This window comes from Molothrus ater, chromosome 28, assembly GCF_012460135.2.
Source record: "Molothrus ater isolate BHLD 08-10-18 breed brown headed cowbird chromosome 28, BPBGC_Mater_1.1, whole genome shotgun sequence".
Taxonomy (NCBI): Eukaryota; Metazoa; Chordata; class Aves; order Passeriformes; family Icteridae; genus Molothrus; species Molothrus ater.
The window spans coordinates 2362450-2485267 of record NC_050505.2 but is presented as its reverse complement, the minus strand read 5'-3'; the positions used below and the strand labels follow the sequence as shown (position 1 = coordinate 2485267).

Sequence of the window (122818 nt, the reverse complement as noted above, 5' to 3'; positions counted from 1 at the left end):
TGCTGGGGTGGGCTCTGTAATGGCACCTCCAGCTCCGAGCAAAGCCAGAAAATGAGGATTGAGTTGATGGAACTGAGGTGTGGCAATGACCGAGAGCTCAGAGGAACAAGTAACAGGAGTTTCTTAAAAAAGATGCCTAAAGAGACTTCAAAAAGATGCATTTCACTTCCTCCCTCTTGCCAGGATCAGGATTCCTCTCTGTGTCTCCTTGGAATCACCTTGTAACCAGAATGCAAGGAAAGAAACTTCCCACTGAGAACTGCCAGCCTTCCCTTCTCCACCCCAAAGGAATTTCCCACCAAGAACTGCCCTGGCCCTGCTGCCCTTCCCTTCTCCACCCCAAAGGAATTTCCCACCAGGAACTGCCCTGGCCCTGCCAGCCTTTCCTTCTCCACCCCAAAGGAATTTTCCACCAAGAACTGCCCTGATCCTGCCACCATTCCCTTCTCTACCCCAAAGAAACTTCCTACAAAGAACTGCCCTGGCCCTGCCAGCCTTCTCTTCTCCATCCCAAAGGAACTCCTCACCAAGAACTGCCCTGGCCCTGCCGCCCTTCCCTTCTCCATCCCAAAGGAATTCCCCACCAGGATCTGCCCTGGCCCTTCCCTCCTGTCCCCAGCCCCAGGCTGGATCCTGAGCTGGGAGCAGCAGCAGTAGTAAGATGCTCCCAATGATAAAGGAAACGTTAGCAAAATGTTAGAAGTGGAGCAGCTGTAATTAGATTTTTTTCAGGGTGATGATCTCTGCTTTCACTCCGAGTGGAAGAATCACTCAGCTGAAAGGAGTTGCATGAAACAAAGCAGAGAGAGCAGCAAGAGTGCTGCAACAATGAGTGCTTGGAGTATTCCAGAGATGCTTTCAGCTCCACTCTGCGTTTATAATTAAGCTCCTCGCAGACAGAGGGGCTGTAAATCATCTCGTGGCCCCAGGCAGAGCTGGATCCTCCAGGAGATGCAGATCTGAGCAGCCAGAGGTGCCTGCCCAGCTCCTGCCATGCCCATCCCTGCTCTGCCTGCACCACCCACATCTCTCAGGGATCCCCGGCGGGAAGGGAGCCAAGCCCTGGGCAGCTGCTCGTGCCAGGCCAGGACAAACACAGGCTCCGAGCAGGATCTGCAGGAATCCTGGTGCCACCTGCCACCAGCTGCCTCCCAGCAGCTCCTCAGTGTGATTTATTCATCTGCTCGGCCTCCCTGAGACATCATTTCCATAAATCCTCCTCCCCACGCTGCCGGGGAGGCTCTGCTGCTGGACCAGAGACATTCCTGGAACAGGCTGTGTTCAGTTGTTCCTGCCAGGCAGCACAAGCAGCTGCTCTCACAGGGTGGGACGTAGGAGAGGAACCCAGGGAACACTGGAAGAAACTCCACGTGCAAAAATAGATCCTTTTCTCTATAAAGGGGCTGGAAGCAAACCAGAGCTGTCACCAGACTTTTCACTGCGAGGGAAGCACCGAGCCAGGGGAGGTTCTGCAGCTCCTCTGAGGAACAGTGATTGTGCTTCTGAGCTGCCCGAGCCGTCCCAGTTGCACCAGTTATAAAATGTAAATTTTCCTCTGGGTCAGGGCAGCCCTGGGTCAGCCCATTCTGGCAGCAGAGGTTGGGCACAGGCTTCTCCCCAGCCCTGAGCCCCTGCTCTGATCAGGCTCTAAGTGGCACTTGGAGGTTGAATTCCAGACATTTATTCTTTGTGTTTGGAGAAGGGATTAGGAGACAATAAAATAATCAAAGTGTGGAGCTCCATAATCTGCTGAGGGCAGAAGTGAATTTGTTGCATTAAGAGGAAACTCCTCTGATTTGATTTTATTTTGGGCACACTCTGACAGGACTGGGACATCCTAACCTTACTTGGTTTGGCTTTTAAAATACAGGTGAGTGAGAAGAACAATTAAAACACCAAAAAGCTCTTCTTCCTAAGAAGCTGAAAAGGATTAATTTATTTAATTTCTTAAGCTGTAGCCTGAATTATCCCCATGAGGGATAATTGGGGATTGCTCTGGCTCTGGGTCTGTGTTTATAACTTTCAGAGCCCATTACCCTCTTATGTTTTATGTTTTGGGGAACGTGGCAACACATTTAAAACAGGGTTTTTGCCAAAATTCTGGAGGATGCAAAAACTGTGTCTCTGCTTCTGGGAGAAGGGAGAATTGTACATTCTAATTGAGTGCTGTGTTTTAAAACCAGCCCACTCCATGTGCCAGCACATTCCTTAAGATTTCCAGTCATCAAAATCCTTGGAAATTCTTCTTTTGTTTTGATTTTTCCTTTTCGGTTTTCAACAGCCTCTCTAATTAATGGAGAAAGAAAAACCAATTTGCTGCTCTTCAGTTCTAATGCTTGCTCTCTGCGTGCTGTGATTTGAACTCATGGTTACATTTAAATGTCATTTTTAGCCATATTTCCATAGTTATATCAAAACTGCAATGACAGATATTAGAAACATCTTGAGGAGTGGTTAAGTTTGAGCAGGAATATTTGCCTTCTGTTGGAGGCAACTGAAATGGGGGAAGGCACAAGCATTTCTGTAAAATGACAAATTTACAGCGTTCTGGTGTAAACGAAATCTGTGTTTGTCAGAACCAAAAGGCAACATGTTTTTGTTAAATGCTCGGGGGGTTTAAAGCTTTTTAAATAAAAGGAACCTTGGTTCATTTGAGTTTCATTTGGGTTCTCCCCCAGTGCAGGGGGAAGCCGTGAAATGCCAAGTACCTGACAGGCAGTGAAGGGTTTGATTCTCCACAGGAAGGGAGGCACGTCCAGCACTGAGATCTGGAGGCTGCAGGTGTTGCCTTTAAAATGCAGAAGTTTGGGTTCCTCCAGCAATTGTCCCCCCTGGAGCCTTTCATCCGAAACCACTTCCTGCAAGGGAGGAGAAATATTTCCAGTATCAGGAACAAACCCCAGATCCAGTGATTTGGGGATTCTGGATCCAGGGATCCAGAATTCCTCTCTGTGGGGGTCCCAAGTTCCCCCACAGTGTTGAATGCACAGTGGAGTCTCTCTCATGGGCAGGTGATGGTATTTCTAATATAAATATTTATATTTATAAATATTTGACATTGGTATTTCCCAGAAGGCTGGGTTTGGGCACTGCCAGCCCCATTTCTGGGCAGATAATGCTGGTTGGACACTGAAGTTTTGGCTGTCTCCACTCTCCAACACCCCCAGTGCAGCCCAGCTCAGCTGGACTCCAGAGCAGCTTTGGCTTTTCAGAGCCCTCAAACGCTTCAGGTGAAATCATTCACTTCCATTTCCCACCTCTAAGGCACTTCCAGAATCACTGCACAAGACCCTGAGCAGTGTGAAGGGCAGACTCTGGGCAGGGGTTTGCACTACAGCCCTCCGGAGCTCTGTTCCAAGAGAAATTTTTATGTAATTCGGTGAATTTAAAACATAATGGCAAAAAAAAAATCACCCCTGCCGGTACTTAAGCAATGTTTATTCCTGTGCTGCTGCAGTAAAAACACCAGTGAGGGAGAAAAGGTTGCAGAAGTCTTTAAAAATCAGCAGGCAAGCAGTGCTTCCAAATTACCTTTCTCAATCCACATAAATTATATCAAATGTGTGTCCATGGAAGGGGTTTAATGCTTATCAGGACCAAAGTCGCCGTTAGAGGAGCTCCTGGAATCACTGTGACCTTCTGCAAATTCAATGCTCCAGCTCTCTGAAACTGCACTAATGGATTTCTATTATAAACCAATTTTTTTTCCAGGCATTTAGGTTGGTTTAACCCCTGGTGGTGTCCCAGATTGCAAAGCAAGGTGTATTTGTTCTATTTGCCATCTGCATGGCAGCTATCTCCTGTTCATGGGCAGTTTTCCTTATCTCTTCCACACCCACTCCTCTCTGGGGAGACATCTGCTGATAAGAGGCCATTGAATGTCCCTGCATGGCTGATAAGAACTGCAGCATCCCATTGGGAGATGTGAGCCCAGAGGGAGGAGCCAAGCATTCCTACCCGGATATAATCTGGAGATTCTGGAACACCAGCCAAGCATTCCTACCTGATATAATCTGGAGATTCTGGAGCACCAGCCAAGCATTCCTACCTGGATATAATCTGGAGATTCTGGACACCAGCCAAGCATTCCTACCCGGATATAATCTGAGATTCTCGGCTCTCCACTGGATTCCCCAGAGGAGCAGCAGCTGCCTCTCCTTCCCCTGGATCTTCAGAGGAAGAGACTCCACCCTTCTCCAGGATCCCTGCTCCAGCAGAACCAGCCCTGGCACTGCAGGAGGGCTGAGCCACAATTCCAATGGTTCTGCTGCCCACACCTTGACCCACAGGGTGTCAGGTTGGGTTCTGACTCTGGCAGTGTTGGTTTAGTCACTGCATTGTTTATTTTATTTTCTTCCCTATTAAAGAACTGTTATTTCCTGCTTCCATATTTTTTGCCTGAGAGTCCCCTAATTTAAAATTTATAGCAATTGGAGGGGGGGGTTACATTCTCCATTTCAGGGGAGGCTCCTGCCTTCCTTAGCAGGCACCTGGCTTTCCAAACCAAGTCAAGTGGTTGGGTTCATCCAAAGAAAGAATATTGGGAGATTTCAGCTTTTTGGTTTCCAGCCACAGAGGGGGCAAATTATTTCTTAACCGTTCTCAAAATTCCTGGAGAATGTTGGATGGTTGTGAATGTTGTGTGAGTGCTGCTCTGCCTTCAGTGACAGATGTGGGGCTCCTCCCACAGCAGCAGCATTTGGGGCAAAACACAAAGGATCTGGGTCTCTCCAGTTTTGAGAGCCAGGCGTTTCCCAGCACACTCAGAACTTCCCAAAGCCCCAAGGCAGCTGCTGGAGGAGCAAGGAGAGTTTTCAGCCAGGGAAAAAGTCAAAATCAAGGGAACTTTGTCTCATACATAAACCTGCACTGTGCAGGATTAACTGCCAAACACCACTTGGCAACCCCTACTCTGATATTTTATCCAAAAACCTCTGTAATTTGCCATATTTTATCCAAAAACCTCTGAAACTCCCGTATTTCTTCCAAAAACCTCTGAATTTCCCCATTATTCAATCCAAAAATGAAATTCCCCATATTTTATCCAAAAATCTCTGTAATTTGCCATATTTCACCCAAAAATTAAATTCCCCATATTTTATCCAAAACCCTCTGAAATTTGCCATATTTTATCCAAATACCTCTGTAATTCCCCTTTTTTATGTAAAAACCTCTGCAATTCTGATATTCTGATAATTCTGTAATTCCTGTATTCCTGGTATTGCCTTGCTTTTAGGGCTGCATCACTCCATGAATTCAGGACTGTCTCACTATCCACACACACCCTGCTCACTCCTGGCAAGGCAGAGAACTGGTAATTATTCTTCTGATCATTTCCTCCAGACTCATCAGGAAGACACCGGTACCCACTAATTGTCTAAGTGTTATAAAGAGGATAATTAGGCAGCCATTGTGAGCCTCTAACAATCCTTTTGGTGCCTTGGCTTTTATTAGCAGCACAGAGGCAGCAGCTCCACTCACAGCCCTGTTCCCATTCCTGTGCCACAGCAAGAGGAAGGAAAAAAATTCCATCTCACAACTGTTTGCATTTCAGTTCCCCAAAGAACAGCATTTTATCAAAAAAAAACCTCTGTAATTTGCAATATTTTATCCAAAAACCTCTGTAATTTGCCATATTTTATGGCAAATTCCATCTCACGACTGTTTGCATTTCAGTTCCCCAAAGAACAGCATTTTATCCAAAAACCTCTGAAATTCCCCATATTTTATCCAAAAACCTCTGTAGCTCCCTGTATTTTATCCAAAACCCTCTGAAATTCCCCATATTTTGAGCTCCTGTGTTTACTAAAAAGCCAGAGAATGTCACTGTTTTGTCCTGGAACATGGTGCAAGAAAATAATTCTGATCCCAAGTGCCATGTGGGGATTTGGCTTTTTTTTTTTTTTTTTTTTTTTTTTTTTCCTAAGGGGAAATGCAGGATAGTTGAATTTTTGTAAACCAGGGCTGGGTGAGTTGTTTGGCTAGCTGAGAATGTGGCAAAAAATGAGAGAGCAAACAAGAGAGTTTGGCCGCCCTAGAGCTCTCAGTGTAAATCCACAACTGCAGGGAATTTAAGGGATTTATTCAAATGGTGCAGCAAGTGCTTAAAAAAATCCAATATTCCCATTGGGTTAAGGTCGGGGATAAAAGGAGTAAAAGGGTTTAATGGGAAAACCAAGCAAGCCCAGAGGAGCAAAGTGAAGGCATTTACCTGGAATGCACAAGGGGTGTTATCCACACAATAAACCCTCAGATTGTAATCCAGAGAATTGCAAGACAGGCAGCCAAAAACGGCGACTTTCAGCTGTCGAACGGCGCAGTCTGAGATGGGTTCCCCAATTAGGGCATAAGTTCCAAAGCTGTTTAAGAGAATGTGACAGGCATAAGGATCCAACAGGCAGTAGCAAGAAGTAGTTTCCTCTTCCACAGACATCACTTCCTGCAAAATGAAATTCAGGTTTAAAGAGAATAAAGCGAAGTGGAATCAATAGGCCTCGACAATAGGAGTCATGGCATTAATTCTTTATTTTTATTCAACTGGAATGCAGAGGGTTGCTGGGAGCCACTCTGGGGGAAGGGGAGAAGGGGGACTGCTTCCCTGAGTAAATATTCCCAATTTAGCCCTGAGTCAGCAGGAGGATTTATGGCCATGCCCAGCACAGAGCTCGCTGTGTACATACAATAATAATGATGATGCCTAAGCAATTTTAGCAGCTTTTTTCAAGTGCTCTTGACTTTCTGGCTAATTTTTCCCCCCAGTGTCAAGTTAAAAAATTACCTTGAATGTTAAAGTCAATAAGCAAACCTTGAACAATGGCTGGGCTTTGACTTCCTTCCAGAACATCCATTACAGCCACGTTTCCCTTCCTCAAAAACTGCCTCTGCTCCTCAGCCCTGCCCTGTGTCCCTCTGTCTGTGTGTCCTGTGACCCTTTGTCCATCTGTCCCTCTCCTCAGTGACTCGGGCTGTCTGAAGCCAGCGCTGCTGGAGCTGCCCAAGCTCTGAGTAAATCTGAATCAGGAAAATGGGACTGGGAATGGCTTAAAGCACAGCAAAACCCAGTAAATCTGAATTAGGAAAATGGGACTGGGAATGGCTTAAAGCACACCAAACCCCAGGCAGGGACTCAGAGAAGGACAGGACAGAAGGACAGGCTGCAGCCATGGCATCCATGGCTGGGCTTTGTAGCCATAAACTTCTGCACGTCTTCATGTGAAACACCCAAACCCAATTTTGCTGCGTCTTCACAAAACACAAAATCTTTTTCACTGCGATTGCTTCTTCTCTGTGTCTATCCCCACCAGAACCTCTGCACAACCAAGGCTTAACTCCATTTCCACACTGGGGGTAGGGGGATCAAATATAAGTAAATAAAGGAAGTATAGAAAGTAATCTTATCCCCTAAAGAGTTGCAGCTGAGCCAATTACTAAAGATTAGGAGCAGGCCTGATGTTAACAGGCTGCAGCTGTAGCCAATGAGAAGAGTGTTATAAAGGAGTGGATTGGTTGGTTGAGGGGAACTGGAGCCTGTGAGGACAAGGAGGAATCAGTGCCTAGAGGAGCTGCCTACAAGAAACATCAAGGCGGTACAAAACTCTAGCAACACAGAACCCTTGCAATGTAATGGCAGTAGAACTCTTGCACTATAGTGACAACAAGGGTGGCCCCGACGTGATTCAAGAGAAATGACCCCGATATGACAATAACTGGGCACAGCCTGGGGCTGGGCTTACCTCCCACTTGCCCTGCTGGGTCCTCCTTTTGAGGTGGATGCTCCAGTGCTGGGGGTCGGCGTGGGCGCAGTGCGGGATGCTCAGGGCGCAGGGGGTGCTCACGGCCAGATCGGGGGGCCCGCAGCTCACCTCAGGGCCCAGCAGCACCTCGGGGCCCTCTGGCTCCAGGCTTGGGGCAGCAAAGACAAGAGTGGCTGTCAGGAGTGAGAATTCACTGAAAAGAGTTCAAATCCAAGCACCTCCCTCATCTGTATCGGGGTCTCTGTGGTCAGGATGACCCCAAGATGTGTTAGAAAATCTTTTTTCCCAGCCCAACAGCTGAAGAAGAAGAGAGAATTCCTTGGCTCTCATTCTCAGGATTGGTTATTATTTCTTATCTCTTCCATTCTTTCTCTGACCTGCTGAGGTCTGTCCAGCAGGTCGGGTTGTGGCACAGTCCCTGCCCTTGGAGTGGTGCCGGCTTTTTATACTAAGAACTGCCTGTGCTTTATTTACAATAATTTTCCAATACCTATCATGTGATGGCGTTTGCAGGGGCCTTAGGATGAGGGACAAGACGAGGATCTGACTCCATAGTCCAGAAGGCTTGATTTATTATTTTATGATATATATTATATTAAAATTATACTAAAAGAATAGAAGAAAGGATTTCATCAGAAGGCTGGCTAAGGATAGAAAAGGAATAAAAACAAAGGTCTGTGGCTCAGACAGAGAGTCTGAGCCAGCTGGGCTGTGATTGGCCATTAATTAGAAATAACTGCGTGAGAGCAATCCCAGATGCACCTGTTGCATTCCACAGCAGCAGATAACCATTGGTTACATTTTGTTCCTGAGGCCTCTCGGCTTCTCAGGAGAAAAAAATCTTAAGGAAAGGATTTTTCATAAAATGTGTCTGTGACACCTATCACCTATGTTAGACAGTCTGTCTCTAAACCAATCCAAAAGTGCCACCACCATCACCGCAGAAGGTGTAGGACAAGAAGAAGAAGGAGAAAAATGGACACATCCAGATCCCTCCATCTTGCCTCTTGAACTCCCATTCTACATCTCCAAAATTCTTCTTTTTCACCCTGTGACAAATTCACTGTCATCCTACTCAAACCCTTGTGGCTTGTAACTCCTCACACAAAGTTGGTAATTGTTTTTTCCATGGGTTAAAATCAAAGGCACAGGTGTTTGTGACTCTGTGCTAAGGTCTCTGAGCCCCCTGTCAGGGTCTCAAATCCTCCAGGGCAACCAGAGGAATGTCCTGGGTTCCCACACTGCTGCTCATTTCTGCTCATTTCACGTGGAAGCAGCAGCTGGAGATGAAACAAACCCATTAGACCCCATCTAACTCCAATCAGCGGCCGGTCAGTTTAGGACTCTGGTATTTAAAGCACATTTCAATTTGTTTAACCCAAATCCAGCACTGGAATTGCTCTGTGTCAGCCAGCCCAGCTCCGAGCACCAGCTGGTCCCGTCCCCACCGTGCTCTGCCTTCAAACGCTGCCATCAACAATATTTTCACAGGAGCGAAGATAAAACAAATTGTAGCTGAAAAAACACAGGCTCATAAATTCTTCCAGATTGAGTGTGATCTCCCTGCTTTGAAAACCCATTTGTATTCTGCAGGAGGAGGGAGCTCAGTGACTTTTACAGACTCAGGGACAGGGCTGTGATTGGAACTAGGGCTGGGCCAGGTGCAGCCGTGGCTGTGGCTCTGGGACAGGCAGGGGAGATCCCACCTGAGCTCCAGGGATTCACCTGGGCTCAGTTAATGGCTGCATCCTCTGCCTGCTGCCTTCCAGAGATGTGTAATCTGCTTTTCTTCTCTCTCACTCCAGCAAACTGGAGCCACCCCCACACCAACGTGTTTTCCGTCTCTCTTGGAATAAATCCCCAGGCAGGAGCAATGCCAGAGTGGAGGAGAATCCCTTGGACACTGAACCAGCAATTGAAACCTCTTGCCCTGCTGGTTTTGTTGCTGTTTGGTTGTATTTTAATCCATTTGGGTTCTAAATCACTGGGCGTGCAGCTCCCTCTTCAAACGAAAGCAAATGGTGTTTCCAAGATAAAAAATGAGAGGAGGAACCTCAACCAAGGTAAAAATTAGGGAAAGGACCTCGACCAAGATAAAAAATAGAAGATACAGGAATAAAACCAGGATATAAAAAGGGGAAAAGCCCAAGGTGAATTGGGGACCCCATTCCAGTGCCCTGACATGCAGCTGTAGCTGTGGGTGCCCAGAAAATGCCCTTTCCATCACCATTCCTGCTAGAGAGAGGCTGGAATGTTCCAAGCCTCCCCTCATTCTGTGTGTACAAGTGCTGGTGAGAGGGAGACTGCAGGGGAGGAAAAAAAGCCACAACAAGGTAACAAAAGAAGGCCAGTTCCTTTTTTCCCTCTCTCAAGTGCCACAATAATCAATTCTGCTGAAGCCTCGGTGCTTCCAAGTGTCTGTAGGATTTTCAGGCTTAAAAAAAAAATAAAATCAAAGCACCCCCAGAGCCCGAGGTGCTGAGCTCCTCCTGAGCAGGGAGAGGAGCAGCAGGCACAGGAATTCCAAGGGTTCCACAGGAGCAGCACTCCAAGGGCATTTGTGTGTCCCTCTCAGGGGCACAGCAGGGTGGGGACCCCAGGAGTGGCTCCTGCAGAGCCATGGTCCCAAATCTCTCACCTGGACTCCTTCTGAGTGATGGCCAGGTAGATTTCCCAGGAGCTCTCCTCTGGAATAGCCCCGTGTGGAATCAACAGACTGACCCCTGGAAAAGAGCAAGGGCAGGAGTGACCCTTGGGAAGGGCAGGGTTGCCAGGGATGGGGAGCACCACCGGAATGTTCCTCTGCGTTCCTGCTTCTCGTGGCAACCTCACCAGATGAAAGGAATGTAAACTATCCAAGGAAACAAAGCTGTTGCTTCCCCGTCAAAGGAAAAGACATCTTATTTCCCAAAATAAAGCCTCTTGGAGGCTCTTTCCTTTCTGAAATAAGACTTGATCATTGTGGGACCCCAAGGAATCTCCCCATGGAGAGGGGGATCATCCTTTTGTCCCCACACATCCCAGCTCCTGCACCCCGGTGATCCCATCCTCCTTCCACACCGCCAGAGTGGATCAGAAGTTAACAGGGCAGTTTTCCACTGGGGACCACTGCAGTTAAACTGCTTTATCTCACTCAGGAGAGTGAGGGGGGATGTGTTTGGCATCTCAGGAATGAGGGGGGACGTGTTTGGCATCTCAGGAGAGTGAGGGGATGTGTTTGGCACCTGCCACACAATGCAGAGCCCTGGTGATGCCCTGACTCCATCAAACCCCCTCCCCAAATGCAGGCGAGCCCGAGCAGCGGGAGCTGCTCTGATTTGGTTGCTTTGCTTTAATTTGAGCCTTTCCTAAATCAGTGTTGGAGCTGGGGATTTTGGAAAGGACATGGGGATTTTGGATGGTGGACAGCATTTCTAGAGCATCTGGAGCATGGCCAAGGAGGATCCTGTGTTTGTGGGACAGAGCAGAGCCAATTCCAGGTGCCTGTCCCCACTCATCCCAGCTCCTGCACCCTGGTGATCCCATCCTCCTTCCACACCACCAGGGTGGATCAGAAGTTAACAGGGCTGTTTTCCACTGGGTACCACTGCAGTCAAACTGCTTTATCTCACTCTCAGGAGAGAGGGGGGACGTGTTTGGCATCTGCCACACGATGCAGAGCCCTGGTGGAGGCACCGACTCGATCACACTGGAATTTACAACTGCTTGGCACAGCTGATCTTACATAAAGGCAGCAAGAATTACATAAATTTCAAGTGGACCAAATACATATTTTAATAATCTAATTGATGGGACTATCATTACATAAAGTAGCTAAATATACAGTATGAGGGAATTCTTAATTCATGCCTTAACTTTGTGCCTCTGCAATGTTCCTTCCTCAGCACAAAACCAGTCTGTGGAGAAATGAAAACATTCCCCACGTTGTGCATGCCTGGGCTGTCACTGTTATCAATCCTCTCTAAACACAAGCCACGTTTTTTATGGTAACCTTTAAAGCACCCGTTTTGTGGGACATGAAGGATAAAGCTCTAAATCATCCAGTTCAACCAGAGAGCAGCAGATAATCCTGGAGCCGCTGCTCAAACGAAAACAGAGCTGAATTTAAAGTGGATAAATATCATTGGAGTTGAAGGATGATAACACCTAGCTGGCAGTATCTGGCCTTTTTGTGCTGCCTTTTGGGGAGAGAAAATACCCAGGCTAAGGGCTGGGATTTGGGGTGATGCAAGCACGGCCCTGGGGTGCAGCTGCAGGGCTGCGAACCTGCAAAGCTCTGATCTGCTGCTCAGCTCATTCCACAACAAACAAACCAGCCTGCAGGTCTGAAACGTGTCCCACAAAGGTCACAAAAGTCAAAAAGCACACAAAGCAGAGGGAGCCACAAAGAAGAGGGAGCATCCCAGCCCCCAGCCAGGGCCAGGGGCCCTGCTTTGGGCATCTGGGAGCTTTTTGCTCCAAGAAAGGGGAAAAGGGGCAGGCAGGAGGGGCAGTGGGGCTGTCCCCAGGCCTGGCTGCTGTCCCTGTGTCTCCCCATGGGGCAGGGGTGTGGGGCTGGAGCTGCTGCTGGAGCGTGAGGAGCCCCTTACGTAAGATCCAGCACCGACCCTTCCCGGGGATCCTCTGCTCTGGAGCAGCATCCAAGCAAGGCACAGCTTTGATTAATGTGACTTTCATGCTGAAGACATCAAGAGAGGCAGTAATTTAAAACAGTTCAAATAGGCATAATGCCTCTTCAGTCCTCAGCCCAGCCTTCCCTCTGATCACTCGTGTCCTGTGTGGGCAACGTGCCCTACTTCCAAAATTTGCATTAACGGGGCCCCTACTTCTTTCCTGGAGAACAATTTTAAATTTTAATTTTTTTAAAATTTAGTTATAAAACACAAAATCAGGCAGCCTAAGCTCAAATTCCTCTACGTGCTTTGACGAGCAAGGAGCCACCTGTTGCAGTGTGATGTCAGGGTTTGCTTCAGAACCTCCGGTGCCTCCCCTGATAATTCCCTGCCAGGTGTGTCAGTCACCTCTCCTTCCCCTCCCAGCACTGTCTGTCTGTCCTGGCATTCCAGAAGGGCCTCGAGTGATTGGGCAGATCCAAAGGATGCCCTCTACCCCTGGGGGGCCCTGGGCCATCCAGGTGTCCTTTGTCCCTTTGTCCCTCCCCTCCTGTCCCTGCTTGGTGGCTCCCTGCCCCTTCCCTGCCCCTCTCCCCGGGGTTCAAAGGAGCAGCAGCCACGGGCTCAGGGAGTTCTGTGGGAGCTGGTGCTGCATTCAGAGGCCTGAGGGCCAGAATAAAGCTCTGGATCCAAAGCCTCCATCAGAACCGACTCCTTTCCTTCACCATGGCCTGAAAGCTTCTCCACAGAGGGAAACCTGAGGAGCAGCCCCTGTCATGGGGGGAAGCTCCATCCCAGCAGCACCAGAGCTCCTGCAGGCCTGGACTTGTCTGCAGGGCCCAGCTGCAGCACCCAGGCAGGAAAGAGTGTCTGTGGGGTGAAACACCACACACCCAGGCAGCCCAAAGTGTCCGTGGGGTGAAACACCACACACCCAGGCAGCCCAAAGTGTCTGTGGGGTGAAACACCACACACCCAGGCAGCCCAAAGTGTCTGTGGGGTGAAACACCACACACCCAGGCAGGCAAAAGTGTCTGTGGGGTGAAACACCACACACCAGGCAGGCAAAAGTGTCTGTGGGGTGAAACACCACACACCCAGGCAGCCAAAAGTGTTTGTGGGGTCAAACACCACAGTTGCTGCTGTTTGGTTCAGCACCAAGGGCCAGACAAGCTCCCATCCACGTGTCCCATGTCCACAATATTGGTAATATTCCAATAACCACTCACCTGTGTTGGGGACCACCAAGCGGCCCCCCAGGTGCCCAAACAGGGCCGTGCTCCTCAGCTCACTGCTGCTGGAGATGGAGGCCAGGTTCTGGATGAACATGGCCTTGTTCCTGGCCTGGAGGGTCCCAAAGGGCCTGGGGCTGCCGTGGGGGAAGGTGCCGGGGTGGGCCTTGCCGTGGAACTCGGCCCGCTCGGTGACACCCAGGGACACCATGAAGGAGCTCTGCACCTTGACCTTGATGTCGGCCAGGGGGTTGAACAGGGAGGACTCGGTCATCAGCTCCTTGTCCAGGGGGTCCTGCAGGCAGATGGGGCCACTGTAGGTCCTGCTGACCGTCAGCTCGGGCTGCAGGGACGAGTTGAGGAGCAGGGAGTTACCTGTGGGGACAGCAGCAGGGAGGGAGGGTGAGGGGAATGGGGGGTTTGTCTTTCCAAACCAGCTGGTGGATAAAACCAGTGCTGGGAGAGAAAAGAAACAATGGGAAGGATTCCACTGATTGATGAATGGAAAAAGAGATTTTCTTTTACAAATAAACTTTAGGTTTGCTGGTAAATGAAATTAGACATTGAAAGATGAAGGAAACAATGGGGAAAAAAACCTAAATTCTGTAAGAATTAAAAATTAATTTTAATTTTACATTAGAGGGAAATTAATTTTAATTTTACATTAGATGGTTTTACATTAGAGGGAAATCTTTGGGATCAGGTGTTCTGGGAAGTCTGAACCTCTCAAGTACCTCAGAAATGGGGAAAGAGAGAAGGGAAATGTGGCTGGAAATTGGGATAAAAAGGGAGGCTGCATCCTCTAAAATTCTGAGAGACCCCAGGGGATGCCCCATGGCCTCTGCCTGTATTGGAATAAAGTCAAAGGACTCCTCTGTCTCCTTTTTGGACACAAACCTCTGGTTGTGGATTAATTTTCTTGACAAGGGGACACCTCAGCAACCCTCCCCGAGCTCTCAGATCTCCAAATCCCTGCTGGATTTTGCAAACATGAAGTGTCAGATCTTGGCCCAGTTCCTCCCAAAACACCAGGCCACTTCAGAGAGCAGAACTGGTGCCCAGATCCGACACTTGGTGTTTGCCAGGCCTCAGGCAGCTCCAGAGCGCAGGAATAACCCAAGCAGGAGCCTCCTTTGGTTTGGATTCAGTCGTTGTGTTTGCCCCGTTGCCTCTCTTGTTGTTTTCTTTCCTTACATTAATCCCCACTGGGTGACAACGTCTTCCTGCAGACCTTCCACACAAACCCACAGCTTCGTGCCTGAGGGAAACTGGGCTGAAAGGGAGGGGGGACAAGAGTGATACAGGGAAAGACACCGCAGTTATTCATTTTGAGGTGTTTTACCTCAGAAAATGCTCTGAAAAATGAAAAGTGCATGCATTTAGGGCCTGAGTCCTCTGGCTGCTTGGTTTTATGGTGGGGTCTTTTTCTTTGGTTGTTTAGTTGGGTATTTTCAGAGCCTCCAGAATGAAAGGTTTTAAGCATTAAGCCAAGCAAACAATTCCCCAGACTCAAAACAAGACTCAGACTGAACCACAAAGGAAAATGTTCTTGTTTGAGACAGTCATTGAGATTTACACAGCCCTAATTAAAGGTTTGGATTTAGAAATGGATGAATGAACTTCCTTCAAACGTCCTTGTCTGCCAAGCCCTTTTGCCAATTTCTTGCAAGTCATGCTTGGTGAGGAACGTCTCCAGGAAATAAAGAAACTGTAAAAACAACCCCACAAAACCCCCCCAAACAAACTCTGCAACATATTTCCCTTTTCTGAAGAGAGAACAGAGACATGGGGACACTTTCACAGCCTGCCCACGCTCCCACCCACCCACAATCAGGCAGGTCTGAGGTAGAATGGCAGCACAGAATCAATAAACATCCTGCTTCCATCCCCGCTCCTCTCCCTCCCCACCTTCCTGTTCTGAGGGAATGACATTCCTGGAAACCTGAGCGCTGCTTTTAGCAAAGGTTTTGTCCATATTTTATGGCACTGGTGGTGTTTTCTAGATCTTCAGGGGTCCAGTTTTACACAAATTGATTTCCCTCAGTGCCTGTGTTACAGCAGGTTACAAAACACTTCCAGCTGGGGGTCTCGGATTATCAGGAAAAGAATAATTCCTTTTATTGGAGTGAAGGAAAACTCTGTAACTGAGAACAGGAGGAGCTCCAGCTGTGCTGCCCGGGCTTGCTCTGATTTGGTTGCTTGGCTTTAATTTGAGCTTTTCCTAAATCAGTGGAGGAGCTGGGGATTTTGGAAGGGATATGGAGATTTTGGATGCTGGACAGCACTCCTAAAGCATGTGGAGTATGGCCAAGGAGGATCCTGTGTTTGTGGGACAGAGCAGAGCCAATTCCAGATCCCTGTCCCTGTCCCCCAAACCCCCTCCCCAAACACAGGCGAGCCTGAGCAGCGGGAGCTGCTCTGATTTGGTTGCTTTGCTTTAATTTGAGCTTTTCCTAAATCAGTGGAGGAGCTGGGGATTTTGGATGCTGGACAGCATTTCTAGAGCATCTGGAGTGTGGCCAAGGAGAATCCTGTGTTTGTGGGACAATTCCAGATCCCTGTACTCATCCCAGCTCCTGCACCCCGGTTATCCCATCCTCCTTCCACACCACCAGAGTGGATCAGAAGTTAACAGGGCCATTTTCCACTGGGTATCACTGCAGTCAAACTGCTTTATCTCGCTCTCAGGAGAGAGGGGGGACGTGTTTGGCACCTGCCACACGATGCAGAGCCCTGGTGGACGCCCTGACTCCATCAAACCCCCTCCCCAAACGCAGGCGAGCCCGAGCAGCGGGAGCCCTGCAGAGAAGAAAGGAAATCGCCGCACTAACCTTGTCTGACTGTTTTAAAATTAAAAGTCTGGAAGCCTCCCGTGAGTGCAGAGGAATCAATGACATCCACGCCGTACTCACTCTGACTGCGCCGGTACAGGGTCACCCCCAGCGCCAGCACGGCCACCGCCAGCACCGCCGCCGCCAGCCCCGAGTACAGCGCCACGTCCGCGCCGCGCTCCACGTCTGCGGAGAGACAGGGTCAGCAACAGGGGGATGTGGGGGACAAGAGCTGTGTCAGGGACAGGGGACATGGGGGGATAGGGGGGACATGGGGGGATAGGGGGGACATGAGGAACCAAGGTGGAGCTGGGCACAGAAGCAGGGGCAGCACTGGATAACAAGGGCTGAGAGGGTGAGCGGAATCCCCGATGGAGCACCCCTGCCTGGAGAGCCTGTTTGGGTTTGGGGATGGAGCACCCCAACCTGGAGAGCCTGTTTGGGTCTGGGGATGGATCACCCCTGCCTGGAGAGCCTATTTGGGTTTGGGTGTGGATCACCCCAACCTGGAGAGCCTGTTTGGGTTTGGGGATGGAGCACCCCAACCTGGAGAGCCTGTTTGGGTTTGGGGATGGAGCACCCCAACCTGGAGAGCTTGTTTGGGTTTGGGTGTGGATCACCCCAACCTGGAGAGCCTGTTTGGGTCTGGGGATGGATCACCCCAGCCTGGAGAGCCTGTTTGGGTCTGGGGATGGCTCACCCCAACCTGGAGAGCCTGTTTGGGTTTGGGTGTGGATCACCCCAACCTGGAGAGCCTGTTTGGGTTTGGGTGTGGATCATCCCAGCCTGGAGAGCCTGTTTGGGTTTGGGTGTGGATCACCCCAACCTGGAGAGCCTGTTTGGGTTTGGGGATGGAGCACCCCAATCTGGAGAGCCTGTTTGGGTTTGGGTGTGGATCACCCCAACCTGGAGAGCCTGTTTGGGTTTGGGGATGGAGCACCCCAACCTGGAGAGCCTGTTTGGGTTTGGGGAGAAGGAATTGACTGCTGTGACAGAATGACCCCAAATGAATCCTGCAGTAATCCATAACTGAAATATCCCATCCCATTCTCCTCCATCTGCTGGGATTTGTGCACCATGGAATTAAATCTCTTGGCACATCCCCTAGGAGGGTCCTTGGGAGGTTCCCTGAATTCCCAGCTCCAGGGTGAGGGCAGGGAGCTCAGAGCCCACCCTGGGCAGGGTCTGGGTCCTGCTGGGGGCTTCTCCTCCACAGCAGAGCCCCAGGAACAGAAACTGGATTTGTTCATGGCCAACGAGAGCAACGAAAGCTAACTGGGAAATCCAGAGTGCTCCAGAGTGTCAGTGAATGAACTGCACTGCACAGAAATAGGGTGCAAAGTTAAAAATCAGCGTTTAATAAACAGCCAATTACAGAAATTACTTAATTACTGCTTGGGAGGAGGCTTCTGTTGTGCTTTTCTGCTGAAAGTCAGATAATTTCATTTTAGCTGAGTTTTGAAAATGAACGTGGAACTTCAGAGTGTTGAGATGAAAGGAACGAGCACCTCTGGGCAGCATTTCCTTGGCTCAACACTTCCTGACAAAATAGAAGTGTCTGAAAAGTGCCACCAGCCCCAGCTGGATGTCCTGGGAAGGGGCTGGGCACCCTGGAAATAGCAGCACCAGTCCCTAAACCCTGAATTTCAGGGACTGAATTTCAGCTGGGCACTCCAATCCAAAGTAAAATCAAAGGTTTGGTTCAAACATCCTCGGCAGAAAACATCCTCCCCATCCCCACTCTCCAACTGGTCCCAGTCAGCCCAACCATGAGATTCCAGCACCCACTCAAAACCCAACCCAAAAGAGACACTTGGATATCAGTTTTACCAGAATCACTTAACCAAGAAAATACTGCAAAATTCCTGCTGTATTTTCGAGTAATCTGCAAATGAAAAATGGTTCTGCTTTTAACTTGCTGGGAAGGAAAAAGAAAAATCACAATATTTGCATGGAAACATCAGCTTTGGGGAGGAATCCACCTTCTGTGGCAGGCCAGGAAACCACACTGAGCAAACTTGTAAGGTTACAAAATTCAGCTTCCTAGAACAGTTCCATTGCCACATGGTTCCACCAACTCAATCACTAAAAGAGAAATGTTTGGGGTTTTTTTCCCTGAAACCTTTTTTTCCCTTTTTTTTTTTTTCCCCATGAGATCCCTCCTTAAAAATGCTGTAAAGAGAATTTTAAGCTCAGTTAGGGATCCAATCAAAAGTAAAATCAAAGATTTGGTTCAAACACCCTTGACAGAAAACGTCCCTCTCATCTCCACCCTCCAACTGATCCCAACCAGCCCAACCATGAGATTCCAGCACCCACTCAACCCAAAAGAGATGTTTGGGTATCAGTTTTACCAGAGCCACTTAACCAGAAGAAATACTGAAAGAAAACACTTCCTGCAAGAGTATTTCCCTACTTTGCAAGAAAATACTCCTGCAAAATTCCTGCTGTATTTTCGAGTAATCCGCAAATGAAAAATGGTTCTGCTTTTAACACGTTTACACGTTGCTGGGAAGGAAAAAGAAAAATCACAATATTTGCATGGAAACATCAGCTTTGGGGAGGAATCCACCTTCTGTGGCAGGCCAGGAAACCACACTGAGCAAACTTGTAAGGTTACAAAATTCAGCTTCCTAGAACAATTCCATTGCCACATGGTTCCACCAACTCAATCACTAAAAGAGAAATGTTTGGGGTTTTTTTCCCCTGAAACCTTTATTTCCCTTTTTTTTTTCCCATGAGATCCCTCCTTAAAAATGCTGTAAAGAGAATTTTAAGCTCAGTTAGGGACTGCAGAGAGTGAGAAACTGGCTGGCAATGTGAGAAGGGGACAGGCCAGACAGAAAAAGCAAAGAAAAAGGGGCCACAAAGGCAAACTGGAAATGTCTCAGATGGGACCAAAACCACACAAAAACCAATCCAAAGCCCCTCTCTCCCAGCCCTGTTTTGTTCCCCAGCACCAGGTGCAGAAAGGGAAGTGCAGGCAATAATTACATTTCTATTTCTTCCAATTTCCTATTCCCAAGTTTCTTTGTTGTTACAGGGAATTAATTACGAGTTGCTATTGTTGAGTTAATTTCTGTGGGTAATTAGAGCAATGAGTGAGGCAGGAGGAGGGAGGGGATGGATCTCCAGGAACAATTGGGGTGTTTCCCTACCCAGGGAGAGCTCCAGGGTTTTGCACCACAAAGCATCTCCAACTCTTCCCTTTGGATCACTGCTTTTAAAAAGGAAAGTGCTGAAAATGGGGATTATCCTATCCCTCCTGCCCTGCTGGGATCATAAATGATCGAGTCTGAGAGAGGCAGAAATATCCTGGCAGGAAAAGCTTCCAGCCCCAGGGGGAGGATCCCAGAGCTGATCTCCTGCTCCTCAGGTGCTCTGGAATTGCCATTTCTGCCTCCAAATCCCCTCAGGGAGTTCAGCATCTCCCTCCCCATCCATTCCCATGTCAGGCAATTCCCCTTTCCCGCTTTTACACGGTTGTGCATGGGTTAAAAATGAGAGGGAGGGCACGAAATCCAAAAAAAAATATGGGAGCGGTTGGACTCAAGCAAAATCTTTCTGAGGAGAAGAATTCTCTTTTCATTGACTCTGAAATATCTCCAGGGCTTGAATTGGAGCCTGGTCTATAAATTTGATGATTGAAGCCTCCTGAGGGCCCTTCCCTGGAATGAGTTGGTGGTTGCTGCGTTCCCAGAGCTGCCCCAGTGCCAGGAAAAGCCTCTCAAAGCTCAGGGGAACAGGGCTCAGAGGATCCTCCTCAGGGTTTAGTGGGGTTTTAAGCAGCTTTATGCTAAAAGGGCAAACCCAGAGTGGCTCAGTATTCCTGGAATTATTCCCATGGAACACAACTCCATGAGAAAGGAGCCTTTCTTTTGGGATTTTGGTGTTTCTTTAGAAACAACCACTGGTTTGTTGTTGTTGTTGTTTTGGGGTTTTTTAAAAGTAATTTTTACCTCTTTACCTTCTGATCTTTTGTTTTGGAGAATTCCTTCCATGGAAAATTAGAAATTAAGGGAAGGAGGAAGTTGTGGGAAATCTGGGGGAAGCAGGGTGAGGTTCTGTTTTTCCTTTTTTCCCAGAAGGGAACAAAGTGGAAAGCAACCAAACAAACCAGAAAAGCAAACATTTATAGTCCACCAATTATTCCTTAATGAGCTGCATCCTCCAGGCCTGGGGGTGGGAGGGACCCTGGCAGGCACCACAAATTTTATCCCTTTCTGCTCCAGGATCCATGTTTGTGGTAATTGCAGCCCATTTTTCACTCCACCTCCTGCCACTGTTACACAACATTTATTGAAAGCACATTTGATGGTAATGAAGTTTCTATTAACTATGATTAAGTTTCATAAAGCACCTGAAGATAATTTAAGATGTGCAGGAGCAGAAAGTGAAACATTTGGTTTAGTGCATTAGGAGAGGTAATTGATTAAATTATCTCATTTCCAAGCAGAGCCGTGCAGGGCCCACCTCCCCTGCTCCAGCACGGAGGGCAGGGCTGGGAGATGGGCAGCAGACCCCAGAGGTTCTTCCCAGGTTCTTCCCATCCCTCCCACAGCCCCAAGCCCTTCTCCTCACTCTTGGAGCCCAAGGATCACGAGTCAGGGGCTTGGGGAAGAGATCCTTCAGTGGAACAGGCTGTGCCCCAAGGAGCTTCATCCCTGGCTCTGATTTTGCATCCTGGAGCAGCTCCTGCTCCGTGAGCTCTGTGTCCCTGCCCTCCTGGGACCTCTGCTGCTCACAGGGACCCCGGGATGTGTTCAAGTCTCTTTTCCCAGCCTGGCAGGCAAAGAAGGAGTCAGAGCTCTTCTTTTCTCACTCTCAAGGTTGTTTATTGTTCCTTATCTATAAAATTCTTTCTCCTGCCCTGCCAAGGTTCATTCAGCAGGACAGACAAGGAGGAGGGTTCAATTCCTGCAGGTGTCCCACCCTGGCACAGCTCAAGGCCCTTTCCAGGGGTAAATTCTTCCTGATGTCCCATCCTGGCAATGCCCTACAGCCTTTTCCAGAGGGAAATTCTTCCTGATGTCCCACCCTGGCACAGCCCTTTCTATGAGGAAATTCCTGCTGATGTCCCTGGCAATGCCCTACAGCCTTTTCCATGAGCAAATTTCTGCTGATGTCCCACCCTGGCACAGCTCAAGGCCCTTTCCAGAGGGAAATTCTTCCTGATGTCCCACCCTGGCACAGCCTGAGGCCCTTTCTATGAGGAAATTCCTGCTGATGTCCAACTCTGGCACAGCCTGGTGCCCTTTCTATGAGGAAATTCCTGCTGATGTTCAACCCTGGCACAGCCTGGGGCCCTTTCCAGGGGTAAATTCTTCCTGATGTCCCATCCTGGCAATGCCCTACAGCCTTTTCCAGAGGGAAATTCTTCCTGATGTCCCACCCTGGCACAGCCCTTTCTATGAGGACATTCCTGCTGATGTCCCACCCTGGCACAGCCTGAGGCCCTTTCCAGAGGGAAATTCTTCCTGATGTCCCACCCTGGCACTGCCCTTTCTATGAGGAAATTCCTGCTGATGTCCCACCCTGGCAATGCCCTTTTCCATGAGGAAATTCCTGCTGATGTCCCTGGCAATGCCCTACAGCCTTTTCCATGAGCAAATTTCTGCTGATGTCCCACCCTGGCACAGCTCAAGGCCCTTTCCAGAGGGAAATTCTTCCTGATGTCCCACCCTGGCACAGCCTGAGGCCCTTTCTATGAGGAAATTCCTGCTGATGTCCAACCTTGCACAGCCTGGGGCCCTTTCTATGAGGAAATTCCTGCTGATGTCCAACCCTGGCACAGCCTGGGGCCTTTTCGAGGGGAAATTTCTGCTGATGTCCCTGGCAATTATCTACAGCCCTTTCCAGGGGTAAATTCCTGCTGATGTCCCACCCTGGCAATGCCCTACAGCCCTTTCTATGAGGAAATTTCTGCTGATGTCCCACCCTGGCACAGCTCAAGGCCTTTTCCATGAGGAAATTCCTGCTGATGTCCCATCCTGGCACAGCTCAAGGCCCTTTCCATGAGGAAATTCCTGCTGATGTCCCATCCTGGCACAGCTCAAGGCCTTTTCCAGAGGGAAATTCTTCCTGACGTCCCACCCTGGCACAGCCCTTTCTATGAGGAAAGTCCTGCTGATGTCCCACTCTGACAATGCCCTACAGCCCTTTCTATGTGGAAATTCCTGCTGATGTCCCACCCTGGCACAGCCTGAGGCCCTTTCCAGGGGTAAATTCCTGCTGATGTCCCACCCTGGCGCAGCTCAAGGCTGTCCCCTCTCCTCCTGGCCCCTGTCCCCCTGCTCTCCTGCCCTGTTGGGGTTGGCAGAGCTGCAGGTGCAGGGCAGAGCAGCCCTGAGATGATGCCAGGCACAGAAACACCCTCCAGGTGAGACAGGAGGGAGCTGAGCAGGACCAGAACTACACCAGGAACCCCAAATTCCGGCAGAAATTCCTTTTTTTCCCAATTCCAGGGGTCGATCCTGAGCTGAGCATGCCCTGAGCCAGGGCTCCCTGTCAGACAGGAATTGCTGAGGATGATCCCCTGGCTCACTGAACCTGCAGATGCTAAAGCCTCTCATAAAACCTTGGCTCCTCCTTAGCTCCTAAACAAACAACCCAAACAGCAAAGGAGATGAGGGAAATCATATTTACAAGAGAAAAAAAAAAAAAGAACTTTGGGATTTTAATTCATGAGGTTTTTTATCTGAGAGGGAGAGAAAGAGAGGAAGTTGCACTTAATAAATTTACATGGAGCATATCTATCTCCTATATTGCTTCTATATAAATGAAACATTTTCTCCTCGTTTGCTGACAATATGAATATTTTATGCTGTCCATGTTTTTCTCTTCATCTTCTCTTTTTTTCTTTCTTTTTTTTTTTTCCCCCCCCCCTTTAAATCCCTATCAGGAAGTTCCTTTGCAGCAATTTCTCACTTGGTTAATTCAGGTTATTTGTTGGCTCTATTGGATGCTGTTGTTTATTTACACCTCAGCAAGAAGGAAGTTCAATACCTTGCAGTGGATCATTGGCAAAGAAACTCAGGTCGGAATTAATGATTCCTTTGTGTGTTTGATGCATGGAAAGGCTGGTGATGGGCACTTAAATTGGTTACAAGCTATAAAAATGCCCGGTTTATTCACATTTTTGTACCAAACACCCCCAAAAACGGCATTTCTCTGTGTGTGCATGAACACACACATCCATGTGCCCCCAGCAGATGGAAATATGGGATAAAAGGGGGTTTTTCTATTTTCCCCATTTTTCTATGGGACTGCAGCTCTCAAAACTGAGCCTGCTCTGCCTCGCTCATGCCAAACACTTGAGCCACCATTTATAACCTAAAACCTGCCAAAGTAATCCCTAAAATTGGGAGACTCGGGCGGATTATGAGGCTCCTTCTCTTCATTTTAATATTTGTGAGGATGCTCAGTTTAGAAATACTTAACCCAGAAGATCGCTGGATTTTGGCTTTGCCATTTTTTTTTTGGATGAGGTTTTTATTTCCCTGCCCGAGGTTGGCTTTGCTTTTGCAGGAGAATGAGGCACAAAAAGACCCAGAGAGGAGGGTGAGACTGGAGGGTTTGCAGTGGAGCAAACCCTTCCCTGCTGCTGGCAGGGGCTGCCTGCACCAAACTGCAAAGGGAAAAGCATTTCCCATGGAAATGGAGATTCCTGCATCCAGGAGCCTCCTGGCAACAGCAGCAGCGCTGCTGGGGAAATGGAAAACAAAATGATTTGTGATTGTGCTGTGGTTATTGGGGGTGCATTAGTAAAAACATGTTTGCAGGTCAGTCCCTGTGGCCCTACTTGTTTGTTTTGGTTTTGGGCACTGGGAGAAGAAATCAATAGGTTTTGAAGTCGGGAGAAATAGCTTTAAAGCAAACAGATAAAAGTGAAACAAAAAGTTCTCAAAAAAACAAAAATCCTCTCTTTTATTAAGCAGAGAGAAAGCTTTCACCTCTGCAGGAAAGAGAGAAATCCAGGCTGGCAAAGCATCCAACTGGGAATCCTGGCAGGGAATAAACACTGGGAGAACAAACGCGCTGGACACCAGTGAGGTGCTGGGAGTGTCTGGGGCCAGAGCATCTCTGCATTGTCACATCTTTCATGGAAAATCCTTTCCTTAGGATTTCTCCTCCTGAGAAGTTGAGAGGCCTCAGGAACAAAATGTAACCAATGGTTATCTGCTGCTGTGGAATGCAACAGGTGCATCTGGGATTGGTCTCATGTGGTTGTTTCTAATTAATGACCAATCACAGTGAGCTGGATCAGACTCTCTGTCCGAGCCACAAACCTTTGTTATCATTCCATTCTTTTTCTATTCTTAGCCAGCCTTCTGATGAAATCCTTTCTTCTATTGCTTTAGTATAGTTTTCATATCATATGAATCATAAAATAATAAATCAGCCTTCTGAAATATGGAGTCAGATCCTCGTCTCCTCCCTCATCCAAAACCCCTGTGAGCACGGTCACAGAGAGACACCCCAGGAAACATCCCAGGATCAGCACAGTCCCTGAGAGCTGAGTGAATGGCACTGCTCCCAAACCCTCTCTGGTTATTCTTTCTTAAAACACAGGGAAGGAAAAAAAAAAATTAAATTACATTTCTGTCCTTGGACACCTTGGAGCTGTTCTGTAGCCCTGGGAATTTTAAGTGCTGGGATCCACAGCCAGAGTGCTGAGTGTTCCCTCCTTCCAAACCCCAGCAAAATCTGATTGAAGCTATCTCTGAAGCCTGAATAAATACACAGGATGCTCTCTGCCACTGGGAAAGTATTAAAACCCAGGGCAAAAAAAAAGAGCTAGTTCATTTTGTTTATAAGAGAAAAGGCAATGCAGAACCATAGAAACAAGGACAGAGGGCTGGTTAAACACAGCATTACACAAAACAGACACATCCTTGTTTACAGCTCCCAGCCCTGGCGCTCCTGATGGCTCCCGGGGCTGCTGTTCCACCTGACAAGGTGACAGCACAGGGACAGGAGAGGGCTCAGGGCAGGGATAAACTCACAAATTCCTGCCCAGCTCCCCGTGCTGGGGAGGGACAGCAGCAGCTTCCCAGTGCCAGATGCTTCCCGTGCACTGGCTGTGAAAAATGCACGTGGTTTATGATTGGCTTTTCGTAAATATTCAAATGAATATTATATGTGTTGTGTTAGAAAGTAATGCTGTGTTAATTCTCTTAAGTAGTGTGTTAAATATAGTTTTAGGTTATAAAAATTGTTAAAATAGAAACGATGCTATGTAGGATACTTTTTTTAAAGAAAGGACTCGCACTGAGATAGCAGCCACAGGACACCTGAATCTTTCAGAGAAAAAGAATTTATTGCCCTCTTATCAGGAGAAACGAACTTCTTCCTGAACTTCTTCCTGCCTCGAAGGTGCTGTTAGGATTCAGAGGAAGCAGCTGACACTGCCCAGACAGAATCCTGTGTTTGAATGGAATTTATGCATCATGGATGGGGTGTATGAATATGCAACAGGCTGTTGCTTTTAAGGGTTAATCCTCTGTTAATGTGGGTCCTTTTCCAGGCTTATTTTGCCCAGAAAAAGGTACCCAGACGTCCTTAACTCTTTGTATTTGTTGTCTCATATTGTCCTAATTCAAATTGTCCAAATTATTATTACTCTAACTGTATTACTATTTTTATAACCATTTTATTACTATTAAACTTTTAAAATTTCAATAAAACAAGCGATGGGCGTTTTTCACACTGGTGAAGGGCAAAGCCTTTCCCAGGGAGCTGCAGCTCTGCCTGGGTTTAGCTCCTGCTGAATGCAGCAAAAGGAACAAACTCCGACCTTGGCCGGCGCCTGCACCCGCAGCAATCCCGGGGGCTTTGCCCGTTTGCTTGCAGGGAAAGGCTGAGGAGCACGTTTGGTTATGGGGGTGGGAGTTGCACCCTGCAAACCCCCTGGATTTGGGATTTTAGCATCACCTGATCATTCACAGGCAGAGAACGAGCAACACAAATCCAGAGACCTGGAAGATTTCAAACTCTGCACGGAAAACCAGAAAACCACGTCTGTTGTGCTGTGATTTCAGGGTTTACTTCAGAACCTCGGATCCCTCCCTGATAATTCCCTGCCAGGTGTGTCAGTCACCTCTCCTTCCCCTCCCAGCACTGTCTGTCAGTCCTGGCATTCCAGAAGGCCTCGAGTGATTGGGCAGATCCAAAGGATGCCCTCTACCCCTGGGGGGCCCTGGGCCATCCAGGTGTCCTTTGTCCCTTTGTCCCTCCCCTCCTGTCCCTGCTTGGTGGCTCCCTGCCCCTTCCCTGCCCCTCTCCCCGGGGTTCAAAGGAGCAGCAGCCACGGGCTCAGGGAGTTCTGTGGGAGCTGGTGCTGCATTCAGAGGCCTGAGGGCCAGAATAAAGCTCTGGATCCAAAGCCTCCCTCAGAACCGACTCCTTTCCTTCACCATGGCCTGAAAGCTTCTCCACAGAGGGAAACCTGAGGAGCAGCCCCTGTTATGGGGGGAAGCTCCATCCCAGCAGCACCAGAGCTCCTGCAGGCCTGGACTTGTCTGCAGGGCCCAGCTGCAGCACCCAGGCAGCCCAAAGTTTCTGTGGGGTGAAACACCACACACCCAGGCAGCCCAAAGTGTCTGTGGGGTGAAACACCACACACCCAGCCAGGCAAAAGTGTCTGTGGGGTGAAACACCAGAATTGCCACTGTTTGGTTCAGCACCAAGGGCCAGACAAGCTCAGGCAGGTCCCATCTGCTGCCAGCCAGGGTCTGCGTACAAATCACAAACAGGACAGGACTGCTGGGAACGTGCCTTGAGCTGTTTGATTTTCCAGCATCAGCCTCATTCCATGGTGATGACAATGGGAAGATGCCACCAGCTCACATCCCAGGCAGCAGACCCAGAACTCAATGTTACAACTCACTTTATAAGTGTTTTGACCAATCCCACAAAGCAAAAGCACATTGACAGTAGTTCTATCCAACCACTGTAAGCACAGGTACCTTTGGTTAAACAATGCCTGCTTATTTCAAATACAATACCTGCTTGTGAGCCTTCAAACACAACGCACAGAGCTCCATTATTAAGCTTAGAACTCCCTAATATCTCTCTAGATAAACTTTTCTGTAGCTTAGGGAGTTTTTCTAGACAAGTGTTAATACACAGACCATTGTTCTATTTGCCCTTGCTTTTCTACAGTTTAAATAATTTTTCTGCTGCCCAATCTCATGGCTGCTGCTCAGCTCTAATCACAGTTCTGCTGCCTCTGAGGCCTTTTGCAGCTTTCCCAAAAACCTCTGATTCTGTAGATTCCCACAATATCCACAATATTGGTAAATATTCCACTACACGTCCCTTTCCACGGGAGTATCTCAGACACAGGAGCCCCACCCAAAGAGGTTCCCCGGCCTTCAGCCCCCCCCTCAGGCCCTGCCCAGCCCCGTGGCAGCTCACCTTGGATGCAGAGCCCCTCGGTGCAGTTCTCGGACTCCTGGCTCAGGCCCTCGCAGTGCTTGCCACCGTTGCGGGGCGCGGGCGCGGCGCACTCCCGCACGCGCAGGTGCTCGCACTCGGGGCTGCACACCGACCACTCGCTCCACACCTCCCAGCTGCCGTCCACTGCCCGGGGAAAAAGCGCAGTCAGCAGCTCCTGCAGCAGCGCTTCTTTCATCTCTCCCCCTCCATAATTCCACGTCTAACGCGCTCCCAAGCAAACTTTCGCCAGGTAAATAGTGCGTTTCACGAAGCTCTCAGCTCTGTGTTTCTCTTTCTGGTGTTCTTAACATCAGCTCCCCATCTCTGCACTAACCCCAGACCCCCACCCACATCCCTGATTTCTCCCCGAGCTGTTCTGGCAGGGTTTTGGGGGTGCCAGGAGCAGGAACAGCAGATTTGTGTTTCCAAACAAGCTGTGGGGCTGCTGGGAGATAAAACCAGCACTGGGAGAGAAAAGAAACAATGGGAAGGGTTCCACTGATTGATGAATGGAAAAAGAGATTTACCTTTACAAATCAACTTTAGGTTTGCTGATTAATGAAATTAGAAATTAATGGGGAAGAAAAACCCCTAAATTCAGTAAGAATTAAAAATGAAAAGGGAGGGTTATACATTAGAGGGGAATCTTTGGGATCAGGTGTTCTGGGAAGTCTGAACCTCTCAAATACCTCAGAAATGGGGAAAACCCCCTAAATTCTGTAAGAATTAAAAATTAAAAGGGAGGGTTATGTATTAGAGGGGAATCTTCAGGATCAACTGTTTTGGGAAGTCTGAACCTCTCAAGTATCTCAGCCAATGGGGAAAGAGAGAAGGGAAATGTGGCTGGAAATTGGGATAAAAAGGGAGGCTGCATCCTCCAAAAATCTGAGAGATCCCAGTGGAATGGCCCATGGCCTCTGCCTTGATTGGAATAAAGTCAAAGGACTCCTCTGTCTCCTTTCTGGACATGAACCTCTGGTGTTTGTGGATTCATTTTCCTAACACGGGGTAAGATCCACCCTGCCCACAGGTGCCTGGCACTGCACCCACACCCACACCCAAACCCAAATCCACACCAGGCTGGGCCGCATTTCCCGCTCCCTTCCCAACTCCCTGCTGCTGCTTCCCACCGAAAGCTGAGGCCCCCAGAGCCCTCCCTGGCTGGGACTCACCGGGGCAGAGGGAGGTGCAGGTGATTTTCTGCACGGACATGCCCTCGCAGAAGGCTCCCCCGTTGAGGGGCGCGGGGTTGGTGCAGGTGCGCGAGCGTTTCTGCCAGCCCCGGCCGCAGCGCGCGTTGCAGCTGGACCACTCCGTCCACGAGGACCAGCCCCCGTTCACTGCAAAACACCAGCGTGGCAGGGGGGCTGAGGGGCTGGGGGGCTGTGCCAGAGCCCCCCAGGACCAAACCCAAACCCATCCCCACGGGAAGGGCTTGGCTGGGTGCAGCAGCTCGTTTGGGGAGTCCCTGAGGATGTTGGCTGGTAGCAGCAGGCAGGAAAAGAGTCCACACGATTTCTGAGGGTTCTAATTAAAACACCAGCGTGGGGGGGCTGTGGTGCTGTGCCAGAGCCCCCCAGAACCAAACCCAAACCCATCCCAGCGGGAAGGGCTTGGCTGAGTGCAGCAGTTCCTTTGGGGGGTCCCCAGGGAGTCCCCAGTGGTAGCAGCAGGCAGGCAAGGAGACTCCACACAACTTCTGAAGATGCTAATTAGATGAGGGTGCTAATTATTGGGGGTCCCCTAGGAGCAGCGTGGTTTCTGAGGGAGAAGGGGGGAAGAGGGAGAGCCTAAGGAGAAAAGCTCCAAGAGGGAGTCTGGCGTCCCTCGCACAGCCTAACAGGGAGATTCAAAGTGGGTGCCGAATAAGCCTTGGGCCAAGGGGATTACAGATCCATGATTTTCAGGGGAGGATCATGGGCTTGGAAAAAACATTTTAGAGGGGTGAGACAGAGCATGCCATTTAACTAACATGTAACACCACAATCCACCCATTTCTGTTAGAAAGAAAAGATGAAAATAAATAAGTGCCAAGAAAGCGTTTGTGGTCTCCCCCTCACAGCTTAACAGGGAGATTCAAAGTGGGCACAGAATAAGCCTTGGGCCAAGGGCATTACAGATCCATGATATTCAGGGGAGGAGCACAGGCTTGGAATAAACATTTTAGAGAGGTGAGATAGAGCATACCATTTAACTAAAATGCAAATTCACCCATTTTTTGTCAGAAAGAAAAGATGAAGACAAATAAGTGCCAAGAGATTGTCTGTGGTCTCCCCGGCACATCTTAACGGGGAGATTCAAAGTGGGCACAGACTAAGCCTTGGGCCAATGGGATTACAGATCCATGATACTTCAGGGGAGTACCACAAGCTTGGAATAAACATTTTTGAGGGGTGAGACAGAGCAAATGCCATTTAACTAACACGTAACCCCACAGCTGGGCGATCCCACTTGTGCCGGGCTTGAATCAGCGCAGCAATAACAGCGCAAATCGAAGCGGGCACAGCCACCTCTGCCCCCCAGCCCTGTCACTGACCATAGACCACCACGGTGGCTGACAGGCTCCTCCTCTTGGCCACGATGTTGGCAGCCATGCAGGTGTAGTTGCCCGAGTCGGACAGGCGCGCCTGGCGGATGATGAGGTTGTGGTCGGCCCTGGTGTCGATGTTCTCATCCAGGTTGGAGTCGATGGGCTCCTCGTTCTTCAGCCACTCCACCTGGCAGGGAGGAGCACAGGAAAACGTGGAGCAGGGCAAAGGCACCTCATGAGCTCGTGGGGAAATGCTAATTGGGTGGGGAAATGCTTCCTTTGGCTGGTAACTTTTTCCTCAAGGAACATGGAATAAAATCTCAGCCGAGAGAGAACAGGAAACTCTCCAACAGTATTTTTACATATTGCTCCTTCTGCACCATGCACTGGATCTTCAAACACTTGGACAACTACCAGTTCTATAAAGCAGATAACAAGCATTATCAATCCCAATTTTTTTTTTTTTTTTTTTGTGAAGAAACAGGAAGATGAAATTGCCTGACACGGCAAACAGAGGAAAAGTTGATTTTTTTCCTCAAGGAACATGGAATAAAATCTCAGCCAAGAGAGAATAGGTAACTCTCCCAATGATATTTTTACATATTGCTCCTGCTGCACCATGCACTGGATGTTCAAACACTTGGACAACTACCAGTTCTATAAAGCAGATAATAAGCATTATCAATTCACTTTTTTTTTGTGAAGAAACAGGAAGATGAAATTGCCTGACACGGCACACAGAGGAAGAGCCGAGTCATCATCACAGATTCCCAGCTGACACAAACACCCTGAGAACAGAGGCCATTAGTGTTTGCTGCCACGGTCCATAAACCCCCTGAAATGCTGTGTAGGATGTGCTCCAATCCATCTTCTCCAGTTCACCTCCCAACGTCTCTGAGCACGCCCAGGAATCGCCCGCGAGGCGCCTTTCCTCTCGAAACATTAACAGAAAATGGTTAAGGCATGGCAAGCTGCTGTCACAGGAGAGCAAAATTAAAAATAGAAATAAAATCAACGGATTCTATTAAAAGACCAAAGAGCAGGGGGCTGTTTTAACAGCTTTTCTAGATCTGGAGGAGCTCTGGCTGTGCCCTGCAGTCAAACTCCTTTCTCCACTCCATTCAGATGAATAACCTTGTTTAGCAACTTGTGGAAGGACTTGGAACTTTGTGGTAATGAGCTTATGGCTGTGGTAGCTGCAGGCATTCATTAGCACTCAGCTCTGCGCAGATGGGCTGCAATTTGTACATTTTCCAGTTCCTAAACAAATCTGCAAACGCTGACCATCAAAGCCAATTACGTTTGGTGCCAGGCAGCAGATTCCCCTCCACAGCAGCACTCCTGGCTTTGCTGGGACGGATCCAGCCCTGCACATCCCAGCCAAGGGCTGCAAGCTCACCTGGAAAAGGCTCCAGGTCTGGGGCACCTCATCCCACACGGCGGCTGTGGAGTTAAATCGTGATTTAACACATCTGTGCCAATGTGAGTTACCTGAGGGCGAGGTTCAGCACCACACGTTTCACACTGAAAATGGGGGAGGATCCAGCTCTGTGATCCCTCTGCCATCTCTCTGTCCTCTGGTATCCAGCCCTCCCTCCCAGCCAGGGAACGCTTCCCCTGTGCCTGCAGGAGCCTGGGCACAGCCTGGGAGCAGGCACCAAGCAGCTGCGCTAAATCCAGCCATGCCAAACCTGTCCCTGGACAATATCCCTGGGAGTGAGTTCCAGCCATGCCAGACCTTTCCCTGGACAATATCCCCGGGAGTGAGTTCCAGCCATGCCAAACCTGTCCCTGGACAATATCCCTGGGAGTGAGTTCCAGCCATGCCAAACCTGTCCCTGGACAATATCCCTGGGAGTGAGTTCCAGCCATGCCAAAGCCTTCCCTGGACAATATCCCTGGGAGTGAGTTCCAGCCATGCCAGACCTTTCCCTGGACAATATCCCTGGGAGTGAGTTCCAGCCATGCCAAACCTTTCTTTGGGCAAAATTCCTGGGAGTTCCAGCCATGCCAAACCTTTCCCTGGACAATATCCCTGGGAGTGAGTTCCAGCCATGCCAAACCTTTTCCAGCCATGCCAAACCTTTCCCTGGACAATATCCCTGGGAGTGAGTTCCAGCCATGCCAAACCTTTTCCAGCCATGCCAAACCTTTCCCTGGACAAAATCCCTGGGAGTTCCAGCCATGCCAAAGCCTTCCCTGGACAATATCCCTGGGAGTGAGCTCCAGCCATGCCAAAGCCTTCCCTGGACAATATCCCTGGGAGTGAGTTCCAGCCATGCCGAACCTTTCCCAGCCATGCCAAACCTCTCCCTGGACAAAATCCCTGGGAATGTGTTCCAGCCATGCCAAACTCTTCCCAGGATAAAATCTCTGGGAGTTCCAGCCATGCCAAACCTTTTCCAGCCAATACAAATCTCTCCCTGGGAGTGAGTTCCACCCATGCCAAACCTTTCCCTGGACAACATCCCCTGGATTTTGCTCCCTTTCCCTGTGGTCTAAAGACACAGAACAACCAACTAATCCACTGACTATTCAGTTCCCCTTCTGCAGTTAACCTTAACAGTAATTATCCGAGGGGGTTTCAGCGAAGAAATTAGGAATTCAATTTAAATTATGGAGCAGCCACACGAGCATAAATCAAGTGACAGGAGTTCGATGCTGAACACACTTTATGTGCAGTGAAATGGGCAGAGAAATGACAAACACAGCCAGCATTCCCCGAGTTCATTATTTCACAAGTGTGTTTGTAAATGTTGACTCTCCTCAGGCCAGGGGATTTCTGGGTGGTGAGAGGGGTTCAAGGGCCCCATTTCTGTCAGCCTCACCCTTGGAGGGAGCACACGCTGGTCCTGCGTGCGCTGAGCCTGGGAATGTGGGGTTTGATGAGCAGAAAACATTAAAACATTTACATTAAACCGTGCATTTCAAAGAATGATGATGCCAGCAAAGGGAGAACATTAAGCAGACAGAACATAAACACCAAAGTGTTGGGACGTGAGATCAAACCCTGATTTGTCAGGGAGGATTGCACTGCCAGTGCTCCCCTCATCCCAGCCCCCCCTTCCCTGAGAAAATCAGGTTTATCCAAGGCCATCCCCTGCTCTGCCTCAGCAGATGGAGGCTTTCAAAGATGGAGAACCAAGGGATGGATTTATGGGATAAAAATACATTTAAAGGAGTCGTGATGACAAAAGATGTTTGTCACTGGCAGGGGATGTAACCTTTGGGAAACTTCAGCCCCCGCACAAACACTCACAAAGCAACCAGGGAAAATAAAAACAGCCAAGAACCTAAAACATCTCCACACTGGGATGAATGATGGGGTCTGGACTGCAGTGTCTGAAGAGCAACTCAAAACTCCTCAGAATTTCACTTTCCTCACCATGGAGGTCACAGAATTGCTTGTACCAGAATTAAAATACTTTTCCCTTTAAGAATTATTCTGATGATCTGGAACCAGACCTTGAACCTGCTATAAAATGCTGTAAGGTTGTAGAAAAAGATCTGGGTTTTTTTTTTTTTTTTTTCCCCCTGAAATTCAGTCTGCTCAGAATTAACCCCCGGTCCCCAGTTTCCAAGGAGGGCTGAGCACATCAGGACCCGCAGCTCAGGGGCACCAGGGGTTAACCGGGCCCATCCCCGGGTGGCAGCAGCCCAATTAGCATCATCATAAATTTGTCCCAGTTACAGAAAGCAATTACCACAGACCAGCTTATGGCATTATCAGAGTAAAATCAGCTCAACACCCCAGAGCCTGGGCAGATTATGGGAGTTAGGGAACTCTTCTCCCTGAAAAACAAAGCTTATCCCAACTACGAGTCCCTCACCAGTCGCTCTGATGGGCAGTCAAACATCCCAAGACCTGGGACTGATTTTTTGGCTCTTTTTGGTGACCTTGTTTGAGATTCCAGCCAGATTGGACACAAGAGGCAGCTCCCAGCCCTTGTGGGCATGGTGATAATTCGGGAGGTCAGCAGACATTTTATCCTGGAGAAGAGGAGGCTCAGAGGTGCCCTTATTGCTCTCTACAGCTGCCTGAAGGGAGATTGGAGACAGGTGGGGGTCAGTCTCTGACAGAACCAGAGGGCACAGCCTCAAGCTATGGCAGGGAAGGTTCACAGAACCACAGAATCCCAGAATCCCAGAATCCCAGAATCCCAGGATGATGAGGTTGGCAGAGACCTCTGAGATCATCCAGTCCAACCTGTGCCCTCACACCTCACCCAGACTATAGCACCCAGTGCCATGTCCAGGCTTTTTTAAACACACCCAGAGATGGTGATTCCACCACCTCCCTGGGAAGAGCATTCCAGTGCTCTATTATTCTTTTGGTGGAAAATTTCTTCTTAATATCCAACCTATTGGTCTCTTCCACTGGGCAGCACTGACAGAACCAGAGGACACAGGCTCAAGCTACCTCAGGGAAGGTACAGGTTGGATATTAGGAAGAAATTTTCCACCAAAAGAATAATAGAGCACTGGAATGCTCTTCCCAGGGAGGTGGTGGAATCACCATCTCTGGGTGTGTTTCAAAAAGCCTGGACATGGCACTGGGTGCTATAGTCTGGGTGAGGTGTGAGGGCACAGGTTGGACTGGATGATCTCAGAGGTCTCTGCCAACCTCATCATCCTGGGATCCTGGGACTCTGGGATTCTGGGATTCTGGGATTCTGTGACAAAGGGCCTCCTGTCCCTGCTCTGGGATTTTCCTCCGCTGCCCTTTAAACACAGCCTCTGCCTTCCCCATGGCCAGTCCCAGACACATCCACACCCCAGAGAAGGCAGTGACAGTGCCAGCTCCTCCTCAGGGGACAACCAAAGGCCTCCTGACCCCAGGGAAAAGCTCAGGGTTCGAGATGGGGAAGGTGACTCAGGACAGCACAAAGGGCTCTTGTTCCAGTCCATGGGGATGTTTTCCTCTCTCTCTCAGGTAGAAAAGCAGCAAAAACCTCCTCAATTTCCTCTAACATGGAACTCCTGCTCCTGAAAATTCAGGCTGGAGGAATATTCCTCCCTGTTTCAGCTGGAATTAGGATGGGGATGGGCAGGGCAGGTCCCCCCTTGTCACACTTTCATCTTCATTTCCACCCTGAGACTCAAACCAGGAGGGGAAGCCTCCACCGGCACGAGTCCCTGAGAGGTTTAACACAAACTCAGGGGCTGCACACACTCCTCCCTGCCTTTATTATTGTGATTTTATCAACTCCATCACAAGCCATTAATCCTGCGCCAGAACCCCTCAGAACAGCCTGAGCAGGTCAGCTGTACCTGCTGCATTCTGTTTAAATTAATCCACTGAGGGAACTCTGCTCTTGAATCATTTAATCGCAGCTCTGTCACACCAGGCTGGTAAGCATATTTTTCCTTCATTAGGTTGAATATATAATCTCATTACAGGGATCTGACACGCTGACTAACCCATAAATCAGCTGGAGGAGGCTCTGCTCCGAGGGGATGCACTTGGTGGTGGCCACAGGGATCAGCTGAGACCTCCAGGGCTGCCCGTGCCCATTTCTGGGGGGTTTCTCCCACTGCAGGGCAGGCAGGGATGTTGGGGAAGATGGAACAGGAAAGCCTCATAAATGTGATTGCCTGGCAAAAGATTTGAGAATATGGAAACTGTAAGTGAGATTGAAATGAAAGCAGCTTTGAGATCCCTCAGTTACTGAACTACTGGAAAACAATGGTGTGGCTGGCTGAAGGTGATCCCCTTTTGATGGAACAACACCCTCTGCCTGCAGACAGCTCCAAGGGTCAGAGCAGACCCTGCCAGCTTGGCAGAAGGGGCCCAAAGAGGAGTTTGTAGGGTTTAAAATGGAACACAGTGTGGTAATGTAATGATTCTTATAGGCTGTATGTAAATGCTGTAGGATTTATATCTTGTACTGGATTGGTTAGTGAGAATTAGAATATTCAACACAGAAGAAGATTTATGGTATTGGAACGGGAACCTCGCTCTCTTACCCCTTTTACTCTCTCACCCTCTCATCCTCTCTCCCCCTCTCTTCTCTCAGTCCTGCTCTGAGCTGTGCCTGGCAGCTCCCAGCAGGGCCCTGCCCTTGGCCCTTTGCAATAAACCCCAAATTCCCCACCTGGCTGCAGAGATCTCTCATCTCCATCCATCCCCACCATCCTGCCCCCCCGTCAATCCTACACAGGGAGGGTTTGCTGCCCACACCTCCCCCAGCAAGGGGAGAAATCCTCATCTGAGCTCCTCCTCAGAGCTCTGAAAATTTGCCTCTTGTTTCAATTATGCCTGTCTCTGTCGGTTTGGTTTTTTTTTTTTTTGGTTGGTTTTTTTTTTTTTTTTTTGGTTTTTTTTTTTTTTTTTTTTTTGTTTAATCTTATTCTCAATTTCTCACAAAAATGGCAACTCTGCTTTTAATTTGAAGGTCTGGTTCTGTAAGGTGGGGAGCTGACCCTGAGCAGTGCTCCAGACTTGCACTGAGGCTTTTGCTACTCCTCAAGTCCGAAGCCTTTGAGCCTTACATGAAAAGCTTAAAATGTTAGCAGGTGTTTGTTAGGAAAATGAATCCACAAACACCAGAGGTTTGTGTCCAAAAAGGAGACAGAGGAGTCCTTTCTGGATTTATTCCAATACAGGCAGAGGCCATGGGGCATCCCCTGGGGTCTCTCAGATTTTTGGAGGATGCAGCCTCCCTTTTTATCCCAATTTCCCAGCCACATTTCCCTTCTCTCTTTCCTTTCTCATTTTCCCTTCTCTTTCCTTTCTGAGGTACTTGAGAGGTTCAGACTTCCCTGAACACCTGATCCCAAAGATTCCCCTCTAATGTGTAACCCTCCCTTTTCATTTTTAATTCTTATGGAATTTAGGGGGGTTTCCCACATTGTTTCTTTCATCTTTCAATGTCCAATTTCATTTATCATCAAACCTAAAGTTTATTTGTAAAAGCAAATCTCTTTTTCCATTCATCAATCAGTGGAATCCTTCCCATTGTTTCTTTTCTCTCCCAGTTCTGGTTTTATCTCCCAGCAGCCCCACAGCTTGTTTGGAAACACAAATCCCCCATTCCTCTCATGCTGAAACACGAAATGAGTCAGGGCTCATCCTCCGAAATCCCAACCAAAGACCCAGAGGAGGGAACGCAGGCCAGCATGGGAGGGGGTGAGTCAAAACTCAATTAAAATCAGGTTTGGGATGGGTGTAGAGGGAGAGGTGACAGCCTGGACGTGTGCATCAATTTATAGTGGTAGAGGTGGGCAAGGAGCTGACTCAGCCAGGCTATTTTGGATCCCTGGGATAAGGAGCCATTGCTAAAAATGCCACTGCTAATGGTACCTTGTCTGCTTGGTGAAGGCATCATCAGATCCCAGATAAGTTTATCTTTATTCCTATTTTTGACACGTCTACCATTAACTGGAGCGCTGTTTTTTATCTCCATGCACAAATGATGAACAAATCAGCACTAATGAGCCCAAAGGTCATCAGGGGTGGGAGATTCCCAGTGGGACAGAGCACACACAGGGCCTGGCTTCAGTTATGGGATGGTGAGCGGAGATAAAGGATCCTGTGCGGTGCAAATCCCTGTCCCTGTGGCAGTGTTCAGGACACAGAATCACAGAATGATTCTATGCAGGTGCTTTTATTGAAGAGCTCTGGGTGTCAGGGGGGCACAGACCCAAATCTGACTCCAACATGGGTTTGGGATGAACATGTTTTATATTCTATCGTTATATAACTTACATATCAATTATTAAACTTACATTGTTCTATTGTATACATTGATTTCATCTGAGCATGGATTTCTTGTGATCCCCCTCAAACCTCTAACACAGTTTCTCATGATTCTTATGTCTAAACAATGATTACATCTGAGAGGAATGGGGGATTTGTGTTTGCAATCAAGCTGTGGGGCTGCTGGGAGATAAAACCAGCACTGGGAGAGAAAAGAAACACTGGGAAGGATTCCACTGATTGATGAATGGAAAAAGAGATTTGCTCTTACAAATAAACTTTAGGTTTGCTGAGAAATGAAATTAGATATTGAAAGATGAAAGAAACAATGTGGGAAACCCCCTAAATTCCATAAGAATTAAAAATGAAAAGGGAGGGTTACACATTAGAGGGGAATCTTTGGGATCAGGTGTTCAGGGAAGTCTGAACCTCTCAGGTACCTCAGAAATGGGGAAAGAGAGAAGGGAAATGTGGCTGGAAATTGGGATAAAAAGGGAGGCTGCATCCTCCAAAAATCTGAGAGACCCCAGGGGATGCCCCATGGCCTCTGCCTTGATTGGAATAAAGCCAAAAATGACTCCTCTGTCTCCTTTTTGGACATAAACCTCTGGAGTTTGTGGATTCATTTTCCTAACACATCTAATTACTAAATAATCTTCACATCTAACAATCATATAATTTATCATATTCTGACTACACAGGTGCAGTTTCCCATGATCCAGCAAACACAAGGCCCAACATTTCCCAGGGTTTTCCAAGCCTAACTTCCTTTCTAACTTCCCGAATTTTCTATGACTTTCAAATCTTTTGCTGTCACCCACAGAGCTCAGCAGTGCAGCTGAGCCTCAACCTTTGTTTTGCTAAATGGCTCCGAATTGAAGGAGACAGAGAAACCCAGGGATCTCCTTTGAAACTGGTTCTCAGTGATATTTGGGCAGTAATTAAAGTGCTGCTGACACTGAAAAGCTCTCTTTAGATAAGGCTGTCGGTGATGATGTTTGCAGGTTCTGCCTGTCCTGATAGGCAGGATCACATTTATTTAGGAAATGCTTGGAGATAAGGAAAACATCACAGGAAGCTTTCAGTAATTGAAACCAAAGCCTTTAGAGGCTGTAATTTCACCGTTCCCCCGAGTTCTGGGGGATCAGCACTACCTGACAATGTTCCTTTTTGTTAGCAGCCTTCAGATGGGATAAATTCAAGAAGGTAACTGTGAGATCTTGTGGGAACTCAGGACATTGCTCTGGCTGCCCTGGAGGACTCGAGACCCTGCCCAGGGGGCTCAGAGACCTTGGCACAGAACACAAGACCCCTGTGCCTTTGATTTAGCCCTTGGAAAAAAAAAATTACAAACCTTTATATGAAGGATTACAAGCCACGACAGTTTAAGTAGAATGATAGTGAATTTATCACAGGGTGAAAAATAGATTTTGGGGTTTTTAGAATGGGGGTTCAGGGGACAAGATGGAGGGAACTGGGTGTGTCCAGCCTTTCTCCTTCTTCTTGGCCTCCATCTTCTGCTGTGATGGTGGCACTTTGGGATTGGTTTAGAGTAGAAGCTCACTGTCTAACACAGGTGATGGGTATTGGGAAGCTATGGTAAATGTTGTACACATAGTTTTTAGTATAAAAAGATAACACCCCCTGGGGCAGGCAGATTGTCTCTGATTGTCCTGCTGAACGCAACCTCAGCAGGGCAGGAGAAAGAATTTTATAGATAAGATACAATAAACAACCTTGAAAAGAAAAACTGAAGAGTTCTGACTCCTTCTTCAACTGCCAGGCTGGGAAAAGAGAATTTAACACATCTCGGGGTCACTGTGAGCAGCAGAGGTCCCGAGAAGATCTGACAGGAGTCACAGAACAACCAGGGTTGGGAGGGACCTGAGAGATCACTGAACACCTTTAGATTCGTTAAAGAATCACATTTTTGTGCACGTTGGGAACAGTGTTTAACCTCAAATCCTACAGAAATGCAATTGTTAGCCAACAAACGTGTGACACCTGCCGTGTCACTGAGTGCTAAATGCAACAGGCACCAGATTTCCCACTTCTGCTTTCTCTTTTAATGCTGTTTACAATTAAAAGAGGTGTTGATCTCTGTGCCCAGAGGCAGAACATTCCCCTAACCGTGAAAGCATTTCAGTGTCACCACTGGTGGAGCCTCCATCGCTGCGAACTTCCCAAATCCCTGCAGGACTCGCTCACACGATCATCCCCATGATTACAAACGCCACGATAAAGTCTCACAACTTCTCCTTTCATGTTCAAGCATTCAAAATTAAAACCATTTCTGCCAACAGGGCCAGAGAAAACAGACAGGGCTGCAAAGCAGCACATCAAACCCAGAGAGGCCCCAGAGCACATGTCTGTATAAAAAGGAATTATCTATTCAGGGGAACTACAAAGTTATCTCCCTTCTTTTTTCTTTTCAGTTTAGCAATCTAATTCAGAAGTGCTTTGCTCCAGCATTTCTATTTCATGACCTCGCTACCTCCTGGCTGTATTGATTTATTCACAAATCTCAGAAGGAAAACAAACTTTTTTTTTTTTTTCTGCCGGAAGAAAACCCCGTGCACAGCTCCCCTGCCTGCCTGAGAGGCAGCACAAGGGCTGTGCCCAATAAAGGGGAGTTGTGCAGGGACTGAGGAGCCCCCAAGGGCTGCAAAATGTACAAAATCAACAGGAGGGGCACTGGGAGATGCTGCTGAGGGCTGGGAGTGCCACTGACTGGGGAAACCGGGGCAGGGACAGAGAGGACAAATGGGGGTGGCACAGATTGAACACAAACAGGAGGACAGGGAAGGGCCCAGCAGGGCCTTGGGGTGGCACAGATTGAACACATACAGGAGGACAGGGAAGGGCCCAGAGTGCCCAGCAGGGCCTTGGGGTGGCACAGATTGAACACATCCAGGAGGACAGGGAAGGGCCCAGAGTGCCCAGCAGGACCTTGGGGTGGCACAGATTGAACACACCCAGGACAGGGAAGGGCCCAGCAGGGCCCAGCAGGACCTTGGGGTGGCACAGATTGAACACACCCAGGACAGGGAAGGGCCCAGAGTGCCCAGCAGGGCCTTGGGGTGGCACAGATTGAACACACCCAGGACAGGGAAGGGCCCAGCGGGGCCTTGGGGTGGCACAGATTGAACACATCCAGGATGGAGAAGGGCCCAGAGTGCCCAGCAGGGCCTTGGGGTGGCACAGATTGAACACACCCAGGACAGGGAAGGGCCCAGAGTGCCCAGCAGGGCCTTGGGGTGGCACAGATTGAACACACCCAGGACAGGGAAGGGCCCAGAGTGCCCAGCAGGGCCTTGGGGTGGCACAGATTGAACACACCCAGGACAGGGAAGGGCCCAGCAGGGCCCAGCAGGGCCTTGGGGTGGCACAGATTGAACACACCCAGGACAGGGAAGGGCCCAGCAGGGCCCAGCAGGGCCTTGGGGTGGCACAGATTGAACACATCCAGGATGGAGAAGGGCCCAGCAGGGCCTTGGGGTGGCACTGGAGCAAAGCCAGGCGTGGGAGGGGAAGGGCTGGAGCAGCTCCAGGCTGGAGGAGCAGCGCTGGTTTTGTGCTGTCCACAAGAAACACCTCAAACAAACCAAGTCTAACTGAGGCCACGTTTTATAGAATAAAGAGGGGATTTTATCATTATAAAATCAGTCCAGACCAGTATGTTCTGTACAAGCCATGACAGCTCTCAACCCTGGGGAGTCCTGACCACTTCTGGAGCTCAAAACACCCCAAATTCCCCAGGAGAAATCCTGTCATCCTCACATTTTCTGGAAAAAGCCTCCTTGCCCAGGATTCTTCTCCTGGGAAGCTGAGAAGCCTCAGAGAAAAGGGAAAACAATAATTCTCTGATTTGCTTCTCTTGTGTTTTGCTGCTTTGGAATGTGGTTGGAGATTGTTTATCAACAGGTGATTGTTTCATTGGTTTAGTGTGAATTGTTTTTACTTAAAGACCAATCACTGTCCAGCTGTGTTGGGACTCTGGAAAGAGTCACGAGTTTTCATTATTATCTTATTAGCCTTCTGTCTGTATCCTTTCTCAGTTTTTTAGTATAGTTTATTATAGCATCCTTTAATATAATATAGATCATAAAATAATAAATCAGCCTTCTAAGAGCATGGAGTCAGATTCATCATTCCTCCCTTTGATGGGGGTCTCAGAAAACAAAATCCACACAAATCCCACAACAGGAACACCTGGAGCAGCAGGTGAGGAAGGGCAAAGTGGGGCTGAAGGTGTAACAGCGCACAAAATAAATGGAATTTGGAAATGGAACTGGTTTTGTGCTGTCCACAACAAACACCTCAAACAAAACAGTTCTAAGTGAGGCCAAGTTTTATGGGATAAAGAGGCTGACACATCATTAAGCACCTTGGCTATAAAATCAGCCCAGACCAGAATGTCCTGTACAGGCCATGACGGCTCTCAATCTTTGCTGAATGGAAAACTATAAAAGTTATTAATTTGCTCTTAAAAGCAGCTACAAAATTACAAATTTGCTCTTAAAAGCTCAATCTAAATATCAGATCAATCACAAATGAGACACTGTAGGTAGCCAGGCTGGGTCCTGAGAGTGGAATATCTCCGGTGAGAAATGAATCACATTTCTTGTGCTTGTAACCAATATCCCTTAAAAGCAAAGCAAATAGCAAATATTGCTACTGCAGGCCCATAAGCACCTGGCCAAATGCAGCTGTTTGCACTGAGCAATCCCACCCTGCTCTGTGGATTCACTAAGGCTGGAACTCTCAGCCTGCTTTGCTGGGCTGTTTTACTGCAGCCCCATTAGCCTGCCTGTTTTAGTGAAAAATGTGTATTTTTATGATTGGTTTTTCACAAATGTTCAAATGAATGTTTTATGTGTTGCGTTAGAAAGTGATGCTGTATTAATTCTCTTAAGTAGTGTGTTAAACGTAGTTTTAGGTTATAACAAAATGTTAATATCTTACTGTTCCTGTTAGTATCTTACAGGAGTAGAATAGAATAGAATAGAATAGAATAGAATAGAATAGAATAGAATAGAATAGAATAGAATAGAATAGAAAAACAGTATAATAATAATAATAATAGAAAAATAGAATAGTTAAAATAGAAGAGTATCTTACTATGCCATGTAAGATACTTTTTTAAAGAAAGGACTTGCAGCAACATAGCAGCCACAGGACACCTGAATCTTTCAGAGATAAAGAATTCATTGCTCCATTATCAGAAGAAATGAACTTCCTGCCTCGCTCAGGCTTAGGATTCAGAGGAAGCAGCTGACACTGTCCAGACAGAATCCTGTGTTTGAATGGAATTTATGCATCATGGATGGGGTGTATGAATATGCAACAGGCTGTTGCTTTTAAGGGTTAATCCTCTGTTAACGTGGGTCCTTTTTTGGACTTATTTTGCCCAGAAAAAGGTACCTGAGCTATCCCTTACTCCTTGTTTCTATTGCCTCATATTGTCCTAATTCAAATTGTCCAAATTATTATTACTCTAGTTATATTACTTTTATTTTATATACTCTAAATATATCATTTTTATAACCATTTTGTTACTATTAAACTTTTAAAATTTCAAGAACAAGCGATTGGCGTTTTTCACAGTGTGCCAGCCCCATAAATACACAAACCTCTGTAAAACAGGCCCTCACTGCTTGTGGAGTCCTCACAGCTTTTGAATTTTATGTGGGTTTCGTGTTGTGCTGATGTGCTGGCAGTGGAATGCGTGCTGCCCAGAAGAGAAATGATTTTACATTTCCATTAAAAGCCCTGGCTGTAAATAAACCCTTGGAACTCAGGCAGATATTCCTGGGAACATCTACAGCACTCCATTAAAATGTCAGAATCTGTGTTAAACATTTGAAAAAGCAGCGGTGGATTCAACACATTTAAATCTTAAATATATGCATATATTATGTGATAAAGATATTTTAGAGTATTTCACAAACCTCTGCAGAGCACTCAACAGTAATAGTGCAGTAACAGTAAACTATCAGCAATCGTTTAGCACAACAGCTGCCCTTTTATTGCGAAAGAAACCCAAACCCAAAACAAAAACAAGGCAAACAAAAAGAACCCGAAACTCCCGAGAGCTCCACCACAAGCAGAGCAGACAGGAGGCGTGGGGAGAGCTGTGAGTTCCTGCTAATGCTCCAATTTCAGCTTTGGTCTGAGCGCTCATTCACAAGAAAGGGATTCAGGGTGAATTTTAACGCTCAGGTTTGCACCTCGTGCCTCACTATGGGCTTGGCTGCTGCTGCATCCCGGGTTTTCCAGGTGGGAATGGGCTCCCCCAGCTCCCTCTGCTGCTGCTCCTTCTCCATCCCAATTTTTCCAGGTGGGAATGGGCTCCCCCAGCTCCTGCTGCTCTCCTCTCCACCCCAAATTTTCCAGGTGGGAATGGGCTCCCCCAGCTGCTGCTCCCTCTCCACCCCAAATTTTCCAGGAGGTAATGGGCTCCCCCAGCTCCCTCTGCTACTGCTCCGTCTCTATCCCAAGGTTTCCAGGTGGGAATTGGCTCCTGCTGCTCCCTCTCCATCCCAAGGTTTCCAGGTGGGAATTGGCTGCCCCTCCTGCTCCTCCCCTCTCCATTCCCAAGTTTTCCAAGTGGGAATGGGCTCCCCCAGCTCCCTCTGCTCCTGCTCCCCTCTCCATCCCAAATTTTCCAGGTGGGAATTGGCTCCCCCAGTTCCTGCTCCTCTCTCCATCCCAAATTTTCCAGGTGGGAATGGGCTCCCCCCGCTCCCCCAGCTGCTGCTCCCCTCTCCATCCCAAGTTTTCCAGGTGGGAATTGGCTCCCCCAGTTCCTGCTTCCCTCTCCATTCCCAAGTTTTCCAGGTGGGAATTGGCTCCCCCAGCTCCTCCCTGCAGGTCCAAAGGCCCTCAGCATCATTCAATGAAGATAGGCAGAGTCCAGCAAGCTAAAGGCTGGGTTTGGGTTTATTCATTTGAAATCCTGAGGTTTGTAATCGTTTCTCTCAATTATCAGGGTTATTTGGCAGTGTAAAACCAGGGCAGGGGCATTCCTGAGGGACAGGTGACAGAATTTATGAACCCCCCTGGGGCAGCTTTAGCCCCATTTCACAGCACCCTCAGTCTCACCCCTGCAGATTTCAGATGTCCCCTTTCCCCATCAAGCCTGATGTTTCAGGTGTCCCCTTTCCCCATCACACCTGAGGTTTCAGATTTCCCCTTTCCCCATCACACCTGCACATTTTAGATTTCCCCTTTCCTTATCACACCTGCACATTTCAGGTTTCCAATTTCCCCTTTCCCCATCACCCCTGCACATTTCAGGTGTTCCCTTTCCATATTCACCCCTGCAGATCTGAGATTTCCCCTTTCCCCATCACACCTGCACATTTCAGATTTCCAATTTCCCCTTTTCCCGTCACCCCTGCAGATTTGAGATTTCCCCTTTCCCCATCACCCCTGCACATTTCAGGTGTTCCCTTTCCATATTCACACCTGCACATTTCAGATTTCCAATTTCCCCTTTCCCCATCACCCCTGCACATTTCAGGTGTCCCCTTTCCCCATCACACCCAGGCCTCAAGGAGGTGACATCCACTCCTGGACCTTCACTCCAGTGCAGGGAATGGCAGCTCCCTGTCCACTCGAGGGAACATTTAAAAACCTGATTTTCAAGCCCACTGAATGAAACAGGAACAAGCCCTGACAGCTGAGAAATCTGAATCCCATTTGTCAGCGATGGAGGAGGCAGCAGTGCCACTCCCCAGCACCTCACCACACCTGCCTGAAGGATTACCAGCTACCTAAACACTTCCTTTTGTGCTGCTGTACCCGACAGAATTAATATTTTACACTCTGAGGCACAATAAAGCCGAACACACAGCTCAGAGATTATCCCAAACTTCATTAAATGGGTGTTGACCAAGGATTTTCCAGGTTGCAGCTCAGCCCTGCTCTGACAGCAGCCCCAGGGCTGGGGGGAAGCAGGAGCTGGAAGGAATTACCAGCCAGGAGGGTGGAATTCATTGTGTTTGCCACTGCTGCAGGACCTGCCAGTCACCCTGATTCCTCCTGAGCTGCTCGGGGTGACAGAGCAGAGCTGCCCCCGCTCCTCACTCCGGGGAAATGCTCCTGTCACTGACTCCAGCTCAGCCCAGGGAGAGCAAACCCCTCTGGCAGCGTGGGACGTGCTGGGTCTTTAGGAAAAAGGAGGAAATGATGGGTGTGAGTTTGTTTTTAGAAGGTATATATCTCTTTCCCTGAGATATAATTATTATATTATCATCATCATCATCATCATCATCATCATCATCCTAAATATCTCCCTGAGGGTCCCAGCCGAAGCCAGGGACACAATTCCTGCACACAATCCCTAAATATCTCATTATTATTATTATTATTATTATTATTATTATAAATATCTCCCTGAGGGTCCCTCAGGAGCATATCCTGAGCCAAGGATACAATTCCTGCACACAATTCCTCAGTATCTCCATGCAGAGGGGCTGCTGAGGGACTGGGACACAATTCCTGCACACAATTCCTAAATATCTCCCTGAGATGATGATGATTATGATGATGATGATGATGATTAATAACAACAACAACAACAACAACAACAACAACAACAACCCCTCCCTGAGGGTCCCTCAGGAGCACACCTTGAGCCAAAGGACACAATTCCCACTCACAATTCCTGCTCACAATTCCCGCTCACAATTCCCGCTCACAATTCCTGCACACAATCCCTGCTCACAATTCCTTCACACAATTCCCACTCACAATTCCTTCACACAATTCCTGCTCCCAATTCCTGCTCACAATTCCCACTCACAATTCCTTCACACAATTCCCGCTCACAATCCCTGCTCACAATTCCTTCACACAATTCCTGCTCACAATCCTGCTCACAATTCCTTCACACAATTCTTGCTCACAATTCCCGCTCACAATTCCTTCACACAATTCTTGCTCACAATTCCCGCTCACAATTCCTTCACACAATTCTTGCTCACAATTCCTGCTCCCAATTCCCTCTCACAATTCCCTCTCACAATTCCTGCTCCCAATTCCCTCTCCCAATTCCCTCTCACAATTCCTGCTCCCAATTCCCACTCACAATTCCCTCTCACAATTCCTGCTCCCAATTCCTTCACACAATTCCTGCTCCCAATTCCTGCTCACAATCCTGCTCACAATTCCTTCACACAATTCCTGCTCACAATTCCTTCACACAATTCCCTCTCACAATTCCTGCTCACAATTCCTGCTCCCAATTCCCGCTCACAATCCCCGCTCACAATTCCCGCTCACAATCCCCGCTCACAATTCCCGCTCACAATTCCCTCTCACAATTCCTGCTCCCAATTCCTGCTCACAATTACCGCTCACAATTCCCTCTCACAATTCCTGCTTCCAATTCCCTCTCCCAGTTCCCCAGTCTCTCCCTGCAGAGGCTGCTGAGGGCCCAGAGCTGTCTCCTGCCCAGGCCAGCTCCCATCAATGGTGAATAAAAGGCTCTGGTCCCACTGAGCCCGTGCCAGCAGAGACTCTCCAGAGCTGAATCAACATTTGCCTCAGCGGGGGATTTTCAGCTGCTCTATTTAAATGCTGAATTTTCTTTTTCATTTCGATGCTTAACTCATAAAAACTGAATTTATTTGGGTTGGGTGCCGATGGCTGCAAGCACAGCTGCTCACCAGCTCTCTCTGCTTGCTATGTAAATGCATGAGAAGAGGATTTAAAAGCCTTTTCCAACCTGCCCAGCGCTGGGATTTGGGTTTTCTTCCTCTTTTCCTGCTGTGCTGGTGCACCCAGGGTGCCCCAAAGCCCAGCACCCTCCCAAAGCAGAGCTGTGGAAAAGGTCTCATTCCCTGCTTACAGAGAACTCTCCACTTGGAATATCCAAACTCTGACAGCATTCCTGAAGCTCTGCAATTGGAATAATCAAACTCCAACAGCATTCCTGATGTTCTGCAATTGGAATAATCAAATTCTAACAGCATTCCTGAAGCTCTGCAATTGGAATAATCAAATTCTAACAGCATTCCTGAAGTTCTGCAATTGGAATAACCAAATTCTAACAGCATTCCTGAAGTTCTGCAATTGGAATAATCAAACTCCAACAGCATTCCTGACGTTCTGCAATTGGAGTAATCAAATTCTAACAGCATTCCTGAAGTTCTGCAATTGGAATAACCAAATTCTAACAGCATTCCTGACGTTCTGCAATTGGAATAATCAAACTCCAACAGCATTCCTGAAGTTCTGCAATTGGAATAACCAAATTCTAACAGCATTCCTGAAGCTCTGCCCTTGGAATAACCAAATTCTAACATCATTCCTGAAGTTCTGCAATTGGAATAATCAAATTCTAACAGCATTCCTGAAGCTCTACCCTTGGAATAACCAAATTCTAACAGCATTCCTGAAGCTCTTCCCTTGGAATAACCAAATTCTAACAGCATTCCTGAAGTTCTGCAATTGGAATAACCAAATTCTAACAGCATTCCTGACGTTCTGCAATTGGAATAATCAAATTCTAACAGCATTCCTGAAGCTCTGCCCTTGGAATAACCAAATTCTAACAGCATTCCTGACGTTCTGCAATTGGAATAATCAAATTCCAACAGCATTTCTGAAGTTCTGGACCTGCAATAAACAAACTCTGACAGCGTTCTTGAAATTCTGCAATTAGAATAACCAAACTCTGACTGCATTCCTGACGTTCTGCAATTGGAATAATCAAATTCTAACAGCATTCCTGAAGTTCTGCAATTGGAAAAATCAAACTCCAACAGCATTCCTGAAGCTCTACCCTTGGAATAACCAAATTCTAGCGGCATTCATGAAGTTCTGCAATTGGAATAATCAAACTCCAAAGCATTCCTGAAACTCTGGACCTGCAATAACCAAAGTCTGAGAGTGTTCCTGAAGTTGTGCACCTGGAATAACCAAACTCCAGCAGCATTCCTGAAGCTCTGCAATTGGAATAACCAAACTCTGACAGCGTTTCTCAAGTTGTGCACTTGGAATAACCAAACTGACACCATTCCTGAAGCTCTGGACCTGGAATAACCAAACTTTGACAACGTTCCTAAGTTCCGCACTTGGAATAACCAAACTGACACCATTCCTGAAGCTCTGGACCTGGAATAACCAAACTTTGACAACGTTCCTAAGTTCTGCACTTGGAATAATCAAATTGACAGCATTTTTGAAGCTCTGCAATTAGAATAACCAAACTCTGGCAGCATTCCTGAAGCTCTGGACCTGGTATAACCAAACCCTGCCCCAGGGAGGGGCTCTGGCAGGAGCAGGGGTGGGCTGGAGCCTCCTTCCCCCTCATTTCCAGTTCTCTTGGGTTTCACAAGCACCGACAATGCCCCACTCCGCCTCTCATGAAACACCAGACGAGCTCCTTTGTCCCAGTTCTTTCCAGCCTTATGTTTCCATCCAGGGCTGCATCCAAGCTCTAATGAAATCAATTCCTGGATCAGAACCAGGGATTCTCTGCCAGCACGGGGGTTTGAAACCCTCGGCACCGCTCAGCACCCGCGGAACAAATGAAATAAATCTGGGGATTTTTGAGGAAACCTTTGTGGCTCAGGCATTGCCCGGCCTGTGTTAATCTGTGCTTTAACTCAGAAATAAAGCTGAGTTTATCCCCCCAGCCCAGAGCCAGGCCTGCTCTAACGGGTTTAACCCACTTTCTAAAGACACTGAATTATTTCCAGCAGTCTCTTTACCTCGATGAGCCCAGAATTAGCCTGAGCCTTTATGGGACATTTTATTGGCCAAAGCAAATCTGACCTGGTGAGATTTACCAGCTTTATTAGCAGCAATAACAATTTTACTGTCAACAGCAGTAAATCAGGGTTCATTGGGAACTCTACCACTTTTATCTGGAGCAAGCAATTAAAATGTCAGGTTTTCATTGGACATAATTCCTACCTTCCACAAAAGACAGGCTCCCTGTTTAAGTGGGGAATGTAAAGCTGCCAGTTCAAAGAAATCTAAAATTCTCAGTAAAATTCAATCAGACCGAGGGTGTTTGGGGAGCCACACCTGTGGAGGTTTATTTTGTCTCCAAAGCAGATCCATTTTCCAGAGCACACATTCAGCAATTCCCTGCAATGCACCATCCATTTTCCTGGTAACAAGTGAAAATACCAGAGAGCTGAGGAGAAGGTGGGAGCAGAGATTGCACTGGCACAGCGAAACCTGCACACAAACCCAGCCACTCACTGAGCCCATCTCTGCCTCATTTTCCTCTCCTGGAGCACTTCTGCCTCACTGCTGGTGCCTCTGCATTTCTCCTCTTTATTTCCAGGGACATCTGCTGCAATCCCTTCTCATTAACTAAAAGCACACATTTCTCTGGGGTTCATTTTCCTTTCCTTCCTTCATTACCAACCCCAGCCACACTGGGGAAAAGGGGCAAAACCAACTCCTGGGTGATCCAGCAGCTCTCATTCCCCAGAAGGTGCTGCAGAGAACTGCAGGGTGCAATTAAAAATTCAACATTTCCTTGGCTTTTAAAGCCCCTGCAGCAGATTTTTAAACAGGACCCACCCCAAACCTCTCCCTCCAAGAGCAGCCTGGTTATTGCCATTTTAAGGCACCCCCATGGTTTTCCTGTTAAGATCCAACTCTCATCACAAAAAGCCTGTTTAAAGCGAAGCCAAACCCCACCAAATTATTACTTGCAGCAGATTTTCTCTCCCCAGCAACCATTTATCACAATATTTTTAGGTTTGCCTTTTACTTTGCCTTGTTTTTTTTTTTTTTTGAGGAGGAAAGTAATTCCTGGGAAAATGTGCAACAATCTGCTTTCAGTTTGAAAGCACGGGGCTTGAAAATCGTCTGAAAACCAGAATTTCCCCGCAAAACAGTCCAGAATTTGGATAAAAAGCCACGTTTTTGTAAAGCTAATGAATCAAAACGGGACACTCGAAGCGTTCTGGGGGAGAAGAGCAGCAGCACCAGCACTGGACAGGAGCTGAGCCCTGTGCTTCCCCCATCCCAAAGGTTTTCCCTGAGCCCCTGTGCCCACCCCAAGCTCACCTCGGCGGCGGGGACGCCCTCGGGGGGCCGGCAGTGCAGGACAATCATCCCCTCGATGGGAACCTCCTTGCCCTGGGGGTCTTGCTCGAAGTTCTTCCGTAGATCTGCAGGGTTGGGGGAAAGAATTCATCAGGATTGGCATTCCTTGGATGGAGGAATTCACCAGGATTGGCAATCCTTGGATGCAAGAATTCATCAGGATTGGCATTCCTTGGATGGAGGAATTCACCAGGATTGGCAATCCTTGGATGCAAGAATTCATCAGGATTGGCATTTCTTGGATGCAAGAATTCATCAGGATTGGCAATCCTTGGATGGAGGAATTCACCAGGATTGGCAATCCTTGGATGCAAGAATTCACCAGGACTGGCAATCCTTGGATGCAGGAGTTCACCAGGATTGGCAGTCCTTGGATGGAGGAATTCACCAGGACTGGCAATCCTTGGATTCAAGAATCCAGCAGGACTGAAGAAGCTGACACTGCCCAGACAGAATCCTGTGTTTGAATGGAATTTATACATCATGGATGAGGTGTATGAATGTGCAACAGGATGTTGCCTTTAAGGGTTAATCCTCTGTTAATGTGGGTCCTTTTTGGGCTTATTTTGCCCAGAAAGAGGTACCTGGACTGTCTGTAACTCTTTGTTTTTATTGTCTCATATTGTCCTAAATCCAAATTGTCCAAATTATTATGACTCTTGATTATATTGCTATTTTTATAACCATTTTATTACTATTAAACTTTTAAAATTTTTTAAAAACCAAGTGATTGGCGTTTTGCACACTGCTGGAGGATGTTCCTTCAGGAGCTCTCGTTGCGTTCCCAGTGCCTCAGGCTCCACGGTGGGGATTTACTGACTTCATTCCCTGCCTTGCTCACAGCTGATGAAATACAGCCCTGGCACTGCATTTTCCAAAATGCATTCAGAATTATCTGAGCAAGCTGCTGCCTGCACAAAGATGCTCACAGTGCCTGCACGCTCCTTTCCATGATTCTTTGTTAACGTTGATTTTTTTCCCCCCCTTCAGACAACCAATTTCTTTTCCAGTGCTCCCTTTAAGAAGGCAATCATTAACAGCTGGGCTGCTCTTGTGCCTACAAATGCCTTTATTAGGGTGAAAAATGGGGCAGGATCCTTTGCTCTGCCTTCCCCACTAGCACAAAGAAATACTCACCTGCTTCTTCGGAGAAATATAAAGTGCTGCAACACTGTGGATTTGACTCACAATTCAGAAACATTGGGATTTCAGTGCAAAATCAAAAAAAAAAGGGGATGAAATAAAGCTGCCGGTTCCTCAGAGGGGCTGGGAGAATGTTCTGGGTTCTGCCAGAGATTGGACCTGCAGGGTCTCACCCCTGATCCTCCCGGGGTGTCCCCCAAGCCATAAATCCCACCCCAGCGCGTTCCTGCCGTGCCTGAGGAGCCCCTTCAGCTCTGCCCCCCGGAATTGCTGCTTTCCCCATCAAACCACTCCGCTCTGAGCGGGAAAACAGCCCAGGAAGGGGCAGAGAGGAGCTCAGCTCCCACACAAAGCCTCCAGGCCGAGGTGAAGAGCCTCTCCAGAGCGCTCTGGGGTTAATGGGGTCTTGGGAAGAATTGCTCCCACAGTGAGGGGTTGAAAAGCCCCAGCACACGGCGCCTCCTGCTCCTGCTCACGCTGAGCCTGGCTCAAATTGCCATTTTGTGGGGCTGGGAAATCACAGCGCGGAGAAAAGTCAATAAAAATTCAATTCAGATAAAGGTCCTTTCAGCTGGGCAATGCAGGGGAATTATTGGCTCAGTGTTATGACAGTTAATGCAGTGAAATAAAAAAATTGAATTTACACGTATTTAGACATTCAGACTGAATCAGCCAACAAAAAAAAAAAAAAAAAAAATCCGCCGTTAATGAAATGAAGGTTTTCTTACACTGTCCTTTTACTTCTGACAAATGTTTGTTTTATCCTGTTAAATGTTTACCCTGGTAAAAGACACCTTTTTATATTGTCAGGAGCTGCTGGAGCACTCCCTGGAAAGTCTCGCTTCAGGTTCTCCCTTTGCTGCTGCCCCCCTCGCCCAGGGAATGTTCCTCCCCACTTTCAGCAGGCTGCACCCCCTTTCCCAGGAGAGGAAAGGCAAGATCTGACAAGGGAGCTCCAAGGAAAAGGGCTCAGCACACACTGGGGGAAGCAATCCCTGAGTTCTCCTCTGGCAGGGGCAGTGTCAGGCTCGGGTTCTGCCAGGAAAACACCCCAGGTCTGATTCCAGGAATGGGATGAGGCTTGGAGCAGCTCCTGGTCACAGCTGTGTCCGGGGTCATGTCCCTGCTGTCCCTCTGACTGTAGGGCATTTGGAGCATTTCCCTTTTTGCAGCTCCCAGTGACAGTTTTATGTTTGGGGTCCAGTCCCTGCTGTCCTTCTGACTGTAGGGCATTTGGAGCATTTCCCTTTTTGCAGCTCCCAGTGACAGTTTTGGAACATTTCCCTTTTTGCAGCTCCCAGTGACAGTTTTGTGTTTGGGGTCCTGTCCCTGCTGTCCCTCTGGCTGTGGGGCATTTGGAGCATTTCCCTTTTTGCAGCTCCCAGTGACAGTTTTGTGTTTGGGGTCCTGTCCCTGCTGTCCCTCTGGCTGTGGGGCATTTGGAGCATTTCCCTTTTTGCAGCTCCCAGTGACAGTTTTGTATTTGGGGTCGTGTCTGTGCTGTCCCTCTGGCTGTGGGGCATTTGGAGCATTACTGTTTTTGCAGCTCCCAGTGACAATTTTATGTTTGGGGTCCTATCTCTGCTGTCCTTCTGGCTGTACGGCATTTGGAGCATTTCCCTTTTTGCAGCTCCCAGTGACAGTTTTATGTTTGGGGTCCAGTCCCTGCTGTCCTTCTGACTGTAGGGCATTTGGAGCATTTCCCTTTTTGCAGCTCCCAGTGACAGTTTTGTGTTTGGGGTCCTGTCCCTGCTGTCCCTCTGGCTGTGGGGCATTTGGAGCATTTCCCTTTTTGCAGCTCCCAGTGACAGTTTTGTGTTTGGGGTCCTGTCCCTGCTGTCCTTCTGGCTGTGGGGCATTTGGAGCATTTCCCTTTTTGCAGCTCCCAGTGACAGTTTTGTATTTGGGGTTGTGTCCCTGCTGTCCTTCTGGCTGTGGGGCATTTGGAGCATTTCCCTTTTTGCAGCTCCCAGTGACAGTTTTGTATTTGGGGTCGTGTCTGTGCTGTCCTTCTGGCTGTGGGGCATTTGGAGCATTTCCCTTTTTGCAGCTCCCAGTGACAATTTTATGTTTGGGGTCCTGTCCCTGCTGTCCTTCTGGCTGTGGGGCATTTGGAGCATTTCCCTTTTTGCAGCTCCCAGTGACAGTTTTGTATTTGGGGTTGTGTCCCTGCTGTCCTTCTGGCTGTGGGGCATTTGGAGCATTTCCCTTTTTGCAGCTCCCAGTGACAGTTTTGTGTTTGGGGTTGTGTCCCTGCTGTCCTTCTGGCTGTGGGGCATTTGGAGCGTTTCCCTTTTTGCAGCTCCAGCAGGGTCTGTGAGTGGTGCGTGATGACCCCACAGCACATCAAGGACATGAGGAGAGGAAGATCCCCCCCATCCTCCCCAAAGTCCCCATGGACAGCAGCTCCATGGTTTGTTCCCTGCCAAGGCCAGCTCAGGGCCCTGCAGGGTTCCCATGGCAGCCTGGCTCTCTTTGCGATGCCTTTATCCCAAGAAGGAAGGGAAGGTGTTTTTCCCTCTGCTGACACCTGTGATTCCTGCAGGGACAGAGGGGCCTGGCCACATCCAGTTGTGTTTAATCCCAAAGGCAGTGTTTCCACCCTTCAAAGCCCCAGAAGAGCGGGGTTTATTTTCTGTGTTTCACCCCAAAAGCAGCATTCCCACCCCCCAAAGCCCCAGAAGGTTTATTTTCTGTGTTTCACCCCAAAAGCAGCGTCCCCAGCCCCAGAAGGGCAGGGTTTATTTACTGTATTTCACCCCAAAAGCCCCAGAAGGTCTATTTTCTGTGTTTCACCCCAAAAGCAGCGTCCCCAGCCCCAGAAGGGCAGGCTGTACTCACAGGCGATGCGCACCGACGCCTTCCTGCTCTTGGAGGTGCCCAGGTGGCTCCAGGCCACGCACTGGCACCAGTAATCCTCAGGGCCATGGAAATCCTCCACCTGCTGCCTTGTCACGTTGATGGAGACCTCCCTCACCTTCAGCCCTGAGCGGGGAGAGGCAGAGAATCAAATCAGCAGCGACACAAAGCTGTCCTTCAATCAACAATGCCACCGTCGCATTTTCTGAAAAAATCCTCCTTGCCCAGGGTTTCTTCTCCTGGGAAGCTGAGAAGCCTCAGAGAAAAAATGAAAACAATAATTCTCTGATTTGCTTCTCCTGTGTTTTGCTGCTCTGAAATGTGGTTGGAGATTGTTTATCCAACATGTGAATTGTTTTTACTTAATGACCAATCACAGTCAGGCTGTGTCGGACTCTGGAAGGAGTCACGAGTTTTCATCACCATTCTTTGTAGCCTTCTGTCTGTATCCTTTCTGTATTCTTTAGTATAGTTTTAGTATAGTATTCTTTAATATAATTAATATAATATAATTAATATAATATAATTAATATAATATAATATAATAATTAATTAGCCTTCTAAGAACATGGAGTCAGATTCATCAATTCCTCCTTCATCCTGGGGACACAGCAAATACCACACTTTTCAATCAAGGCAAAGCCTTAATTACTTGCACAATGATGTAGTGCCACTAATTAAATTCTGTAAGATGAGCGGGTCATAGTGCACTGGGTTCCAGGAATTGCCCCTGTCACCGTGGTATTTGATGCAAAATCCCTTCACCAAGATTTCTTCTTCTGGCAAGATGAGAAGCTTCGGCTTCTCCATATTTTGTTCTTCTGGAATGTGATTTGGAGAATTGTTTACCCAGCATGTGAATTGTTTTAATTTAATGACCAATCCCAGTCCAGCTGTGGCAGGACTCTGGCCAGTCACGAGTTTTTATTATTTATTCCTGTCTATTATTGTTTTATTATTTATTCTTGTCTGATGTCTCCTTTCTTTTTCTTTAGTATCGTTTTAGCATATCATTTTCATATAATATGATATGATATGATATGATATGATATGATATGATATGATATGATATAATATAATATAATATAATATAATATAATATAATATAATATAATATAATATAATATAATATAATATATAATATAATATAATATAATATAATATAATATAATATAATATAATATAATATAATATATCGGCCTTTTGAGAACTTAGGGTCAATTCTCATCTCTCACCTCGTCCTGGGGACCCTCACAACACCACAACACGCCCCCACCATGATCTTTGCAACTCTTCCCTCAAAATCCTCGTCCCTGGTGCCTCCTTCACCCAGAATGTTTGTCTGGATTCAATCCCAGTACACTAAAAATGTCTTTAAAGGACATCTCCACGCCCTTGCAAACCTGTGGCCCCTCAGACCAGAGCCCAAAGGTAAATCCCAGACTCCAGGATCCTCCCCCACCTTTTCCTGTGGCACCCCTGGGATGTTCCCCAGACCTGCAGCCACCTCGGCATGGCAGCCTTGGGAGGGGAAATCCAACCCAAACCTGGCACTGGGAACCATTTGAAAGAGTCAGAAAAACATGAAACGAAAATAGAAAACATTCAGGCCTTGTTCTTCCTCCTCTCTCCTCCAGCACAGTCCCCAGGCTGTTATTTCCCCTCCACTGGAAATGGAGGCAAACCCAATCTCACCGTATTTCATGCCTGCGGAGTTTATAAAGCAGCAAGGATTCTAAACCTGAACTCCATAAAAATTGGCTTCCACTTAATCTCAGGCATCATTAACAGCTGGGCAGCCCCTCCTCAAAGGTGCTGGGAAGTCACAGTGCTCCTCTGGCAAGAGGAGGGACAGGGTTCACTGGGGATGCTCCAAGAGGGGAAGCTCAGACAAGCTTTAAATCCTGTACAAAAATACAGAATATTTGATACTTTTCCAGCAACAGCAATAGGGGATTTTTACTTCTTTTCATTAAGCCTGGCTTACAATGAAACCCAAAGACAGGGACAAACCCTCGACAGCTCCCCAAGTTGACTCCAGAATCCCTTCAGTGCCTCAAATATTTATTCCCATGCAACAAACAAGCACAGGTTTCCTGGCTGCTTTTTGTTTTCCCCCCGTGTTGATGCCATTTTTAACAAAACTGTTTACAAAGCCTCCCTTTATTTCCTGACATGGAGACAACAAACCCTGAGGAACAAAGGCTCTGCCAGAGCTCCTGCCAGGAAAATGCACCCCCTGAACGAAACCATCCTTGCTCTGCCAGCCAAAAATCCTCGGATTCTGGCATGAAAACGTTTTGCAGAGTGATCTGTCCAGGTTTAAGGTAAGAGAAGCTCCAGGGAGCTCCCTCAGAGGGGGCTGGAGAGCTGGGACAGAGCAGGGATGCCCTGGCTGAGGGTTTGGGATCCCATTCCCACCAGGAGCAGCTTCCTGGGGGAAAACCCTCCCTGGATTGTGCAGAGCTGTGCTGACCCCGCTCACACCCCCAGCCCCTGCTCCCTTCCCTCCTGGGGATTTTGGGAAGCAGCAAAGACAGGCAGAGGTGTGGGAGCTGCCCCTGCTCACGACGACAGGATTTTGATACCAAACAAGAAAAAGTCATCACTTGATGATGAATTTTGGAGAAGCTGAAGCCATTTCTTGGCTCCGGGGTGCTGCAAATTTCTGAGCAGGCGTCAGTGAATTCAGGCATTTACAGCTCCAGATTTATTAAGGTGGAATATTCTCCAGCCCAGCTCTTCCTTTCATTGACACGGCGTTTAATTAATCTATAAATCAGCCTGTATTTAATGTGGCAAACAAAGAGCACACACGGTTTGGGGAAGCTGGTGGTTCAGCGTTTTGAGAATGGGCCAGGTAGGAATTCAGGTCCGCTTAAAGGTCTCCCAATTCACCCATTGACAAAATAAATGCATCCAAAACTGCAGAATCTCGGAATTGTTGGGGCTGGACGGGACCTCTGGAGAGCACGGGGTCTTTGGGGGAAGTTGTGCTTTGTTTATGGAGAAAGTGCAGCTATTTCCATTTGTTTTAGGAATAATGACACAGAGCAAACCTATTGGGAGGAGAGGAATATTCTCCATTTATCACCCCTGTATTTCACCAGTGTTAGGAAAATGAATCCACAAACACCAGAGGTTTGTGTCCAAAAAGGAGACAGAGGAGTCCTTTGACTTTATTCCAATCAAGGCAGAGCCATGGGGCATCCCCTGGGGTCTCTCAGAGTTTTGGAGGACGCAGCCTCCCTTTTTATCCCAATTTCCAGCCACATTTCCCTTCTCTCTTTCCCCATTTCTGAGGTACCTGAGAGGTTCAGACTTCCCAGAACTCCTGATCCCAAAGATTCCCCTCTAATGTATAACCCTCCCTTTTCATTTTTAATTCTTATGGAATTTAGGGGGTTTCCCCCATTTCTGAGGTACTCGAGAGGTTCAGACTCCCCAAACACCTGCTGCCAAAGATTCCCCTCTAATGTATAACATTCCTTTTAATTTTAAATTCTTACAGAATTTAGGGGTTTTCCCCATTGTTTCTTTCATATTTCGATGTCTAATTTTGTTTACTAGCAAACCTAAAGTTTATTTGTGAAAGCAAATCTCTTTTTCCATTCATCAATCCGTGGAATCCTTCCCGTTGTTTCTTTTATCTCCCAGTTCTGGTTTTATCTATCAGCAGCCCCACACCTTGTTTGGAAAGACAAATCCGCTATTCCTCTCAACCAACAAACACATCCACCTCCCCTCTGCACCTCGGGAACCACCGGGAAAATCCTTCATGGGGAGTGACAGCGGGTGAAAAATCCCTGCAAATCAAAGCAGGCACCTCGTAAAGCACCGCGACATTTTACCTGCGCCTCCAATAACTCCAATAAGCACTGCGAGCCCGACCCTTTAAATTATTGTGCAAATTAGAACCATCATCTTTTGTTTTACAGTAGAGCCGTGCAGAATATCAAGTGCTGGCTGTGGCACTGAAATGCTAATGGGCTCTGCTGGATGCTGGAGCTGCACAGACCCGGTGCTGGCAGCCGATGAATAATTGCTCTCCGTGTACTAAACACAACGGAGCTGCAGAGAACTTCGGCATTTGTCAGCTTTATTTGTTTAAATGAGAAAAACACTGACAGCAGTTATTGCTGTAATCCTTCCAGCTATCAGACAAGGAAACTCTGCGAGAGCGGGGCTGAGCCTCTGCTCAACCCCAACCTGAAATAGCCAGGCAGGTTCTGGAGCATGCAGGAAATGCAGCAGAGGGAAATTAATCAGCCCTTAATTACCACACTTTCATCACAGCAGCATCCACGAGATTGGTCTCCCTTGGCGAGGCAGAGCACGGAGAGAACAAAGTCCCTGCTCTGCCATGCTGGGGAATAAACAGGAAAAGCAGAGGCCGAGCAGCAAAACCACCACGGGGACACTCCGGGTAAAGCCTTCCAGACATCCCCAGAGTCCTGCAGAACCCTCCCTGTCCTGCTGCTCCTGCTCACAGACACTCCTGGCTCGGTCTGAGGCCTTTATTTTCCTCATGTAAAATGTTCCAGACATCCCCAGAGTCCTGCAGAACTCTCCCTGTCCTGCTGCTCCTGCTCACAGACACTCCTGGGCCACACTGAGGCCTTTATTCCTCTCATGTAAAACCTTCCAGACATCTTTAGAATCCTGCAGAACCCTCCCTGTCCTGCTGCTTCTGCTCACAGACACTCCTGGCTTGGTCTGAGGCCTTTATTTTCCTCATGTAAAATGTTCCAGGCATCCCCAGAGTCCTGCAGAACCCTCCCTGTCCTGCTCACAGACACTCCTGGGCCACTCTGAGGCCTTTATTCTTCTCCTGTAAAAACTTCCAGGCATCTTTAGAATCCTGCAGAACTCTCCCTGTCCTGCTGCTCCTGCTCCCAGACACTCCTGGGCCACACTGAGGCCTTTATTCTCCTCATGTAAAACCTTCCAGACTTCCCCAGATTCCTGCAGAACCCTCCCTGTCCTGCTCACAGACACTCATGGCTCGGTCTGAGGCCTTTATTGCTCTCATGTAAAACCTTCCAGGCATCTTTAGAATCCTGCAAAACCCTCCCTGTCCTGCTGCTCCTGCTCACAGACACTCCTGGGCCGCTCTGAGGCCTTTACTCCTCTCCTGTAAAACCAAAATCATGGAAATCTGGGCTCTGTGCCCATTATGGTGACAAAGCCACCTGTGGGGAGTCCCAGCCTTGGGACACCCCGAGTGCCACCGCAGCCCCTGTGCCAGGAGCTCGGACACTTTCCCTCCATCGAGCACCAAAACTCCTCCAGCCTGGGGCTCTGGGTGCTGTTTCTCACCACTCCTCCCCAACCTCTGGGGATTTTGATGCCTCACAAGCAGTGGAAAGATGCAGAGGCTCAGACCCTGTCGGTGCAGCGAGGGCCCAGAACCCCCTTTAACCAAAATCCCGCTTTTGGCACCAATCCCAGAGCAGTTTTCCCAGCTGGAGCAGACCCAGGCTGTGCCTGGGGACAGACTCAGCTGTGCCCCAGACTGGACTCCAGAAACTGCCCATGAATGTCAAAAACCCCAACAGCTGCTGGTCCCTGGAGGCTGAGCGAGAGTTCCAAAGGAATTCCTGGCTATGGATGGGATCCTGGTGACAGAATTCCCCTCAGTGCTGCCTCTCTCTGCATTTCTGTGCCCTGAGGACCCTTCTGGGAACACCAGGGCACTGCCCTGCAGTGGGTTTTGTGTTCCAATGCCAAAATCCCCAACAGCTGCTGCTCTGAAGGCTGAGGGAGAGTTCCAAAGGAATTCCTGGCTATGGATGGGATCCTGGTGACAGAATTCCCCTCAGTGCTGCCTCTCTCTGCATTTTTGCGCTCTGAGGATCCACCTGGGCACTGCCCTGCAGTGGGTTTTGGGTTCCAGACAAGTGAATGCCAAAATCCCCAACAGCTGCTGCTCTTCCTGAGGAAGAGTTCCAAAGGAATTCCTGGCTATGGATGGGATCCTGCTGTCAGAATTCCCCTCAGTGCTGCCTCTCTCTGCATTTTTGCGCTCTGAGGATCCACCTGGGCACTGCCCTGCAGTGGGTTTTGGGTTCCAGACACGTGAATGCCACAAACCCCAACAGCTGCTGCTCCCCGGAGGCTGAGTGAGAGTTCCAAAGGAATTCCAGAGGAATCCCTGATGGGATCCTGGTGTCAGAATTCCCCTCAGTGCTGCCTCTCTCTGCATTTCTGTGCCCTGAGGACCATTCTGGGAGCACCTGGGCACTGCCCTGCAGTGGGTTTTGGGTTCCAGACAAGTGAATGCCAAAATCCCCAACAGCTGCTGCTCTTCCTGAGGAAGAGTTCCAAAGGAATTCCTGGCTATGGATGGGATCCTGGTGTCAGAATTCCCCTCAGTGCTGCCTCTCTCTGCATTTCTGTGCCCTGAGGACCATTCTGGGAGCACCTGGGCACTGCCCTGCAGTGGGTTTTGGGTCCAGAGCTTTGGGGCATCTCCAGCCCTGCAGCATTTCTGTGGCGAGGGGGTGTGAAAAATGTGTATTTTATGATTGGCTTTTTGCAAATATTCAAATGAATATTATTTGTGTTGTGTTAGAAAGTGATGCTGTATTAATTCTCTTAAGTAATGTGTTAAATATAGTTTTAGGTTATAACATAATGTTAAAATAGAAACTATGCTATGTAAGATACTTTTTTTAAAGAAAGGACTCGCAGTGAGATAGCAGCCACCTAAATCTTTCAGAAAAAGAGAATTTATTGCTCCCTTATCAGGAAAAACGAACTTCTTCCCACCTTGCTCATGTTAGGATTCAGAGGAAGCAGCTGACACTGCCCAGATAGAATCCTGTGTTTGAATGGAATTTATGCATCATGTATGGGGTGTATGAATATGCAACAGGCTGTTGCTTTTAAGGGTTAATCCTCTGTTAATGTGGGTCCTTTTTGGGTTTATTTTGCCCAGAAAAAGAGGGCAAAAGTGGAAGACCCGGACGTCTGTAACTCTTTGTTTCTATTGTCTCATATTGTCCTAATCAAAATTGTCCAATATTTTATTACTCTAACTATATTGCTATTTTTATAACCATTTTATTACAATTAAACTTTTAAAATTTAAAAACCCAAGTGATTGGCGTTTTTCACAGGGGAGCTGGCCAGATGAATTTTCTCCCAGCCCAAACCCTGCCCTGCTGCTCCGTGTCTCAAACCCCAACGTTACTGATGTCATTTAAACCCCACCTCGTGTTACCAATCTCGGTTTGTTCTGTTATTAACCCAAAGCTTAGAAAACATAATTGCAGCACTCACAGAGAGATTTTCTGTAACCATATGGAAGGAAAGCTTTTAGGGACGACATTTCTCCCATATTGATTCAGCAGTGCCTTTAGAAGTAAAGGTTATGCCTATTAAATTATTTCTGAAAAGGTAACTGCGAAAATTAAAATTCATTCAGATTAGCATTTGCAAAAAAAAAAAAAAAACCCTTCTAATACGAAACTTCTTCAGAATGTGTCACTTCAAAAGAATGCCAAGCACTACTTTAAGAGGTGTAACTTCTTTTTAAATGGCATTTTTGCCTCTAAAAAAGAAATTTCTTGTGTTGCTGGAGAAGGTGTTGTACACAGAGCGCTGCTGCCAAGGCTGGGGGTTGCCTAGCAATGCTGGGAGAGGGGAGAGGGGAGAAAGCAATAACAGCCAGAATTGTGGAGCCACAGCATCAAATTGCTCTGCAATAGTTCTCAGCTGAACGAGAGGAGCTGATAAAATCTCCTGATCACTCCCAAATCTCTCCCTTCTCCTTCTCTTCCCTTCAACACCCACTTGGCACTGTGGATTTCTTCCTGCTCAGGTTATTCCCACCCCAATTCCTGCCCTGGCTGGGGCTGGGGGCAAACCCCAGCGTCCAACCCAATAAAAATCCCATAAAAACTGGGGCTGGGGCCAAACCCAGAAGGACTCACCAAAAACTGGGGCTGGGGGCAAACCCAGCAGGAATCCCCCAAAAACAGGGACTGGGGGCAAACCCCAGGGTCCAACCCAATAAAAATCCCATAAAAACTGGGGCTGGAGGGAAACTCCAGTGTCCAACCCAGCAGGAATCCCATAAAAACTGGGACTGGGGGAATGTCAGGATCCAGCTCAGCAGGAATTCCATAAAAGCTGGGGTGGTGGGGAAACCCCAGGGTCCAATCCAACAAAAATCTCATAAGAACTGGGGCTGGGGGCAAACGCAGCAGGAATCCCACAAAAACTGGGGTTGGGGGGGGAATTCCAGGGTCCAACCCAGCAGGAATCCCATAAAAACTGGGACTGGGGGGAAGCCCAGGGTCCAACGCAGCAGGAATCCCACAAAACTGGGGCTGGGGGCAAACTCTGGGGTCCAACGCATCAGGAATTCCATAAAAGCTGGGGCTGGGGGGAAGCCCCAGGCTCCAACCCAACAAAAATCTCATAAATCCGGGACTGGGGGGAACCCCAGGGTCCAACCCAACAAAAATCTCATAAATCCGGGACTGGGGGAAGCCCCAGGCTCCAACCCAACAAAAATCTCATAAATCTGGGACTGGGGGGAACCCCAGGGTCCAATCCAGAAGGAATTCCATAAAAACTGGGGCTGGAGGGAAATTCCGGGGTCCAACCCTGCTCACCTGGGGTACCTCTGCTCACCTGGGGTCAGCTCCTCTGGCCCAGGAGCAGCTCCTGCTCACCTGGGAGCAGCTTCTGCTCACCTGGGGGCAGCTCTTGCTCACCCAGGAGTGGCTCCTGCTCACCTGGGGTCAGCTCTTCTGTCCTAGGAGTGGCTTCTCCTCACTTGGGAGCACCTCCTGCTCACCTGTGGGCAGCTCCTGCTCACCCAGGAGTGGCTTCTGCTCACCTGGGGGCACAGCTTCTACTCACCTGGGATCAGCTACTCTGTCCCAGGAGCGGCTCCTGCTCACCTGGGGCAGCTCCTGCTCACCTGGGGGCACCTCTTGCTCACCCAGGAATGGCTCCTGCTCACCTGGGATCAGCTACTCTGTCCCAGGAGCAGCTCCTGCTCACTTCAGGGCAGCTCCTTCTCACCTGGGGCACCTTCTGCTCACCCAGTGGCGGTTCCTGCTCACCTGGGAGCACCTCCTCCTCACCTGGGGTCAGCTACTCTGTCCCAGGAGCACCTCCTGCTCACCTGAGAGCAGCCCCTGCTCACCTGTGGCCTCGTCCAGGCTCTCGTGGGACACGTGCTCGTTCTGGTGCACCCACTCCCCGTTGCACTTGAAGAAGATCTGCATGGCGGGCACGGCCCTGCAGCGCAGCACGATGGGGTTGCTCTTGATGATGTAGGAATCGTCGGGCTCCTCCAGGAAATGGGGCAGCGTCCCCGGGGCCGAGGGCAGGGACTCGGGCAGGGCCTCGCTGTTCTCACGTCCTGAAAGGCAACCAGAGGAAAAATCCCATTTTTCATGGTTCTCTCTAGCATCTCGTTTTATTGCGGGAGGGAAAAAGCAACTTTGGGGTTTATTTAGGATCGGTTTTACTCCAGGTTTTACTCAGGATTGGTTTTCCTCAGGATGGGTTTTACTCTGGGTTTTATTTAGGATGGGCTTTACTCCGGGTTTTATTTAGGATGGGTTTTACTCCAGATTTTATTTAGGATCAGTTTTCTTCTGGGTTTTATTTAGCATGGGTTTTCCTCAGGATCAGTTTTACTCCAGGTTTTATTTAGGATCAGTTTTACTCCAGGTTTTATTTAGGATCAGTTTTCTTCTGGGTTTTCTTTAGGATCGGTTTTACTCTGGATTTTATTTAGGATCAGTTTTCCTCTGGGTTTTATTTAGGATTGGTTTTCCTCAGGATCGGTTTTACTCCAGGTTTTATTTAGGATTGGTTTCATTACGGGTTTTATCTAGGATCGGTTTTCTTCTGGGTTTTCTTTAGGATCAGTTTTCCTCAGGATCAGTTTTCCTCAGGATCCGTTTATACTCTGGGTTTTCTTTAGGATGGGTTTTATTCTGGGCTTTCTTTAGGATGAGTTTTACTCTGGATTTTATTGAGGATGGGTTTTTCCTCCAGGTTTATTTAGGATCAGTTTTACTCCAGGTTTATTTAGGATCAGTTTTACTCCAGGAGCGCTTGCAGAGCTGCCTGGTTGGTCTTTGAAAGGACACACACACACACACACACATGGAAGAAAAAAATCAAATAATTGAAGTGCAAGGGCTGCCAAATGCCACAAACCAGCACCAAAACCACCAGAAAACAGGCGGGGACCTGAGGGTTCAGAAGCTGCAGGATGTGAATGAGAAGTTTTCAGCACTTCTCCACATCCTCAGCTGCCATCAGGGGCTCAATCCCCAGCTCCCAGGTCCCTCAATTCCCAAATTCCAGAGGCCCTGGAGCAGAGGCTTTGCCTTTGGAACAGCTCCCACCCTGTCCAACCCTCGATGCTGCTGTCAAACCCAGGAAATTCCCATTGATCTCCGGCAGTGCTGAATTCATTTCAGCACTTTGTCGGTTTTTGGCGGAAATTCAGGTGGAAGCGACAAAATGTGGGTGAGAAAGGATTGGTTCCTGCAGGGAGAGCGGAGAGCACAGCCAGGGGGAGAACAGGACACGTGTGGGGATGGAGAGAGCCAGGAGGGAACGGCACGAGGAGCTGGAATGGAACCCAGAGCAAGGAAATTAAGGCAGACGAGAGGGAGGCTGTGGTGCTGTGAAGGAAAACTGAACCCCTGAAGAGTCACCAGGATATTTTCTGGAAAATCCTCTTTGCTCAGGAATTTCTCTCCTGGGAAGCTGAGAAGCCTCAGAGAGGAATGAAAACGAGAATTGTCTGATTTGCTTCTCCTGTGTTTGGCTGCTTTGGAATGTGGCTTGGACCCTGTTTAGCAGCAGGTGAATGCTTGATTGGTTCCATGTGAATTGTTTTTAATTAATGGCCAATCACCATCAGCTGTGTTGGACTCTGAGGAGTCTCAGTCACGAGTTTTTATTATTTATCCTTGTTAAGCTTTCTGATGTATCCTTTCTCTTTCTTTAGTACAGTTTCAGTATAGCATTCTACAATATAATATAATGTAAAGTAATGTAATGCAATATAATATAATGGAATGGAATGGAATGTAGTATAATATAATGTAATGTAGTATAATATAATATAATGTAGTATAATATAATGTAATGTAGTATAATATAATATAATACAATATAATATAATATAATATAATATAATATAATATAATATAATATAATATAATATAATATAATATAATATAATATAATATAATATAATATAATATATTTTTATATAATAATAATTAATTTTATAATTTTATATCAAATAAATAATTATATATAATATAATGTAATGTAGTATAATATAATATAATATAATATAATATAATATAATATAATATAATATAATATAATATAATATAATATAATATAATATAATATAATATAATATAATATAATATAATATAATATATCAGCCTTCTGAGAACATGGAGTCAGATTCTCATCTCTCACCTCACCCTGGGGACCCTCACAAACACCACATTCCCATGTTGAGGAGGTGACAGAAGAATGAGAACGTTCTTTTATTTCTATTAAATCCTGGGGGACATTCTTTTATTTCTATTAAATCCTGGGGGGACATTCTTTTATTTCTATTAAATCCTGGGAGCTGTCCCTCAGCACGCAGCTCTGGGTGTGCAAACACTCCCCCGGCCACCCTCAAACGGCTGCGGCGCTTTCAGCCCCTTCCCTGGGTGCACTCACAACAAAACACCATCGCAGCTTCCAGTGTTTCACTCCCTAAAGCTGATGCCAATTTCCATCTTGTCGATCTAGGTCCCTGCAGGCTTCATTCAGTCCGAGTTTTGTAGGAAAGAACAAAAGTGTTGTCAGATTTTGGAGCATGGGAACTCCCGTGTTGCCACCACGGCTCCAGCAGCCCTGGAGTGGAGGGGGAGCTGCAGCCGAGCCCGTGAGGATCCCGCAGCTGGAGAACTCCTGGTGACCCTGAATTATTCCACTGAATTTGCTATTTAGGGCAAGGCACGGAGGAGGAAATCCCAGCCCCACAAAACCCAGGGCGGATTTCTCCTGGCAGGTTGTGGCTGGAATGTGGGGTCTGGGTTTTTTGGGGTGTCAGGGAGATTTTGGGGCTGGCAGTGGCTCCGTCCCCATGAAAACCTCTCGCATAGGACACGAAATAAAATGATGCAGACATTATGCCAGCCCCTGGTTTTTTAAGATTTTCTAAGCTTTCTGATGTTGACATTCTTGCAGTGAACTTTCTCACACACTTTCTGTAAATAACTCATTGTTTTGCATTCTTTTATAAAAGAAGAGAAATTTGGTGGGCTGTTGGTTTGTCCAGTGTCATTGGAGAGGTGGCACTGTCACCCTCCAATCCACTGCCACTCTTGGAAATCTATAAATGTTGGAGTCAGAAAATAAACTTGCATTTTTCTTCACCTTGAGAGCAGCGGTGTGAGCTTGTGTTCTTTCGTGTCCTATAGCAACAACACTGGAATTTCCAAGGTAAAAAGAAGGGAAGTTTAATTTCTGACTCCAACATTTATAAACTTTCAAAAGTGACAGTGGAGGATGAAAGTGCCACCCCTCCAATGACACTGGACAAACCAACAGTGCATTGAATTTCTCCTCCTCCAGAAAAGAATGCTAAAGAATAATTATTTACATAAAAATGCGTGAGAAAGTTCTTTACAAGAATGTAAACATCAGAAGGCTTAGAAGAACTTAGAAGAACAAAACAACACATGGCCAGGTAAACCCAGGTGAATCTTTTCCCTTCGACATTTTCCTTTGGAAATCCGGCCAGGTAAACCCAGGTGAATCTTTTCCCTTTGATATTTTCCTTTGGAAATCCGGCCAGGTAAACCCAGGTGAATCTTTTCCTTTGGAAATCCAACCAGGTAAACCCAGGTGAATCTTTTCACTTCAGCATTTTCCTTTGGAAATCCAACCAGGTAAACCCAGGTGAATCTTTTCCTTTGGAAATCCAAGCAGCACACACAAAAGCAGGAGTGATTCCCCATCCCCTCACACTCACACAGATATTTCTGTGGTTTACATGTGGTATTCTCTGAATTCCTGCTTGCAGGACATCCCTGCTCAGGTGGAGGAAATTATTTATTCCTAAAACATTAATTATTATTTGTTATTAATTATTTATTCCTATAACAATTCTCCATTCCCCTCACACTCACACATATATTTCTGTGGTTTACACCTGGAATTCCCTGAATTCCTGCTTGCAGGACATCCCTGCTCAGGTGGAGGAAATTATTTATTCCTGTAACATTAATTATAATTTATTATTAATTATTTATTCCTGTAACATTTCCCCATTTACCTGCAGGAGCCTCTCCCAAAATGCCATTAATTCTCAGGATTTTACCTCTTCCTCTTGTGATCACCTCTATGGTGCCCTAACTCGAACTCAGAATTCCCATTCCCCCCCAAGCTGATTGCAAATCCCGTAGATTTTCCATATAAATTTTTGGGATTCAGGCCCTTCAGAGCTATCCCCAAAAAAAAAAAAATCAGTTTTTTAGCAGCAGCAAATGACAGAAGAGCGAATCCTGACAAACAATTCTTGTGGGTTTCATTCCTGAAAATTACCTTTCAGGAAGGGTTTTGTGTTTTATGCTCTGCACGCGAGGCCAAAAGGGACTTTAAATCTTTTTATGACAATAATAGAAATGAAAAAGAGAGGAGGGGAAAGGAAAAAAAAAATAAAAAGTTAGGACCAAACATTAAATTCTTCTCTGAAATAAACACACTGCTGCTGTCAGAACACATTAGGAGATGTGGACAGCAGCAGACAGGGATGAGTCAGTATTTCAAAACTGATTAGGATAATTTAGATGTTAAAATGAGATCTTAAACCAGTGAAAAGCTGTGAGTTCTGAAATATCTTTTTGGGTTTTTTTTTCAAATTAAGAATTATTTAGTGAGCAACATTATTCTTTTTGTATTAAAATAAAAACCAACCCAAAAGTTAAAGTGTCCCCAACAAGCCAAGTAACTCATGATAAAAGCAAATAAATCTGGCAATAAATTGTGCAGAGACTTTTCCCAAGTGTCCAAACTCAACTTCTCGTTGTGGTACCAGGAAAACAAAGTTCTAAAAGTCCCAAATGGGGCTGAATTTCCCTCTCTGATCCAGCAGCTGGGATCAGAGGGAGCTCTTTTCCCTCTCTGCCTGGGGTTTGGGGCTTGGGATTTGGGATTTGGGATTTTCCCTCTGCCTGGCGTTTGGGGCTTGGGATTTTCCCTCTGTCTGGGAAAATCCCAAATCTTCCCTCTGGGCAGATTTTCTCTCTGCCCAGGATTTGGGATTTTCCCTCTCTGCCCGGGATTTGGGGTTTGGGATTTCCCTCTCTCTCTGCCCAAGATTTGGGATTTCCCTCTCTGCCCAGGATTTGGGATTTCTCTCTGTGCCCAGGATTTGGGATTTCTCTCTCTCTGCCCAGGATTTGGGATTTCCCTCTCTCTGCCCGGGGTTTGGGATTTCCCTGATTTATGGGACTGCCCTGAAGCAATTCCTCCTGCAGGGGACACAGGAGCCATTCCCACATAAAAACATTCCCAGTTCCCTCCAGCCTCCTTGTCCTGCTCAGGAATTTCTCCCCCTTTGCCTCCCTTTTTCTTAATTTATAAATCCTGCCAGCAGCACTGGGTTATTCTGCTGCTTTGGGTGGTTTTTGGGTGTTTTTTGGACGCTTTTTGGATATTTTCTGGATGTTTTTCGGATGGTTTTTGGATGGTTTTTGGATGCTTTTTGGATGTTTTTTTGGATGGTTTTGGATGCTTTTTTGATTTTTTGGATGGTTTTTGGGTGTTTCTTTGATTTTTTTTTATATTTTTTGGATGTTTCTTTGATGCTTTTTGGATGTTTTTTGGATGCTTTTTGGATGTTTTTTTGATGTTTTTTTGGATGTTTTTTTGATGTTTTTTTGATGCTTTTTGGATGCTTTTTGGATGTTTTTTGGATGCTTTTTGGATGTTTTTTTGATGTTTTTTTGGATTTTTTTTGATGTTTTTTTGATGCTTTTTGGATGCTTTTTGGATGCTTTTTTGGGTGTTTTCTGCCCCAATCCAGAAGGAAAAAGCCTTTTCCCAGCTGGATCCATCCCAACCCCTCCTTTGGACAGATCCATCCACGAGCAGAAACCCAACTGGAGACCACCAATATCCCAAATATTCCCACTCCTCCCTTTCCATGTGTCCAACCCCGTGATCCCTGCTGGACTTTAACCCCTTGCAGCCCAGATTTCCTCCAGCACCGAACAAATCCAAAAGCGTCGGCTTTGCCAGGGAAGGCAGGGGACGGAAAAAATGAAAATCCTGTTCCAGAATAGAGCATTTCCTCCTGCCTGGAACAGTTTCCATGATGAAATTGGAGTCATTATTCCAACGGGAAAGCAGCTCAGTGAGATTTGCCTACATTTGCTTAATCAGATGACCCCGGCCCCCACGCACAGTGGGTTTTTTAGAAAGCGCTCAGGAACGGGTGGAAATGGCAGATTTTGTTGTTCACCAAGGCTTGTGAAATCTTTGACTGGCTCTGTTGTTCGCCCTGATTTGCTGAGGCCCTGGGACATTTAGGATTCAGCAAAGCCTAAATGGGAGAGCCAGGAACAAATCCCCTCCAAAGGGACCTCCCAGCTCATCCCGTTCCACCCCTGCAGGGACCCTTCCACCACACCAGCTCGCTCATCTCCGTCTATTCCTGAGTTTTTCAATGCTTTTCGCAGAATTCCTGATTTTTTTCCTGGCTGCTGTACAGCCCAAAGCCAGATTTAGTTTCATAGATGAACTTTGAATGCCTTTGCTCAACAATACAGTGGATTTTTTACTGGATATTGACATTTTGCCTATGAGGAAGAACCCTCAGTAAACTGGTGAACCCTCAATAAATGAGTGAACCCCCAGCTGATCAGTGAATCCCTCAATTAATCAGTGAACCTCTAAATTAATCAATGAACCTCTAAATTAATCAGTGAACCTCTCAATTAATCAGTGAACCTCTCAATTAATCAATGAACACTCAATTAATCAATGAACCTCTAAATTAATCAGTGAACCTCTCAATTAATCAATGAACACTCAATTAATCAATGAACTCACAGTAAATCCGTGAACCCTCAATAAACCAATGAGCCCTCAATAAATTTATGAATCCTTAACCAATCAGTGAACTCTCAATAAATCAATGAATTCTCAATAAATCCATGAACCCTCCACAGATCAATGAAAGCCTCAGCAAACACAGCACTTCCAGGGGCAGCTGCTCCTCAGGGAGCTCTGGTGGGGACCCAGGAATCTGTAAAATTCCCAGCCCAGCTCATTCCTGTGTTCCTGAATTCCCAAATTCCCAGCCCAGCTCATCCCTGGGTTCCCAAATTCCCAGCCCAGATCCTCCCTGGGTTCCCAAAACTCCCAAATTCCCAGCCCAGCTCATCCCTGTGTTCCTGAATTCCCAGCCCAGCTCATTCCTGTGTTCCTGTCACTCCCAAATTCCCAGCCCAGCTCATTCCTGTGTTCCCAAATTTCCAGTCCACCTCATCCCTGTGTTCCTGAATTCCCAGCCCAGCTCATTCCTGTGTTCCTGTCACTCTAAAATTCCCAGCCCAGCTCATTCCTGGGTTCCTGAATCCCCAGCCCAGCTCATTCTTGTGTTTCCGAAACTGCCAAATTCGCAGCCCAGGTCATTCCTGTGTTCCCATCACTTCAGAATTCCCAGCCCAGCTCATTCCTATGTTCCCAAATTCCCAGCCCAGCTCATCCCTGTGTTCCCAAAACTCCCAAATTCCCAGCCCATTTCCATGTTCCCAAATCCCCAGCCCAGCTCATCCCTGTGTTCCCATCTCTTCTCAGACCAGCTCATTCTTGTGTTTCCATCACTTCAGAATTCCCAGCCCAGCACATTCCTGTGTTCCCACCACTCCCAAGTTCCCAGCCCAGCTCATCCCTGTGTTCCCAAATTCCCAGCCCAGCTCATCCCTGTGTTCCTGTCACTCCCAAGTTCCCAGCCCATTTCCATGTTCCCAAATTCCCATCCCAGTTCATCCCTGTGTTCCTGTCACTCCCAAGTTCCCAGCCCCCTCTGCGATCCGCAAGTGCTGCAGCTCCATCTCACCCCTGATCTCCCACATTAACTCCTCCAGACCCTCCTGCTTCCCAGGGATATAAAGGATAAACTCCCAGTGGCTCTGCCCTAATCCTTCCCATCAAATATTTGGGCGACAGGTGGAAAATTGTTCTGCCAGCTGAGGAAGACAAAATCCATCCCTCCCGGCAATTTTCCGCAGCGAGAACTCCAAAAAACGAACGCGCGGTGAGTTGTGGAAATAAATCTGGAGTTTAAAAAGGAAAAGTGAATCCCCCAGCAGCGAGCTGGGCGTCTTCAGGCACAAACCCCTCTTATCTGGGAGTTAAAAATCTCATTTCTGCTGCGGAGTGCCAGAGTGAGACACTCGAGGCTGCCACCTCTGCTGCTGGGATCATCCCGGGGTTCTGGGGGCACGGAGCACAGCTGGGGGCACTGAGCACAGCTGGGGACATAGCACAGCTGGGAATATGGAGCACATCTGGGGACATGGAGCACATCTGGGGGCACTGAGCACAGCTGGGGACATGGAGCACAGCACAGCTGGGGACACGAGCACAGCTGGGGACACGGAGCACAGCTGGGAACATGGAGCACAGCTGAGGACACAAGCACATCTGGGGACATGGAGCACAGCACATCTGGGGACAGGGAGCACATCTGGGGGCACTGAGCACAGCTGGGGACACTGAGCACAGCTGGGGACACTGAGCACAGCTGGGGACACGGAGCACAGCTGGGGGGACACTCATCTCCTCCTTTCTCCAATCCTCATCTCCTCCTTCTCTGCCTTTCCCTAATCCTCACCTCCTCCTCTCCTGCCTTTCCCCAGTCCTCACCTTTCTCCTCCTCTGCCATTTCCCCCCTCATCTCCTCCTTTCCTGCCTTTCCCCAATCCTCATCTCCTCCTTTCCTGCCTTTCCCCAATCCTCATCTCCTCCTTTCCTGTCTCCTCTCCCCAGCTCCAGCCCTCAATCCCTGTTGCCCTGGCCCCCCTCACTCTCACCTTTGTTCCCAGAAAGGAGAAGGGAGTTTGTCACATCCCACCTTTACCCACCAATTCCAGCCCTTGTTCTTCTCTGGCTCTGTCAGAGCCACACTGAGAGTGTCAGACCCATTTTGTGAACTTCCAATTTTGTGGAATTTATGAAGGGAGTTTCCACCAACCACCCCATCCCTGGCTGCAGGAGGGGAGGGCATTTATTTTCCCCAGTGAGGATTAATTTGTTGATAAAACATCGCTGGCCCTTCCTGTGCCACAGAGATGAATGTGCATCCTATTGCAATCCCTTCTGCATCCTCAATTTATTTATATCCCAGCTGCACTTATTTATAAAAATGATGTATTACATTTATTAAATATTAAGTGGGTTACACACTTGAAGAATCTTTCATACATTTATTTAACATCTAGATTTTTTTTTTTCCTTTCAGCAATATAAATCTTTAAAGGGAAGAAGGATCCCCCAGCACCCCAAAGAGATGGATTTGGGAACTAAAAGTGTCCCAACACGGGGTGTGTGAGGAGAATCAGACTTTTCTCAGTGCCTGACCCGACCTGCTGCCCTCAGCAATTCCAGCCAGGAGCCCTGAGCAGACAATTCCTGTCCAGAGCCACCAAAAATGCCATTTATGGCCCAGCAGAGAGCGCAGAGCTCACCCTGAGCCTGCTGAACTCGCACCACAAACCCCTCCCCGTGCTGCTCCAGAATAACAGGAGAAACGGGGGAGCACGGCAAGGGGGGAACCGCCCAAATTAACTCAAATTAACTCCGCCCAAATTAACACCGCCCAAATTAACACCGCCCAAATTAACACTGCCCAAATAAACACCGCCCAAATTAACACTGCTCAAATTATCTCTGCCCAAATTAACGTCGCCCAAATTAACAGTGCCCAAATTAACTCCAATCAAATTATCTCCGCCCAAATTAACTCCACCCAAATTCACTCCATCCAAATTAACACTGCCCAAATTAACACCACTCAAATTAACTCCACCCAAATTAACTCCACCCAAATTAACTCCGCCCAAATTAACTCCGCCCAAATTAACTCCGCCCAAATTCACTCCGCCCAAATTCACTCCGCCCAAATTCACTCCGCCCAAATTAACTCCACCCAAATTCACCCCACTCAAATTAACTCCTCTTCTCCAAATTTCATGTTTCACCTGCTAATTCCTGCCTTGCTCCCAGAGCTGTGTCTCTGACGAGATCTGGGTTCAGTTAATTTTAATTACTGAGACAACGACATGGAAATTCTCATTTGGAAAAAAAACCAACAAAAAAAAAACCAACACACAACAGGAGCTCAGAGAGAAATTCAGCTTCATTTCAGCCAGGCTGAGAGGGAAACCAAGCTCCAAAAACTTCATTCCAGTGCTGAGAGCACAGCAATAAATAAATGAGGGAATTACAATTTAGGGACACTCAGTGGCTGAGTGAGACATCACAGAGCAACTCTCAACAACTGAGCCCAAAATCCCCAACGAGCTCATTAAAACTGGACTGAGCAATGCTGCGGCTCCTCCAGGTGACTCTGAATTGCTGAGAAAATGGGGCCCATTAAGTATTAATAGACATCATTCCAACATGCAGTGCTGGAATTTCAACAGGAGTTTGGAGGAGAAGATTTGGAACTCAGATTTCCCAGTTCCTGTAAAATCCTGCGCTGGCTCTGTTGGCAGGAATCTCCAGCCCTCGTTGCACTTTGCACAAATTGAATTTAATGATGGATCTTCGTCATCTGGAATTTTATTTCGTTGTGATTGGGGAAACAAACTTTAGCTGCAGTTAAACAATAAAGTGTGGGATGTAAAATTTTACGGTGTTTTTTCCCTAACAAAACAAATTTGGGATTTCTGCCCAGTTTTTGAAGTGTCCAGTGTCCCTGACAACAGGGAAAATCCAATTAATTGATGTTTTCTACACGTGCAGAGAGACTGAGCCACAGATGTTTCAGATCTCTCTGTAAATTCCATCAGAGCAACAAGTGACATTTAAGGAATATTTCAATGTTGTGTTTGCAGCAGCTGAACACAGCAAACACGGAGGGGGAGCTGGGCACTGGAGCAGTTTTGGGCTCCACACCCGGCCTGTTCTGGCTGCTCCTTTTCTGCTTTTTCAGGGTGTTCAGCCACAAATATTTCCTGAAATACAGCCTCAATTAAAATTAAATAGCAAAGCATACTGTTAAATAATATGTTTACAGGCCTGTGAGGCCTTGGATTTATGGGTGTTCGCAGCTCCCATCAGCTCTTTCCTGCACTAGGACACGACCAGATTTCAGAATATTGTGCAGCTTTTGTTTCACCCGTCCCTTTGCACTCAGGTAGCTTTGGATAAAGCAATGAGAGAAAACCTCACTGCCTGCCCCAGGACAGCCTCACAGCCAGGGCTTCCCCCAAGGGATTTTCTGGAACTTTCCCCCTTTTGTTCCAGGGTGAGCAGGACGGAGCCACCTGAGACCTCCCCAGACCCATTTCTGTGGTAAACCCACCCCAAGCCATCCTCCAGGAGCTGTTTCCCCATTTCCCAACTCACTCCCATTTTCCCCCATCCCAGTCCCATTTCTGTGATTTTCTCCCACCCCAAACCATCCCCCAGGACCTGTTTCCCCATTCCCCAACCCTTTCCCCTCACCCCTCCACCCCAGTCCCATTTCTCCTACCCCAAACCATCCCCCTGGAGCTGTTTTCCCATTTCTGTGGTAAACCCACCCCAAACCATCCCCCAGGAGCTGTTTTCCCATTTCTGTGATTTCCCAACTCGTTCTCATTATCCCCCACTCCAATCCCATTTCTCCCACCCCAAACCATCCCCCAGGAGTTGTTTTGCCATTTCCCAGCTCACTCTCATTATCCCCCATCCCAGTCCCATCTCTGTGATTTTCTCCTACCCCAAACCATCCTCCAGGACCTGTTTTTCCATTTCTGTGGTAAACCCACCCCAAACCATCCTCCAGGACCTGTTTCCCCATTCCCCAACCCTTTCCCATTAGCCCCCACCCCAGTCCCATTTCTCCTACCCTAAACCATCCCCCTGGAGCTGTTTTCCCATTTCTGTGATTTCCCAACTCGTTCTCATTATCCCCCACTCCAATCCCATTTCTCCCACCCCAAACCATCCCCCAGGAGTTGTTTTGCCATTTCCCAGCTCACTCTCATTATCCCCCATCCCAGTCCCATCTCTGTGATTTTCTCCCACCCCAAACCGTCCTCCAGGAGCTGTTTCCCCATTCCCCAACCCTTTCCCATTATCCCCCACCCCAGTCCCATTTCTCCCACCTCAAACCATCCCCCAGGAGCTGTTTTCCCATTTCTGTGGTAAACCCACCCCAAACCATCCCCCAGGAGCTGTTTTCCCATTTCCCAACTCACTCCCATTATCCCCCACCCCAATCCCATTTCTCCCACCCCAAGCCATCCCCCAGGAGCTGTTTTCCCATTTCTGTGATCTTCTCCCACCCCAAACCATCCTCCAGGAGTTGTTTTACCATTTTCCAGCTCCCTCTCATTATCTCCCATCCCAGTCCCATTTCTGTGATCTTCTCCCACCCCAAACCACCCCCCAGGAGCTGTTTTCCCATTCCCCCACCCCATTTCCCCGTGCAGTGAATCACAGCCCGTGCTGGTGACGCTCCCCTGACTCTGCTGTCACCACCTCCCCTCCCCTCCCTGTCACTTCTGCTGCCGTCCCCATCACCAGCCTCAGCTGCCTGTTTACTCAGCACCCCCGTGGGGGGAAAGGAACAAAAGAAACCCCCCGAAAAAAACAAAGGCAAAGAGAAAAACAGCCCCCAAAAAAGCCCCTTTTGGAAACGCTCTCCCGCAGGAACCTCCCACACCCGCCGCCCCTACAGCTGACGGTTTTGTGCAGCACAAAGATTAATAATTTTCAAAACCTGACATTTTCCATCTGAATCACAAGCTACTTTGTGAGAAATCTTTTCCATATCCTGCTCCATGCTGCTTCTCACGCTGAAGGGCATTTTAGGCTGGTTGAAACGCTTTTGTCATGGTAAAGACCCGGCGCATTTCCAGCTGGTGGCTCTGCAGAGGGACCGGCGCTGCCAGCACCAAAGGATCCCAAAGGATCCCAAAGGATCCCAAAGGATCCTCATTTCCCGGCCGCATTCCCTGCCCTGAGATCCTCAGGCACACCTTGGACAGCTCCAGCTCACCCATCCCTCCCCACCTCCCCTCAAAGCCAAGCCCTCCCTGCTGTCCCAGCTTCCCTTCCCCGTTTCCAGCCTGGCTTCCAGCAGTTTCGCTCAATTTTGCACTTTCTGATCTTTTACAGAATCCCCACGAGGCTTTTACCACCGTTTTTTTGGTTTTTTTTTTAGGGGGATTTTACAAAATTCTTTCGGAATTTTTAGGAATTTTGCGAAATTCGTGTACAGAATGTTCCAGATCTCCATGAAAGGGCCCCGCAGGTGACACCAGCTCTGGGATCTCCAGCATTTGCCTGTGGGATCAGGGAACACCAGCCCCTTCTGCTTCAGCATTTCAGGAAAGGCCAGCCCAGCATCCTGAGAATGCCTCATTTATCCCCTAAGACAGGAGGAAACTCTGAGTGTGAGCTTTTGGGTTGATTTCTAAAGGAATATTTTTGTTTTTCCTTTTTTTTTTTTTTTTTTTTTTATTTTTATTTTTTTGGCCTCCATGAAATCAGAATTTCCCCTGCTATCGCTCAGTTAACAACCCCAATTTCTTCTCTGCGTGGGAAAAAGGGAACGCCACGACCCAAACAGCTTTTCCAGCAGATAAAAGGCTCTGAGAAAAAGGGAAGGGAGGGCAGCGATTTTCCTCAGGTCCTGCTCAGGACTGAACTCCTGGCAGAGAACAAAGCCGCCCCTTCAGATCCCAATTCACACTTCAATTTTCCTGAACCTTGTAATACAAGTCATTACATCCTCCATGGCTTATCTTCAAATTGCTGGTAATTTTTATGTTGAACAAGCACCCATTTGCAGGGGTTTTTGGTGCCATTAGGAGCGGGAATATTCCCATTTGGAAGTGGAGGCTGATGGCTGGAGAGGCAGCAAAACACAGACTGAAAGCAGAATGGCTCAGAAATGCACAATACAGACCATGGGGTTGAATGCTGGAGGGTTTTATAGCACCCAGAGCTGGAAACCTGATGAAAATCTGCATTTTTCTGTCCCTAGCAGGGCAGGGGGAGAGGGTGAGCGGCCGCCTCTGTTCCCTCCCGGCTCAGCAGCCGCTCTCAGAACAAAAAGCAGCAACAACACCCCAAAACACTCCCAGCTGTTCTCCCCCAGCAATTCAAAAATGATGGAGCTTTTTTGGAACCCAGGACATTCCTCTGGCTGCCCTGGAGGGCTCGAGAGCCTGGCACGGAGTCAAAAGCACCTGTGCCTTTTATTTTAGCCCATGGAAATAATCAATTACCAACTGTGGTGGTGCTCACAGGGGTCCCAGGACGAGGGAGGAGATGAGAATCTTGGCTCCATGTTTCAGAAGGCTGATTTATTATTTTATGATATATGAAAAGAAAATGATATATTAAAACTACACTAAGAAAATATAAGAAAGGATTTCACCAGAAGGCTTGCAAGGAAAGGAAAAGAATAATAATAAAGTCTTGTTACAAAAAACAAACCCCTCTCTCTCCCAAAATAACAAAATATAACAAAAAAAAATCCGCTCAAAGCCCCAAAAATAACAAAAAAAAACCCATGAGGTTGGCTCAGCTCCTCCAGCACATCCAAACTCTGGCTGGAACCTTCCCTTCCTGGTGCTGTGAGCAGCTGAAAGTAACCAAAAAATCCCCCAAAACAAAACAAAACAAAACAAAAAAAAACCCAAAACCAAAACAAAAAACAAAAAAAAAAAAAAGAAAAAAAAAGAAAAAAAAAACAACAAACAAAACCAAACCAAAAAAAAAAACCCAAAGCAACCCCCCCAAAACAACCCCCCAAAAACCAAAAACCAAAAAACCTGAACAAATAAAAAAAAACCTAAATAACCCCACAAAACAAAAAAAAAAAAAACCACCAAAAAATAGCAAAAAATACCTTAAAAAAACCCCAAAAATACCCCAAAAAAATAACCCCCAGGCAGTGCCAGCAGCCCCCGGCCCCTCTCAGGCTGTGGCTCAAAAGTCACCGAGGCTGAAGCACCTGCCTGGCTTCAGCTGGTGCTGAGCTCCTTTCCCACTCTGGGAGTGCTGGGGGTGTCTGAGCCCCCCAGGGTTTGGAGCTGTGGGCAGGGCTGGGCTCAGACACACGAGGGAGGGAGGGAGGGAGGGAGGGAGAGCTGGAATTGCCCTGAGCCTCCCCAGTGTCGCAGGCATCTTTTATGGAAAATCCTTTCCTTGGGATTTTTCCTCCTGAGAAGCTGAGGGGCCTCAGGAACAAAATGTACCCAATGGTTATCTGCTGCTGTGGAATGCAACAGGTGCATCTGGGATTGGGCTCATGTGGTTGTTTCTAATTAATGGCCAATCACAGCCCAGCTGGCTCAGACTCTCTGTCCGAGCCACAAACCTTTGTTATCATTCTTTCCTATTCTATCCTTAGCCAGCCTTCTGATGAAATCCTTTCTTCTATTCTTTTAGTATAGTTTTAATATAATATATATCATAAAATAATAAATCAAGCCTTCTGAAACATGGAGTCAGATCCTCGTCTCTTCCCCAACCCAAGAACCCCTGCGAGCACCGTCACACCCCAGCTGTGATGGAGCAGCATCCCTGCAAGGTTTCCCTGCTGGAAAACTTCAAATTCCTGCTGGATGCCAGAGTGAGACCCAGCAGGGCACAGACACTGCAATCCCCAGAACAAGCAGCGAGTCGGGGGAGACAAACCTCCAACAAAGGCAGCAAATCTGCTCCGGGGGCTGCATCCTCAGCGTTTTGTCACCCCTGGGAGCAGCTCTGGCAGAGCAGCTCGCGGTGCCACGCTTCATGTTGGGAGTGGGGAACAGAGAGGAGCGACAGCGGTGACAATTTGTGATTAATAATGTACAAAGCCCTTCCTCGCCAGCTCAGGCAGCCTGGCAGAGACAGAGGCACCCCGGGCTTTGCTCTGAGGCAGAACAAAGTGCAGAGGGTTTCATCTCACTCCTGAACAAAGTGCAGAGGGTTTAATCTCATTTTTGAACAAAGTGGAGAGGGTTTCATCTCACTCCTGAACAAAGTGCAGAGGGTTTAATCTCATTTCTGAACGCCAAGTGATCCTAAAGAGCTTTGGGAATGTCACTGGGGCCGTGCCCAGGACAGCTGAGCAGGAATCATCCCCAGACACTCCCTGAGTGTCCCAGGAGCACCAAGAACTCATCCCAAAGAGCTGCTCCCACCCATCCATCCATCCATCCATCCATCCATCCATCCATCCATCCATCCATCATCCATCCATCCATCCATCCATCCATCCATCCATCCATCCATCCATCCCTCATCCATCCGTCCCTCATCCATCCATCCATCCATCCATCCATCCATCCATCCATCCATCATCCATCCATCCATCCATCCATCCATCCATCCATCCATCCATCCATCCATCCATCCATCCATCCATCCATCCATCCCTTGGGCTGTTCCCATCCATCCCTCCCTCATTTACCCCATCCCAGAACTTCTCTTGGAAAGGAAGCTGATCCTAAAGAGCCTTGGGAACGTCACTGGACAGGGACAGGCTGCTGAGCAGGAATCATTCCCAGACACTCCCTGAGTGTCCCAGGAGCACCAAGAGCTCATCCCAAAGAGCTGTTCCCATCCATCCGTGGATCCATCCATGGATCCATCCATGGATCCATCCATCCATCCATCCATCCATCCATCCATCCATCCATCCATCCATCCATCCATCCCTCCCTCCCTCCCTCCCTCCATCCCTCATTTAGCCCATCCCAGAACTGCCCCTGGATGGAATCCTGCTCTCCTCCACCCCAACCTGTTCCTTTGAGCAAATTCCACCTTTCGGAGGGGAAAGAGAAGCCCCCCTGGGATGTGCCAGCCCCGCCAAGGCGCAGCACAGAGCCCCAGCTCTGCCCCCGCTCTCTGCTCATCCGCCAGCAAAGGCTCTGGGAAGAACTGGGAATTATTCAGGAGCCCTGCTCCAGTGCCCTGTGCACAATATCCTTTTCATATCTGCAGCATGATAAAATCACTTGTTCCTGCTCTGCTGCCTGAGTCATCCCCTGGCAGCGTTATTAACCCCGCGCTCGCAGCCTGCGCGGGGACTCGGGGCCCTTTTGTTCCAGGACTTGGAGATTTATTTGTCAAGTCTGACAGCTCTGATCTCCTCTTGCGGGGAACAGCAGGGCCTGAACAGGAATTTATGAAATCACGAGCTGCAGGAAATAGCCAAAATCGCAGCAAGGGTTGATTTGGAAACGAGGAGGAGATAAACAACGTGGAGATAATAATCTGCATTTCCATAAGAAAAGGCTCGCTAAAAAGATCTGAAAGCATCAAGGAACAGGGCAGTGACAGGTCTCACGTGTGCTTAACATGTGGTTTATGGAGTTTTAAGAAGATATAAAAACATTTAAACTCCATCCAGGCATCTTTCATTCTGGATCTTGAGAAATCAACAGGTACAGATGAGACGCATTCAGTGGAAAAATGAGATTGTCTTTGCTCTGGCCCACGTGCTGGGATGAGCGGTGTTCCCTTAAATACACACGCTTAGAAAACAAGCCCTGGGTGTCATTAGCATTACCAGGCCTCATCAGGGCAGTGCTGTGACATTTTAAAGCCGTTTTTCATCACAAAACTCCATCACCTCTTGTGAGGAACACAACCCGTGGGCACAGGTAGCACCACTCGCCATCAAGATCTCACCAAACACAAATAAACCGATTTATCAGAGCCTGCCCAGCCCAAATCCCAGGGGTGCCACACTCTGGGTGCCCTCAGCTGTCACCATAGGACACGAAAGAACACAAGCTCACAGCGCTGCTCTCAAGGTGAAGAAAACTGAAGTTTATTTTCTGACTCCAACACTTATAGTTCTCCAAGAGTGGCAGTGGATTGGAGGGTGACAGTGCCACCTCTCCAATGACACTGGACAAACCAAGAGCCCATCAAATTTCACTTCTTTTATAAAAGAATGCAAACCAATGAGTTATTTGCAGAAAGTGTGTGAGAGAGTTCGCTACTAGAATGTCAACATCAGAAGGCTCAGAAAATCTTTAAAAGTCAGGGTGACACTCAGGCAGCATTTAGGGGATGTTGGGTATCTGAGCACAATCCATAAATGACAGAAATCACAGCCAGCCCCCCTCTGCTGGGAAGTTTTGTGTCTTATTTAAGCCAGGAACCAAATACACGGATCTTGGGATTTATGGACACCCAGAACCAGCTCTAGCACCGGGCTGGGTGTTAAACCTGAGCCCAGTGCCCACCCTGAGCCAGCCCTGCCAGGCCTCGGGGTCCCCCTGGGCACCCCCAGCCCCGGCAGGAGCTGCTCTGTCCCTGAGAGGAGAAGGAAGCAGCAGAGATGAGCCCAGCTTTGCCAAAACCCAGCCCTCAGCCCACCCACCCTCCTCCAGCACGCGGGACTCTGGTGGAGAGGAGCAGGAGTGGATAAAAACTGCAGAAATCTCAGGTTTTGTGTCACTGAAATGGCTCCTGAGGTATTAAAGAGTCTTTGTTCCCATCCTGCGACCAAAGAAGAAGTTGAGATTCCTCAGATCTGCTTTTCAAGGCTGTTTATTTTCTCTCATCTATTCCATTCTTTCTCTGACCTGCTGAGATCTGTCCAGCAGGTCGGGCTGTGGCACAGTCCCTGCCCTTGGGGTGGTGTTGGCTTTTTATACTAAGAACTGCCTGTGCTTTATTTACAATAACTTCCCAATACCCATCACCTGTGTTAGACAGTCTGTCTCTGCTCTAAACCAATCCAAAAATGTCACCAACACAGCAGAAGATGGAGGAGAAGGAGAAGGAGAAGGAGAAGAAGAAGGAGAAGGAGAAGGAGAAGGAGAAGGAGAAGGAGAAGGAGAAGGAGAAGGAGAAGGAGAAGGAGAAGGAGAAGGAGAAGGAGGAGAAGGAGGAGAAGGAGGAGAAGGAGAAGGAGGAGGAAGAGAAGAAGAAGAAGAAGAAGAAGAAGAAGAAGAAGAAGAAGAAGAAGAAGAAGAAGAAGAAGAACAAGAACAAGAACAAGAACAAGAACAAGGACAGGACACACCCAGATTCCTCCATCTTTCCTCTTGAACCCCCATTCTAAATCCCCAAAATTCTACTTTTTCACCCTGTGACAAATTCACTGTCATTCTACTCAAACCCTTGTGGCTTGTAACTCCTCACACAAAGTTGGGAATTGTTTCCATGGGCTGAAATCCAAGGCACAGATGTTTGTGACTCTGTGCCAAGGGCTCTGAGCCCCTGCCAGGGTCTGGAGCCCCCCAGGGCAGCCAGAGCAATGTCCTGGGTTCTGACACAGAAACACCCCCCAGGCTGTGCTTGCTGTGCTTTTAATTTGGTAAATAAATAAACTCCATTAATTAACGATACAAATACATAAAATAAATATAAAATTGTCGCTATAGGACACAAAAGAACACACGCTCACACCGTTCTCAAGGTGAAAGAGAAAAAAGGGCCGTTTATTTTCTGACTCCAACATTTATAGATTTCCAAAAGTGGCAGTGGATTGGAGGGTGACAGTGCCACCTCTCCAATGCCACTGGTTAAACCAACAGTCCATCAACTCTCTCCTCCTCCATAAAGGAATGCAAAACAATGAGTTATTTCCAGAAAGTGTGTGAGAAAGTTCACTACAAAAATGTCAACATTTAATGGAAGGCTTAGAAAAACTTAAAAAACCAGGGTGACATAAAACGATATTAATAAATAATATAAATAAATTAGAATAAACAATTAAAATAAACAATAAAATAAATATTAAATAAATATAAAATAAATAAATTAACTCAATGAATTAATAATATAAAAAATAAAATAAATATAAAGTAAAATAAATAAATAATAAAAATAAATAATCAATGTATAATAAAAATAAACAATAAAATAAATAAATTAACTCCACTGGGGTTAAAGGCTCTACGTGCTGGGGAGGCACAGCTCCCTGCAGTGCCCTCAGACACAGCTCAAACCCCCCTGCTGCCCCTCTGGCAGCACTAAAAGGGGTTGGAAAACTCTGGAGTTCCTTTTTTTATGGTTTTAGCCAGTGTTAACTACACAAACAGGGGCTGCGTGTCCTACAGGGAGAAGCAGCAGTGCAATAATAGCCTGAAATCTGGTGGAATACGCTGTTAATTAGGCTGAGCCCAGCCCCAAAAGGCACATTCTGTCTCGTTTTTTGAGGGCTAATTAAGAATAATATCGAGGGGGAGAAAAAAAAAAAAGAAATCGCCACGAAATGTGCCCGTGTCTGAATTAAGCAGGAGAGGGGGCTCTGCTGCAGGGGCTCGTGCAGGGCTGAGAGGATTTTCCATTCTGGCCACCTCCCCCTTGATCTGCTTTTGAAACTAATGCACGCTGTGGGGGGGGGTGAATATTTTATAAGTTTTCCTCGTGGTGCTGTAAAATCTGGGCATAAAATGAAGCAGAAGAGGAAAAAAGGAGGCTCAGAGGTTGGGTTTGCCAAGCACTCCCTGGCCAGAGGTGCATTTCAGGAGAACTCGGATCCAGCTTTGAAAAAAAAACCCCAAGAAAACCCCAAAAAGCCCAACCAAGCAAGAATTCATGGTCAGGTACCCCCAGTATTCCCAGTGCTGGGAAGTGAATCCCAAAGCCTGGAGTTTGCAGACTTTAGCAGAGGTGAGGAGCAGCCTCTTGGGCTTGTCAGAGCCCAAAGATGATTAAAAGATTAAATCCCTAACCCTAACCCTAACCCTAACCCTAACCCTTTTCCCAGACTTTCCCTTTTCCCAGTCATTCTCTTTTCCCTGTTTTTCCCTTTCCCCTCTCATTCCCTGTCCCCTGGACAGCAGTCACTCCCTTTTCCTTGCCATCCCTTTTCCCTGCTTTTCCCTTTCCCCTGTCCCTGGACAGCAAACATTCCCTTTCCCCTCTCATTCCCTTTTCCCTGTTTTTCCCTTTCCTCTCTCATTCCCTGTTCCCTGGACAGCAGTCACACCGCCTGCACTTTTTATCTCTTGTTAAAAGCAATATAAACATTTTATCTCTTCCTCTGCAGCCACATAAACAGGGAAAGCAAAACACGGCGGCCCTGGGGAGGATTTGGATGGCCTGGCCCTGTTTGTTTCCTAAACCTCCCCTTTTATGGCCCCGGCATTGTCCCTGTGAAATGTCACCGGAGCTGGTGGCCATAAACCCCCCCTGCTGCCGGGACAGCACCGACAGCACCAATTGCTCCTTTAATATTCATTAGTGCCAAACTCAGGCACATCAAGGTGGTTTTTGCTGTCTCCTGGCCAGCCCTGAGGCACCTGGAACAAAACAACCCTGGAACAATCTGGCTCTGGGGCTGGCATGGCCCCAAACACAAACCCCAAACCCCAAACCCCAAATCCAACCCCCAAACCCCAAACCCCAAACCTCAAACCTCAACCCCAAACCCCAAACCCCAAACCCCAAACCTCAAACCCCAAACCCAAACCCCAAAGCCCAAACCCCAAATCCTGCGGGTCCAGGGCTCGGCACAAGGCGAATCCCAGCAGGGAAAATGAGCAGCAAAGTTTAGGCTGGCACGGAAAGTTGCTAAAATGATAATTACAGGAAACAAAAATCCCACTGCCTCTCAAAGGAACAGATGATTCAGCCACATTTAGCAGCTTTGGGGGAAAATACCGGCTGGATGGGGTCCCGTTCCCAAAAACGCTCCTGTCAGCACCCCCAGTGTGCCCAGTGCAGCACCCCCAGTGTGCCCAGTGCAGCAACTCAAGCACCCCCAGTGTGCCCAGTACAGCAGCCCCAGTGTGCCCAGTACAGCAGCTCCACTCTGCCCAGTACAGCACCCACAGTGTGCCCAGTACAGCACCCACAGTGTGCCCAGTACAGCAGCTCCAGCACCCCCAGTGTGCCCAGTACAGCAGCCCCAGTGTGCCCAGTACAGCAACTCCAGTGTGCCCAGTACAGCACCCCCAGTCTGCCCAGTACAGCACCTCCAGTCTGCCCAGTACAGCACCCACAGTGTGCCCAGTACAGCAGCCCCAGTGTGCCCAGTACAGCACCCCCAGTCTGCCCAGTACAGCAGTTCCCAGTGTGCCCAGTACAGCACCCCCAGTCTGCCCAGTACAGCAGTTCCCAGCACTTCCAGTCTGCCCAGTACAGCAGCCCCAGTGTGCCCAGTACAGCACCCCCAGTCTGCCCAGTACAGCACCCCCAGTCTGCCCAGTACAGCAGCTCCAGCACCCCCAGTCTGCCCAGTACAGCACCCACAGTGTGCCCAGTACAGCACCCCCAGTGTGCCCAGTGCAGCACCCCCAGTGTGCCCAGTACAGCAGTTCCCAGTCTGCCCAGTACAGCAGCCCCAGTCTGCCCAGTACAGCAGCTCCCAACAGCTCCCAGCACTTCCAGTCTGCCCAGTACAGCACCCCCAGTGTGCCCAGTACAGCAGTTCCCAGTCTGCCCAGTACAGCAGCCCCAGTCTGCCCAGTACAGCAGCTCCAGTGTGCCCAGTACAGCAGCCCCAGTCTGCACAGTACAGCAGCCCCAGTGTGCCCAGTACAGCAGTTCCCAGTCTGCCCAGTACAGCAGCTCCAGCCTGCCCAGTACAGCAGCTCCCAGTTGCTCTGGAGCCTCCCTCCCTCCCTCAGGCTCTCCCCCTCCAGCCCTGGAGCCCCACACCTGGCTCAGGTGGGCGCAGGAGCTCCCAGGGAGAGCCGGGACTGAGGGATAAAAATGCCCCAGGAGCATCTGGGGTTGGACAGCACAGGAGTGGCCAGGGACACCTAAAATTGTAACAGGTGATTGGAAAATGAAAGGTTCCTGATTGTTTGTGGGAACCCAGGACATTTCTGGAGGACTCCAGACCCTGGCAGGGGGCTCAGAGCCCTTGGCACAGAGTCACAAACACCTGTGCCTTGGATTTCAGCCCATGGAAACAATTCCCAACTTTGTGTGAGGAGTTACAAGCCACAAGAGTCTGAGTAGAATAAGAGTTAACTTGTCACAGGGTGAAAAAGTAGAATTTTGGGGATTTAGAATGGGGGTTCAAGAGGCAAGATGGAGGAATCTGGGTGTGTCCTGTCCTTGTTCTCCTTCTCCTTCTTCTTCTTCTTCTTCTTCTTCTTCTTCTTCTTCTTCTTCTTCTTCTTCTTCTTCTTCTTCTTCTTCTTCTTCTTCTTCTTCTTCTTCTTCTCTTTCTCCTCCTTCTCCTTCTCCTTCTCCTCCTCCTTCTCATTTTCCTTCTCCTTCTCCTTCTCCTTCTTCTCCTCCATCTTCTGCTGTGTTGGTGACACTTTTGGATTGGTTTAGAGCAGAGACAGACTGTCTAACACAGGTGATGGGTATTGGGAAGTTCTTGCAAATAAAGCACAGGCAGTTCTTAGTATAAAAAGCCAACACCACCCCAAGGGCAGGGGCTGTGCCCCAGCCCGACCTGCTGGACAGATCTCAGCAGGTCAGAGAAAGAATGGAAGAGATGAGAGAAAATAAACAGCCTTGGAAAGCAGAACCGACCAATCTCAACTTCTTCTTCAGTCGTGGGGCTGGGAAAAAGAGACTTTCCAACACCTCGGGAGCCATCTCAACCACAGAAACCCGAGAATTGTTGTCTTGCAGTGATAACAATTAGCAGGATAACAATTACCCGGATAACAATTACCGGGATAACCACCCCGAGCCACCAGCCTGCCCCACCAAAGGCAAAATTCCCATTTTGGGGAAGCCTGCAGGGCTCTGCCTGATGGCTCCGTAATTCGCTGTCACCTCCACGTTCCCCACTTCACGGATTTCCAAATGACACCGGAATTGTGTTGTTTGCACTTTTAATCTTGTAAAAACCTCTCCGGCAGCCGCACACGTTCCACGGGGGAGGATTCCTAATTTATGTAAAGTATTACAGAAAATGATCTATATGACAGTTTGGTGTAAAATGCTAAATGCAAGTCATTACTCACTGAAGATAATTTGAGAGTATTGTGTCAGGGGAGACATTAGAGTGCAGAGGATAAAAAGTTGGAATAGGTATTCACATATTTATCCACATTTGCATAATCAACTGCAGGAGGTGGTGGCTGTTCTCCTGGGCCCAACTAACACACAATGAACTCAACAGCAGCTGGGAAACTTTCCATTATTTCCCCAACCATCCACACAATTCCTGGGTTGAGGTGGGGATTTTTTTGTGTTTTGGTGTGGGTTTTTTTTTTTTTTGTTTTTTTTTTTTTTGTTTGTTTGTTTGGTTTTGTTTTTTTAAATTTTTGTTTGTCTGTTGGTGGGGGTGGTTTTTGGTTTTTGTTTGGTTTTGGGTTTTGTTTTTGCTTTTTTGGGGTTTTTTTGTTTTGTTTTGGGGTTTTCATTGTTGTTTTTTGAGGGTTTTTTGTTTCGTTCCGAGGTTTTTTTTGGTGTTGTTTTTTGAGTTTTTTGCTTTGTGTTTTGATTTTTCGGGTTTGGTTTTTTTTTTTTTTTTTTTGTTTGTTTTCCAAAGGCAGCTGCAGTTCCTATCCCAAAAAAAAAGCCAATTCCTGAATTCTGCTGGTGTTTGGAAGCATCCAAAGCTGCTCCCAGCTGGCTGAGGGGATGGGGACGCTGCAAGGGCAGTTTGTTACCTGCTCAATGAAAACATTGATCCACTGCTCCAGCTCTGCACTGGGAGCATTCACCCCTCATCCTTTGGTGGGGAAAGGGGTCCCACATCTCCCCAGGGATGGGGAAGGGCTGGGGACAGGACAGGACAGAACAGAAGAGAACAGGACAGAGCAAAACAGAACAAAACAGAAGAGAACAGGACAGAACAGGACAGAACAAAACAGGACAGGACAGAACAGGACAGGACAGGACAGAACAGAACAGAACAAAACAGAACAGGACAGGACAGGACAGAACAGGACAGGACAGGACAGGACAGGACAGGACAGAACAAAGAACAGAACAGAACAGGACAGGACAGGAAAGAACAGAACAGGACAGGACAAAACAGAAGAGAACAGAACAGAACAAAACAGAACAGGACAGGACAGGACAGGACAGGACAGGACAGAACAGGACAGGACAGGACAGAACAGGACAGGACAGGAAAGAACAGAACAGAACAAAACAGAACAGAACAAAACAGAACAAAACAGAACAGGACAGGACAGGACAGGACAGGACAGGACAGGACAGGACAGGACAGAACAGAACAGGACAGGACAGAACAGGACAGGACAGGACAGGAAAGAACAGAACAGGACAGGACAGAACAGAACAGAACAAAACAGAACAGGACAGGACAGAGCAGAACAGGACAGGACAGAACAGAACAGAACAATCCTCATTTTTCCCTGGCTACCCATGGAACTGGGGGCTGTTCCTGTGGCTCTGCTGAGGTGGCTCCGTGCTGCCTTCCCCTGCCAGCCGGCACCTCCAGCCTCTCCTCTTCCAGGCAGAGTTATTGATTTTTAATTATTGTTATTTATTTTTTGGAAATCACACCTGTCCCACTGGAAACTGTCCCTTTTCCCCTCAGACTGGCACAGCAGCCCGAGCGCCTGAACTGCACCCCAAAGCACTCCCAGCCCAGCTGCAGAGCTGGATTTACACCAGAGAATATCAGATTTACACCACAGAATATCAGATTTGCACCACAGAATATCAGATTTACACCAGAGAATATCAGATTTGCACCACAGAATATCAGATTTACACCAGAGAATATCAGATTTGCACCACAGGATATCATTGTCTTTCTCTGACCTGCTGAGATCTGTCCAGCAGGTCAGGCTGGGGCACAGTCCCTGCCCTTGGGGTGGTGTTGGCTTTTTAATCTAAGAACTGCCTGTGCTTTATTTACAATAACTTCCCAATACCCATCACCTGTGCTAGACAGTCTGTCTCTGCTCTAAACCAATCCAAAAGTGTCACCAACACAGCAGAAGATGGAGGAGAAGAAGAAGAAGAAGAAGAAGAAGAAGAAGAAGAAGAAGAAGAAGAAGAAGAAGAAGAAGAAGAAGAAGAAGAAGAAGAAGAAGAAGAAGAAGAAGAAGAAGAAGAAGAAGAAGAAGAAGAAGAAGGAGAAGGAGAAGGAGGAGAAGGAGGAGGAGGAGGAGGAGGACAGGACACACCCAGATTCCTCCATCTTGCCTCTTGAACCCCCATTCTAAATCCCCAAAATTCTACTTTTTCACCCTGTGACAAGTTAACTATTATTCTACTCAGACTCTTGTGCCTTGTAACTCCTCACACAAAGTTGGGAATTGTTTCCATGGGCTAGAATCAAAGGCACAGGTGTTTGTGACTCTGTGCCAAGGGCTCTGAGCCCCTGCCAGGGTCTGGAGCCCCCCAGGGCAGCCAGAGCAATGTCCTGGGTTCTGACACCCCAGGAACGTGCCTTGAGCTGTTTGATTTTCCAGCATCAGCCTCATTCCATGGTTATGGCAATGGGAAGATGCCACCAGCTCAGATCCCAGGCAGCAGACCCAGAACTCAATGTTACAACTCACTTTGTAAGTGTTTTGACCAATCCCACAAAGCAAAAGCACATTGACAGTAGTTCTATCCAACCACTGTAAGCACAGGTACCTTTGGTTAAACAATGCCTGCTTATTTCAAATACAATACCTGCTTGTGAGCCTTCAAACACAATGCTCAGAGCTCCATTATTAAGCTTAGAACTCCCTAATATCTCTCTAGATAAACTTTTCTGTAGCTTAGGGAGTTATTCTATATAAAAATAGAGTAATATTCTATTCTAGACAAGTGTTAATACACAGACCATTGTTCTATTTGTTCTTACTTTTCTACTTTTCACATAATTTTTCTGCTGATCAATCTCATGGCTTCTGCTTAGCTCTAATCACAGTTCTGCAGTCTCTGAGCAGAACTTTCCCAAAACCCTCTGATTTTATGGATTTATAAAATCTGATTTTATGGATTCCCACACCCAGGGCCTGGCTCTGGGACACGGCATCAGCTGCTGGAGATTTGGGGGATTCCACGCTGGAATCTCCAGCTCTGCAACAGGGAGCAGCCAGAGCAGAATCTCTGGGATTTGGTGCCCAGACCTGCTCTGGGATTTGGTGCCCAACCCCAAGCTGATTCCGGCCCCATCCCTGCTGTCAGAGGCGGGGTTGGGGCTTTTCCAGCAGGATTTGCAGAATTGCAGGGTTTGCAGAATTCCAGCCTTGGCCAGGCCCTCCCTGCTGCGTCCCCCAGCAGGCCCGGAGCTCCCAGGGAGTCCCTCACAGAGATTTTCCCTGCTGGTGGATTCTAAAAGAACACGACAGAGGAGCTGCTCCGGTGCCGTGTGCAGGAGTCGCCGTAAATTAAAAATTAAAAAAGTATTCAGCAGCTCCAGAAAGAGTTCAAGCCCATCTGTTCCTGTAAATTACCTTTTGTTCCTTTATCTTAATGGAACCATATGCCAGGGGCTGGGAGCTGACAGCTGAGGGCTCCTGTCTCCTGCTCGGGATCCACAATTAACACCGAGCTTTAATCAGCGCCTCGCACGCTCTGCACTCCCTGGCAGGGCTGGGGCAGAGCCCTGGGGACGATCCCAAGGTGTGATCAGGGAAATCTGCCTCTCCTGCACCCCTTCCTGCAGCTCCCCTTGCTTTGCTGCCTCACCGTCATTTATAACAAATCATTTCCATGAATCCACAACTATTCAAGGTCATTTGGAGTCCCTGAAGTTTCTGTGACATCCCACAATGAACCTGTGCTGGATTCATGGAGCTCCAACAGCTCATGAGGACCATGGAGTGTTTTTAAAGGAACTGAGATGAAATAAATAAAAATTCCCATGGGATAGGTTGGGAACCCCTTGTTTTGCTGGCTCACTGTTATTTATAACAGTTAATTTTACAAATCCACAACAATTAAAGCTCATTTGTAGTACCTGAAGTTTCTGTGACATCCCACAATGAACCTGTGCTGGATTTGTGGAGTTTCATCAGCTCATGAGGACCACGGAGTGTTTTTAAAGGAACTGAGATGCAATAAATAAAAATTCCTGTTGGATAGGTGACGAACCCCTTGTTTTGCTGGCTCACTGTTATTTATAACAAATAATTTCATGAATCCACAACAATTAAAGCTCATTTGGAGTCCCTGAAGTTTCCATGACGTCCCCCAATGAACCCGTGCTGGATTCTCTGTGATTTGTGGAGCTCCAGCAGCTCATGAGGACCACGGGGTGTTTTCCCAATTAACTGAGATGCAATAAATAAAGATTCCCGTGGGATGGGTGGGAACAGCACACACCTGACCGCCCTGGAGAGGCACAGATGGGGAATCTCCCCCAGCCCTGGCTGGGCTGAGCAGCCCCTGCACCCAGGCAGACAAAGGCAGGATTTGGGCACAGCCAGGCTCCCAAGGAATTCCAGCATCGCCCTCAGCTCTGACCCCCAGAACCACACACCAGGCCTGGCTTTAAGAACTAAAACCTAAACAACTTTCAAAAGAAACCCCAGGGGTTTGGCAATCTGGCCGTTTTGCTCGTTTCGTGGTTAAAATCCCACTCAGGAGACACAAAGATGGGCTCAGGCCAAACTGATCCCGCCATTTTCCCCCTGGAGGATGAGCTTCGATCCTGAGCGATGAAGGCTGGAAACCAGCGGGTGAAAAGGGCAGCAGAGCACATCTCCCTCCTTAATCTCCCTCCAGGGCTTATCTCCTCACAGCCCAGCCAGGCTGGGTGATCCCAGGCCCAGCAGAGGCTGCTGAAATCGGCTGGAATTGGGAAATTGTCCCTGTCTGTCCCCTCCCCACCCCTGGCCTGCTTCCAGCCATTATTCGCCCTCAAATTGTGACATTTCCCAGCCTTATGGGTACCAAAAATGTCCCGGTTCCAGCCACTATTCACCCTCAAATTGTGACATTTCCCAGCCTTATGGGTACCAAAAATGTCCCGGTTCCAGCCACTATTCACCCTCAAATTGGGACATTTCCCAGCCTTATGAGTACCAAAAATGTCCCGGTTCCAGCCACTATTCACCCTCAAATTGGGACATTTCCCAGCCTTATGAGTACCAAAAATGTCCCAGTTCCAGCCACTATTCGCCCTCAAATTGTGACATTTCCCAGCCTTACGGGTACCAAAAATGTCCCGGTTCCAGCCATTATTCGCCCTCAAATTGTGACATTTCCCAGCCTTATGGGTACCAAAAATGTCCCGGTTCCAGGCATTATTCACCCTCAAAATGGGACATTTCCCAGCCTTAAGGAGCCAACAACGTTACAGGAGGAAAAAAAGTCAATCAGTGTGCAGCCACCCTCAAACCCAAACAAAAGGAAAACAAACAGAGGAACAAAAAAAACCACAAAAAAAAACCCGGCAAACCAAACAAAAACCTCAAACACAAAACCTGGGATGAGGATTTATCCCAAAACCTGGGGCGAGGATTTACCCCAAAACCCAGGATGAGGATTTACCCCAATTGTCAGAACTTTCCTAGAGCCCAAACACACAATTTACAACCAAACTAAAATTAAAATAAAATAAAAATTAATTTTAAAATAATTAAAAATTAAAGAAAAATTAAATAAAAATTTTAAAAAAAGATTGAATGAAAATTAAATGAAAATTAAATGAAAATTAAATAAAATAAACATCGAATAAAAAATTGAATAAAAAATAAATAAAAATTAAATTAAATAAAAAATAAATAAAAATTAAATAAAATTAAATAAAATTAAATAAAAATTAAATGAAAATTAAATTTAAATTAAATTTAAATTAAATTAAAATTAACCCTCTCCTCCTGAGGGGGACACAAATGTGCCCTCCCAGCACCAATGTGACACCTGGGTCACACAGAGCCTGGCAGGGATGAGCAGAGCCCTTGCTCCACCTCTCCTGTTCATTAATAATAATAATAATAATAATAATAATAATAATAATAATAATAATAATAATAATAATAATAATAATAATAATAATAATAATAAATAACCTGCTTTTCCAGCAACACCCAGGCAGGAAGGGATGGAAGGAAACGTGAGGGGGAGCTCTGGGTGTCCACCCTCAGTGTCACCTCCAGCACAGAAATTATCAGCTCTGTAATTTTTTGAAGCATTTTTACTATTAAAGCCCGAAATATATTCAGAGCACCAAATGACACCTCCACTAAATGTGCTTTTCCAGCCCCTAGCCAAGTTTAAAAATAAACTTTGCATCTGTTAGCATTCTATTTCTGCATAAAAGAGAGCAGAACAAATCCTTATAATTTTAAAGATAAAATATTCCACTGAAGATAATGCCACCACTGCTGGGGAACTTCACAGCAGCCAAGAGTCCGTGCTGCAAACCCTTTTATGAGGCTTTAGTGCTTGGAAATGGAATTGGAAATGGGGAAGCACAGATTGCTTTGATTTGGGAAATTGTTGCCATTAAAGAGTTTACAAAGAAGCCGGTGCTGTCCCCGAGGTGTTGGGGGAAGAGCTCCCAAGTCCTCGTGAAAATCATTGATATTCCAGGGCTGCAGCAGGAAAAATCCTGTGCAGGTGACACGGGAGAGAGAGGCAGAGAGAGCTCAGTTCTGTGGATGGGAAAAGGGGAGAGGAGAGGAGAGGAGAGGAGAGGAGAGGAGAGGAGAGGAGAGGAGAGGAGAGGAGAGGAGAGGAGAGGAGAGGAGAGGAGAGGAGAGGAGAGGAGAGGAGAGGAGAGGAGAGGAGAGGAGAGGAGAGGAGAGGAGAGGAGAGGAGAGGAGAGGAGAGGAGAGGAGAGGAGAGGAGAGGAGAGGAGAGGAGAGGAGAGGAGAGGAGAGGAGAGGAGAGGAGAGGAGAGGAGAGGAGAGGAGAGGAGAGGAGAGGAGAGAAGAGAAGAGAAGAGAAGAGAAGAGAAGAGAAGAGAAGAGAAGAGAAGAGAAGAGAAGAGAAGAGAAGAGAAGAGAAGAGAAGAGAAGAGAAGAGAAGAGAAGAGAAGAGAAGAGAAGAGAAGAGAAGAGAAGAGAAGAGAAGAGAAGAGAAGAGAAGAGAAGAGAAGAGAAGAGAAGAGAAGAGAAGAGAAGAGAAGAGAAGAGAAGAGAAGAGAAGAGAAGAGAAGAGAAGAGAAGAGAGAAAGGAAAGAAAGGAGAAGAAGAAAAAGGGAAAGGGAAAGGGAAAGGGAAAGGGAAAGGGAAAGGGAAAGGGAAAGGGAAAGGGAAAGGGAAAGGGAAAGGGAAAGGGAAAGGAAAGGAAAGGAAAGGAAAGGAAAGGAAAGGAAAGGAAAGGAAAGGAAAGGAAAGGAAAGGAAAGGAAAGGAAAGGAAAGGAAAGGAAAGGAAAGGAAAGGAAAGGCGTTATTTGGAGCACTGGGTTCCCAGGCTCTGCAGGCACTGGAGCAGGTTTCCCAAATCCCTGTGTACACGGAATTGTCCCTCTCAATTTGCTCTGTGGCCCTGGCCTGGGCGATTGGCAGAGGGACCAAGGCAGGAGCGGGCACTCAGGAGCGAGGAGGCGCCTCAGGCAGACCCTGCTCTGCTCTGCAGCACCAAGGGCCCACGCCAGGACACACAGCCAAGGCTTCCAACCAGCTGGAAATTGCTGCTCGCTGGGAAACTCCTGACCCCGGTGAGATCAATTCCTGCAGGAGCCATTGGGGAATCCAAATGAATCAAACCACCTCAGCTGACCTGACCTGCTCTGCTCTTTGCGTTGCTTTCCAGGCTGTTTCTCCTGGCTGCCGACCTGAGAGTTCCCTTCCAGTGGGGAGGGAAAAGCTCTGCAGCCACAGCAGAGCACAGAGAGAGAGGGCAAACACCTGGGCAGGCAGAGAGAGGGGTTTGGGAACAGGGAGATGCAGCTTGGGGTTTGGGAACATTGGGGTTTGGGAACAGGGAAATGCAGCTTGGGAACAGGGAAAAGGTGGTTTGGGAACAGGGAAAAGGTGGTTTGGGAACAGGGAGATGCAGCTTGGGGTTTGGGGACATTGGGGTTTGGGAACAGGGAGATGAAGTGTGAAAAATGCCTGTTTTATGATTGGCTTTTCGCAAATATTCAAATGAATATTATATGTGTTGTGTTGGAAAGTGATGCTGAATTAATTCTCTTAAGTAGTGTGTTAAATATAGTTGTAGGTTATAACATAATGTTAAAATAGAAACGATGCTATGTAAGAAACTTTTTTAAAGAAAGGACTCGCAGTGAGATAGCAGCCACAGGACACCTGAATCTTTCAGAGAAAAAGAATTTATTGCTCCATTATCAGAAGAAATGAACTTCTTCCCACCTCGAAGGCGCTGTCAGGATTCAGAGGAAGCAGCTGACACTGCCCAGCCAGAATCCTGTGTTTGAATGGAATTTATGCATCATGGATGAGGTGTATGAATGTGCAACAGGCTGCTGCTTTAAGGGTTAATCCTCTGTTAATGTGGGCCCTTTTTTGGGCTTATTTTGCCCAGAAAGAGGTACCTGGACTGTCCATAACTCTTTGTTTTTATTCTCTCATATTGTCCTAATTCAAATTGTCCAAATTATTATTACTCTGGTTACATTACTATTTTATAACCATTTTATTACTATTAAACTTTTAAAATTTTCAAAACAAGTGATTGGTGTTTTTCACACGCAGTTTTGGGATTTGGGAACAGAGAAATGAAGTTTTGGGGTTTGGGAACAGGGAAATGGAGTTTGGGAACAGGGAAAATGCAGTCAAAGGTTTGGGAACAGGGAAAATGCAGTCTACGGTTTGGGAACATTTGGGTTTGGGGGACAGGGAAATGCAGTTTTGGGGTTTGGGAACTTTGGGGTTTAGGAACAGGCGAATGCAATTCTGGGGTTTGGGAACAGGGAAAATGCAGTTTTGGGGGTTGGGAACTTTGGGGTTTGGGAACAGGGAGATGCAGTTTGGGAACAGGAAGATGCAGTTTTGGGGTTTGGGAACTTTGGGGTTTGGGATCATTGGGGTTTGGGATCATTGGGGTTTGGGAACAGGGAGATGCAGTTTGGGGTTTGGGATCATTGGGGTTTGGGAACTTTGGGGTTTGGGATCATTGGGGTTTGGGAACAGGGAGATGCAGTTTGGGGTTTGGGATCATTGGGGTTTGGGATCATTGGGGTTTGGGATCAGGGAGATGCAGTTTGGGGTTTGGGATCATTGGGGTTTGGGATCATTGGGGTTTGGGAACAGGGAGATGCAGTTTGGGGTTTGGGATCATTGGGGTTTGGGATCATTGGGGTTTGGGATCAGGGAGATGCAGTTTGGGGTTTGGGATCATTGGGATTTGGGATCATTGGGGTTTGGGATCAGGGAGATGCAGTTTTGGGGTTTGGGATCATTGGGGTTTGGGATCATTGGGGTTTGGGAACAGGGAGATGCAGTTTTGGGGTTTGGGATCATTGGGGTTTGGGATCATTGGGGTTTGGGAACAGGGAGATGCAGTTTTGGGGTTTGGGATCATTGGGGTTTGGGATCATTGGGGTTTGGGAACAGGGAGATGCAGTTTGGGGTTTGGGATCATTGGGGTTTGGGATCATTGGGGTTTGGGATCATTGGGGTTTGGGAACAGGGAGATGCAGTTTTGGGGTCCAGGAACTCTGGGGTTTGGGGCCCCCCTGGCCCTCCCAGCCCCGCTGCTCCTCAGGATGCCCCGGGGAAGCTCCGGTGAATCCCACGCCGGGTCAGACACAAACCCCCCTCAAGGGAGGTTTTCATCAGCAAATCCTTCCCCACTGACTGGGATTTCTCTCTCATTCGATCCTCTAATATTAAAGATGCTTTTGTGCTTTGAAGGTGTAAAATCAAGGACTTTGTTTCCAGGCAGAGCCTCCCTGCCAGAACTCAGATCCAGGAGGAAATTTCAGCGCTTCAAGCAGGTTGCTATTTTTTTTTAATATCCCCATCCATTAACAGAGCTAAATATTGATTGCCTTTTGACATGTTATTGATAAAACCACTTTTTTTTAATGCCATTTGTTCCCACAGACATCGCTCAGCTTTAAATTAAGCCCAAGGATTATTTCAATTATTTAAAATGGAATTATTAGTTAAATTACAAGCGGCGGCGATTTGAATTGTTATGGATAAATAACAATTCAGGAGGTCAACGAGTGTTTTAATTGGTTTTAATTTGGAGGTGCCAAACGTCCTCTCAGAGTAATGAGAAGAAAATGGATCCAGAGGTGAATTTTCAGCTTTTCACTGCTCTGACACTGCCCAGACCCAACCTCATCTTGAATTAAGTAATTGGCTCCTGGTACAGATAAAAGGGGCCCGGACAAGCACTCGATTTTCCCTTTTATCTTTTTTTAAGGACAATCGTTTGTTCTGCATTCAGAGCTGTGGTCATCCTCCCACAGCATCACTGCTTTGGAGATGGAGAGAGAAAAAATAACAACAAAACCAAGAGTTCAGGGCCAAAAAAGAAACAAACAAAAAAAACAAAGAAACAAAAAAAAACCAAAAAAAAAAACCCCAAAAAACCCAACAAAACCAAGAGTTCAGGGCCAAAAAATAAACAAACAAAAAAACAAACAAACAAAAAAAAAAAAAAAAAAAACCCAACAAAACCAAGAGTTCAGGGCCCAAAAATAAACAAACAAAAAAAAAACAAAAAAAAAAACCCCAAAAAAGCCCAACAAAACCAAGAGTTCAGGGCCAAAAAATAACCAAAAAAAAACCCCCAAAAAATAACAACAAAACCAAGAGTTCAGGGCCAAAAAATAAACAAACAAACAAACAAAAAAAAAAAACCCAAAAAAAAAAACCAAAAAAAAACCCAAAAAAACCCAACAAAACCAAGAGTTCAGGGCCAAAAAATAACAAAAAAAACCCAAAAAGAACCCCCCAAAAAACCCTCGAAAAAATAACAACAAAACCAAGAGTTCAGGGCCAAAAAATAACCAAAAAAAACCCCAAAAAATATAACAACAAAACCAAGAGTTCAGGGCCAAAAAATTACCAAAAAACCAAAATAAAACAACAACAAAACCAAGAGTTCAGGGCCAGAGCAGCTGCAGGAATTGGCTTTTCCAGGGCTGAGCTCGGAAAGGTTTCGCTCCCTCTGGCCATCAATAATTGCTCTGCTCTGGCCCAGCAGCTTTAACCTGAAAATCAGCTGGCCCAGGGCTGGGGTCTGGTGTGTTCAGAGGCTTTCTGTGCCTTTTATTGACACAAAAACCAAATTTCTGTGCCTTTTATTGACTCAAACCCCAGATTTTTGTGCCTTTTATTGACAGAAAACCGGATTTCTGTGCCTTTTATTGACCTAAAAACCAAATTTCTGTGCCTTTTATTGACCCAAAAACCAGATTTCTGTGCCTTTTATTGACACCAAACCCAGCCTTGGCACAGTTCCTGGTGGTAACTCCAAACACCCTATGAAAGTATCACCCTAAATCACCATCCTAAATCACACAAAAATCAGCTTTCTGTGCCTTTTATTGACCCAAAAACCAAATTTCTGTGCCTTTTATTGACACAAAAACCAGATTTCTGTGTCTTTTATTGACCCAAAAACCAAATTTCTGTGCCTTTTATTGACCCAAACCCCAGCTTTCTGTGCCTTTTATTGACCCAAAACCCAAATTTCTGTGCCATTTATTGACCCAAACCCCAGATTTCTGTGCCTTTTATTGACACAAATACCAGATTTCTGTGCCTTTTATTGACACCAAACCCAGCCTTGGGGCACAGTTCCTGGTGGTGACTCCAAACACCCTATGAAAATATCACCATAAATCACCATCCTAAATCACACAAAAATCAGCTTTCTGTGCCTTTTATTGACCCAAATCCCAGCTTTCTGTGCCCTTTATTGACACCAAACCAGATTTCTGTGCCTTTTATTGACACAAAACCAGATTTTTGTGCCTTTTATTGACACCAAACCCAGCCTTGGCACAGTTCCTAGTGGTAACTCCAAACACCCTATGAAAGTATCACCATAAATCACCATCCTAAATCATACAAAAATCAGTTTTCTGTGCCTTTTATTGACCCAAAAAACAAATTTCTGTGCCTTTTATTGACCCAAACCCCAGCTTTCTGTGCCTTTTATTGACCCAAAACCCAGATTTCTGTGCCTTTTATTGACCCCGAAACCAAATTTCTGTGCCTTTTATTGACACCAAACCCAGCCCTGGCACAGTTCCTGGTGGTGACTCCAAACACCCCATGAAAATATCACCCTAAATCACCAAAATTGCCATTTCCTGCAGGTTTTACAGCCAGAGATTCCCCAGGAGCTGCCTGGGTTGCTCAGGACACCTTCCAGGTTAAATAAAGAGCAAAAGAAACCTCAAGAGCTTGCAGAAACGCAGCGTGGCCACCAGCACCCATAAAACATTTTAAGTGAGCACTCATTTAATCACAACCTTTGGCACTCCCAGCTCCCTGGAACGGCAGATTCAGCTCCGTTCCAGATTTACCTGGTTCGCACTCACCCAGGGGAGCCTCTTGCCTGAGAAAAGTTTTTAAAACCAGACCCAAACCTGCTGCGTTTCAGCCCAAATGTTCCTTCTGCATCCCTGAGCCAAAGCCACCTTGTCAAGTGGGGTTTGGTTGGTTTTTTTTTTGCACTGAATAATTTTAATTTTAGTTTTAATTTTAATTTTTTTTTTAAAGGGATTAATTTTTTTCAGGGATTATCTGAAAATGCCACTTGAAAAGAGGAGGGGGAAAGCCACGAATGGGGGGGAAAAGGAATTAAAAAAGGAGGAATGGGAATGGGAAGGGAATGGGAAGGGAATGGGAAGGGAATGGGAATGGGAAAGGGAAAAGGAAGGGAAAAGGAAGGGAAGGGAAGGGAAGGGAAGGGAAGGGAAGGGAAGGGAAGGGAAGGGAAGGGAAGGGAAGGGAAGGGAAGGGAAGGGAAGGGAAGGGAAGGGAAGGGAAGGGAAGGAAAGGAAAGGAAAGGAAAGGAAAGGAAAGGAAAGGAAAGGAAAGGAAAGGAAAGGAAAGGAAAGGAAAGGAAAGGAAAGGAAAGGAAAGGAAAGGAAAGGAAAGGAAAGGAAAGGAAAGGAAAGGAAAGGAAAGGAAAGGAAAGGAAAGGAAAGGAAAGGAAAGGAAAGGAAAGGAAAGGAAAGGAAAGGAAAGGAAAGGAAAGGAAAGGAAAGGAAAGGAAAGGAAAGGAAAGGAAAGGAAAGGAAAGGAAAGGAAAGGAAAGGAAAGGAAAGGAAAGGAAAGGAAAGGAAAGGAAAGGAAAGGAAAGGAAAGGAAAGGAAAGGAAAGGAAAGGAAAGGAAAGGAAAGGAAAGGAAAGGAAAGGAAAGGAAAGGAAAGGAAAGGAAAGGAAAGGAAAGGAAAGGAAAGGAAAGGAAAGGCTTGCTGGGGACCTCGTGCTCCTGTGGGGTTCCCTGAGTGCTGCAGACGTCTGGGGAGCAGGATTTGGGAGGATTATTGCTGGGAGATTTCCTTAAGACGCGATTATTCTGCAAAGGCTTTTTCTCCTCTGTTAAGTTACACGGTAACTGCTTGGAATCACTGGGGTTTTTATTTTCCTTTATTTTCCTCTTTCCCTTCCTTCCTTCCTTCCTTCCTTCCTTCCTTCCTTCCTTCCTTCCTTCCTTCCTTCCTTCCTTCCTTCCTTCCTTCCTTCCTTCCTTCCTTCCTTCCTTCCTTCCTTCCTTCCTTCCTTCCTTCCTTCCTTCCTTCCTTCCTTCCTTCCTTCCTTCCCTTCCCTTCCCTTCCCTTCCCTTCCCTTCCCTTCCCTTCCCTTCCCTTCCCTTCCCTTTTTGATGAAATCCTTTCTTCTATTCTTTAGTTTTAGTTTTTTCATTTTCAAGGTTTCCCCAGCTCAGAGAACATTTCCCTGCAGAAGTGATGCCTTAAATTCCAGCTTTTCTATTTTTTTATATTCTTTGATGCTTTAGTAACTCTGAGCTTTGTGTTTGCAAGTTCTCTTCCAAGGGTGGGGAGAAAATAATTCCTTTTCCAGCTTGGGACCAACTCCAGGCCCAAAAAAAGTGTAAATTACTGAATTGAAGAGAAAAAAAAACAAGAAGGATGGGACTTGATAACCTAAAGCTATAATTAGATAATTAACTCCAATATGCAAATGGAGCAGAACTTATAAAAGTGACGGACTCTGTGACCAGTTGTGCAAAATTACCCACAGCAAAAAAAAAAAAAAAAAAAAAAATTAATTAATTAATCAGGGGAGATGATGTCAAAGTGTAATTAAGGGTAATTCCCTGCATGGAAATTCCTAGAAGTATTTGGCACTGAACAATGTTGGGCAAGTCGCTGGACTTAATAAAAATCTCTAAATTAAGAACATTTTTGAGTGGTTTAAAAGGCCAGGAAAGGGTGGGTGGGCAGGGGAAGCTGAAGGAAGCCTTCATCAGCTTTGTGCAGGTAAATTCCAGGTGCTCAGGCTCCTCTGCCTGCTCCAAAAAGGGATTTACTGGGGGGACCTGAGGGGGCAAAAAAAGGGATTTATTAGGGGGGTGATGGGACACAAAAAGCACTGAACAATACTGGGCAAGTCGCTGGACTTAATAATTAAAATCTCTTAATTAAGAACATTTTTGAGTGGTTCAAAAGGCCAGGAAAGGAAACCTTCATCACCTTTGTGCAGGTAAATTCCAGGTGTTCAGGCACCTCTGTCTGCTCCAAAAAGGGATTTACTGGGGGGAACTGAGGGGGCAAAAAAAGGGATTTTTTGGTGGAAACAGAGGGGACACAAAAAGGGATTTTTTGGTGGAAACTGAGGGGACACAAAAAGGGATTTTTGGGGGGAGTTGAGAGGACACAAAAAGGGATTTTTTGGTGGAAACTCATGGGACACAAAAAGGGATTTTTTGGGGGGAGTTGAGGGGACACAAAAAGGGATTTTTTGGTGGAAACTGAAGGGACACAAAAAGTGACCTTTTTTGGGAAACTGATGGGACACAAAAAGTGATTTTTTCATGGAAACTGAGGGACACAAAAAGGGATTTTTGGGGGGAGTTGAGGGGATAAAAATGTCATTTCTTGGGGGGAGCTGAGGGGACACAAAAAGGGATTTATTGGGGGGAACTGAGGGGACACAAAATGGATTTTTGGTGAGGGGACACAAAATGTGATTTTTTGGTGGAAACTGAGGGGACCCAAAGCCTCCCCACCCCCTGCCCTGAGCCCCACGTGGCACAAGCAGAGCATTAAAATTATAAATAAATAGCAAATGAAGCATTTCTGGTTCGAGGCACAGGAATGGGACCATCTGCTCCAGCAGCATCCCAGAGCCTCCGAAACAGCAGCCTCTGGTGTCAACATCCTGCTCCTTCCCTCCTCCCCACCTTCCACCAGAAGCAGGGCTAAAAATACAGAAAATGCACGGCCAGGGGCCCCCGGGGCTCTTTGGCTCTGTGATTTTCCATCTTGGCATAAATCACATTATTTGTGAGTGGAAAACGCGCCCTGACAAAGGGTCAGCGCCCTAAGCCAGAGCAGATATTCCTGCCCAAAGCCAGGCCTTGCCACTTTTTCTCTCTGAATTCTCTCCCAAATTCTGTCACAGCACAAACACGGAGAAAATCCAGGATTGAGCAGAACCCCTGACACAATGATTCCACTCCTGACACCCAGCTTTGCTCTCCACACCCCAAATTCCTCCAAATCTGGAGGAAATAATCTTTGTTCCAAAACCTGAGTGTCCCAAAAAAGCTCCAGACCTGCAGCACACCCTGGGAGATGGGGAATGGGGAGGGAGCTCATTCCCTGAGAGGTTGAAATAAAATTATAAAAATAAAATTCAATAATATAAATACAGAGCCCCCAAATTCATGTGGTTTGGAGGAAATAATCCTTGTTCCAAAACCTGAGTGCCCCAAAAAAGCTCCAGACCTGCAGCACACCCTGGGAGATGGGGAATGGGGAGGGAGCTCATTCCCTGAGAGGTTAAAATAAAATTATAAAAATAAAATTCAATAATATAAATACAGAGCCCCCAAATTCATGTGGTTTGGAGGAAATAATCCTTGTTCCAAAACCTGAGTGTCCCAAAAGAGCTCCAGACCTGCAGCACACCCTGGGAGATGGGGAATGGGGAGGGAGTTTGTTCCCTGGGAGGTTGAAATAAAATTTTTAAAAGAAAATGAAATTCAATAATATAAATATTGATGGGGAAAGCCCACACGAGGCACTGCAGGGGAGTGGGAGGACAGCTGGGAGCAGAGCTTGTGGTTGTTATTTTAATGAACATTTCATCCTAACGAGACCAAAATACAGAAAATACAGAAAATACAGAAATTCCTGCATGGAGCAGAGCCAGGAGAGGCTCCAACAGCTCCAGGTCCTGCCTGGGTTTGTGTTCATCCCGTGCCAAGCCCAGGGCTGGGTGATCAATACCCAGCTGGGCTATTGGTAACACCTGGAGAGCAGATCAATGACCCCAGGGGCGGTATTGATTAGCCTGTGGTAGTATTGATACCAGCCTGTGGTGTTATTGATACCAGCATGTTTTGTTATTGATATCAGCCTGTGCTATTACTGATATTAGCCTGTGTTATTATTGATATTAGCTGTGTTATTACTGATATTAACCTGTGTTATTGTTGATATTAGCATGTTTTATTATTGATATCAGCCTGTTTTATTATTGATATTAATCTGTGTTATTATTGATATTAGCCTGTGTTATTATTGATATTAACCTGTGCTATTACTGATATTGGCCTGTGTTATTATTGATATCAGCCTGTTTTATTATTGATATTAATCTGTGTTATTATTGGTATTAGCCTCTGCTATTATTGATATTAACCTGTATTATTACTGATATTAGCCTGTGTTATTATTGATATTAACCTATGTTATTACTGATATTAACCTGTGTTATTATTGATATTAACCTGTGTTATTATTGATATCAGCATGTTTTATTATTGATATTAATCTGTGTTATTATTGATATTAGCCTGTATTATTACTGATATCAGCCTGTGTTATTATTGATATTAACCTATGTTATTACTGATATTAACCTGTGTTATTACTGATATCAGCTTGTATAACTACTGATATCAGCCTGTGTTATTATTGATATTAACCTGTGTTATTACTGATATTAACCTGTGTTATTATTGATATTAACCTGTGTTATTATTGATATTAACCTATGTTATTACTGATATTAACCTGTGTTATTATTGATATCAGCCTGTATAATTACTGATATCAGCCTGTGTTATTATTGATACAGGACCTGCGCCCTCAGCTGGGGCTGGCACAGCAGAAATGTCCCAGCAGGAGCTGCTGAACGTCCCCCAAATTGCCCAAAACTGCCCCAAACCAGCAGGAATGGGCACAGCCAAGGAACAGCCGCCCCTGGAGTGGCACTGCCCCAAACCCCAGCCCCTTTAGGACGAACAATTGGGGGTGCATCCAATTCCCATCGTTAAACGCAGGACAAAAGGGCCAATCCGGGCACCCCCGCCCTGCCCTCGCTGCCAGACTCATCCCCGCACCAGCACAAGTTGCTGGTTTTACCCAAACCCAGCTTGGTTTCTCTAGGGAATTTTTTTATTTCTTTGTCCTGCTGGACAGCTCTGCTGTAAGCACGCAGAGATCAGAGCTTCTCACAGCCAAAAAAAAACCAAAAACAATTAAAAACTCCCCAAATCCACGGGAACGCTCGGAGATCTCTGCTCCAGCAGCTCCCTGCCCACAGAGCCGCCCCAATCCTTGGGTGCCTTCGTTTCATCAGCACGAAGATCCCCAAACGATGCTCGTTTAGCACCAAACCGAGCAGGAAAATCCCCAAACGATGCTCGTTCAGCACCAAACCCAGCCGGATCCCTGTGATGCGAGGCACAGCTCGGAGATGCAGCAGGGAATTCACAGAACTCAGACGTCTCCATTCAGAAATGTGCGGCTCAGAATGAGTTTGGAGGCATCAGTGAGGTAATAAATATTAGTGACTCTCTCCTCCAGTTACCAGCCCTGTCAGGGCAATTTTTTCCTGTAAAAACACAAGCCCAGAGGTATCCATGGATATTCATTCCAACAGATTTCAAACGCCGTGCCAGGGGTTTCTACAACCGCTCCATTTGTCTTTAATCCCCGCTCAGAACAGAGATCTGAGCACAATCTGTCTCTGAGGCAGCTTTGAGACAACTTCATAAACCAAAACCTCCCAGCTCCAGGCTTGGAGCTGAGCTTTAACTGCTCCAGCCACCAAAGTGCCCAAAAATCACTGTTCTGCCTCAAAACCATGCCCAAAGCCCTGCCGCAGCCCAGAACTCCAAATCTCCAACCTGAGCTTTAATTAAAGAGCTGGAATTTGTTGCTTGGCAGCGCCAGGAGCATCCTCCAGCCCCGTGGTGTGAAATTCCAGCTCCTGAGCTGGAGCTGCCCGAGGTTCCCAGGTGGGAGGCGCAGGGGGCACCGAGCAAAGCACAATAAAAACCAGGAATTCTTGTTTTCCATTCCACTCTGGTTATTTATTTCACTGCCCTCTAAACTGGTGGGGTTTTGTGGGTTGGTTGAGGTTCTTTTCCTCACCCAAAACACCCCCCAAAAAAGCACATTTTGGCTGTTAAATCCTCCTGGCTTTGCCTTTGCTGGAGCCAGTTCAAGGAGAGGTCCGGGCAGGTGAGGTGGCCAGGGAGGATAACAAAACCCAGGAATTCTTATTTTCCATTCTGCTCTGGGTATTTATTTCACTGCCCTCTAACTGGTGGGGTTCTGGGGGTTGATTTGGGGTTTTTTCCCTCCCCCAGAAGGGCACATTTTGGCTGTTACACAAAATCCTCCTGGCTTTGCCTCTGCTGGAGCCAATTCAGGGAGAGGTGAGGGGGCCAGGGAGTAAAACAAAACCCAGGAATTCTTGTTTTCCGTTCTACTCTCATCATTTATTTCACTGCCCTCTAAACTGGTGGGGTGTTGTGGGTTGGTTGAGGTTCTTTTCCTCACCCAAAACACCCCGAAAAAGGGCACATTTTGGCTGTTAAATCCTCCTGGCTTCGCCTTTGCTGGAGCCAGTTCAGGGAGAGGTGAGGGGGCCAGGGAGGCTCCAGGGAGACACAAGCCCGTGGCTCCACCTGAGGATGGGCTCCCCTACTGGGGCTGTATTTTTCCTCACCCAAAACACCCCCAAAAAATGCACATTTTGGTTGTTACACAAAATCCTCCTGGCTTTGCCTCTGCTGGAGCCAATGCAGGGAGAGGTCCGGGCAGGTGAGGGGGCCAGGGAGTAAAACAAAACCCAGGAATTCTTGTTTTCCGTTCTACTCTCGTCATTTATTTCACCGCCCTCTAACTGGTGGGGTTCTGGGGGTTGGTTGAGGTTCTTTTCCTCACCAAAAACACCCCCGAAAAAGGGCACATTTTGGCTGTTACACAAAATCCTCCTGGCTTTGCCTTTGCTGGAGCCAATGCAGGGAGAGGTGAGGGGGCCAAGGAGGCTCCAGGGAGGCTCCAGCCCGTGGCTCCACCTGAGGATGGGCTCCCCTACAGAGAGCAGAGCCCATAAATTTCCAAAGGAAATGAAAGGAAATCCAAAGGAAAACGGAAGCGCGGACACCACGGAGGCGCAAAGGGAGAGCTCGGCTGCCAGGAGCTGCAAAGCTGCGAGGATCGCTGCGCTGTGCAGGCAGCAGCGCCGGTGCTGAACATCACAGAGATGCTCACCGCAGCAGGTCCCTTCCTCCAAAGGCAGGACAGAGCCCCGCCCGCACATCCCCGCACCTCCAGCGCCCGGAGAAGCCCCGGCAGCCCCGCCGAGGGTGCGGGACCCCGAGGGTGCGGTGCGGGCTGCTGGCATCGTCTGCTGGGTGCCCTGAAGAGTTGACTGCCCTCCGGTGATTCACCAGCGGAAAGTTCAATATAATCACCAAAAAAAAAAAAAAGGACTCGGAGCATCTCCAGTGCCTGCCTGGTACACGGGAAACGGATCCACCCGCGTGTGCGCATCGGCCGGAGGCACCCGCGGGAGAGACCGAGCCCCCCGAGCCCGTCCCGGGACAGCCCGAGCGGGTCCCTGAGCCCGTCCCGGGACACCCGAGCGGTGTCCGGGCCCCGAGGCAGCCCCGGCCCCGCGGGATGCCCGCGGCTGCTGCCCCGCACAGCGCGGAGCGCTCCGAGCGCGGAGCCGCAGCTGCGGGGATGCGCTGAGCCCCAGGGAGCGGAACGGCCGCGATCACCCCGAGACCTCGGCCAGGATCGCCCCGAGACCACCCCGGGACCACGGCCGGGACCACCCCGAGACCTCGGCCAGGATCGCCCCGAGACCACCCCGGGACCACGGCCGGGACCACCCCGGGACCATCCCGGAATCACGGCCGGGATCACTCCGAGACCACGACCGGGACCACCACGACCGGGATCATCCCGGGACCACCCCAGAACCACGGCCAGGGTCACGCCGGGACCACGGCCGGGACCCCCGGCGCCGTCGCCCGCGGAGCCCAGGGCAGTGCGGGTGTTTCTCCGGGAGATGGGATGAGGATGCTCCTCGCACAGGGAGGATGCGGGTGTTTCTCCCGGCGCTGGGATAGCGGATGTTTTTCCCGGCGCTGGGACAGCCGATGTTTTTCCCGGCGGGTCCCCACTATCCCCTGCATCGCGCATCTCCCGCTCCGCCATCCTCGGGCGCTCCCCCCGCCCCGCAGCAACCGGTGGGACCCCCGCACCCCAGAGCCGCCCTGGGGAGGGCAGGACGAGCCCCGCTTACCTCGCAGCGCGGCCGTGCAGCCGCACAGCCCCAGCAGCAGCAGCAGCAGCCACCGGTGCAGGCGCGGGGCTCCTCCGCCCATGCTGAGCCCGCAGCGCCGGGGACGGAGCCGGGGATGGAGCCGGGAACGGAGCCGGGGATGCGGAGCACCGGGATGCGGAGCCAAGGATGGAGAACCGGGATACGGATCCCCGGGATGCGGAACCAGAGATAGAGCTGCGGGATGCGGAGCACCGGGATATGAAGCCCCGGGATGCAGAGTCGGGGATGGAGCTGCGGGATCTGGAGCCCCGGGATGCGGAGCCGGGGATGGAGCCCCGGGATGCGGAACCAGAGATGGAGCTGCGGGATGCGGAGCACCGGGATATGAAGCCCCGGGATGCAGAGCACCGGGATCTGGAGCCCCGGGATCCGGAGCCGGGGTTGGAGCTGCAGGATGCTGAGCCCCGGGATGCGGATCCGAGCTCCAGCCGGAGAATCAGCCGGGCTTTCGGGCGGTGTTGGGGGGTTTTGCCCGCCCCTCTCCCCTCGCTGCTCGGCTCCCGGGGATGCGGGCTCCGCTCCCCGCTCCGGCCGCCGCCGACTCCGGGGCCGCGGCGCGCGCCCGCATCACTAATGAGCCGCCCCTCCCCCCGCAGCCAATTAGGGGCGCGCGGGGCGGGGCCTGACGGCGGCGCGCGCGCAGGTGCGGGGGGGGGATGGGGGGGATGGGGACACGCGACATCACACACCCCCCCCGGCCCTTCCCCCCCAAAGTGCGGCGGGGGAGGGGCACACGGGACAGCTGGGACACGCCCAGGTGTGCGGGATGGGGACACGCCCAGGTGTGAGCTGGGACACGCCCAGGTGTGCGGGATGCGGACACGCCCAGGTGTGAGCTGGGACACGCCCAGACGTGCGGGATGGGGACACGCCCAGGTGTGCGGGATGGGGACACGCCCAGACGTGCGGGATGGGGACACGCCCAGGTGTGAGCTGGGACACGCCCAGGTGTGCGGGATGGGGACACGCCCAGGTGTGCGGGATGCGGACACGCCCACACTGTCCCTACACCCGGGGGTGCGGGACCCACCAGCCCCAGCCCGGGAGAGCCGCTGGAAGCAGCCCCGAGGTTCCCCTGCAGCCCCGAGGCCAGGCTGTGCCACCCGGCTGTGCCACCAAGCGTGGCCCTGCGCCCTCCCTGCCCCTCTCCAGGTTGCTCCACCCTTTAACCTCCCACATTTGCACCCAAACCCCTCAAATCCCATCCCTGTGCCCAGGATCAGGATGAAAACCCCCCGAGCCCACCCGTCCGTTCTGGGCTGTTGTTATCAATATTGCAGGGGGGCTGTGATCCAAAATTCTGTTTCTTGCCCGCAGCAGCAGCAGCAGCATTTCCCCTTCCCCAGCTAATTGCACTTCAATATTTTTATATTTTTATCACACACCTGATCGGGACGCTCCTCAAGGGTCCAAGGCCAGGAACTCCCGGCTGTGCCCGAGTGGAGCCACCACGGCTGCTCTGGATAAATCCAGCCAGGGAGAGGTTGGGAAGCAGAGGCAGCGCCTGGATTGGGAATTGTGGCCATGAAGAACAGCAGCTCTGCCGGGCTCTGCCCTTGGATCCAGCCAGGACACAGGATTTGGGCAATTGATGGTGTTTTCTTTCCAGTGGGCAGAGGGGGAGAGGAAAGAGGCAAAGCCAGGGGGAATCTGGTGTGTCAGAGCTGTGTGGGACACAAACCCTGCAGGAACGGGGCAGGGGAAGGCACAAATTGGGATTTGTGGCTCAGGAGTGGAGATTGCCTCAGCTCAGGGCAGGAACAGCCAGGCCCTGTTTGCCTGCAGGGAATTCTGGCTGGGGAAGGGGAGCACGGCGGAATTCCTGGCCAAGGTGTTGCAGTTTGGAATCCATTCCCCTTTTAGTTTGGAAATCAACTCCATTTCCATCGCCCTTTTGAAAAATAACTCCATTTCCATCAGGGTCCAGCACAGAGCAGAGCTCAGGGCTCACCCCTCTTGTGGAAACCAACTCCATTTCCTCTTCCTCCTTTTGGAAATCAACTCTATTTCCTCTTCCTCCTTTTGGAAACCAACTCCATTTCCATCAGGTATTGAGCAGAGCTCAGGGCTCATCCCTTTCTTTTGGAAACCAACTCCATTTCCACCCCCTTTTGGAAATCAACTTCGTTTCCATTGGGGCCCAAGGCGTAGCTCAGGGCTCATCCCCCTTTTGGAAATCAACTGAATTTCCATCCCCGTTTTGGAAATCAACTCCATTCCCATCAGGTGTTGAGCAGAGCCCCTTTCTTTTGGAAATAAACTCCATTTCCACTTCCCTTTTGGAAATCAGCTGAATTTCCACTTCCCTTTTGGAAATCAACTCCATTTCCATTCCCCTTTTGGAAACAAACTTAGTTTCCATTGGGGTCCAGAGCAGAGCTCAGGGCTCATCCCCCTTTTGGAAACCAACTCTGTTTCCACTTGCCTTTTGGAAATAAACTCAATTTCCATCCCGTTTTGGAAATCAACTTTGTTTCTACTGGGGTCCAGAGCAGAGCTCAGGGTTCATCCCCCTTTTGGAAATCAACTCAATTTCCAGCCCCCTTTTGGAAATAAACTTTCATTTCCATGGGGACCCAAGGCATAGCTCAGGCCCCATCCACCTTTTGGAAATAAATTCCATTTCCATCCCCGTTTTGGAAATCAACTCCATTCCCATCAGGTGTTGAGCAGAGCCCCTTTCTTTAGGAAATAAACTCCATTTCCGTCCCCTTTTGGAAATGAACTCCATTTCCGTCCCCTTTTGGAAATGAACTCCATTTCCATCCCTTTTTAAAATGAACTCCATTTCCATGGGGCCCAGGGATGCTCAAGGCCCATCCCCACCCGTGCCCTCAGCTGCACTGAGCTCGCCCCATCCCAGCCTCCCCAGCCCCAAACCCCGCTCGTTTCTCAGCTTTTGGGGGGCTCGGTCAGCACAAAATGTTTCGCAATCCCTGCCTGGAAGGGGCTGTGAGGATGCAGCAGGGTTGGTGCCATCTCCTGAAGAGCAGGGCTCAGCACCTGCCTTTGTGCTGCCTTCAGGAGGAAACAAATAATTAAAGCAAAAGGAATTTGTAAACAGAATTTCAAGGGAGAGGGAAGGGGAAAAAGATCAATATCTGAGCACATCACATCAGAAGATTCCTTATTCCCTCGCCAACGTGTGTTTGCCAGGCTCCAGCTCACAAAGGCATGGAGCAAATATATGAAAAATACATTTTCTTCAACAGCCTTTTAGGTCATTTCTCTGTGTTTGATGCTGCCAAGGAAAATATAAAAAAAAAATAACAATAATAATAATAATAAAAAAAAACCCCAAAACCAAACCAAAACCCCACAGAGGGGCAGAGCTGGACAGCTCCACGGGAAAGTTTTCACGTGGCAGAGCATCCTCCCGAGCCTGCCCACGTCAGTGCAGCCACTTCTGCCTCGAGCCCCACTAATTATGGATTTTTGCCTACGCCACCGAGTCTGTGTTTGGTGCTTCAGATAAAAATACCGAGTGCTCAGCTCCCAACGCAGCTCTGATGGGGAAGGAGAGAGCAAAAGTAGAAATAAGGGCAGCAGCTGCGGCTTCAATCAGCGCACTTGGAAATGGAAATAAGCAGAATATTCCACAAAAATAAAATCTTGGGGTGAGGCGGCTCCTTCTGGGCTGCAGCTCAAGCTGGAGCGATCTGTCCTTCAGGCGCTGCTGCGGGATAAACAGGAATGCAGAATAAATCCAGAAGCGAAGCTCTGTGCGCAGCAGGGCACTTGAGGGATTCCAGGAACAGAGGCCTGGTCCGCGTCCCACACCTGGAGCCTGCGTTTCCTGGAAGCTGGAGGCAGCTGCATCAAAACCCCACCAAATTAAAAATAAAAAATAAAAGCCAAAAAAGGAGAAAGTTGCTGTGGTTTGGCCTTTCCTGAAGGACCTTGACCCAGCAGCCACATCCCAGCTGGAGAACGCCCCTGGGAGGATCCAGAATCCAAAATCTGCACCCCACAGGAACTCCTGGGCTCCTGTTCCCCCTGTCAGGTTTGTTCTTGTCTCCCCGCTGGGCACTGAGGAGACTCCTGCAATCCTCACTGACTCCCTGAACTTCCCAGCTGCAGGGGAAATCTTTGTGGAGATCGTTTTCAATAACCCAGAGAGCTGCAGGCTGAAATAATAAATTAAAATAAAATAAAAAATAAAATAAAATATAAAATAAAATAAAATAAAATAAAATAATAAGAAAAAATAAAAAAATAAATAAATAATTAAAATAAAATAAAATGAAATAACATAAAATATAAAATAAAATAGAAAAAATAAAATAATAAAATAAAATAAGTAATTAAAATAAAATTTAAAATTAAAATAAAATTAAATTAAAATAAGATAAAGTATAAAATCAAATAAATAAAAATAAAAATAAAAATAAAATAAAGTATAAAATAAATACATACTAAAATAAAAATAAAAATTAAATAAAATAAAGTATAAAATACAATTAAAATAAAAAATAAAAAATAAATTAAAATAAAATAAAGTATAAAATACAATTAAAATTAAAAATTAAAATAAAATAAAATAAAATAAAATAAAATAAAATAAAATAAAATAAAATAAAATAAAATAAAATAAAATAAAATAAAATAAAAAAGATAATCCAGGAGGCTCAGCAGGACGTTCCAGCTGAGCTTGCAGAGGTCTCAGCTCAGAGCTCTGCCGCCAGGTGAGCCCCGTGTGTGGCTGTTTGCTGGATGCCCTCGGAGCTCCCCACCTGTGCCGTGCCATAAATCAGGATTTCCATCACCTGCGTGTCAGAGAGGGGCTGGGGACGCAGATGAACGGCAGCTGCCTCCTCCTGCTGCTCCGGCAAATGAGAACATCCCCGCCATGCCACAGAGCGCTGCGTGGGCAGGGATAAAAGAGAACAAACGCACCTGAGCCATTGATGCTCGTCACGGGGAGCAGCTGCGGGTGCTCACACCTGAGCGCCAGGTGAATAATTCAGAGAGAGCAGAGCAGCCCCGGCACGGACAAATCACGGGAATTCCGCGAGTGCTGAGGGCTCCGAGCCAGCCCGGCCATCAGGAGCCAGGATCTGTGGAGATAAAAGTGTTCAGGACACCGGGAATGGCCCAAAGCGCTGAAATTCAGCTTTTTCCACCTCTACCCTGGCGTTTGGGACACTCTCCAGCTGCCCCTGCTGTCCCAGACTCACAGAGGTGGAGGAGTTTAGGATCCCCTGGCGTTTACAGAGCACATTCCCTCATCCCTGGGAATAACAGCAGATAGTTCTGAGCATTCCCTCATCCCTGGGAATAACAGCAGACGGTTTTGAGCATTCCCTCATCCCTGGGAATAACAGCAGATAGTTCTGGACATTCCCTCATCCCTGGGAATAACAGCAGATAGTTCTGAGCCTTCCCTCATCCCTGCCCCGCCCTGCCAGGATGGAAATAAAACCAGGTATTTGAGATTAGTCCTGAACACATTCCCTCATCCCTGTTCTGAACACATTCCCTCATCCCTGTTCTGAACACGTTCCTTCATCCCTGTTCTGAACACGTTCCCTCATCCCTGCCCCGTCCAGGATCCCGAGATCCTGGCAGGTTGGGAATAAAACCAGGTATTGGTGATTTAGTCCTGAACACATTCCCTCATCCCTGTTCTGAACACATTCCCTCATCCCTGCCCTGTCCAGGATCCTGCCCTGCCAGGCTGGGAATAAAATCAGATATTGGAGATTAGTCCTGAACAGATTCCCTCATCCCTGTCCCGTCCAGGATCCTGCTCTGCCCGGCTGCAATAAAACCACAGATTGGATATTTGGATATTTGGATATTCTGTGCAACCTTTCCCCATCCCTGCCCCTGGAATTCCCTCCTCAGCCCGGGATCCCCCCAGCCCAGGGGGTTCTGTGCACTCTCAGCCTCCTCCTGGGACATTCTGCCCTTCCCAGGTGCCGTTCCCACAGCCCACACTGCAGGATTTCCAACCTCGTAACACAGAATTTTTAAAATTCACGGCACCAAAGTCAACTTTCATCATCTTCTCCTCCTCTTGTGCAACTTCCCTCTGGCTCATAGAAGAAGTTGCTGTAAAACCTCTTCCCCACCAAACCAGCATTCCAGGGGAGAGCAGAGAGGGGTCACAGGGCTCTTCTCTTCTCTTCTCTTCTCTTCTCTTCTCTTCTCTTCTCTTCTCTTCTCTTCTCTTCTCTTCCCTTCTCTCTTCTTCTCTTCTCTTCTCTTCCCTTCTCTCTTCTCCATCTCTTTCTCTCTTTCTTCTGTTCCTCCTTTTTTTCCCTCTCTCTTACCATATTTACATGGATTCCTCTCCTCAAATATATATATATATATATAAAAGCTCTTTTATTTCAAAGGACAAACTTCATCCTCCTCAGAGATGAGGAAAAAAAACTCTTTAAAAACCCTCGTGATGTTTCTCTAAACAATTCCCAGCCACTTGCTTTCAAGTGAAGTCCCCATTTGATCTGTCACAAGCCAGCAGCTCTGATGAGCTGCAAATCTACATTATTTTTTTTTTTAATTCATTAATCCGAGATGAAATACAATGCAAGTATTTGCATTTCCCTGTGTTTGCTCGTTCCAAAGAGCCACAGAGAGCAGCAGGGCAAAGTGGATCTGATAAAAAGCAAAATGCTGGAGTGGCTGGCTGAGCTCAGGATGGGGAATGTGCATTTACCTGGCAGGGGGGAGAATGTCACAGCTGAATTTCATTCCTTGGCTTTAGGAACCACAAGGCCCAGGCATTTAGAAAATGTCATCATCTTCATACCTGATTTGCTCTTGGATTTGTAATTTGGGGAAATCAGCCACACTTGAAATTTCACCTGCAGCATTTCCTCCAACTGGGCGAGGAAGAATTCAGACTTCAGCATTCATTATTATTTAATTATTGTGCAATTCCAGGCCCTACTTGGACTTGCCTGTGCGGATCCATGCTTTGGTCCCACCCCCACTGGCGTTATCCACATTCTGGTGCTGGGGACAATCAGGGAGATGAGGAACCCTGGGGGTGGCACTGACAGATCTGGGCTGGGCACGGGGCAGAGCTTGGGGACCTCGGGGGGCTTTTTCACCCTGGGATTGTGCAGGAAGCCAATGACAAAATCTGAGTTTCCTCTGGACATCGCCCTGTGCAGCCCCAGGAGCCTGGGAAGGAGAAGCAGCCATTTAATGAAATTAAACTGCAAATCTGTTGGGTTTGACCAGGGACACTCCCCCTGCCTGGATTGTCCTGGACCGATCCCACGGCTCCGCCTCCCTCTGGAAAATCCTGGGCAAAGAGATGTCACAGACAAATTTATGAAAAATCCTTAAGTTAGGATCTTTTCTCCTGAGAAGCTGGGAAACTTCATGTTCTCCATGTTTTGCTGCTTTGGAATGTGATCTGGAGAATTGTTTACCCAGTTGGTGAAATTGTTTTTACTTGATGACCAATGACAGCCACCTGTGTCGAGGCTCTGAGCAGTCCCAAGATTTTATTATCATTCCTTTCTATTCCTTGCCAGCCTTCTGATGAAATCCTTTCTTCTATTCTTTAGTATAGTTTTGATATGTCATTTTCTTTTAATATAAATCATAAGATAATAAATCAGCCTTCTGAAACGTGGAGTCAAGATTCCCGTCTCTTCCCTCGTCCTGAGACCCCTGTGAACTACCTCATCCTGAGACCACCACAAGGAGATTTTTCAGAAAATATAACTGTGACAATAATGTAATTAGGAAATAGTTGGCTTCTGATTATGATGGCATGAATTACACCATCTGTATTGTCTCACCCTTCTCACAAGATTGAAAATGGAATGAAAGCTGGTCATGGGCAGATTTTACGGAAAATCCTTTCCTTAGGATTTTTCCTCCTGAGAAGCTGAGGGGCCTCAGGAACAAAATGTAACCAATGATTATCTGCTGCTGTGGAATGCAACAGGTGCATCTGGGATTGGTCTCATGTGGTTGTTTCTAATTAATGACCAACCACAGCCCAGCTGGCTCGGACTCTCCGGTCAGTCACAAGATTTTATCATTCCATTTCTTTCCTCACAAGCCTTCTGATGAAAATCCTTTCTTCTACTCTTTAGTATAGTTTTAATATGGCATTTTCTTTTCATCTATCTCATAAAATAATAAATCAGCCTTCTGAAACATGGAGTCAAGATTCTCATCTCTTCCCTCGTCCTGGGACCGCCACAAAGAGATTTTTCAGAAAATAGAACTGTATTGTAAATAGGAAATACTTGGCTGCTGATTGTGCTGGCGTGAATTATAACACCTGTATCGTCCCACCCTTCTCACGAGACTGAAACCGGAATGAAAGTTTTGAAAACGCCTCTCAGCCGCCCCATTTCTGGGTCAGGACAAAGGGAATTGTCCGACAGCTCCCGAGCACTTCTGGCTGCGTGCAGCAGAGGGAAGCAGCCGGCCCCGGAACGTGCTCGGCCGCCCAATTTAAACATTTCCCTCCCGAGAGTGCTGAGCTCAGGGCTCGCTGCAAGAGGGTGAAAGAGCAACCGGGATTTCCTCTGGCTCGAGGGAAAACTCCCCGAGCTCAGGAAAAGGAGCCAGCAAAGCAGCGGGCGGGGTTTGGCTTTGCTTGTCCAGACCTGGCCGCAGGTGCTGGTGTTTTACCAGAAAAATTTACTGCAAATACAAAAACTGTGCTGGTGTTTCAGCAGAAAAACTTATTGTAAATACAATTTGTGTTTTACCAGAAAAACTTACTGCAGATACACAACTGTGCTGGTGTTTTAGCAGAAAAACTTACTGCAAATACAAAAACTGTGCTGGTGTTTTAGCAGAAAAACTTATTGCAAATAATGGCCAAAAATTCCTCGAAATTCCCAGGTGAATCATCCAAGGCCATCATTGATCTATTTTAACTGCTCGTGACAATAAATTTCTAAATTTGTACAATATCAAATATATTGTATATTGTATAAATATACACCATATATTATATAATATATTGTGTAAATATATAAATATATAATATAATATATATTTTATATTATGTATTATATATTATATTATATACATAATATACAATGCATGATATAATATATATAATATATTATATATAATATATTATATATATTATATAATATTATATATATAAATGTATACAATATCATTTATATTATATATACAATATATTATATATTTATACACTAAATATTTATTTTAACCGCTCGTGACAATAAATTTCTAAATTTATACAATACACAATATATTATATATTGTATAAATATATACAATATATTATATATAATATAATATAATATAGTGTATATTATGTATATATTATATATAACATACATTATATATTTATACAATATACAGTCAATATCTATTTTAACTGCCCATGGCAATAAATCTGTGGAAGATGGAACACAACAAACCCCAGAGCAGGGACTGAAGCGTGCACTTTTGGGAACTGCAGGGTTTTCGAAGGAGTTTTCCCTTCAGCTTCAAGCCAGGGCCCCCCTTCCTGCCTCAATTCCCTTCCTGCCCTGTGCCCAGGAAGCTGAAGGAGACAATTCCTCAATCCTGCTATAAAGAAGATTTGTGGCAAGGGAGGCAGAGGGAGACAGCCCAGGTAGGAATAATTATGAAGCTGTTAAAAGCCCAGATCATATGATAAAACCCCAAGACTAAATTGCTTTGAAATACAGATTTCTTCCTTTCCTCAACACTTAAGGTAAAATAATATTAAATAACTGCTGTCTCGGGTTAGATCTAAAGGTTAAAGGCTGGTAATTACTGATTATTTAAAGGGTGGCTGTAATGAACTAAGACAAAAAGACTCACATTTCTAAACCAGCACTATATTTTAAGGTGAGAATGTGACTGCCAGGAAATTGCTCTTGGGTCTGGAGCCAAGCTGAGATTTGCAATAAAATTCCCCCAGTCCCAGGAAATGTGCAGGGCTCCAGTTCAGGACACTGCTGCTTTCAGATCAAAATACAGATTCTTTTTTTTTTTTTTTTTTTTTTAGTAGGAAATTTGTATTTCCCATGCTGGTAAACACCTAGCATGGGAAATACAAATTTATTTTAATAAATCCAGGAGTTTTGCAGGGTGACACACAAACCCAATTCTTCCAGTGTGGTCTTAGGGATATCTGCACTGCCAAAGACTCGACCTTGATAGGAAAAAAGAAATTAAAGCCAATCCCATCACTGGGTGTTAATTATGTCACCGAGGCACAGCCTCACATCAGGCTTTTAGAATGTGAGCCCCAGCAAGGGAATAAACCCCAAAAATTCTCAGCCAAGCGGAGATTTCCTCTCATTTCAAAGCCAATCATGACAGGACACAAAGCACTTTTAAAAAGATACAAAATGCACGCAAAAGATACAAAACAAAGCAAGAAAAACGCCGAGATTAATCAGAAAAAACTTCTCTGAGGAGGTTTCTATCGGGCAACTCAGTGCTCCAAAAAATATTAACTTCAGCTTTGCTGAGTAAAAGTAATTATTTTCCCTTGAGTCAGCTGATTCCTGGAGCTGTTTCATCCATTGTCATCTCCTGGTTTTTGGGATATTCACAGAACTCGCCGCGGCTGCGTTGCGGAGGCTGCGGGATGAAATTCCGATTTAGAAGATGCTCAGTGCTGGGAAACCCTGGGCACTGGCTGGGGGGCAGCTCCTGCTTTGAAGCGCTCCCCTCGCCCTTCAAAGGCTGGCAGGGGCCCCAAGGGAGAGGAAAGAAACCTCAGAAAGTGGGAAATGAGCTCTGAGCCTCACGTGGAGCTCCCTGGGCTGCCCCATCCCAGAGGGAGCCCTGGGGAGGAAATTCAGGGCATCGCACAGAGCCCCGGGATGAACGAGGATTGCTGCAAGGTGACCCCAATCCGGCGAATAAATAAATAAAAATGAAAATTAATAAAATGAATGAATGAATAAATGAATGAGTGAATGAATAAATGAATGAATGAATTAAAAACAATGTGCTCTGACTCCATGATTCAGAAGGATGAACAATTGCTTTATTAAGCTATACTATATTACACTAATACTATACTAAATTACATACTAAAGAGATACTATACTTAAGAATATATTTTCTTCAGAATAGATATATTTTCTGAAGAAAAAAATATAATATACGTTTATATATAATATATATAATATGTAATATATAACATATTATATAATATATGTAATCTATTATATCTATTATATACAATATATTGTAATATATATAATATATTACATATAATGTTATATATTATTTTATATATTATATCTATTATTTTATATATTTTTCTTATAATATTTTCTTAAGAACACTTTAAAAAATAGAATAATAATATATATAATATAATATAATTTATGCTATATTATATATAATTTCCATAACATATATAATTTCTATAATTTATAATTTATATAATATATAAAAAATATTATATAGTTCTATTTTATATTTATATATTTATATATATATATTTTTTTTTTTTTTTCCTTAAGAATACTTAAGTAAAACCCATGAGTGTTAACCAGCTTTGAGTCTGGTTAATGACTCCAAACAACTCCCACCTACGTCCAATTAACAAATCACTGCGGGTACACAATCTCCAGGCCTGGGGATGCTCCTACAGCCCCATTTTCTGCAGTTTCCGAGAACAGATCCAGCCCTGAACCAACCCAGCCCAGATTTCGTGCTCCAAAATCCTGCGTTCAACATCCCAAATCCCAACATGCCCATCCCTAAGGACCAAAGGGAGCGGTGCAAATCCTCCCAGCTCAGTTCCCGCCTCCCATTTCATTTCAGCTCAGGGATTTGGGTGTTTTGGGCTCCATGGGCTCCACACGCCTTCCCTTCCCCTACGACTTCCAAGTGAAGTTCCATCCAGCAACAGCTGATTAAAGCATCAGCAAAACACTTCCCTGCCTTCTCCCCACAGCAGATAAAAGCCATTTATTACCCTGTGCCTCTCCAGGCTGATGCTGCTGAGATGCCAGGCCAGGGAAGCTCACCTGGCTGTCCCATATTGTCATTTTAATTAAAGCCACCTCCTGGGAATGGCCCGTGCTGCCCTGGTAAAGATCCCGCGATCAGAGGATTTGTGATGCTATCTGGGCCAGCCCATGATTACCTGCCAGAACAAAGGGGATGTGATTAAACAAACCCCGTTAGCAACTGTGGGGGCAGAGGACGATGAAAACCACACTGGGATCCTTCCTCTCCTGGGCTCACACGGGGAAAAGGAGGAGCTGCCGCTGCTGCCTCACCGAGGAAAGTTTCGCTCCTCTGCTGCAATTTATTAGAAGAGAAACACCAGCTTTAATATCAATTAACCCCTGGGGATGATGGCTCCTGAGGGCCTGCCTGGGTGGTTCATTAAAAACGTGGAGTGACGGTGTTTGCTTTCCCAAACCCAGCCCCAGCTCTGCTTCCCTTTCCCAAACCCAGCCCTGCCTCCCAAACCCAGTTCTGCTTCTTCTTCCCAAACAAACCCAGCTCTGCTTCCCATTTCCAAACCCAGCTCTGCTTCCCTTTCCCAAACCCAGCTCTTCCTCCCCTTCCCAAACCCAGCTCTGGATCCCAAACCCAGTTCTGCTTCTTCTTCCCAAACAAACCCAGCTCTGCTTCCCATTCCCAAACCCAGCTCTGCTTCCCAAACCCAGCTCTTCCTCCCTTTCCCAGACCCAGCTCTTCCTCCCTTTCCCAGTCTCAGCTCTGCTTCCCTTTCCCAAACCCAGCTCTGTTTCCCTTTCCTAAACCCAGCTCTGTTTCATCCTCTCCCAGTTCTGGTTTCCCGATCTCCCCTGGAACAGAAGCCAGGTGAGTGAATCACCACAGCCAGGTTTCCTTGCCTTGATCCCACCCTGGATCCCAAACAGCCCCAGGTGGCTCCTGGGCTTTGTGCAGCAGCTCCAGGTGAGGCAGAGCTGTCACAGCCCGAGGCTTCTCCCATTTTGGTGTTTTTTCACCAAATCAACCCTTTATTTCTCAATAACCAGGCCCAGAAGGAGCTGCTGTTCCTGTCCTTCCCCAAAATCCACCTCAGCTCCTGGGACCTCACAGCCACCAGCAGAATAAAACACCCTCCCACCCCTGCTCACCCCGGCATGAAGAGACAACCCAACATTTCTGCGAATTCAGCCCTTCCAAATGAACTTCAAACGTTTCAGACCAGTGATAGTGGTGAAATTCATAATAAAAAGTGGAATCGTACAAGGAAGAATTAATTTTCAATCTGCAGCTGTAAGAAAGAAGAGTTTCTGGGCAAATGTCAGAGTCATCAGTAGCTTCTCTAAAATGCATTGTTTTATCTCAAAACCAAAACAAAAAATTCATGAAAGAAAAGCCACCAAAGGGATTGGCAGCTGATAAAAACATTACTCCCAATAAACTCAAGCACTGTAGCAGGTAGAAGATGGAAATTCATCAGGACTTAATGAATTGGTCCTTAAAGAAACGCCTTATCTTGCTCATCCATATGTATTTTGGTGGGCTGACAATCCCAGCTCCGTTTTTAAAGGGCTGCCAGCTCTGTCTGATGTGTTCCCTCTCATCCTGGCGGCTGCAGGAGCCCCCGAGGCCTCCCAGGAGCGACTTCCCAGGATTTGTGTGGTGCCAGCTCCATCTATTGATGGAGAGCAGGGACAGGGAGGGGATGCCAGTGGGCAATGTGTCCCAGAACCAGGATTCTGAGGAACTTGGGGTGCTGCGGGTCAGTTTTACACTCAGGGTAGAACTGGGGTGCTGTGGGTTTGCTTCGAAGGAATTGGGGTGCTGGAATTGGGGTGCTGTGGGTTTGATTTACATTCAGGAATTGGGGTGCTGTGGGTTTGCTTTACACCCAGGAATTGGGGTGCTGTGGGTTTGATTTAAACTGAGGAATTGAGGTGCTGTGGGTTTGCTTTACACCCAGGAATTGAGGTGCTGTGG

General features: G+C 47.5%; 1 protein-coding gene across 3 annotated transcripts; it reads right to left on the bottom strand.

Annotated features, from left to right (window-relative positions):
• Positions 1 to 2340: 2340 nt before the first annotated feature.
• On the bottom strand, positions 2341 to 109461 carry UNC5D (unc-5 netrin receptor D). Of its 3 annotated transcripts, none has more exons than XM_036396790.2 (13): positions 108896 to 109461; positions 64344 to 64562; positions 55163 to 55306; positions 51140 to 51243; positions 30406 to 30586; positions 29042 to 29209; positions 27849 to 28013; positions 16431 to 16616; positions 13597 to 13974; positions 10393 to 10477; positions 7734 to 7902; positions 6212 to 6439; positions 2341 to 2858 (listed from the first exon to the last, which is right to left on the bottom strand). In XM_036396790.2, exons 1-13 carry the CDS (start codon positions 108975 to 108977, stop codon positions 2538 to 2540), a joined length of 2430 nt encoding a protein of 809 aa, XP_036252683.1. In that variant the 5' UTR covers positions 108978 to 109461; the 3' UTR covers positions 2341 to 2537. The 3 variants fall into 3 exon arrangements, with proteins under 3 accessions (XP_036252683.1, XP_036252684.1, XP_036252685.1); XM_036396791.2 differs by having other exon boundaries at positions 16512 to 16616; XM_036396792.2 differs by having other exon boundaries at positions 2774 to 2858; positions 6212 to 6359.
• Between the last annotated feature and the right edge of the window lie 13357 nt (positions 109462 to 122818).

Excerpts from the sequence above, each read along its gene's own strand:
- UNC5D (XM_036396790.2), bottom strand. The coding sequence starts at position 108,977 with ATGGGCGGAGGAGCCCCGCGCCTGCACCGGTGGCTGCTGCTGCTGCTG. Across the intron at positions 16,617-27,848 it reads CGAGGGGCTCTGCATCCAAG|ACGTGGAGCGCGGCGCGGAC; the intron begins GTGAGCTGCCAC and ends GTCTCTCCGCAG. Across the intron at positions 13,975-16,430 it reads TTTTAAAACAGTCAGACAAG|GTAACTCCCTGCTCCTCAAC; the intron begins GTTAGTGCGGCG and ends CTGTCCCCACAG.